Source organism: Plecotus auritus (assembly GCF_963455305.1).
Source record: "Plecotus auritus genome assembly, chromosome: 6".
Lineage (NCBI taxonomy): Eukaryota > Metazoa > Chordata > Mammalia > Chiroptera > Vespertilionidae > Plecotus > Plecotus auritus.
The window spans coordinates 81,869,168-81,991,725 of NC_137773.1; the positions used below are offsets into that span (position 1 = coordinate 81,869,168).

At 51.5% G+C, this 122,558-nt stretch overlaps 6 protein-coding genes and 1 pseudogene across 9 annotated transcripts; all 7 read right to left on the minus strand.

Annotated features, from left to right (window-relative positions):
• Positions 1-4,074: 4,074 nt before the first annotated feature.
• Positions 4,075-12,368, minus strand: PLPP2 (phospholipid phosphatase 2). Of its 2 annotated transcripts, XM_080674375.1 has the most exons (6): positions 12,240-12,368; positions 9,019-9,170; positions 8,518-8,795; positions 5,620-5,677; positions 5,195-5,371; positions 4,075-4,929 (listed from the first exon to the last, which is right to left on the minus strand). In XM_080674375.1, the coding sequence occupies exons 1-6, from the start codon at positions 12,289-12,291 to the stop codon at positions 4,780-4,782; spliced, it is 867 nt and encodes a 288-aa protein (XP_080530501.1). In that variant the 5' UTR covers positions 12,292-12,368; the 3' UTR covers positions 4,075-4,779. The 2 variants fall into 2 exon arrangements, with proteins under 2 accessions (XP_080530501.1, XP_080530502.1); XM_080674376.1 differs by lacking the exon at positions 9,019-9,170 and having other exon boundaries at positions 4,114-4,929; positions 12,240-12,357.
• Positions 12,369-19,069: 6,701 nt separating this feature from the next.
• On the minus strand, positions 19,070-45,846 carry MIER2 (MIER family member 2). Its single transcript, XM_080672629.1, has 14 exons — positions 45,805-45,846; positions 37,909-37,999; positions 36,463-36,605; positions 31,847-31,972; positions 31,099-31,222; positions 30,495-30,586; positions 29,981-30,050; positions 25,335-25,486; positions 24,662-24,743; positions 24,483-24,577; positions 22,551-22,675; positions 22,304-22,431; positions 20,482-20,911; positions 19,070-20,082 (listed from the first exon to the last, which is right to left on the minus strand). The coding sequence occupies exons 1-14, from the start codon at positions 45,811-45,813 to the stop codon at positions 20,061-20,063; spliced, it is 1,689 nt and encodes a 562-aa protein (XP_080528755.1). The 5' UTR covers positions 45,814-45,846; the 3' UTR covers positions 19,070-20,060.
• A 1,403-nt stretch (positions 45,847-47,249) lies between these two features.
• SPMAP2 (sperm microtubule associated protein 2) lies at positions 47,250-61,275 on the minus strand (the record flags this gene model as incomplete). The annotated part of the gene is made up of 8 exons (XM_080675414.1): positions 47,250-47,488; positions 51,280-51,439; positions 52,907-53,018; positions 57,991-58,060; positions 58,973-59,034; positions 59,432-59,503; positions 59,748-59,864; positions 60,968-61,275. The coding sequence occupies 8 exons, from the start codon at positions 61,273-61,275 to the stop codon at positions 47,250-47,252; spliced, it is 1,140 nt and encodes a 379-aa protein (XP_080531540.1).
• Positions 61,276-76,177: 14,902 nt separating this feature from the next.
• Positions 76,178-79,893, minus strand: C2CD4C (C2 calcium dependent domain containing 4C). Of its 2 annotated transcripts, XR_013960891.1 has the most exons (3): positions 79,767-79,893; positions 77,706-79,132; positions 76,178-77,665 (listed from the first exon to the last, which is right to left on the minus strand). XR_013960891.1 is itself a non-coding variant. In XM_080673960.1 (2 exons), exon 2 carries the CDS (start codon positions 79,094-79,096, stop codon positions 77,837-77,839), a length of 1,260 nt encoding a protein of 419 aa, XP_080530086.1. In that variant the 5' UTR covers positions 79,097-79,132; positions 79,767-79,893; the 3' UTR covers positions 76,178-77,836. The 2 variants fall into 2 exon arrangements, 1 of the variants encoding a protein (XP_080530086.1); XM_080673960.1 differs by having other exon boundaries at positions 76,178-79,132.
• Positions 79,894-84,442: 4,549 nt separating this feature from the next.
• SHC2 (SHC adaptor protein 2) lies at positions 84,443-100,709 on the minus strand. The gene is made up of 13 exons (XM_080675086.1): positions 100,163-100,709; positions 96,034-96,104; positions 95,563-95,623; positions 95,187-95,306; positions 94,782-94,835; positions 94,600-94,651; positions 94,381-94,507; positions 92,823-92,985; positions 92,096-92,153; positions 91,444-91,587; positions 89,794-90,101; positions 86,708-86,841; positions 84,443-85,052 (listed from the first exon to the last, which is right to left on the minus strand). The coding sequence occupies exons 1-12, from the start codon at positions 100,634-100,636 to the stop codon at positions 86,713-86,715; spliced, it is 1,761 nt and encodes a 586-aa protein (XP_080531212.1). The 5' UTR covers positions 100,637-100,709; the 3' UTR covers positions 84,443-85,052; positions 86,708-86,712.
• A 2,556-nt stretch (positions 100,710-103,265) lies between these two features.
• Positions 103,266-107,925, minus strand: CIMAP1D (CIMAP1 family member D; the record flags this gene model as incomplete). The annotated part of the gene is made up of 4 exons (XM_080675415.1): positions 103,266-103,816; positions 104,886-104,999; positions 106,933-107,040; positions 107,799-107,925. The coding sequence occupies 4 exons, from the start codon at positions 107,923-107,925 to the stop codon at positions 103,266-103,268; spliced, it is 900 nt and encodes a 299-aa protein (XP_080531541.1).
• A 5,567-nt stretch (positions 107,926-113,492) lies between these two features.
• LOC308251693 (small ribosomal subunit protein eS8-like) lies at positions 113,493-116,176 on the minus strand (annotated as a pseudogene). Its single transcript has 2 exons — positions 115,583-116,176; positions 113,493-113,585 (listed from the first exon to the last, which is right to left on the minus strand). The product of its transcript is annotated as a small ribosomal subunit protein eS8-like (transcript).
• Between the last annotated feature and the right edge of the window lie 6,382 nt (positions 116,177-122,558).

Consider the following 122,558-nt stretch of genomic DNA (forward strand, 5'->3'; position numbering starts at 1 on the left):
AATGATTTCCTGGGACAGCACACTTATTCTGGATAAAACACACTGTAGTGCTTCATGTGAAATGGCAAATGTGGTAAAGCAATGACGGCTGCGGAACCTGAGTGCAGAGGAAAAGTACTTATCTGTACTGCTATTGAAACTTCTCTGGACTTTTTTTTTAATCCTCACCCATGGATATGTGGGGATTTTTTAAACTAGAGAGAGAGAGAGAGAGAGAGAGAGAGAGAGAGAGAGAGAGAGAGAGAGAGAGATCAGTTGGTTGCCTCCTGACCAGAACTGAACCCACAACCTTTTGGTGTACAGGACAACGGTCCAACTAATTGAGCCTCCTGGCCAGGGCCTTTTCTAGACTTTTAAAATTACTGGAAAGTAAATCAATATTCAAAACACCTGTGTCAGTACTGAGCCAGAGAAGAGCCAAGTTTGTTACAGAGGCCAAGTCCTATGCAGACCCAGTTCACCCAACATGGTGAAGCTAATCACCCATGTAGCAGTCCACATGCCAGGAAGAGACATTATGGGAAGATTATATTCGTAGCCACTATGCCTTGGGTATCAGATGCCCTGGGATGCGGTAGGTACAGCAGAATTTTTTAATTCCCATTTCCACATCACTCCACATCCAAAAAGCTGTTTGTTTGCAGAATCCAAAATCCAGTACATTTGCAGAATACAAAACCAACATACCCAAATCAGTTGTGTTTCTATACACTAATAATGGACCACCAGAAAGAGAATAAGAAAACAAACCCACTTACAACTGTATTAAAGACCAAAATAACTAGAAATAAATTTAGCTAAGGAGGCAAAAGACTCATACACTGAAAATTGCAAGACACTGACGAGAGAAATGGAAGACACAAATGAATAAAAAGATATCCCGTGCTCATAGATTAGAAGGATTAATATCGTTAAAATGCCCATATTACCCACAGGGATTCTCAGATTTAAGGCAATCCTGATCAAAATTCCAATGGCATTTTCACAGAAATAGAACCAACATTCCTAACATTTTTTGAAACCAAAAACAGCCAAAGCAATCTTGAAAAAGAACAACACTGGAGGCTTCAGGATCCCTGACTTCAAGCTACATTACAAAGCTACAACCCAAACAGGTTGGTACTGGCATAAAAACAGACACGGGGCAATGGGAGCAGGACAGAGAACTGAACCTTCATAAATGGCGGTGGTAACAACGAACAGCCACACACAAAACAACAACAAAAAATCAACACACTGGTTACACCACACAGAAAAATAAACAACCGAAATAAAAACAAAATAAAAGAGAAAAAAGAAAAAGAAAAAATAAACAACTCTGCTCTCGTAGCAGTCTCCAGAGCGGGTGCTGAGGTAAACCAAGCGTCCTCTGCACAGACACAGTCCACACTGTCCACCCACATTGTCCGGAAGGTCTGGAGGAGTTTCCTGTGCATCCTGAGGAGATGGAGCTCAGCTTGCTGCAGGGAGAAGGCACGTAGCGGTCAGAACACGCATGCACCAGCGGGGTATTCAACGTGGGCTCAGCTGTCCAGCTGGGCAGCACAGGATGCAATTCAGTGGAGGCCACGCCCCCTTGAGGCAATCCAGCTGAATCCATTAAATTTGGGAAATTCAAGCTAAATAGTCATACATCTCATGACTTCCAAAAACACATGAAGTAGAATTAATGGGATGAAATGAATATCGACGCAAACTTTACAACATACACCAAAATGCACTCAAAACTATCCTTTCCTCCCTAGAGATAACATCTAGGCCTCAGTTGTATTTCAGCTCCAGGCCCAGGTAAGCAACAAAACCAGCCAATGCTGCCCTCAGGCCCAGCTGCATTGAATAATGACCTACTGTCCTGGTGCAGGCCAATCAATCAGTGGAGACCACAGTCCAGAATGGCCACACCTGGAAAACACCCTCAAAACCCTTAGCAGAGGACCCCGTGCGCTCTCCCTCCCAGGAGCACAGGCGTGCCTTTCCCTTTCCCCTCCCTGTTACCATTAGCTTCCTCACTCCCAAGCTCCAAGGGCCCTTCCTTTACCTCTGTAACTTATTTCCTAAACCAGTGGTCGGCAAACTGCGGCTCTCGAGCCACATGCGGCTCTCTGGCCCCTTGAGTGTGGCTCTTCCACAAAATACCATGGCCTGGGCGAGTCTATTTTGAAGAAGTGGTATTAGAAGTTTAAGTTTAAAAAATTTGGCTCTCAAAAGAAATTTCAATCGTTGTACTGTTGATATTTGGCTCTGTTGACTAATGAGTTTGGGACCACTGTCCTAAACCCATTTCTTCTGGGAATTACTTCTTACCTCTGTGATTTCCCAAATAAATGTTCTCTTACAGTTTGGGGTCTTGGCTCTGAATTCTTTCCTAGCCAGAACCCAAGTACCGAGGTTGCCGAACCCAGGTTTGGTCTGACCCAGCCGTGGGCAAACTAAGGCCCGCGGCTGTTCTATCCGGCCCGCGGAGCCGAAAGAGCGGAGGGTTCTCTTGCTCTCCCCTCCGCTCCTTTACTTTGAATTTATATTAGTTCACACAAACACTCCATCCATGCTTTTGTTCTGGCCCTCAGGTCCAGTTTAAGAACCCATTGTGGCCCTCAAGCAAAAAAGTTTGCCTACCCCTGACCCCTCAGGCCAGACACCTGGTGCTGCTCCGACCACCTACATTTTCAATAGAGAAGGCCCCGATTTAAATCTGCATTAACAACCATACCCTTGTTTACTGTTCTGCTGGACAACCGGCCTTAAATCGCTTCCCCCCCCCTACCCCAACATCTTTCTTTTGTTTTTAGCTCAAGATGGTATCTAAGGGAGCTACTCAGTTTGCCTTTCACGTATAAGGGAGGTAAACTTGGTTTTCTCCTGTTAACCTGTCTTTATTACAGGGGAGTCTCAGCCAACCTGGTAGAGGAAAATTACTTTCCCTCCACTACACAAGCAACGGAACACAGTTCAAAACAGAAAGGAATGAACCTCAACCTGGGGAAGGAAAGGGGGTTCTACCCAAAGGAACCTCACAGGGAGATCTGATCGCAAATTCCTAACTCAGAAGGTCACGGTGGGTAGCCACGCCCCAGGCATATAACTTTTCTAGTAAAAGGTTTTATCTTTCTTTGCCTTAAGCAAGCCCTAGCCATTGTTTTCGTGCATCCTGGTAAGCACACCTTTGAAGTAAGCTGAAACACGCCTTTGAAATAACTACCCTTCAGAGAGAACTTAATCTTACTAAATATCCTGAATCCACCCCCCTGGCTCATTTAATCTCCCTTCCATTCCCTCCTTAGTTCCAAAGGCGTGAGCCGCTGCAAAAGGATGGTTCTCAAGTGCATTTGAGACCTTGCTTCCTGGTAACTGTAGCCAGTTTTGGCTCAAATAATCTCTTACAAAAATTCTCTACAGGCTTGAATGTTTCCTACGTAAACAAACCCATATAAAGATATGGCTGAATCTTACATGTATATCACCAAGTAAAAGACTCCTGTATGAAGAGGCTACACACTGTATGACCCCGTTTCTATAACATTCTGGAAAAGGCAAAACTACAGAGATGGTAGATCATGGTGTGGAGGGTTGAAATGTTCCACAGAATATTTTAGTGATGGCTATCAGCCATTGTGCATTTATGAAAACCTGTAGTTTTTTACAGCCCAAAGACTAAATCATAATCTATTCAAATTAAGTTATTGAGGATGTGGGAGTGTCACAGAATGGGATACAGTGTGCCAGAGAATGTAACTATATTAGAAATGTAGAAAAGAAAGTCACTGTAGGTGGTGGGGCAAAAGGTGCTGACCTACATAACTCCGAAAAGGAACAGAATCTACTAAAGCAAAATGTACTGTATGTACACAGTGGGCTCTATTTTATAGTTATCTCCCTTGGGGGTAGTTTACAATTCTGAAACCTCTCTGTATAATCTGGAATGGAGTGATGAACTAAGTAAACGGCAGATGGCCCTAGCTGGGTAGCTCAATTGGTTAGAGGGTCTTCCTGATAGACCAAGGTTGCGGGTTGAACCCCGGTCAAGGGGAGGTTACAGTATCCATGTGATAATGGATCAGGCTGGAGACAGCAGTATAAATTCATCTTTAGCTTAATATAGATACAGACAGTTCCGCATAGAAATTGTGTAATTAGGTGTGTATACACAGGAGGGAATGCAGGCATACATTTCCTTGCGTGGTCACCTGAGCACATTTAGCTCCCACACGATGTTAAGTTTTTCATACCATTCTGTACTAACAGGAACCAGGGCCCTCTGAAGAAATGAGTGATTAAAGACTTGGCTGTGACTTTCATTTGGCTTGTTGACTTCACATCGCTGAGCTCAGCAGAGCCGCTGACGAGGGAGGGCTCTTCCCCTCCCCCGCCCCCGGTAGAAACAGCCCTCAGAATGGCCATAGGAACAGAGGTGCTGATAACACTCGTCAAGCAAATGCCCTCATTTACTAAAAATCCACATATACATGACATTTTACAAAAACAGCATTTATCTAGGTCTCTTGGTCCCTTCCCTAAGCCAACAAAAGAAGGGGTACTGAGGGAGCTCTATTCATAATGGAGGGTTCCCATCCAAGCATGAGGGCAGCCCTGGGCACGACCGGGCCCCTTGTCCAGTGCACAGGAGGTGGGTTTAATAGAAACCCCTCTGGGAACCAGCTGGAGCACCTGGAGCCTGGAGCACTTCATTGCCATCCCAGGTGAGGGCCCTGCCAGCACCTCCAACATCCCGACCCACAGCCTGAGTTCCAGCTGGAGGCCCTGCCTGGGCGGCTTCCTGCCTCAGGAGTTGGAGACTGGGTACCCATAGTGGTTGCGGTCAGCCTCCCCCAGGGTCAGCGTCAGTGACAGGCTAGGCTTCCGTTCCAGCTCCCCTTCTTCCAGGCAGTGCTGTGGGGGCCGGGCTTTGAAGAAGTCGGAGATGTAGCGAACCTGGGTGAGGAAAAGAGGCAAAGTGGGCTGGGCCGGGACCCAGGAGAGGGAGGTGGGGAATGGGACCCTGGGAAGGGAGTGGGGGTGAGGGGTGGTAGAACCCAGGAGGGGATGGGGATTGTGCTAGGGGCAATAAGAAAAGCAGAACCTGGGATGGGAAGACCCGGATCTTAGGGGAAAGATGGGAGCAGAGAAACAGGGACTATAAAAGGAAGAAAGAGGGTAAGCGGGTCCCAGGGCACAATGTTGGGGCCCAGGAGCTCACAGTGAGGCCGGCCACCAGTGCTCCCTGCAGGAGGCCCACGAGGACATCACTCCAGTGGTGTTTGTGGTCAGATACACGGGTGTAGCCCACATACAGGGCAAAGGCCACCAGGAAGAACTGCACTGTGGGCCGCAGCAGCCGTGCCCACTTCCAGCAGAGCCGCGCCTGCACATAGAGCTGGGGGTGCAGAGGGCAGCCATGAGCTCAGGAGCCTGCCGGGTCCACCCCATGGCCAATGCACAGATGGTAGCCCAAGGCCAAGAGTAGAAAAGACCCAGGGCCTCCAGTTTTTATGAACAAACCACTTAACCCAACCAATCCCCTCCTCCACCCACCGTTTTATGGATGCAGAAACTGAGGCCCAGCAAAGGGGAGTGCCTTGGCCACAGTTCCACACCAAGCAAGGGACAGGAAAACCAACTCACCGCCAAGAACATCATGCAGTACATCCCAAAGGAGGAGTGTCCAGAGTAGAAAGACAATCTAAGAAAGGAGAGGGCAGCAGGCATCAGGAGGGCTGTGGATAGCACAGAGCCCGAGGGCCCATGCTCAGAGACCAGACAGCTTATTCAGCTTCTCTACCTTCAATCAATCCCCTCCTGGTCTCCTGTCCTCTTCCACTGAACTTCCCACAATCTAAGGGAGAATTTTCCTTGGAAACATGGCCAGTGTTAGACATAATGGGAGTCCCAAAAGAAGAGGAGAGAGAGAAGGGGGCAGATAGAGTATCTGAAGAAATACCGGTTGAAAAATTGCCAAACATGATGAAAAACTTTAATTTACACACTCAGGAAGCTCAATAAACTCCAGGTAGGATAAATTCAAAGACATCTACACAGAGACACATTATAATCAAACTACCAAAAGAAGTCAAGAGACATTCTTAAAAGCAGACAAGAGAAAGGACTCATTGTGCACATGGGACCCTCAATAAGATTAGCAGCTGTCTTATCAGAAACCATGCCAGTCAGAAGGTGCTAGATTACATATTCAAATAATTAAAACAGAAAAAAACCTGTCAACCAAGAATTCTATATCTAGCAAAATTATCCTCTAAAAGTGAAGGAGAAATTAAGACATTCCCAGATAAACAAAGATCCAGAGAATTCAATGCTTATACACCTGCCCTACAAGGAATGCTAAAATGGAGTCTCTCAGGGAGAAATGAAGGATACTACTAAGTATCCTAAGTAACGCAAATCCACACAAAGACATAAAAAACACCAGTAAAGGCAGTTACAAAATAGAAATGTCAGTACTAATGTATTTTTGGTTTATAATTCCTGGTTTTTTTCCTATATGATTAAAAAAGAAACAGCATATCTACTAACAATGTAAATGAGACTACTGTGATCATTTCACAATAAATAAAACTATCATATGATTATGTTGTACACCTGAACAAAGTTATTACACCTCAACTTTAAAAACTACATAAAACAGTATATATAAACCTATGTTGATAGGACACAATGTATAAAGATAAAATTTGTGACAATAACCTCAAAGGGGGTGCGCAATAGTGACTATATATATATATATATATATATATATATATACACACACACACACACACATATATATATATATATATAGCACTATATATGTGCGAACTTTTTGCATAAGAAATACCTATTTAACAGGAAAGAAGACAGTAATGGAGAAATTAAAAACAAAGCAAAATAAAAACATATATAATGTATAGGTAACAAATAATAGAAGTCTTTCCTTATCAGTAATTGCCTTAATGTGAATGTATTAAATTATCTAAAAGGCAGAGATTAGAGAATGGATTTTTATTTATTTTTTTATTTTTTTAAATATATTTTATTGATTTTTTTACAGAGAGGAAGGGAGAGGGATAGAGAGTTAGAAACATCGATGAGAGAGAAATATCGATCCCCCACTGGGGTTGTGCCCGCAACCAAGGTACATGCCCTTGACTGGAATCGAACCTGGGACCCTTCAGTCCGCAGGCCGACGCTCTATCCACTGAGCCAAACCGGTTAGGGCGAGAATGGATTTTTAAAATATCTAACTTTATGATGTACATAAGAGACTCACTTTAGATTCAAAGACACAAATAGGTTGAAAGTACAAGAATGGAAAAAAATATTCCATGCAAAGAGTAACCAAAAGACTGCCAGAGCAGCTATGCTGTATTACTATCAGGCAAAACAGACTTTAAGACAAAAAAAATGTTAGGAGAAAGAAAGGACATTACAGTGATAAAAGGGTCAAGCCATCAAGAAATATAATAATTACAAAGATATACTGTACGCATCTAACAACAGAACCCAAAATACATGAAGCAAAAACTGACAGAAGCTACAATATGGGTGACGACCTTTAGAACATTAAAGAGGCCAGGCAAGCCCTAGCCATTGTGGCTGTGATTAGAGTGTCCGCCCACACACCAAAGAGTTGCAGGCTCGATTCTTGGTCAAGGGCATGTACCTGGGTTGCAAGTTTGATCCCCGGCCCCAGTCAGGCCTCATGCTGGAAAGCAACCAATTGGTGTGTCTCTTTCACATCAATGTTTCTCCTCTCTCCCTCTCCCTCCCTCCCTTCCACTCTCTCTAAAATGCAATGGAAAAATATCCTTGGGTGAGGATTAAAAAAATAATAATAAAAATAAAGAAGCCAGGCAAGAAAGGCCACACAGTAAATATGATTCCATGTATATGAAATGTCCAAAATAGATAAACCCACAGAGACAGAAAATAGGTTAGTCCTTAACAAGGGCTGGGGGAGGGGGAGGGGTAATAGCTAATGGACATGGAGTTTCTTTCTGGTGTGACGAACATATTTTGAAATAAGATAGTGGAGATGGCTGCACAACATTGCGAATGTACTAAAAAACCAATGAATTGTACACATTGAAATGGTTAAATTAGTGAATTTATGCTATGTGAACTTTATTTCAAGTTTTAAAAAGAAAAATAAGGAAATCAGTTACATAAAAAGTTTATCAATAGAGATGATGAGAGGACAGAGCAAAAGCATGAAAATGGACCTGAAATTTAGGGGGGGATGGGTAACCCCTCCTAACACTGGCTGCTCTGCTCCAGGCCTGACACCCCAGCCCCACCTCACCTCCCTGTCTGCAGGACCCAGGCCCACAGGCACCTCCCAGCCCTGCTCCCACCCTGTCCTTTGCCCAGTGAGGTACCTCTTTATCCTTCTCCATTTGGCAATTCATTCTTCAATATCCAGCTTCTCAGGGCCCTTCTCCAGTCCCCATTCTCCCCCAGGGAGGGAGTGTCTATGGCTTGAGCTCCCCCAGCATCACCCAGAGTGAAGGCTGCTAATCCAGCACCCACCTGGACTCAGTGACGTTGGCAGGGCTTCCCCTGCACACCTTCTCCACCTGGACATAGACGGAGCAATTGACCCGGCTCCAATCAGGGTCACACACTGCCAGGAAGTTGGGCCTCAGCCGGCCAATCATGTACTTGGCCAGGTCTGTTAGGGACTGGCTCACTGCAGCCCCAAACAGGAATGTCCCCAGCACCTTGTAGACAGCAGCCAGGTAATTGTTGAAGTTGGAGCGGGAATAGAGCCGGTCCGTGTACACCAGGTAGGCTTCTCCGGCTGAGACCTGCAAAGGGATCAGCCAAGAAGCCTCAGGGAAGGGCCAGAGCAGCAACCGTGGGGTCTCCGCCAACCACTTACTCAGTCCTCCCCACTGAAAGGGGTTTAGGATTTCTGGCTTCCCTGAGGCCACCAGGGAACTGGGAACGCTGAAGGGGGTCCTCTCCCCAACAAATACCACCCAGGGCAGATACATGACGCTCCCACCCGACAAGCCCCTCCTGCCTTACAAGGATGACGGTGGTAGTGATGGTGACCCCGGCCATGAGCCCATGAGTGATGGTGTCTGGACGGTAGGGGTACCGGATAGAGTCATCACCACAGTAGAACCCTCGCTTGTACGGGGCATTCACGAGCGTCAGGATGGCGAAAGGCAGAGAGGCTGGGAGTGGAGGAGAGAAAGCATGTAGCCACATGTTTCTCCCCTAGCACCAGCCCTAGGGCCACACAGACCAGCCTTCTGGAGTTTGCACACCTGCCTCAGCCTCCCTCCTGGTTTCCTCACCTTCATGCCCACCATTAAAACCCCCTCAAGGTTCCCATCATCCTTAGATACTAACAACAATGTCCTCCCCAGAACCATTCCCATCCCACACCTCCTACCCCTCCCCCCACTTCCCTCCATCCTCCTTCCTGCTCCTTGAACAAACCCAGAAAGCACCCACCCCAGGACCTTTGCACACGTCCTTCTCTCTACCCAAAACATCTTTAACTAACTTCCCTCTGGTCACAGTTCCATTCCCCCCTCCTGACTGTCCCATAATCACTCTCCTAAAAGGAAATTTCAGTTCTTCCTGTTTCTTGTCCTTGTATATAATTATATACTCACTGATACTCATTGACACTTGATTAACCCCCTCCCCCCACCCATCTGTGAGCACCTGAGCAGGAGGCTGTCATGCTCAAGGCTGAGTCTCAGGCATTTAATAAGCATCTGTTATAAGAGGGCTTTCTGCTCTTGGATCTGAGATGCCCACATTTCTCGTTTGTCCCTGAGCCGGCCACACAGTGACCAAGACAGACCAGACCTGGGAGCTCAGTCCGAAGACACCTTCAGGAGCCACAGACAAAACCAAATTATGAAAGGGTAAGTCACCCAGGCACTGGGGCCCTGCTGAGCCGGAACCCTTCCCCCGTCCCATAAAGGGCTCCCTGCTCTACGGAGCAGGTGCACAGAGACAAACTCCAGCAGGGTGTCCTTTGCCCCAGCAGGACAAGTGACAAGTGTAAAAGGGTGTGTCTCTTCTGGGGACAGTAGAGCCAACTCCTCCCAACAGGCCAAATCCTAGGGCCCCAGGGGCCCATTAGTGATGGTATTGAGCACCTTTGATGCCGAGTCTGGGGAAAGACGTAGTGAAGAAAACAGAGGTCAGAGGGGTAGAAATAAAGAATAAGTAAAAGATGGCTGGAATCAGAGAGGTGGCTGCAGGTTTCAGCAGGGATTGTAGAGTAGGTCCCAAAGGAGGTGGCTCGGAGGAGATGAGGAAGTTCAGGGGACATCTGGGGAAGTGCCAGGCACAGGGAACAGCCAGCACAAGGGTCTGCAGGTGCGACCATGCCTGGGAGTCGGAGCATTGGGAAGAAGGACTGTGCTGGGGGTTGGAGGATGGAGGACATTATAAGAATGTGAACCTTGCTGTGAGGTGGGAGGTACAGGAGGGTTTGGAGCAGAGGAACGGAGCATGTTTTCATAGGATCCCTCTGGCAGCTGTGAGTGAGAGCAAGGGTGGGGGTAGAGAGACCAAGAAGCAGTCTCTCAAAGTTGTGTGTGTGGCCCGGCTGGCGTGGCTCAGTGGCTGAGCATCGACCTATGAGCCAGGGAGTCATGGTTCGATTCCCAGTCAGGGCACATGCCCGGGTTGCGGGCTTAATCTCTGTGCAGGAAGCGGCCGACCCATGGTTCTCTCTCATCATGGATGTTTCTCTCTCTGTATCCCTCTCCCTTCTTCTCTGAAATCAATACAAAAATATATAGTAAAAAAAAAAAAAAGTTGTGTATGTGTTGGTGTGGGGGGCAGAGCTAGAAGATGCTGAGAAATCAAGTCACACAGGGTGCCTGGGAGGAGAAGTCCACCTCCCAAATACTGTCCCAGCCCCTTCCTCTGGACATTCGGACACCCCCAATCAGAGCCAGAGCTGGGTTTTCCTGGGATTTGGGAAGCAGAGCTCTGTGCACTGAAATCAGGACCTCCCTCCGCTCAGCTTCCCTGACCTCCAGTGTTTTGTCAGGGCCTTTGTAAGCATTTGAAACTGAACTTTTTATGTGTTGAATCTTCTAGAATGGGGAGTACAGTCTGCCTGAGCCAACTTCTAGCACACAGCAGCAACACACGACCTAATCTTAGCTCTGCCTCCCCTGTGACCTCTCCGGAATGAAATTGGGGATTATAAGAGCTCATCCTCCACAGGCTGTTTGGAGAAAAAGGTTTGTTTGCATGTTGTTTAGTGCCTAGCATACAGTAAGTTCCACACAAATATTTAAATAAATAATAACATAGATGCTCAGGATATGGTGACCAGGGGACTTCCTGCTGCCACCTGGCAGATCCCAAAAAGGGTCTCATCTGGGACATGGGAGAAGGGCCTGGCCCCTGCCATTCATTAGGACTGAATCCTCCATCTCTCGGTCTCTCGGTCCTCCCCCCGTGCAGGTTTAAGGAGCAAGAACCAGATTGGGGAGCAGGGGGAGAATTTTGCCGGAGGGGCCCCTCCCCCCGCCGCGGGTAGAATTCCGGGACCATTGCCCTCACAGCCCCAGAGCAAACACTCAGCCTTTGTTTCCGGGACCCTGGGAAAGGGGAGGGAAGGGGAAGAGGGGGGGCCTCGGGCTGCCCCCTCCGCCAGCCTGGCCCGAAAAGCCGCCCAACAGGTTTGGTCGCGCCTCCCCGAAGCCCGCGGTTCATCCGCAGCCCGGGGCCCAGCTTTCTCTCCGTTGTCTCCCCGGCTGCGCTGGTTCAAGTCCCACCAACGCGCTGCGCGTCCTGGGCCAGGCTTCAGCCCTCCCGGCCCAATGGGAAAGCCGGTCCCGAGCCGGGAGTGTAAAGGTCCTCCAGACCCGCACCCGCGGCGCACCCCCCGCCCCGCCCCTACCCCGGCCACCGCCCGGGTGAATCACCGTCCCGGTCGGGCGCGGCGGGAAAGGGGGGCGCGGCGAGAGCGGGGCGCTTGCGGCCCCTGCGGTGATTTCCTGCTGCCCCGGGCGGGGGTGCCAACCCCGGTGCCGTTCATGACCTACTCATGAACCCGGCGCGAGCGGGGTAAACTGAGGCTGGAAGGGCGCATGCCCGAGAAGGTGCGCCGAGGGTCCTCCCCCGAGTCACCCCTCTAGAGATGGCCTCAGAGAAGTGGAGGCGCCGCAGGCCCTCCCGCGCCCAACAAACCTTCGCGGGGGCGGAGGCGAGCACCACCTGGAAGGATTCCCCCCAAACGCCCGGGTTCCCGCGGCTCTTACCGACTAGCACGCACAGCACGTCGAGCAGCACGAAGACCCACCTCCGCTCCATGCCACCCCCGCCCCGGGCAGCGCCCACGACCCGCGACGCCAGCCCCAGCGCGTCCCGTCCCGGGCCGGCCGCAGGGTCACATGGCCGCAGAGCCTGGCCCTGCAGGGGAGGGGAAGGGAGGGGAGCGACAGGCGGGGCGGGGCAGCCCCAGGGGAGGGGGCGGACTCTGCCCCCGCCCCGCCCGCGGCGCACAGGAAGGAGCGGGGTGGAGAGTGCGTGCGCGCCGCGGCTGGGGACCCGGGGTATGGAGGAGGAGGAGGGGTCTCTGAGCTGGTAGGGGTCGTCAGTGCCCAGTTACTCCACAGCCCCCCACCAGGCCGGAAGGCTAAGGCTCAGGGACAGTGAGCCCAGGTCACCCAGGACGTCAGTTCCCCGGTCACACGTATTGGGCCGGTTGAGTCCGGGGGATGGGAGACGGGGTGGGGTGAGGTGACAAGAAAAGAACGAGTGCCCTAGCCAGTTTGGCTCAGCGGATTGAGCATGGACCTGCGGACCTGAGGGTCCGGGTTTGATTCTGGTCAAGGCCACATGCCAGAGTTGTGGACTCCATCCCCAGTAGCGGGCCTGCAGAAGGCTGCCAGTCGATGATTCTCTCTCATCATTGATAGTTCTCTTTCTCCCTCCCTCTCTGAAATCAATAAAAAGGAAGGAAGGAAGGAAGGAAGGAAGGAAGGAAGGAAGGAAGGAAGGAAGGAAGGAAGGAAGGAAGGAAGGAAGGAAGGAAGGAAGGAAGGAAGGAAGGAAGGAAGGAAGGAAGGAAGGAAGGAGGGAAGGAAAGGAAGGAAGGAAGGAAGGGAAGAGAAAGAAAGAAAGAAAGAAAGAAAGAAAGAAAGAAAGAAAGAAAGAAAGAAAGAAAGGAAGGAAGGAAGGAAGGAAGGAAGGAAGGAAGGAAGGAAGGAAAGAAAAGAAAAGAAAAGAAAAGAAAAGAAAAGAAAAGAAAAGAAAAGAAAAGAAAAGAAAAGAAAAGAAAAGAAAAGAAAAGAAAAGAAAAGAGGGGTGAATGGGCAGCCCCAGCAGAACTGCGGGGTTCGGAGGAGCTGAGCTCGGGCTCCACAGGATAAGTCCCCCAACCTCCTCATTGGAGACTGGCACTTATTCCGTGTACATTTCAATATCCTGAATCAGTAAGTGCCTAAAAATTAAATTGATGGGGTCTTGAGGCTTAATTGCAGAGGTTCTGTAGTTCTGCCACCCCTGGCAGTTTAGAAGATCAGATTCCTCAACACCCGCTCTGGAGACTGTGCCAGGCACTTTTGCTGTGTAGCACTTACTATCCCCATTTGACAGAAGAGCAGAGGGGCCAGGAGGTAGGAACTTGCTCACACCTAGAGGTTACCTCTGCCCTGCACCACACAGGTCCCAGGGAGCCTGAGTTGGGAGGCACCTAGGGGGTCAAAATCACCCAAGCCATGGAAACAGACTCAAGGGGCCCATTACGTCCAGTCTGTGTCCACACACCCACACTGGATCCTTTTGGCTGGAATCACCTGAGGCCTAGGGGAGTGTGACCACCTGGAGAGACCTGCCTTGATCTGGCAGAACGCTTGATAGGCAAAAGGTTCTGTCACCCTCAAGGTCACACAGTGAGAAAGGAGCTGAGATTGGAACCCAGGTCGCCTGGCCCCAAGGTTCCATGTCCTTGACCTCTAAACCACATTCACCACACTCTACCTCCAATGATCCTGCAGAGGATGTGCTAGGCCCCTTTCAGAGATAAAGGGAGATTGGTCCAGAGAGAGGCAGCCCCTGGCCCAAAGTCAACCACCTGGGATTTAAATTCAGAGACCCCTCGACCCTGCTTCCTGGAGGGATCAACAGACCTCTGCATCTTGGCCATTGTCCAGATAGCGGGGTTGTGGGTAAGTGTCTCTGAATCAAGTCCCCTGCGCCCCAATCAACTTTCCTTAAGCAGACGGTGGAAGACACTCCCCGACCACCCCACCACCACCACCACACACACACTCACTCAAAACAACTCAGCCCACCCCAGGACATGACAAGGTCCTGTCTGGAAACTTCTGGACCTGAATTTTCCGTCTGCGGTGTGGTGGAGACTGTGGAAAGGACGTCACCAGCAACCAACCCCCCTTTCCAACCGCAAGCCCCGAGGAGTCGAAGTCGCCCACGACTTCCTCCAAGGCGGCTCGGAGAATCAGATTGAATTGCCAGAGGGTTTTCCTAGAGTCTGGGTAAGGGGTGAGGCTATCGCAAAGGCCGTTTCAGGCTCAGCTGAATCCCGCGTCCTCCTTCCCACCCCGCGTAGGCTCGGGTTCTGCTCATTGGCTTCTATTCCTGCCACTCACAGAGTGGGGCGGGCCCCAGGGAAAGGCTGGTCCGGGCTCTAACTCCCGTCATTCATTCGTTCATTCATGCAGCACAAACTGAATTAGGGTTGTTGTGAGAATTACCTGATAAAATACTGAAGAGCCTGACAAAAATGTTACATAAATGTTAGCTTTATTGCACTTTTTTTCACTTGAACCTCGCTTCAGTCGAGTGACTACCACTCTCGTTGTCGATAGCCCGTCAACACTTCCAGCATTGTATTGGAATCAAGGAAATCGAGGGTTCTTTATTGAGCACCTACTGAGTGCTGGGGAGGTGGGGGGGGGGGAGCTGTGAGACACTCGCCAAAGTGGGGTGTGGTGGTGGAGACAACCTGGGTGGGTGCTACAAGGTCAGATCTAGGAGGGTCTCCAGGGAGGCTCCAGCAGGCAGGAAGGGGCTTGGCCTGATCCCTGGTGAGGCAGAAGTGGCTGGAGCAGGGGCATGAGGCTGGAGGAACTGGTGTGGCTATCGGCCCCTCCCCACTGACCTCAATCTCATCTGTTCTTAAAATATCTGGGCAAGGTCAGGATTAAAATCTAGCAGGGCAGTAGAGATTAGGATTAGTGTTAAGATTGGGGTTAGGGTTCTACACCTGCTAGCTGGGGTCCCCCACTTAAAAAAGCTTCCACGCCTAGCCCTTTACAGAGAAGCAGAGCCAGCCAGGCCTGCTCAGGGTGCAGAGCCTGGGCTGGCAGCCAGGCCTGGATGGCTTCTCCCTTACCTGCAGATGGCAAGCTGGAAGGAGACTGATGTACTGGGCAGAACCATGCCCATCTGCCCTATAGATCCCACCAACTCCATGTTGCCTGGTCACTCCCAAGCTGTGATACTCACAGCTCAGAAGGTTATGTTCTCATCACCCTGTTGGCTCAGTTCAACCAGAGGGACTTCAGGTTTGTTTTCAAAAGTATTGTGAAGATTAAGGGAGAAAAGCCTGGCAAGTGGGTAGAAAGGTGCTGGGCACACCATAGGTGCCACCCAAGTGCAGCCACCACTCACCTCCTTCTATACTTCTCTTGGGGCTCAAAGACCATACTGGGAGTTGGCTCCCAGACTGGGGGCTCTAAGCCCTGCTAAAGGTCCTGCAGTCTAGACTGTACCTCTGGGGGGTTGTGATGCTATGTTTGGACAGGGAAGGCAAAGTGGGTGGATGGTCCTCAGTCTCATTAAAAAGCACTATTAAAAAGGTTAACTGAATAGGTACTTGGGGTCACCTGTAAGTCAGAATCCCAGACCTGCTATAAGGACTTTATTGTCCCCAAGCGCCACACAACGTGAATCTAGAAAACCTTCCCAGCTTCAGCATCAAGTCAGCATCCTGGGAACCCTCAGTCCTGCATGAAGTTACTTCATGCAGATAACTTCTCCCTGCCCTATACCCTAGCCTGCCACCTCCTTCCTCTAAGCTCTGGCATCACCTCAGCTTGTGTGTCTGTTTATCAGCTTATCAGAGTCGGGATCCTTCCCAGAGTCAGCTCCAGGAGGGCAGGGACCCCCACAGAGTAGATGATCAATCAAAGCTTCCTGAATGAAAGTGACCTAGTGAATAATGAATGACTTAGTCCTGGGGCGGGAGATCACCAGAGTGACTGCTACTCCAGGGGCTTGGTGTGGGCTGGGCTTTCACAGGATGAGGCCGTCAGAAGCTTATTCCTTCTACAAGAGCTATCTTCATGGAGTCCAGCCCCTGAGCCACACCCCCGCCACCTTCCCTCTCTACTGCTCAGGGTTGGGGGGTAGTACTTTGGGGTATTTTACTCTGAGCCCCCACTACTGGGTCCCAAGATCAGGAGAGGCTGCAAACTCCAGTCTACCTATAGGGGAGTGCGGCAGGAGCCGCCTCTGCTGGACAGTGAGGCAAAGCCACAGCCTGGCCCTGACCTCCAGACACTCAAGGGGCACTAATCTGCCAGGCACCCACTACCTCAGTATGCTCCTTATAGCAGCCCAGGAATAATGTTACCATAGGGTATTATAAGAGGTTAAAGAATGTAGAGGAGCCCTGACCGGTTTGGCTCAGTGGATAGAGCGTCGGCCTGTGGACTCAAGGGTCCCAGGTTCAATTCCGGTCAAGGGCATGTACCTTGGTTGCGGGCACATACCCAGTAGGGAGTTTGCAGGAGGCAGCTGATTGATGTTTCTCTCTCATCGATGTTTCTGACTCTCTATCCTTCTCCCTTCCTCTCTGTAAAAAAATCAATTATATTTATTTTTAAAAAAAAGAATGTAGAGGAAAAGGTGAAAAACGTGGAGAATTTCAGCAGAGAAATAGAAAAACAAACAGTGGAGATTTGGGATAGGCTGCATGGCAGTATGAAAGTGTAGAAAAGAAGACCAGGGACCTCAAAGATCGGTCCATAGCAACTATCCAAATAGAAACACAGAAAGAATAAAACACACAGAAATCTGTGGGACAATACCCAGTGCTCTCCTGTGTAACTAGAGGCCCAAATGGAGAAGAGAGAACACAGCAGCAGACATATCTGAAAAAATAGCAAGATGCCCAACACCAATGCAAGGCAGCCCTTAGGCCCAACAAGTTCTGTGTGAAAATCTACCCCTGGCCCATCACACTCAAATGCTGGAGTCCAGACAAAAAGGAAATCACAAAGCAAAAAGATGGGTCTCACGTAGGAAAACACAAGAATGACCTATTTCTCATTAGAAACCAAGAGTTAAGGGAACATCTTTAAAATGCTGATCCTGCCAAAAAAGAAAAGTAAGTTTCAAAAATGAAGGAGGAATCCTCAAGGATCTTTCTGGCCAGTGAGAGGTAGTGAAGAGCATTTGTGGGAAGAAATGAGAGCCCATCTCTAAAGGCTACAGAAAACAATGAGATACCACCACACTATCGGAACAGCTGAGATCCAAACTGAGGAGAGCACACAGGCCGCCAGGCCTGGAGCTGGCTGCCGGAACTCTCCTTTATCACTGATGCAAATGCAAATGGTGCAGCCCTTTTGGAAGACAGTTCGGTGGATTCTGACTAAACTAAACATTCAGCTCCCCAGTATTTACCCAAATGAGTTGAAAACTTGTGCCCTAACAAATATCTGCACCAGTGTTCACAGTAGCTTCATCCGTAAGTGCCCAAACCTGAAAGCAACCGAGACTTCCTTCAGCAGGTGAGTGGATGATAAACTGTGGTCCCTCTGACAATGAAATGCTCCTCAGCAATAAAAAGAATGGGCCATGGAGCCACAAGAAGACATGGAGAAACCTTAGGTGCACATCACCAAGTGAAAGAAACCAGTTTGAAAAGGCTATCCCTCAGACTGTTCAATACCAGGGAGAAAAACACCTATATTGTACACCTAAAACTACACCAAATAATAGTAAATGTGAACTGTAACTGAAAAATAAATAAAATAGCCGAAACCGGTTTGGCTCAGTGGATAGAGCGTCGGCCTGCGGACTGAAGGGTCCCAGGTTCGATTCCGGTCAGGGGCACGTACCTTGGTTGCGGGCACATCCCCAGTAGGGGGTGTGCAGGAGGCAGCTGATCGATGTTTCTCTCTCATCCATCGATGTTTCTAGCTCTCTATCCCTCTCCTCTCTCTTCCTCTCTGTAAAAAATTAATAAAATATATATTTTAAAAAAAAGAAAAAAAAAAGAAAAATAAATAAAATAGGGAGAAAGATACAAATCATAGCTGTCAAAGTAAATACACACACAAAAGTAAGGAAGGACAAGGGCAATTTTCTCGAAAGCAGAGCAAACCAGAATATAGTAGAGCAATACCTCTAAACTACTTCAAGAAAATGAAAACAGACTAAAAACTCCAGGGAAAATCACTCTCAAAGTCCCTGGCATCCCACCCCGCAAGTACACCTGCTCCCAGAGTTGGCACAACCAGGTCTGAAGGACTAAGCCCCGAATTCCAGGAGACACCATTTTCCCACACACCTGGGCACAACCAGTCCCTGACCCATCTGCCCTTGGTCTTCATACCCTGGGTCCAGGCTGACCCTCCTAGCATGTCCCCTGTCCTTGCCCAGCCTGTTTGCACCACCTCTGAAGAAGCTCTGAAACCACATCTTGACCCAGCCCCTGCTTACCCCTCCAGGGGATTCAGGACAAAACCTGCTAGCTGGCCCACCTAGACCCTCAGCTGCTTTGCCTCCTTCCTGGCCTCCACCTCTTTCCTGGGACTCCGGCCCCTGCCTACCTCTGCGTTGGTGGTGACCTCAGCCTGGCTCACACCAGCCCTCACCAAAACAGGATGATTCTCCTTCAGGTTCCAGATTAAATGTCCCCTCCGTTTAACTGACCATCTCCCTCACATCGGTCACCATGACATGGACCATGGCCCCATGCCCTCTCAGTCATGACACAGCCCCATCCTTGAATGATGCCTGGTACAGAGCCCACCAAGTGACTAAGTGATGAGGATGACCTGTGGTTCCCCGGCACCTCCTCACACCCTGCCCAGTCCACCACGAGGCACCCACGGGGCTTCAAATAAAGTTTAATAAATAAAACAGCAAGAGATTCAAGGCAGTTTTCACTTCACAGTGTGGTCCTTGGTGGGGTGACAGGGAAGGTTGAGTCCAACTCTGCAGATGGGCTCGAGCCAAAACTCTCCTGGTGACACCCAAGGGCTGGGGAGTGCTGCCCTGCCCCCCTGGAGAACCCCACTCCAATTTGTAAACAGAAACATAAATAAAAAGAGGGAGATGGGGGAAGAGACGGACCAGGATCCCAAACCATCTTGCTGGGGAGCTTCAACAGAAATACGACCCACAGGGTCAGAAAAACAGGCTGGAGCCTGGCCCCTCGGCATTGCAGGCGACAGGGGGTGTCAGTCACCTGTCTCTTGGAACCCATGAGGCTGCTGAGAAGCCCTGGGGCGGACAGAGAGGAGGCAGGTGGGCATAAAGTGCGGCTTTTCCTGAAGTGGACAGAGTGGGTGAGGTCAAAGGTGGGGCGGGGCCAACATCGAGGTATATGGCTCTGTGCCCCATGGGGTTTGGCACCGAGTAGCAGCTGTTCACCGACCCCTGGGCTGGGGCAGCCCATGGCCCTGCCAATTGCGGCGAGACAGAGCGAAGCAGGTGCTGGGGGCTCCCTGGGCAGAGGCTGCTGGTGGGGGGGGTGGCGTCCTGCCCTGTCTCCCCATCTCCCTGACGGGCAGGGATGCCTTTCTGTGCCTCTGCTGGCTAGAGGGGGCTGGTCCCTCTGCACCCAGCTGCCCAATGGGTCCCACGGAGGCAGCCTACAGCCAGGCAGTGGTGCCAGGCGCTGAGGGTGCCGGGCTGTGTGTGGGGAGGGGCAGGGCTGACAGCCCTGCCACTGCTCACCCTAGTCCTTGAAGTGTTCTGAAGCAGAGATGGCGTTACCCGAGGCCCACGAGGAAAAGGGTCGGGAAGACTGACAGAGGCAGGCCCCACAGTGGCCCCAAGTCCAGTCTAGGCCACACACACCCGCCTGTGGCCAGGAATCAACAGGTCATCACGTTACAGCTGCAGTGAGGGGAGAGACCGAGAGAGAGACCAAGAAAGGGTCAGTCCAGTCCCACAGACGGCACAGCTTGAGCGCTGTGGGCCAAGCACATGGCTCCCAACCTTGCCTCCCACAGCAGACCGTGTTTTCACATGTGCCTGGGGAGAGCTGGTGGTTGGGGCAGGGGTGGGAGGAGACTAGCACTGGCCCCATTTGTACCTTTTTGGGTTTTGAACCATATGAATGTATTACCTAATCAAAAAAATAAATTAAGCCAAATTAAAAGTAGAGAATAAAACTAAAGAAACAAACAGCCTGCTCCATGGGCCACACCACCCTTGGGCCCTCAGGGCAGACCCCTCCCGCTCTCCTCAGTTTAGCCTGAGGCTAGGGGCCCCTAGGGTGGGGGCTGCACTCACTGTGACAGGGGCTCCGAGTGCAGCCCAGGGCCCGGGCACGCTGGGTGGGCAGCCAGGAAAGGATTCACGTCCCCAATGCCAATGAGTCCAAACTCAGTGACCGACAAGGCCACCTGTGCAGGGGCCACAGCTTCCTCGGGCTCTCCATCCATATCCACATGGCTGGAGACCTGGGGCAACTCCTCAGGAAGGGCCCCTGGCAGGGCCAAGTCCACAGCCAATCTCGAGCTGGTGCAGGGCTCTGGAGCAGCTGCAGCGGAGGGGCAGAAGGCCGGCTCGGCCAGGGCTGGGGGCTGCTGGGGCACGGGCACAGTTGGCGGGGTGTCCAGTTGCTGGAACAGACAGGGCCCTGGCTCCAAGGATGGGAGGCTGTTGGAGCCTTCCTCAGATTCACCAACACTGCCAGTCATGCCGTCCATGTTCAGTGGCTCTAGAGGGGGAGAACACAGCTGAGGCCCCAGCAGCAGCCACGCCCAGCCCTCCCAGGATCCACAACCATCCTGGCTAAGGTGCATTAGCTTAAAAATCATACTTTTTGCCTTCAGGATGCAATCTATGCAGGCTCCAGCCAAATCTCTGTCAGCCTATGTCAAAGCCTATGACCCCTCGTCACTGATGTTTTCACACAAACACATAAAATACACATGAACACTAAAGAAACCAGTTATACTAAACTGTGCACCCAGGCTAAGGCCCTGCCTTGGAAGGTTGTGACTCCTGTTTTTCAAACAGAACAGAACACAACAGATTCAAAACAACAACAAAATGCTTGAGCGCACTTGCCAAGTCAAGGTAAATGTGGAATTCGTGGGGTTCTGTACACAGGGACATGACAGGCAACGCCAGGATGGATAGATGTGGATGCCCTCCCAAACAAATCATGGAACCAACCAGATTCTGGAACCAGGGGCCAATCTAAACCCGAGTCCAGTAGACTTAGAGAGCAAAGGTCCTTGTCCTTCCCTCTGTGTTCACCTTCAGAAACTGAAGTTACTTACTGAGCCTTGTCTTGCTCTGGTGTAGCCCTGGGCCCAGGATGCTGGGGAGGGCTCAGATACCCCAAACCTCCCATATGCGGCTGAGGCTAAGCCACCCTCACCTGAGGGCCAGAAAGAAGTCTCCCAACCTAGGCCTGGGGAGAAGCCCCCTGACCTGGGACTCAGGGAGGAATCTCCAACCTGGAACCCAGAAAGGAGCCCCCTCAACCTGGGGCTCAGAGAGAAGCCCCCCAACCACCCGGCACCCAGAGAGGAGCCATCTCCACAGAGGGCCCAGAGAGAACCACCCCCAACCTGGGACCCGGAAAGGAACCCCCTAACCAGGGGCCCAGAGAAGAGCCCCCCCTAACCACTCAGTGCCCAGAGAAGAGCCCCCCAACATGAGGCCAGGAAGGAGCCCACCCAACCACCAGAGACCCAGAGGGGAGCCCTCTGACCTGGAGTCAGAAAGGAGCCCCCTCAACTATCAGGGACACAGAGAGAAGTCCTTGAACCTGGGGCCCAGAAAGGAAAGCCCCAACCACCTGGACCAGAGAGGAGCCCCTGTAACTACCTGGGGTCCAGAGAGGAGTACCACACCCCAGCCCGAGAGAGGAGCCCAACCACCTGGGGCCCAGAGAGGAGGCCCTACTTTGGGCTGCAGGGCACTCACAGTTCTCCATATGGAAAGCCAACAAGCTCCTATGACAACTCACATGTGTGACTCTTCATGGGGTGAAGTGACAATGGTTCCCAGACACCTGCTTCTTAGTGTTCACTGGCACAGGTCAGGGTGCATTACAAGGATGCTTCCCCAAAGGTAGGGGCCCTCCCCACATTCTTACCTATATGCATCCGTGCCAGAGGGTCCTGCTCAGGGCTTAGGCCATCAGCGGCAGGGGGCAGGGGCGGTGAGGAGCGGGGACGGGCGAGGCCATCGGGGTCACTGCCATCTAGGTCCTGGTCTGTATCCCTGTGGAAAGATGGCACCATGGGGGGCTGCAGAGAGATAGCTGCCTCAGGCGGAGGTGCTCCCTAGGTCTCCCAGTCGTCCCCTGACCCCAGGTCCTGCTGGAAGGCCGCCACACATACGTGGTTCCTGATGGGCCGTACTTCCTCCGGCCCAGCCGCGTCTGCTGGGAGAAGTAGTCATAGCGCTCAGACTTCTTCCACAGGTAGTAGTATTCCACACACTCGCCCACAGACCTTGTACGCACCTGAGGGACAGTGCGGTGTCAACTGGGCCCCACACGCCCAGCTCCCTCCACTTCCCAGGGCAGCAGGACAGGTTACAGCAACCAGTGCTCTCAAAGACCCTGCCTACATCCCAGGGTCCTCTGCACCCACCTCCAGCCCCCATCTAAGGCTCACAGGCCACCCCCATGTCCAGGGCTCATCCTTTTGCCCTGAACATGGCACCTCAATCTCAGAGAGCTCCACTACCTGCTGACATAGGACCTAATTCTTCTTCACTCTCGGTCCATGTGTCCAGTGTCCACTTCCCTTTCCCCAGACCTCACCAAGCTCCCAAGAACTAAAGTGTCCACCTCATCCCCTGCTCATCGCAGACCCAGCAGAGGGGTAATAACGAGCCCTTGTGCAGACACCAGGGACAGAGACCCCACCCAGAGAGGACACATGCAACCTGGCCAAGCCTGCTTTTCCCACAGAACATCACTAACACCCAAGGGAGAGTTGTCTATGAGCACATGAAATGCCATTAAAGGACACACTGGGGCTTCATGAACCCGACTCAGGTCACATACACAGCACCCTAGAAAGATAAGGGACAGTGCAGCATGGAGCTGGATGCCACCTGGCAAAACCTCTTGGGGCATCTTCACTTTGGATGAGCCCCACAGCAAGGCCAGGGCTGTTACAGGTACGAGAAACCTGCTGGTCCCCAGGATGAGGGACAGACAACAGAGCCCAGGGAAGCCTGGGAACCAGGGGGGCAGGCAGGACACACACGAGCTGTCCCCTCTTCCCAATGACACCCTTCTGCATCAGGGGTCTGACTGATAGTGAGAGCGTCACAGCCTCCATGGGGCCAGGGTAGGTGCAAACTTAAAATGTGTGTGGTAACCATGGGCAGGCATGTGGAAGGTAACAGCGCACTGCATCAGGCCACCAGGAGCTGATCTGCCTAGAGGATCTAGTGCTACCTGAAATGGCACTGGGCAGGTCAGCTGAGCATCCTCCTGTCCCTATAGTGGCCCAGCACAGATGTCTCACTTACTCCAACCTCCCAAGAGAGGACAGAGGCCCCAAATGTGAGCTAGGTTTCAGCCAGGCTCTGCTTCTCCACAAGCTGTGTCACCATGAATAGCAGGAAGGGCAAAAAACCACTAGGAGACAGGGTGAGGAGAGAGAGCCATGGCGAGACAAAGGAAAATTCAGACTCTGAGACGAGTCATAGGAGCTTATCCAGCCAGAGATCCAGGGAGAGGGACCTAAGTCTAGGAAGGACATGGAGATTCAGGTCCAGGGGAAGAAAAGTAGACTCAGGTCTAAGAAAAACAGGTGGACTCAGGTCCAGGGGAGGGCAGGGAAGGGCCTTGGTACTCAGCAGCCCCTCTGGTCATGAGCATTTGTCACAGGTGGCAGGAGAGACCTATTCCCTTGGTTTGATCGAACTAAGAGACCATTGTTCCCCGTGGCTAGAGGCTGAGAGTGGGGTCCAGGCTGGGAGTCAGTACCGCAGCATAGGCTCTGGGCACAGGTGGTGGAGCTCTCTGAGACTGAGATGCCATCATGTTCATTTCCCATATTGGAGCCTTCTTTGGGGGAAGGAAGCGGTTTGACAGAGAAGACTAGAATAATATGATAGCAGGCACGTAGGCATGAGAGGCGGAAACCAGAGCTTTAGCCCTCAGCTCAGAGAAGCCTCAAGAGCCTGGTAAGGGGAGTCACAATCTCGTACTGTGGGATGTAGGGTGCCAAGAGCTCAGGCTCCTAGGTTTTTTCCAGCCCCAAGGAGGCTATGGTGCAGCCCAATGGGAGCAGGATGGGCTGTGTCCTCACCTTGTTGGCCTGGATTAGGTGGAAGTTTTTCCCGTGCACTCGGAAGCCATGCTCAAAGTTCCTACACTCCTCCTCACTCCAAGCACAGAGCCCATCTACAACCAGGAGGAGGCAGTGGCGTCAGCAGTGCCCAGACCAGGATAGCTAGTAAGGGTGGGGTGGGCAAGCAGGGCGCTCACCTCGAATCACCTTCACATTAAACCGCAGTCTGCGCAGAGCCTCCTCCACATTGAAACTGCATTTCACCAGCTCATACAGCGCCTGGGGGAGTGAAAGCCTCTTCCCACCTGCTCACCAGCAGCAATAGCAGGAGCGTTTACCCCACCATTTGGGCAGGCATATGGGGGCATTCACACCACCTTCAGGGTGAGGATATTGGGGGTGTTTACCCTACCATCAGAGAGGGGAAATAGGGGCAATCATACCACCATTAGGGAAGGCATATAGGGGTGCACACACCATTTGGACAGGGATATTGGGGGGCATTTAATTCATCATCCAGGAGGTGTTATGGGGGTGTTCACCCCACCATCAGCTGTGGATATGGGGAGTGTTTACAACACCATCAGGGAAGTGATATGGGGGTGTTCAAATGAAAATCAAGATGGATATACTGGGGGCATTTACCCCATCAGGGCAGGAATGTTTGAGGCATATATTATCATCAGGGCAGGGATATCCAGGGTGTTCACACCATTAGGGTAGGGATAACGAGGGCATTTATACCACTATTGGGGTGGGGCTATCAGAGCACATTTACCTCACCATCAAGGTGGAAGCATGCGGGGGGAATTTACACCACCATCGGGACAAGGATATGGGGGTATTCACACCACCCAGCATGCTGCCTACCTGCTCACTATCTTTCACCATTTCTCCCTCTGGGAGCTGAGACCCGGTCGTCTCATGCCATCTCCGCTTGACTGCCCGGTACAGGAACTCCTCCACCTCCCTCTCAGGGAGGATGTTGGGGTCCCACAACAGCTGGTCTTCATTCTCATAAACTGTTTAGAGGGAGTGCCAGGGTCAGCAGTGGGCACAAAGTCCATGCCCACACCTCGAAAAGTGCACACTCCCTCTCCACAAGCATCCACCAGGTTGGCTGTCCAAAGGACAGTTGCTAATTTGTAGGTCCGGTTCTTGTGACCTGGGCCCAACCCTTACACACCCCTCTAGGCCAGAGTTGGTCAGGGTAACAACAAAAGGTGGAAGCTGTGGGAGGCCAACTGGGTGCTTCCCAGCTGGGAAATCCAAGGCAGCCTCCTGGAGGAGGCAGCAAGTAGTCTGGGTTGAGGAAAGGGGGACTTCTGAGCATGGCCTTAGGGGAGGGAGTTGTAAGCAATGGGTTCAGGGAGGGTAAAGCCATTTACACAGTTTGCAAGTCTTGAACAACAGAGTCCCAAGGAAGCTGAGTGAAGAGCCTGGACTCAATGGCAGTGAGAACCTGGGTCCCAGTGGTCTTGATTAGGCAACAACCACTCTAACCACCGCATCCTACAAGCCACATATGAGTGTACTTTGCCCAGGGAAAGGGAGTCCTGCCCCATGCAGGCAGTGGGTGGCAACCTCTAGCTGGGGAGGGACCCAATGGGGAAGAGACAGAAGGGAGATCTCAGGGCTCAGCCTGGAAAGACCCCAGTGCCAGCACCTCTTAACTAGGGAAGAGTCACAGGGACCACAAACCAAACAGCCCAGTACAGTGGCCAGAAAGTGAAAAACACACTAAGAAAAATGGCCCTGTGTTGGAATGTCTCTGGTTGGGAAACTGACTGGGAACCAACAACTCCTGGGTTGGTGCTGAGAACCACAGAAGCAGTGACGTCTCCCAATGCAAGAGCCCCTCCATACTGATGCAAGTCCCAGCCTGGACCAGGGTGGTTGGCCCAAGAGGACCACAGGCCACTCTCTGGAAAAAAAAAAAAAAAAAAAGCATCATCCTTCAACCTTAGCCCTCCACCTGCCTAGCATGTGAATGTGAGAGAAAATCTGTGGAACAGAAGTTAATCCACAAATGGCTGGAAATCAGTTAGCAGACAGGACTTTAAAGAATTACATGGACTTTCCAGGACTAGAAAATACAACCTGTGAGTTTATGAACCCACTGAACAGCTCTAATAGCAGCTTGGATATAGCAGAAGACATGATCAATTAAATCGAAAGGAATTTAATAAAAATTAAAGAGAAGGAATTAAACTGAATTTAAAGAGAACATAGTTAGGGGATGAAGAAGACAGTCATATGTATAATTGAGTCACGGAAGAAATGGACAAAAAATGGAACAGAAGAAAATCTGAAGAGACAATGGCCAAGAATTCTCCAAAACTGATGCATGACACCAAATGCCAGATCACAAAAAGTCGGGACAAAGCCAAAGAAAACCACATCTGGGCGCATCTGGTAAAAAATGCTAGAAGACAAAAGAAAAATGTAATCAACCTGCAGGGAAATAATGAACAAGATTTCCAACACAAACAGTAAGACAGACATCTGACTTTTACACAGAAACAACAGATACCAAAGACAATGGAACAAAATGGTTCACATGTGAGAAGAAAAAGCTGGCAAATCTAGAAAACTAGACCCATGACAATACTCTTCAAAAGTGAAATGAGCCCTAACCGGTGTGGCTTAGTGGGTGGAGCGTCGGCTTGCGGACTGAAGGGTCCCAGGATCGATTCCGCTCAAGGGCATGTACCTTGGTTGCGGGCACATCCCCAGTGGGGGGTGTGCAGGAAGCACCTGATCGATGTCTCTCTCATCGATGTTTCTAACTCTCTATCCCTCTCCCTTCCTCTCTGTAAAAAAATCAATAAAAAATATTTTTTAAAAAAAAAGTGAAATGAGCCCACCAGTGTGGCTCAGTGGTTGAGCATTGACCCATGAACCAAGAGGTCACTGGTTCGATTCCCAGTCAGAGTACATGCCCAACTTGCAGGTTCTATCCCCAGTAGGGGGCGTGCAGGAAGCAGCCAATTGATGTTTCTTTCTCATCAATGTTTCTATCACTATATCCCTCTCCCTTCCTTTCTCTTTAAAATCAATAAAAACGTATTTTTTAAAAAGTGAAATCAAGATTAAGACTTTCCAGAAAAACAAAAGCTGAAAGAATTCATCAACATCACAATAAATATTAAAGAGCAAGTTCTTTAGGTAGAAGGAAATTATCACAAATGGAAGCTGGAAGAAGTGAACAGTACTATCCAGGCAGTTGTAAAAAAGCGTAAGGAACATCTGTCATGAAAACCACAATGTTGTCACTGTGGCACATGCAGTTCCTGCAGAAGCAGCAGCAGCACAATGGGCAGGACAGATGAGGTGATTAGAATGCACTTATCTAAAGCAGCAATTTTCAACCTTTTTCATCTCATGGCACATATAAACTAATTGCTAAAATTCTGCGGCACACCAAAGAATATATGTTTTGCCAATCTGACTAAAATAAAGTATACTGTATAATTTTGATTTATTCACACCAGACAGCTATTATTTATGTTGGCTGTTGCCATTTTTTATTTGACAATCTAAGGGAATGAGGTCAGTGCCCCCAACTAGTCAAGTATTGATGTTTTAAAAATTCTTGTGGCATATGGTAGGATAATCACTGAAAAGGTAATATAAAAATTAAAACTTATCATCTCAAAGAGGAAGAAAAAATAGAATAAAACTACTTGACTAATCAAAAAGAAGACAAGAAAAAATAAAGGGGGGAAAAAACAGATGGAATAAGGAAAAAACACATAGAAGATGGTAACTAAAAACACATAGAAGATGGTAACTTATCCCAACTATTTTCACAATTGCATGAAAAATAGTCCAAAATGTAACTGAACTACATATTCTGTATTAAAAGGCAAAAGAGAATAAGACTGGATTAAAAAAAAAATAGATCCAAAAATATGCCATACACAGAAAATACACTTCAAATATAAAAACACAGAAAGCAGCATTTACAAAATAGACTAAATACTGGCCATAAAACAAGGCTCAACTCATTTCAAAGGAAATCACAGAGTATGTTCACTGGACTTCAACTAGAAATCAGTAACAGTAGGATAACTAAGAATTCCCCAATATTTGGAAATTAAACAGAATGCTTCTAAAACACCCCTGAGTGGGAGAAGTTATCACAATGTGAACTATAGAATAACAAACTAAAATGAAATTAACTATGAGGAAAGAAATACAGATAAAAATAAAAATGAATTAAGTAGCCATCAGATAACAGAGAAAATCCCGATAAAGGGCAATAAAAGTAACAAACTCCTAATAAGACTGATCAAAAGGGACTGAAAAGGAGAAAATACAAAATACCAATATCAGGACTCAAAAAGGGGACATCACTATAGATCCTACAGACATTAAGAAGATAGAATATTGTGATATTTTTTACAATAAAGTTAACAACTTACTAGTGGGATAAATGCCTCAAAAATGCAACATATCAAAACAAACAGAAACTCTAGATAGAGCTATGTTATTAAATATACTGAATTTGTAACTAAAAATCTTCTTCCACAAACATGAAACTAAAGTAAAACCCAGGCCCAGACAGCTTCACTGAGGAATTCTTCCAGACATATAAAGAAGAAATAGTAACAATCTCACACAAATTCTCCCTGATGTTAGTAAAAGGCACTTCTCAGCATACCTGACCCCAAAGCCTACCAAGGACAAACACACAAAAAAATGACAGGCAGTGTCACGGTAACAGACAAGCTAATTTACAAACTTACACGAACATGCAACAATACAGGGAACATGACACACAAGATGCACATGCCACACACATGGATCTAATCCTTTGCCCAAACTGCCTACAACAAAACAAGCACATCCCATCACACCCATGTCCCAGCCTCTGCCCTGGGAGGCCATACCCTTTACTAAGGGTCTCTGTCTCCCTTGTCTGTCCCACCTTATCCGCTACCCCCAACCCCACCCCCAATCCTGGCTGCTGAATCATCTGGGAAAAGCCTCCTGAGAAAAGAGTGCCAGCCCTGAGCTTGGGGCAAGAAAAACAAGACTCAATAGGTAAATGACTTCACATCCTGTTTTCTTCACCTGTAAATGGAGGCAACAATTCCTACCTTAAAGAACAAAAGCCTCTACAGACAGACATACAAATACCAAGTCCAGGTTAGGGAGTACCCTGAAAGACAAAGCAGGACAGAGGGACACTGGTTTCTGGAGGATACTGAGACAGGACACAGACAAGGTAAAGGAGAGGCCTGTGGGATAGGTGGGGAAGAGGATAGGTGCCCAGAGGAAAAGTGCAAAGCCCTGGGCAGGAGGCAAGTCTCCCTTACTTCTTCCTGCTCACTGAGCACTCTGCAAACCTGCTGCCCATAGCTGGCACAGGGCAGGCACCTGAGCCAGCCTGAGCCCCTGAGAAGATTTGGGAACTAGGTCTGACTGGATGTGTAGCAAGTTCCTTCTTGACTGGAGTGGGGTTTTCATCTTCTTTTCCCTGTCCCCACCAAGATCCAGGCCCCACTTACTCTTCTCACCATGTCGGTTCAAGTGCAGGTTGCTGAGGTCGGCTTGGAACTGAGGCCCAACCATGATCTCCTGCAAAGGCAAAGGCCCAGGAAAGTCAGGGCAGGTGGGAGGCCCAGCCACTTTTCAGAGCCCAGGGCTGTGTTGGTCTGTGCAATCTTTCCACAGATGCCAAGTCCTATGGTCTGAGAATGGGAGGCAGAGACCTGGGTGTGTGTGGGGGGGTGAGTGACCGTGTGTCTCCATCTACTTATCCATCTGTTCAGTATAGCCAGTCATGTGTCAAGGAGATGAGACCCAAGGACCCAGGTGTCCTGATGCCCAGCTCAGAGCACTCAGGACAGGACCTGGGGCCACATCCCCAGGCCAGCCAATGCCACAGCAGCACCAGTTCAAGGTCCCAACACCACGATCAAGTCCAAGAGCAGCCCACTTCTCAAAGGCTGTGCATTTGTCTCCGCCCCAGGACCAAGCAGAGACCCACACTGAAGGTACTGCAGGATCAGGGCCACATACCTTCTTACATTTGTTGGCAGGAAGAGGGTCCTCCTCAGTGTCAGATGAGGTGGAAGAGCCTAGCTCTTTTTCTGTGCCAGTCAGGAAGCGGGCTTTGGGAAAGGGGATGCAGGTAAGACACATCTGTGGCACTGGGTAGCTCCCCAGCTAGTGGATCCCCAGGTCTTCACTGCTGCAGCCTCCACCCCACTCTCCATCCACTTGTCCCCCACACCATGCCACTCCTGAGAAGAGGCATGTCCCAAGACCTGGCCAGATGACAGGTGGGCAATGGGCAAAGGTGTGGGGATTTGCTAACTGCCAGCTGTGAGCCCCCAACACCTCATGCTGCTGGGACACTGCCCCCACATCTGACAGGCCTTTTGATTCCAAAAGCTATAGAAATCAACACATTGCCTCCTCCTGTAAACTAAAGCAAATCAGTCTCAGCTCACTGGCCAGGGAGACGAAAACCCCAGAGAGACTCAGATAGAGAACAGGGCACCCCAGAGGCACCATCCATCTGAGTCTGAGTTATTTGCCCCGAGTAGCCCAGGGCCCCCCATCTGCATCACTAGAGCCTTGCTCGACCCAGCCCAAGCGGAGGAGCAGGCAGGACACCTACGTCCACTCTGGCCAGGGAAAAGGTCAGAAGCCTCGTGGGAGGTAACAGATGGGGTGAGATCATCGGCCGAGGACTGTGTCTCTTCCTCTTCTTCCCCTGAAAGCAAATCCTTCGCTATTTGTTCCTTTTAACAAAAAGTAAAGAACATTTTTGCAGTTTGTTTTAACAATCTTCAGATAACACTAATAACAACAGTGACACTAACTTGATGGCCCTCCCCCTGGGAACAGCAAGGGCTCACGTGGGGCTGCTCTTCCCACTTTGCAGATGAGACTAGGGGCCAGGGCAGGGCAGCCAGGGTGCCAGCATGGATGCTTGTGGTCCCTGAGCCCACACCCTGCAGTCTAGAAAGGGATATCACCTATGCCTGGCTTGGGACGGTTAGAGCCCCCAGCCACTGCTCTCTCCTTGTGCATTTGGTTTTCAACTTTGGTAATAAAACCCTCCTCCGGGCACCACCCCTGACCTGTCAGGACTGGAGTCAGGACCTCACTCATTCTCTTCCTTCCCAGCTGCGTTTCTCCAGCCCAGTCTCCACTCTGCCCCTCTTTTGGCCAGTGGTCAGAGTCTTTTCATCTCAGCTCCCTCTCTGTGGCCACTCTAACCCTGAATGCATCAGCTATGACTCTGAGAAGCAAGACAGTCCCCTCTAAGAAGTAACCTAGGCCTCGTACTTCTGCTTTTCTGAGGCCTTCATGCCTGCCCTCCCTAAATCTTCCCACCAGTTCCAGGGAGAGACCTCACTCACCTTGTCCAGGGTCATGTCTGGGAGGGTGGCTGTGGCATCGCTGCCTTCACTCTCCCGCTCCGAGATGGGGTCTGATGTCTCATAGCCATAGAGGGCAAGCAGCTCATCAAGGGGCATGTCACTGTTCTGAGGGGGAAGAAGGTTCTGTCAGGAGGGGCTGTTCTAGGCGTTCTGCTTCCCCTCCTCCTGTCTGAGCCCCGCCAGCCACCACAACCAGGGCCAATTTGTCACATTCTGGAAACTCACCCCAGCCAGACCCCAGGTCCAGTCCTTTACCCAAGGACTCCCTTACAACCCCCAGGATAGCACAGATAAGACACCAGAGCTGGATCAGGTATGTGCTCCAGGTCACCAGCCTTAAAGGGTGGAGCCAGGACTGGCCTCAGTCCACACTGCACTGCCCAGAAACGCTTCCCTGCTCAAAACTGTTCAGACTTGATTCCAGGAAGGCAAGGATGGCATGGTATCTGGAAATCTATCAGAACTCATGACATCAATAAATCAGGAGGGCAAAGACATATAAATGTCTGGACAAATGTGGAAAATGCATTTGGTATTTGTTTTAACAATCCACCTGATTTTATAAAGCACTCAGTACCCTAAGTAAAGAGATAGATGCCCAATCAGTGTGACAGAGATGCTGTCAGCCCTCACTGGACAACAATGCACAGCCAGAACAACCCCAGCACAGTCAGAACAGGAAGGCAGGATTGGGAACACCAGAACTACTCACACTGTTTTCTTTTTTTTTAATCCTCAGCTAAGAATATATTTTTCAATGCTTTTTCAGAGACAGTGGAAGAGAGGGAAGAGAGGGAGGTGGGGAGAGACATTGATGTGAGAGAGACACATCGACTGATTGCCTCCACACATGCCCCAACTGGGGCCGGGATCAAACCTACAACCCAGGTACATGACCAGGAATTGAACCTGCGACCCTTTGGTCCATGGGCTGGCATTCTAACCACTGAGCTCACCAGCCAAGGCATACTCACACTGTTTTGATATTTCGAACCTATCCGATAGAATAAGAAAGGGAAATAAGATATTTATTTATTTACTAGAGGCCCAGTCCATGAAAATTCATGCACTGGAGGGGGTGGTCCCTCAGCCCAGCCTGCCCCCTCTCACAGTCCAGGAGCCCTCAGGGGCAGGAGACGACCTGGTGACCAGGGGAAGGCGACACCCCCATCACACCTCTGCTGCTGCTACTGCCAGCAGCGCAAGCCTCAGCCAGCCCTGGTTACCTGAGCCTTGGGCCGGCTGGGCAGCCACCATCCGAGGCTTGCCTGCACTTCAGGCCGGCCCTGGGCGGCTGGGGGGAGAGGGGACTGGGGGACTCCGGAGGCAGGTGCACAGAGCGGCCAGGCCTGCCTGGGGGCAGGCCCAGCCTTGCCGCACGCCTGCTGCCCCAGCGAGGGGGACTGGGCACCACCATCTTGTGGCTGTGGGCGCCTCCATCTTTGAGGGCGGGACAATTAGCATATTCCTTCCTTATTGGCTGTGGGTGCTGCCATCTTTGAGGGGGGGCAGTCAATTAGCATATTCCCTCTTTATTAGATAGGAATTTTGTTTTTTTAATCCTCACCCAAGGATATTTTTCCATTGATTTTAGAGAGAGTGGAAGAGAGAGGGAAAGACAGAAAGAAGCATCAATATGAGAGAAACACATCAATTGGTTGCCTCCTGAACAAGCCCTGACCAGGGCCTGGGCAGGGGAGGAGCCTGCAGCTGAAGTATGTGCCCTTGACCGGAATCAAGCCCAGGAGCCTTAGGTCCACAGGCCAATGCTCTATCCAGAGCCAAACCAGCTAGGGCCGGAAATAAGACATTTAATTATTAGAGAGAAAGAAAGAAAAACTATTACCACCTTCCTCTCCAGTATTGCTTTCAAATCAGTTTCTCACCCTCCTCTACTCCTTCTGACCACACTCTGTCCTGACCCCAGGGGTCACTGTCAGCCTCCAACCTCCTGAGCATTCCTTCTCATTCTTTCTGGAGTCAACATCTGCCACCCCTACCAACCTCTGTCCTGCCCTTGTGCTGGGACTTCCATTGCTGTGGAAGACCACCCAGCTTCCTCCCAGCCCTTCCTCTAAACCAGTGGTCAGCAAACTCATTAGTCAACAGAGCCAAATATCAACAGTACAATGATTGAAATTTCTTCTGAGAGCCAAATTTTTTAAACTTAAACTTCTTCTAACGCCACTTCTTCAAAGTAGACTCGCCCAGGCCATGGTATTTTGTGGAAGAGCCACACTCAAGGGGCCAAAGAGCCGCATGTGGCTCACGAGCCGCAGTTTGCCAACTACTGCTCTAAACCAAGTGCTTATATGACGAAGGATCATTTTGCCCATCACAGTTTCTAATTATGCATTGGTTGAAGGGGTTCACACAGTGGCCCAAAGATGCCCAGGTTCCCTGGGACTTCACAACACTATGATGCCATTACTTCCGTCACTTGCGCTGATGGAGCAGTCAATGGTCCGTGGACAGCGTCCTGCAGTGAAGGCAGGAGCACAAAGTGTGTGAGTTGCCAATGCATGTTCCTTACCACCACCCACTCAGTTTTAAAAAGATGCTAGTTTCAATTACGAATATCCTGTGGTTCAGTGGTTAGAGCGTTGGTCAGAGCACCAAAGGGTCACAGGTTTGATTCCTGGTCAAGGGCATGAACCTGGGTTGCAGGTTCAATCCCCGGTCCCGGTTGGGCCACATGCAGGAGGCAATCAATTGATGTCTCTCTCACATCGATGTTTTTCTCTCTCTCTCGTTCCCTTCCTCCCTCCCTCCCCTGCACTTTCTCTAAAAAAAAAATCAATGGAAAAAATATCCTCGGGTTAGGATTAACAAAAAAAAAATAATGGCGGGCAGACAACAACAGTCTGTCAGATGGTACCAGGCAGACATCATCTCAGACACAAACTAAGTGGTAAGCTACTTCCAAAGAAATGACTGCTGTGATTGCTGTGAGAGTAAAATGAGCTTTTAAGCAAAAAATTCTAATTTTGGAAAACATAGATCTGACAATGTGAACTTGATAATTCCCACAGCCTCTGGTAATAGGTAATATGAATTGCTTTTACCTTAGTTTTTAAGAAAATCTAGACCTAGGTAGTTAGCTAATAAATAGCTGATTTAGGTGTGAAAGTTCTGAGCAATTTTAAATTCATGTAGAACTTTAAAAAATTTTTTTTCTTTTTTGAAGAGAAGACATTTGTTTTGGTTATAAGAGCAAACTGGCACCAAGTGATCCATGACACCAAGCTAAACAAATGCCTGATGGTTAGTCCTTAAAAAAAAACCCAATACTTAAAGACGTCTCATAAAATCAGTGTTGGTACTGTTATGGACTAAATGGTTGTGTTTCCCCACCCCAAATTCATATGTTGGGTGCCTAATCCCCAACCTGACTGATTATATTTAGAGATGCGCCTTTATGGGAATACTTAAAGTTAAATGGGATAATGAATGTGGGGCCCTGACTTCTGATCTGATAGGAAAACTCTCTCCCCTCCATGTGAGGACCTGGTAAGAACGCAGTGTCTGCACACCAGGAAGGGGCCTCCCCACAAACAGTCCTGTAAGACCTTGATCTGGGACTTCTGTCCTCCAGAACTGTGAGAAAATAAATGTCTGGTGTTTAAGCCCCCAGGTCTCTGGTATTAACAAATGTGTGTTTTTAGATTTTATATTGTAAACTGTCGACATGTGGAAGATCTACTGTTAGAAAACCAAGGTTTTGCAAACATGTTACCAGTGCAGAGATGACAAGGTCACACCAAGTTCAAGATCATTGGATTGTGACATAACCAAGTACAGGAAGCTCACTAGATATGGCTACAGGGGAGAAACCAAGATGGCGGCATAGGTAAACACCTAAACTGCTGCCTCGCACAACAATTTCAAAACTACAACTAAAAGACAAAACGGACATCATCTAGATATGGCTACAGAATCTACTTTGCAATCGCCCTTTACAAAATGACTAGTTGCTGAATTTTGGTCCAGCATAAAAAAATAACCGTAACTATCTAAAAGGCTGTTAAAATCTCTACCCTTTTTTCATGATCATCTGCATGAGGTCAGATTCACACTTCAACCAGAAGAAAACATCACAACAGACATATCTGCCAGGACAGCAGCTGGATTCTCTTACACTGTTCCTACATTCAGAGATTTACACAAATGTAAAACTATTCCACTCTTCCTAAATTTTATTTTTGTTTTGGAAAAGTTATTTTTTCATTTTCATAAAAATCTGTTATTTCTATTAACAATGAGCTTACTGCATCATCAAAGCTGCTTGAGATCCTCAATAACTTTTAAGAGGATGTGGAGTTCTGAGGTCAAAAAGTTTGAGAATGATATGTTTAATGTCCAGCTACCCCAATACTCTATAACCCTAGAGACCCTTGAAGGCAAGACAAGCTGGCCTGTCTCTTGTGACCTCAGCTTCTAGCACAGGGCCTGGAGCTTTGCAAACAGATGTGCAAGTAGAACTTGTCATTGCAGAATCTGAGCAGCTTGCAGACCAATTCAGCCAAAAGAAACTGTGGAGTTTGCCCAGCAGGGCTCCACCCACATGGGGTACAGGGCTCAGCTGAGCCAAGTACCTGGGAAATGAAGTCCTTGTCCAGCTCCTCCTCAGGCTGTGCTGGGCGTCTTGTGGTCCCTTCACACTCCTCCCGGATGCCGTAGTTCTGCGACAGGATCTCTGCGAGGTTGAACTGCTGGTCTGCAGAGCCCATTGACACACCTACAGAGGGGACACCACCTGCATCAGCTCCTCACCCCACCCATCTCCATGCATATATGAAAGGCGTGTATGTGCATACATGTGCATCGATGGAGCTGTGTTAGGCTGTACATGTGCATTTATACACATGCACACGTGTGCAGGCACATGTGCCTGCATGAGTGCTTGTGGTGGGGCCATGTGCACACGAGGCGGTATGCACGCATGTATGCATGTGTGCATGCAGCTGTGTATACCTACATGCATGACATGTGTTCATCTGAATGTAGTGTGTGGATGTATGTGCACAAGTACGTTTATTTTTGTGTCCATTATGAGGCTGTGTGCATATGTGAGGCTGTATGTGTACATGCATGTAGTCAGCAATGTCAGTCTACAATGTGGGAACTCCCAACAGAAGGACTTCTGACAAGAGCACATCTGGCTAATTGCACACAAATTCTAGGCATTTTAGGGATGTGTTTTCCTGACCACAGACGCTTGCGAGGGTCTGGGGAGAGAACAAGTGAACAAGGAAGAGACGAGCCCCAGACGAGTCAGCATGAATAGAGCACAGGGACCCAACAAAGCTGGCTCCACACCTGGTTCCTGGTGCCTGCATGGCTTGGGCAAGGCCTTCAGCTCAGGAAACACAAGGGTGATGCTGTACACCCACTTCTGGGAGTCATTGCAGACACAGTACAGGGAGAATGCCAATGAACAGCATGCAATAGGCCCAACAAATGCCAGTCCCTTCTTCTCCCTCTTCACCACAGCAGTGTCCCAGGCACGGCCCAATGGGTGGTAGATGTTACCAGATTTTGAGTTTTCCCAAAAGAGCCAAGATGTGTCCACTGCTATCTCTCCATGATTGGTCTTCAGTAAGTTGAATTTTACAAACAAAATAATGAAGTCTCAATCAACTCAAGTCATGGAGCCATGAAGGCCAAGGCTGGTCCTCCAAGTGAGTCCAAAGCACACAGCAGCAGTAGGAGGAGTACAGGGCCAGGCGGGTGGGGGCAAATGGCCAGCTCAGGGAAGGTGCAGGACACCCAAGGATGGTGCCCACTCAGCACCCATTCTACCTCCCTCAGCCCTTCCGTTTTCCTTCAGCCATGACACAGGCACTCTGATCCTCCCCTGGGTAGCCTGGCCCCCAATATATAATGGGAAACAGAGTCCTGGCCACTCTGTCTGTACCCCTGTTCCTGGACTCCGTCTGCACACCGCCTCTGTCTTGCCAGGCTGAGCAAGGTTCTGTCTCTTACAATGACAGTGGCCCTGACAGACCCGGGCAGGAGGAAGGTAGGGGCAAAAGAGGCACCTGCTGTTGTCGGTAATCCGGGCTCCCTGGGGCACAAACTGTGAGTAAGGCAGGAGACCACTTGAGGGCTCTGCCTCTCCAGCGAGGAGGCCTGCAAAGGAAGAGAAACAGGGTTAGTTCAACCAGCCTAGAACCCACTGAAAGCAAGCCTGGCTCTCTGAGTGGCCTCATCTAGACTCCGTGGGATAACGCAAGCGAGCTGCTTCCAAGAGCTGAGGATGGAACACTGATAGTGGAACTGGGCATGCAGCTGCTAGAAGTTACTCCCCTGCTCCTAAGTCAAGCACACGTAGGATGCACTGAAGTAGGCTTATACAGCAGCTCTAAACATCAGAACTTCAATGTCCTCATCTCCAAGTGGGGAAATAGCACCCACAGGGGACTGTGAGGAGCCTGACAGCCAGTGCCTAATAGTAGTTATCACCCACCCAGGACACAAGTACCAGGTAACCTAGGCTCACACACAGTCCTATTGCACACACCCAACAGGCATTCACTGACAGTCATGCCTGACACGTGGCCCATTACACAAGAGTCCCAGCCTTCAAAAGGCAAAATAGCCACTCTTGGGACACCTAGAAATTCCTCTAAAAGTAAGCATAGAGTTATCAAATCACCCAGCATTTAATTCTACTCCCACGTACATACCCAAGAGGACTGAAAACATACATCCATACTAAACACGCATGTTCACACATTAGCATGATTCACAAAGGCCCAAAGAAAAAGCAACCCAAAAGTCCTACAGCAGATGAGTGGATAAATAAGATGCTGTCTATACACACACTGGAATATGACTCAGCCATGAAAAGAAGTGAAACACTGATAGATGGATAAACCTTGAAAACACAAAAGGCCACACAGTATGTGATTCCATTTATGTGAAATGTCCAGAACAGGCAAACCCAGAGACAGAAAGTGGACTCATGGTTGCCCGGGACTGGAGAGGGGGTAGGATGACTACTGATAGGGTTAGGCATTCTTTTGGGGTGATGAAAATGTCCTAGAACTAGATAGAGGTGACAGTTTTAAAACTTTATGAGAATATTATAAACCACCGAACTCCACATTTTAAATGGGTATATTTTGTGGTATAATAAAAACCTCAAATTTTTTTAAAAGGTCAACAAACTAGGAAAAGAATGGAAACTACTCATAAAGAACCCCCTGAGGAAGTCCAATAACACCCCTTAGTGGTGAAAGGCACAAGACAGGAATGCCTGCCTTCACCATGTCTGTTCAAAGTAGCACTGGAGGTTCTAGTCAGGGCAAGAAAATGGAATAAAAGGAATCCAAAATGGAAAGGGAAAAGTAAAGCTATTTCTTTTTGCAGACAAAATAATCTTGCATAGAAGGTACTACAGAATCCACTAAAAACTTATCTAAACTAATAAATAAGTTCAGCAAGGTAGCAAATTACAAGACCAACATATAAAAATAAATTTTATTCTCATATATTAACAATTAACAAGCCAAAAAGAAAATTAAGGAAACAATTCCATTTACAACAGCCTCAACAAGAATAAAATACTTAGGAATAAATTTAGCAAAAGAAGTTAGAAACTTATATTCTAAAAAGTGCAAAACAGCCCTAGCTGGTTTGGCTCAGTGGATAGAGTGTCGGCCTGCAGACTGAAGGGTCCCAGGTTCGATTCCAGTCAAGGGCGCATGCCTAGGTTGCAGGCTCGATCCCCAGTGTGGGGAGTGCAGGAGGCAGCCAATCAATGATTCTCTCTCATCATTGATGTTTCTTTCTATCTCTCTCTCCCCCTCTCCCTTCTTCTCTGAAATTAATAAAAATATAATTTAAAAAAATTAAAAAGTGCAAAACATGTTGAAAGAAATTAAAGAGCTAAGTTAAGTGGAAAGACAACCTATATTCATGGCTCAGAAGACTTAATATGGTTAAGATGTCAATATTCCCCAGCTGATCTACAGATTCAATGAGGTGCCTATGAGAATCTCAGCTGGCTTTTACATGGCTACTGCCAAACAGATTCCAAAAACAGTATGCAAACTCAAGGGGCCCAGAGTAGCCAAAACAATCTTGAAAGAGAACACTCCTGATTTCAAAATTACTACAAAGTTACAGCAATCAGAACAATGCGGTACTGGCATAAGGCTGGGCATTTAAATCAAAGGAATAAAAATGAGAATCCAAAAATAAACCCACATATTTACAATCAATTGAATTTTTACAAAGGTGACAAAACAATTCAATGGGGAATGAATAGCCTTTTCAACAATGATGCTAGGACAACTAGGATATTCACATGCAAAAGAACAGAATTGAACACCTATCTTACACCATATACAAAAATTAACTCAAAATAAGTCAAAGACCTTAAATATGAGAGCTAAAGCTATCAAACTCTTAGAAGGAAACATAGGGATAAATCTTTGTTACATTGGACTAGGCAATGGTTTCTGAGATAAGACACCAAAAGCACAAGCAACAAAAGAAAAAATTGATAAACTGGACTTCATAAAAATAAAAGACTTTTGTACTTCAAAGGACATTATCAAGAAAGTGAAAAGACAACTCACAGAATGGGAAAAGATACTTGCAAATCATATAGCTGAAAAAGGACTTGCATCTAGAATATATAAAGAATTCTTACAATGCATTAATAACAAGATAACCTATTTTAAAATGGGTTAAGGGTCTGAAAAGACATTTCTCCAGAGATGTACAAATGGCCAGCCAATAAGCATGTGAAAAAATATTCAACATCAGGGGAAATCAAATAAAAAACACAGTAAGATACCACTTCATAACCACAGAATGACTATGACTAAAAAGACAGAACAAGTTGTGTCAGGAAGAATGCAGACCATCCAGGAGGGAATGTAAAATGGAGCAGCCACTTTGGGAAACAGTCAACAGTTCCTCCAAAAGTTACCACAGTGTTAACCAGCAATTTCACTCCTAGGGGTTCAGAGTATGCCACCCCAAAATACACCACTCTGGCATAAGGATTATTTCAAGCAGAAGACAACTGAGAAAACCAGACACAGGATGAGCTGAAAGCAGAACATAAACTCCTGTGAGGGTGCCCCCCAAAAGCGGGAAGAGAGCTCCCTTACCACTGGGGACAAGATGGCACCAAGAGAGAATCTGCAAACACAGACCTTACTAACTCGCCTGAATTTCCACTAGTTCCCCCTGTTTACCTCCCCACAACTTGATGCCCTTAGGAACTCAGTCCTTTTCCTTTGTCGTCACTCCTCTAAGATTTACTGTTCTTTTGTTCAGATGCTACTGAAGCCCAAATTCTCACCACCCCAGTTACTCATCACCTAGTTCTCCCGTGTGATGGACACTACTTGTTTCACTCTTGTCAGTTAGGCTACCTTTCGTCAGTTTAAATCACAGGAACCCCAAGATCAACCAAAGGACTTGTATGCATGCATATAAGCCTAACCAATGGACACAGACAACAGGGGGGAGAGGGCATGAGTGGGGGGGATTGGGGGGGGGGCAATTGGCGATAAGGACACATATGTAATACCTTAATCAATAAAGAAAAAAATTTTTAAAAATGATTTTAAAAAAATCACAGGAACCCCAAGTAGAACCTAGGAGAGTAAAGGGACAAAGTTAGGCTCCTCCTTCCCTGTGATATCCAAGAGAAGAGAAAACTGTACATCAACACTGAAACTTGCATATACACATTCATAGCAGGATTTCTCACAATAGCTAAAGGTGGAAAGAACCCTAATGTCCATCTGCTGATGAACAAAAATAGCAAACAAAACAATAAAATATTACTCAGCCATGAAAAGAAACGAGGCACTGACACTTGCTACCACATATGGACCTTGAACACATGATGGTCAGTGAGAGAAGCCAGATACAAAAGGCCACAAAGTATGTTATTCCATTTATGTGAAATGTCCAGAAGAGGCAATCCACAGAGACAGAGAGTGGGTTCATTGGTGCCAGGGATGGGAGAGGAGGATGGGGAGTGACAACCAAGGAATACAAGTTTCTTTTGGGGTAATGAAAATGTTTTAAAATCAATTAATGATAGTTGCACAACTCTATGAATATACTAAAAACCACTGGATTGTACACATTAAAACAAGTGAATCATACACCAATAAAGCAGTTTGCAAAAAAAAAGAAAAAAGGAAAAAGATTAGAATATTTACTAAAATAAAGTTTTAAAATTTAGAAAAAAAACTTTAGAAAGCATTTCCAAACTTTCTTCCCTCTCCCTACCCTGACTTCCAGTGCAAGCCCACCCTCAATGATGGGATTCCCACGGGCTGAACTTCCCCTGTTCACAACCATCACAATTCCAGCAGTCACTGCTCCTTTTGCCAAGATGGAAAAAGAGAGAGGATGGGTAATTGGTTAAGAGCATTCTGGGTAAAAACAGTGGGGGGAAGGTGGGAGAGAAGGAAGAAAGACAGCATTCCAGAGACTTAGTCCCAAACAAGAGGGGGCCGCATAACCTGGTGTCCAGGCCAGGTCTTTTGCGCACGAAGGAGGTACAAAGGAGGTACAAGCTGATCAGCAGGAAGACTGCCTGTCTGGAGGGGGGCAGCCTTGACTCCTCAGGCTCAGAACAGCCCTTCTTCCAGGTCTGCATCTAATTGCTACTTAGCCCCTCCAGGTTTAACCCCCAGTGACATTGTGGCAGATCCAATTCTCCAAGCTGGTGTGCACCCCACACGCTCTTCCCATGTGATGCTAATATGCTTGCCTCCCTTCAAGAGGTGGGGTTCTGCACCCCCTCGCTGTCCGCAGGGGTGGGCCTGTGACTTTGATGGGAGGGGTGCTATGTGACTTTCTAGGTTAGGTGGTAAAATGCAACTCAGATTCCACCTGGTACCTTCTGAGACAGTCACTGTTGGAACCCAGCTGCCATGCTGTGAGGAAGCCCAAGCCACACAGGCCATAAGTAAGTGGCCTGCACCAGCAGCCACACCTGAGCAAGAAAGCTTTTTTTCCAGCCCCAGCCATCACCTGACTCAAACCACATGACTCCGAATGAAAACTGCCTAGCTGAGCTCAGTCAACCCTCAGAACTATGAAACATAATAATAAAATGATTGTTAGAAAAACTGAGTTTCCAGGTGACTCATTTCACAGCAATAGTTAAATGAAACATCCTTCATTCACACCAGCAAAGGTGGTCGGTTCCATTGGGCAGCACTGCATTGCTCCATTAGACCAGCGTTTACTGAGTGCTTCCTCTGGGCTAGGACAGGCAGTAGGCACTGGGTGCATGGAGGTCAATCAGAAACAGGTTCTGCCCATCTCCACCCACATGAGTTACTAGTCTAGTTGGTGACACAGATACAAACAAGTGGATATGCACAGTATTAAAGGAGAAAACAGGGTGGGGGCCTGCACAACTGGGGTCAGGGAAAGCCTCTGAGGGCATCTCTAGGCAGGGCCTGTGGAACACTGGAACAGCATCGTGGTAGCTGAGTCCCTCCAGGGTGCAGAGTACACAAGAAAAAGGAAGGAGCCAGGGGGTCGGTGTGGGTGACAGAGATCTATGGGGACCACACCACCAGGCGGGGACCACAGGAAGGGGATGCACTGCATCCAAAGGATAACGAAAGCCATGGGGGGAGGGGGGGCGTTAAGCACAAGAAAATGACCATGTACTTAGGTATGAGGAAAGCAGTATGAAGCACCCTGTCTACTCTCAAGCACCGCCTCTCCTCTCACAGTAATGATAGGATACTGATGGCTACTTTGGAAATGACAAAAAGCAGTTAATCCTGATCAAGTGCTTACTGCTAGGTAACAAATCACCATTTTCATCGGTTAGACAGCTGGTTATCAGCGATTTTATGAGGTTCAGCTTCTCTGTGCAAGCCCCTGTGGCCAGACATCATGCAACCTCTTGCTCTTGGCTCTTCCCATTTCAGAGATTAGGAAATTGTGGCTGAGACGTTCAGTAACCTGCCTCAAGTCACAAAGAATAAGAGGCTCCAGAGCCACAAGTCTCCTAGGCAGAGGCTGGCCATGGCTCATCATGTCTGACATTTGCACACTTGTTCCTTTATTGACCAGCAGCCTCCAAGGCCCTTTAGGACCATCACTGTTGGGTTTCTACTCATAGCCAAGCCCTCAGGGCCTCCCACAGAGCCAGGCATATAGGGGACCCCACATGTAGGCTTTCTCCAAGGAAACCAACTCAAATTCACTCAAAAGGGCACCACCCCAAACTGTCAACAGGGGTAACAGGAGCGCCCAGGGCAACTGGCTGCTGTGAGGGTTCCAGGGCTTCAGCATTGAGCAAGGCAAAGTCAACAGCCAAATCCAACAGCAATCAAGGCAGGCTGGCTGGGGAATCTGGTCCTTCCATCCATGACACATAGCTATCTTCCAGGCCAAGACTGCTGCCCAAATGTCACCTGGTGCCCAGGAAGACCACCACCCATGCCCCCGAGCCAAGAGCACACACACACACTCACTCAACCACACCGCCTCCCTCCAACCCTCCTCCCTCCAACCTGTAAGGCCAGCTGCCCCCATGAGGCCTGTTTCCCTAAATGCCCCTTAAGAAAGGAGGATTAACTCTCTAAGACCCCTTTGGATTCAGGCACCCAGCACAAGGCCAGAACTGGCTGGAGAGGTCTAGCCTTGCACCCAATTGCCCACACCCTCTTTGGCACAAATGCAGAGCCTGTTGCTGCCCCTGAGAAAGTCCCTGGTGGGAAAGAATGGCCAGCCCTGCCCTCCATAACACCTGCCCATGTTCTGCTAAGACAACGTGATGCCATGACCAGGCCGAATATCCCACAAAACTGCTGCACCTCATTGGGTGAGTACCTTCCTCCCTGTTGGCCTCAGTGGCACCACCCACCCATTTGGTGAGGACCACTTGCAGAGTCTGTGGACCTGTTTGGCAGGGGCCTTAACTTCTGCGTCCCCAGAAGGAATCATCATGCACTAAAAGTCACATTTACTGAGCCCCTAGCAGGTGCATTACCTCATTTCATCCTCACTAGTGTCCTAGAAGGTGAGAGCAGGTCCACACTGTCTTACTCAATATTCCAAAGTCAAGAAACCCCAAAAGTGTAAGTTGTTCGTCCCTGCTTTGACCTGACAAGAAGCTCTTAGGTGTTGTTCTTTATCCCAGACGGCCTAGGTGAGTTTGGTCAAGCATCACAGTTCCAAACTCCACAGATAGATCCATAAATCGGAAAAACTCGGAATTCCAAAATATATCAGACCTCAAGGATTTGGGGTAAGGGTCTTGGGCCTGCTTTCCCGGACCGAGAGAAGAGGCTCCTAGAAGTAACTTCGAGTCCCCAGTAAAGGCTAGTCTAACTCTACCCGCCCTGAAGAAACCTATGCATCCCACCTCACTCCCGGTGCCGAGTTCGAATCCCGCCCAGCATCTGGCGGGTGGGCGAATCAGCGGTACCCCGCACCTGGGGGCTCGAGAGCGGGATGCGGCGCTGGGTCCCAAGCAGGGTCTGGGTGGGGAGAGCGTGGCGCGCGACCGCGCGACCAGAGAGTGCTCTGCGAAGTTGGTCAAGGCAGGGGAGGGACGGCACGCGCACCGCCGGGCCAGAAGAGGGAGGAGAAACCCCGGCGCACCTCCAACACCCCCGTCTGGCGGCCCCTCCTTGCCCCCTCCCCACTCCGCAGCCCCCGCCAGCACCACTGCTCCTGAACATGCGCACTGCAGCCCGCGATGTGGCAGCCGGGGAAGGGGGGGGCAAGGGCCGGGGGCGGCTATCGACGGAGCCCCGCGCCCCTCGGGTCCCAACGGACGCAGCGTCCTGGGTAACGCCTCGCATCCTCGGAGCCGGGGGAGGGGCGAGTCTCCGCGCCCAGGGCCCCGACGTGGCTGAGGTCCGGCGGCGGGGAGCGCGGGTGCGCGGAGGTGGGGGGCCGGCTCCCCCGGCCCGCTCACTCACCTCCGCCATGGCCGTGTGTGCGCGGGAGGCGGTGGCCGCACCGGGATCCCCGGATACGGAGCCGCGGGCTCATTGGCTGCGGCGCCTTGGAAGGAGGGGCCTAGTGAGGGCGTGGCCTGTGAGGGCGGGGCGCGGGCGGGGCGTAGTAGGTGCGCGGACGGGGTTGCGCGGTATGTGTGCGGGGGCGGGGCGGGCTCGCGAAGCAAGGGTTTGGCGTCTCTGCCTCGGCCTTGGCTTGGGACGTGGAGGATGCTATTAATAAAAACATTGATTCTTGATAACAACACCTATGTAGGGAGCTTTGGTCGTATTTCCTCCTTCCAATAGTTTCGCTAAATACTGTAAGTACCCTGATGTTACAGGTGAGGAAACTGAGGCCTAGAATGATGGGGCACCCAATGCATAAGTGGTAGTGCCAGGACTGAAGTCGGTAGCGTGGTTCTGGAACTTTCTTCAGTTTTTCATCAATGATGATCCATCCAGTGTTCCAAAGAACCGGTTGGGGAGCTTGCGAGATGCACCGTAGGGCGAGTTTTAACGGGCACTGCGACCCTATACCAAGGAGCGGGAGTGCTGACTGAGGATAGAGAGGTAGATTCAAACCCTTGGCCAGCCGTTTGGCTCTGAATTCATTATGGACCGTTTGCACGTTCTGAGCCTGTGGTAGGCGCTGGGGGAAAGTTTGAACAGGACAGTCCTGGGTTCGCAACATTTTAAATTTCAGACTTACAAGTGCTGTGAGCATCCGGCAGAAGGTTTATGGAGAGCAAGAGAGGAAGTTGGGAGGACGGAGGCAGTGAGTAGGCAGAGACGTCCAGCAGGACTCAAGTGGTGGCGGGGAGCAGAGAAGTGGAGAGAGCTGGGAAGGTACACCCACAAATCCCTGATGGAATGCGGGTGGAAAGGGCATGAAGTTGCACAAATGAGTGGTTGGTAGTTCCTACTGAGACTGGGAAGAATGGAATTGGGACGATGGGGGACTCAAGAGCCCCATTCCTTTCCCAGCTTTTTGCCAGCAGAATACTGCTGGGGTCATGGTGAAAAGATGCTCCTCTTCGACCAGCCGAGGGAGAGGAGGAGGGGGCGTGGGCTGGTTCTATTATGGAGTTCACACTGAGTCTGAGGTGCTTGTGGACACCCCAGGACATAGTTGGATAAGCAAGTCTGAACATAGATTCAGGGGGAAATTGTGAAGTTGTGGGAAGCTGATGTGTGACTTCTGAGAATCAAGACAGTGGGGAAAAGTGATTTTGGAAATAAAGGACTGTACAAATCACAGGTGATGTGAACATAAATATTATTATTTTCTTCTTCTCATCCTTTTGGCCTTCCAGCTTGCCCTCCCCGCTCCAGGCCAAAATTCTCAGAGCCAGCCACACATACAAGGTTAGGATGCACTTGGGTGTTTACTGGGAATGAGGCCTCAGAGGCCTGGCCTGGGTCAGTCACACTTTTTTGGTGATGCTTTTGGGGGTGGCGAGCTCAAATAGGCGAGGGGATGCCCGAGCCACCAGGGAAGCCCGGGAAATGTAGTAGGGGTCGTAGCCCTCATTGAGCTCCTTTCGCACTTTAGGCTTGGCCAGCAAGAGGGTCCGGGGACTGGCCACTGCCTTCTTGGTGACGTCCAGCACTTCCCAGCGTGGATCTCGGTCAGGAACACACTTCTCTGACTGGGCCTTGGGCACTAGAGGAGCAGTAGAGAGTGACAGCATCAGGCACTCCCCCCAGGAAGAGCAACCTGCAAGGTCACAGTTCCCAAGTTCAATGGCCTCTCCAGTGATGAAGGAATGGAAAAACACAACATGTCCCATCCACACACTGGAATATCACTCAGCCATGAAAAGCAGTGAAGCACCGACACTCACTACAACCTGGATGGACCTTGAACACATGATGCTCAGCGAGAAAAGCCAGACACAAAAGGCCACGCAGTGTGTGATTCCATCAATGTGAAATGCCCAAAACAGGCACATCCATAAAGACAGGAAGTGGGTTAGTGGATGCCAGGGGCTGGGGATGGGTGGAAAGTGACTGCTAATAGGGGTTTTCTCTTTGGAGTGATGAAAATGTTCTAAAAATGTATTGTGGTGATGAGTACACAACTCTGAGTGTACTAAAAAGCATTGAAAGGTACACTTTCTTTTTTATGGAGGTATAATGAATTACACTTTAAAAGGATAAATTGGCCCTAGCTGGTTTAGCTCAGTGGATAAAGCATCGGCCTGTGGACTGAAGGAACCCGGGTTTGATTCCCGGTCAGGGCACATGCCGGGGTTACAGTCTCAATCCCCAGAAGGGGGCATGCAGGAGGCAGCTGATCAGTGATTCTCTCTCGTCACTGATGTTTCTATCTCTCTCCCCCTCTCCCTTCCTCTCTGAAATCAATAAAACGGTATTTAAAAAATAAAAAGGATAAATTGTAAGGAAAAATTATTTCAAATGGTCACATCCTGGACAGGGGACTCAAGGGGCCAGCCAAAAGTGTCCTGTGGGCTGAGTGGGCCTTTCACACTCTCTCCTCCCTCCTCTGATGGAATGGTGGGGAGAAGTGGCAAGCAATGGCTACAGGAGGCATCTCTCCTTGACTGGCCCTGCAGGCCTGCTGCGTGGATCCAGGGCAGCTCCTGGGTGCACAGGCCCTTTCAGGATTCAGTCTCCCACCTCCTTCTGGGTTCCTGTCCTCACTGTGCAACACGACTGCCGCCTCAGCCAGGCCCTCTCAGGAGTGCTGGCAACGTGGCTCCTACCAACCACATGTGGCAGTACCTCATATGGGCTGGAGTTTTCTTCTATTTAGTTTTAATGAAAGCAATTAATTCATTTAGATCAACTGAATGATTGATTTTAATTGCATTGAAGTAGCCACACGTGGCCAGTGGCTGCTGTCATGACAGACAGCTCTCAGGTGCAGAGACCTGTGTCTCTGCCAGGGTCCCTCCTCACCACCTCTCTGCCACCCCCTCCTTTAGGGACTAGAAGGGAGGTGATCACCACTGGTCACTTAGCCTTTAGTGTCTGAAAGCCTCAGGATCCCTTGTCTTTGAGGGGTACTACAGCTTCCTTTCTAACCCCTTTGTTTAGAGCCAATGTGCAAATGGAAAAGGCCATCTCCCTCCCTTGTCAGCAAACAGGCCCTGGCTCAGTGGAGGGGCCCTTGGTGCAAGAGAGTGGGGTTCCTTCCCCCAGGCAGTCACAAGCTCACACAGGCCCACTTCTGGCTGTACCAGGGCTTTGCCGGGCAGATGACCATTCCTTCCAAAGGGAAGAGACCCAAGCAGTTGGGCCTCAGTGGCCCCTTGGGGGGCTGGGAAGACCATGGCCAGAACCCAGACTTCTCTGAATTCCTGTGTGAGAATTCTGGAGTATTTCCACTGTTGTAATCTCTGGACTATTAAACTCTGTTGATGAAATCCACCACCACACAGCACACATGTGGACACACAGAGAATAATGAACTCATACCCACATAGTTCATGCTCTTCGTTTGTCATCATTTCAATTTTTTAAATGCTGGTCACACCCATTAGTGGGTGGAAGTTTGCTGTTTGAAAAGCACATCCCGACATATTCTTATACACACACACAAACACACACTCACTCGGATGTGTATTTACAGGTACATCTGAAATATGGATCAATATATAGATGAATGTGTATGTACGAATGTGTATATATTTATATTCCAGGTGTATGTGAGAGAGAAACAAAATGGTCTATGAATCAGTGCATATGTACTCATATGTTTTTGTTCATTTAGCCAATCATTTAATAAGTATTAAGGGAAATGATAAATGAATGAATGAATGAATTAAACAAACAAACAAAATATCCTGTAAGCAGAGTTAAAAGAGATGGACTGGGAAGAAGGTATGTTGCAATGGGCTCAACAAAGGATTAGTGATCACCTTATATAAAAAGCTGCTCTAAATCAGTAACCAAAAACACAAGAAATAGAAAACTGGGGAGATGAAAGAGCAGAGTAAACCAGAATGGCCAGTCACACTCCCTGGTGATTATCTGTCAGGAGTAAGGGACACACAGCATCTCCAAAGCCTCTGACATTGCAGGCCTGGCATATAACAGACCACAGAGAATAAACAGACACAAACATATATTGTAAATATGTATGTTAGAATGCAACAGATGCTACAGAAAAAGAGCTCAGAGCAGTCAAGGTGCACACAGGTGTCCAGAGGTGGGCATAGCTCCTGGGTTAAGCAGGGCACTCAGAGGAGTCTCACCCAGAGGACATATTGGAGCTCCGCCCCATGGGAGGCAGAGGAGTGAGCCATGCAGGTATCTGTGGTCAGTGTTCTAGGCAGCGGGAGAGGAACCACATAGAGGGGGTGGGCAAGGGCAAAACAGATCACAAGAGCCTGTGGGCCACACAGAGTGAGACAGGAGCCCTGGGAGGGCCATGAGCAGAGGAGGGTGGAATCCAGCTTAAATTTAGCAAGACCTCTGTGGCAGCCACATGGGAAGTGGGCAAGGGTGGCACCAGGGATAAGGGTGGAGGCGACTGCTCTGGTCCAGGCACCCTTAGGGGGCCATGCGGAGGGCAGGGGGAGCTGTGGGTGAGTTCTTGATGTGCTCAGAAGACCAAGCCCACAGGAGTTGTCAGTGCATTGGATGTAGTGTGTGACGGGAGGGGACTGGCAGGGGAGCACTTGTAGCAGGCACATTCACGGGCACACACTCAACTTCATGCATTTGTGGCTCTGCAAGTAACCCAGTGTTACACCCAGAAGGAAGCACCCGAAACGGCATTATGTTTGGGTGGGTTCCTTTCTTCGTTAGGTATCCTGCATTTCCTAATTCTCTACAGCTAGTACCCATAACTGTTGTCATGGTGGGACTAGGTATCGTTTGTTTTAAAGAACAGAAGAGAATCAGGCCAACACCACTTCAAAGCTGCCCTTCATGCCTGGCCAGAGTGGCTCAGTTGGTTGAGTGCTGTCCCATGCACCAAAGGTTGCTGGTTTGATTCCTGGTCAGGGCGCACACTTAAGTTGCAGGTTCAATCCCCAGTCGGGGCTCGTACTGGAGGCAACCACATTATGTTTCTCTCTCTCTCTCTCTCTCTCTCTCTCTCTCTCTCTCTCTCTCTCTCTCTCTCTCTTCAGCATGTCCTCGGGTAAGACTTAAAACACAATGCTGCCCATCTCCTCAGCTTGGCTCCCTCATTCTTGGCCCTGTCTCCCCAACTTTCTCTTTTGCACCCATTTGTCCTGCTAGGAGACCCACTCAGACAGCACTCAACTTCAGGACCCTGGCCCCCTCTAACGGTTGCCTCTCTTCCCCTGGGAGCCTGCACAGTACGACTTATCCACAGGAATCCAACAACTGGTCTGCAGCTAAGGGAGGAGATGAAGAGGGAAGCACAAATCTGGCAGAAGCAGTCCTAAAGTCCAAATCTTCTGACTGTTCCCCTCCCCTGCCTATGTCCACTGGGGACGGACACAAGGACCTACTTACTGGCCAAGTGAAGGAGCCGGTTATAGTTTAATGCATGTGGCTTAGGTTTTGGCACAGGGTCCCATTCTTCCAAAAGGGTGGCCGGAGGCCTGGGCTTTGCCAACTGCACGATCCTTGAACTGGGGATGGCCATCTGGGCTGCCCTGGACACCTTGGACACCTGGAAACAGAATGAGAGGGGAAAGAGTGAAACAGTCCATAATGCCTCAGAGGCCCCCTGGATAATAAACAAACACAAACAAACAAACAAACAAACAAACCATAAGCAATGCAAAGAGACAGATGACTGGCTGGAAATAAGTTAGTTTGCAATGTGTTCAACAAAAGGCTTAGTAGCTATATGTAAAGAGCTCCTCCAAGTCAATAACCCAAAAGAATCCATAGGGGACTAGGCTAATCATATAGGACAGTAAACCTAAATAGTCAATAATACGCTCTGTTGACCAGGGAAATGTAAATTAAAACAACAAAGTATCACTGAATGCAAACAAATGAGGCAAAAATGAAAATGTCTGACATTGTCAAGCCCTGGCAAAATGTGGGAGGAACCCAGCTGGCATGGCTTGGTGTTTGAGTGTCAACCTATGAATCAGGAGTTCATGGTTTGATTCCCGGTCAGCGCATGGCAGGTTGCAGGCTCGATCCCCAGTGTGGGGAATGCAGGAGGCAGCCCATCAATGATTCTCTCTCATTGATGTTTCTATCTCTCTCTCCCTCTCCCTTTCTCTCTGAAATCAATTTTTAAAAAAAGAATGTGGGAGGAGAGATATCCTCATGCATTGCTGGTGGGAGAGTAAATTAGTATAAGCACTTTGAATAACCATTTGTCCATCTCAGGCAAAGCTGAGCATGTGTACACTTGATAACCACCATATAGAGAAACATCTAGTGGGGGTACAAGGATTTGAGTGCAGTGGTATTCACTGCAGCTGGAAACAACCTAGTTGTCCATTGATAGGGGACTGAATAAACTAGCTATGGTATATTCATAGGATAGGACATGACCAAGCAGTTAAAATGTTGCTTCTATATAAATCAGCATGATGTGCTCTAGAAAACATATATTGAGGGGAAAAGCAAGAAGTAAGATGCCATCCTATATAATAAAAGGCTAATATGCAAATCGACTAAATGGTGGAAAGATCGGTCACTATGATGCACAGTGACCACCAGGGGCAGACGCTTAATGCAGGAGCTGCCCCCTGGTGGTCAGTGCACTCCACAGCAGGGAGCGCCACTCAGCCAGAAGCTGGGCTCATGGCTGGTGAGCACAGTGGTGGTGGCGGGAGCCTCTCCCGCCTCTGCGGCAGCACTAAGGATGTCGGACTGACGGCTCCCAGACGGTGAGAGGGCACAGGCCAGACTGAGGGACCCGTCCCCCCCCAGTGCACGAATTTTGTGCACCAGGCCTCTAGTATATGTATATTAAAAACACAATGATTATGGTTTATGGGTCTGTGTATGTAATAAAGTAGATTGATGAAAATAAGACAGCTAGCCAAAGTCACTCGTCTATTGCTCTGGAGTCTGTTCCCACTTGTCTGTCTAGGTCCCTGATCCCAGCCCACTGAGGGCAGGTAGTGCCCCTACCATTGAGGTGGGGTTCTCGGGAGAACCAGTCACCTACCTCAGACATGTCTATGCTCCAAATGTTATTCCGGATCTTTGGGGTAGCCAGTTCCCTCAGGCGATTAGATGGTTGGTAGTCCAACATACATGGAGAAATGGGCACAGTAGTCCTAGGGGACATAAACATTTGAGACACTAGCTCAGTCAAAGGGGGAGATATCTGTGTGTGTGTGTGTGTGTGTGTGTGTGTGTGTGTGTGTACTCTTTCTCAGCTCTTCTCTGTTCCCTGGGATAAGGGCAGGAAAGTGGAGGGTTTGGAAAACACCTCCAAGAAGGGATTCCTAAAAGAATCCCTAACAGGAGCCCCTATGTATTCTCAAGGCTAGAGATATGCTGTCCTGAGGTCATTCCCCCTCCCCAGGGCCTTCTGCCCACTCTTACATCATCGCTGGGGTCCAGACTTGAACACAAGAGATAATAGTGTGTCCAGCAGTTGTCACAGAAAGCTGGGAAAGTGAATTTCCACTGGGTTTGCTGAGCCCACGCCTCCTAAAATCAGGTGTCAGCTATGCCTCTGCTCTAGAAATAAAACCATGTTTCATTGATCTAAGGCAGACTTTTTATATTTTCACATCTCTGAGGTCGGGATGCAGCTTGTAAATGCTGCCAGCCGGACGTCAGGAACTCCTTAGTTATCCTCGCTGGTGTGTGGATGTAGCTGTTCTCACTGAAATAACCTAAGTCGAGCTATATGTGTTCTTGGTTCTACAGATGTTGTCTAATTGCAGTTTAAATTATCTTCAGATTATATTATCATTGAGCATGAAAATAAAAAAGTTATTTTCACAAAAACAGGCTTAAAAACAGTGTGTGGAACATGTCAACATCTCTGAATCAAAAAATGATTCAGACTTCCTGTCAAGATGGCAGCATAGGTAAATGCAATTCTGGCCTCCTCCCACAACCACATCAAAATTACAACTAAACTGCTGAACAACTATCATTCAGAACCACCTGAAATCTAGTTGAATGGAAGTCCTACAACTGGGGAATTCAAGAAGGAGCCACATCGAGACTGGTAGGAGGGGTACAGACACAAAACAGGCTGGTCACACACCCACATGTGGCAGATAAAAACTGGGAGGGAGCCCCAGCTGGTTTGTCTCAGTGTATAGAGAGTGTTGGCCCCTGGCATGGAGGGTCCCAGGTTCGATTCCAGTCAAGGGCACATACCTCAGTTGCAGACTCGATCCCTGGCCCTGGTAAGGCACGTGCAGGAGGCAACCAATTGATGTCTCTCTCTCACATGGATGTTTCTCTCTCTGTGTCTCTCTCCCTCCCTTCTACCCTCTCTAAAAATCAATGGAAAAATATCCTCAGAAGAGAATTAACAACAACAAAAAAAATTGGGAGGGATATCTTGTCTGCAAAGGTCTCCCCTGAAGAGCAAGAGGTCCCAGCCCCACACCAGGCCCCTCAGCCCAGGGTTCCAGTGCCAAGAAGAGAACTCCCTATAACTACTGGATGTAAAAATCAATGGGGATTGAGACTAAGGGAGACAGAAGGCTGCTTGAGTCCCAGGCAGTTCCTCTTAAAGGGCCCACACATGGCCCTGGTGGTGTGACTCAGTTGGTTGGAGCATTGTCCCTTACACAAAAAAGTTGTGGTTCAATTCCCATTTGGGGCACATACCAGGTTGCAGGTTCGATCCCTGGTTAGGGTGCATACAGTAGGCAACCAATTGATGTTTCTCTCTCACATTGATGTTTCTCTCTCCCTTCCTCTCTCTCCAAAATCAGTGGAAACATATCCTCAGGTGAGGATTTTAAAAATAAGGGCCCACATACAGACTTACTCGGGCTCACTCCCTCAGAGTTCCAGCACTGGGACAGCAGCTTGAAAGGCACCAGAGACATAAAGGAAGAAACTGAATTGTCCAGCATCAGCACAAGAGCTGCAGTGGCTGCTTTTTCCCAGACAGACATGCTGGCAGAGACCATGTTCCTTTGATGAGCTCTCCCTCACAGAGCCAGCATGCGGGTACCATACCTAAGACCATCAACCTCCCTCCTCTGTGTTGCCCTGCTCTCGTGGTGCCCTGAGGCCTCACCCACCCAACTTTTGAGCCCATCCTAGCTGTTTCCAGTGGCTTTTCTATATGTATGTCCTATCTTGGCTCATGCTTCACATTTTCCTAAAATATCTCAGAAAAGCTGCATTTGGCCTCAGCAAACCCATACCTTTTGTTAAGTGGCTCAAGACCCAGCACGAGCAGCAGCCGGCCTTGGTTCAAAGCTTTGCCTCACCTGGCCACCTCCAAGCCCAGCACAAGTAGCAGCCATCTTCAGATCACTTTGTAGCTCATGCAGGGTGGCCCCAGGCAGAACACAGGTGGTGGCTGACCTTGGCCTGCACTCTCCGGGAGGTCCCAGATCCAACACACCAAGTGAATAGTTTCAGACCACATCAAAGCATCATCACCCAACCACTTCCACAAGTGACACACTCAAGGGGTAGACTCGGTGGGCATCAGTGCTCTGCTGAATTAAGTCCTGCTCTGTGGGGTGGGCCCCTGCACAGCTCATCCTCCATGGATGGTCAAAGGTCTTTGGTCACAGTCAGTCCTTGCAGCTGATCAGCCTGAGGTTAAATCCCTCCCATTGACATGCCAATAGCAGTCAAGGCTCAGCTACAACAGGAGGGTGAAAACAGCCCACATGGGGGGGAGACACACCTAAAGTGTCCAGCCTGGATGATCATGGAGACTGTGTCACTGGACCATACAGAATACCTACTACATTAGGGCACTGTACCAAGCCCAGGAGACATAGCAGCTCTACCTAACACATAGAAACAAATACAGGGAAGCAGCCAGAATGAGGAGACAAAGAAACATGTTCCAAATGAGAGAATAGAATAAAATTCTAGAAAAAGAACAAAACAAAATGGAGGCAAGCAATCTACTAGATGCTGAGTTCAAAACACTGGTTATAAGGATGCTCAATGAACTTAGTGAGAGCTTCAACAGCATGAAAAAAGGACCAGTCAGAAATGAAGCACACACTAACTGAAATGAAGAACAATTTACAGGGAATCAATAATAGAGTAGATGAAGCTGAGAATCAAATCAGTAATTTGAAATATAAGGAAGCAAAACACCCAATCAGAACAGCAAAAAGAAAAAATTTTTCAAAAAAATGAGGAGAGTGTCAGGAGCCTCTGGGATAATTTCAAATGTACCAACATTTGCATCAGGAGAAGAGAGGGAGCAAGAAATGAAAACCTATTTGAAAAAATGACAGAAAACTTCCCTAATCTGCTGAAGAAAATAGACATGCAAGTCAGGAAGCACAGAGAGTCCAAACAAGGTGAGCCCAAAGAGGCCCACACCAAGACCCATCATAATTAAAGTGCAAAAGTTTAAAAACAAAGAGAGAATCTTAAAAGCAGCAGTTGGTTACCTAAAGGGAGCTCCCATAAGACTCAACAATTTCTTAACAGAAACTTTGCAGGTCAGAAGGGATTGGCAAGAAATATTCAAAGTGATGAAAAACAAGGACCTACAACCAAGATTATTCTACCCAGCAAAGTTGTCATTTAGAATTGAAGGACAGATAAAGAGCTTCCCAGACAAGAAAAAGCTAAAGGAGTTTATCACCACCAAACCAGTATTATATGAAATGTTAAAAGGTCTTCTTTAAGAAAAAGAAGAAAAGAAATGATAAAAAAAAATGAACAATGGAATGGCAATAAATATATATCTACCAACAAATGAATCTAAAAAAACAAAATAAACAAACAAGCAGAACAGAAACAGACTCACAGATACAGAGAACATTTTGATGGTTGCCAGATGGGAGGGGGTTGGGGAATGGGTGAAAAGGGTGAAGGGATTAAGAAGTACAAATTGGCTGTTACAGATTAGTCATGGAGATGTAAAATACAGCATAGAGAATATAGTCAATAATCTACCTAATAAAAGAGTAACATGTTAATTGACGGTACCTTCTTGATGCCCACCAACCAATCAGGAGTGAGTATGCAAATTAACCCAACAAATGTGGAAGGTTAATTTGCATATATGGGTGCCGAGTGGCCAGGGGCAGGCCTCTGAACAGCGTAGGAAGGCAGAAAGGTGGCTCCAGCCAGAGCAAAGGTGGTGCCGGCAGCCAGGGAAAGGAAGGCCCATTCTGGCACGAATCTTCATGCATTGGGCTTCTAGTATTCTAATAATTATGTATGGTGTCAAATAGGTACAAGATTTATCAGTATGAACACCTAGTTATGTAATGTCCAATCACTGGGGTGTACACCTAAAACTAATATAATAATGTATGCCAAGTGTAATTGAAAAATAAAAAATGATTTTTAAAAAAGTGATTCAGCCGAAACCGGTTTGGCTCAGTGGATAGAGCGTCGGCCTGCAGACTGGAGGGTCCCGGGTTCGATTCCGGTGAAGGGCATGTACCTTGGTTGCGGGCACATCCCCAGTAGGGGGTGTGCAGGAGGCAGCTGATCGATGTTTCTCTCATCGATGTTTCTAACTCTCTATCCCTCTCTCTTCCTCTCTGTAAAAAAAATCAATAAAATATATTTTTTTAAAAAAAAGTGATTCAAACATTTGAACACACTTCAGTTAATTTAGTTCCATTGTATTTTCCTTTTTGTGAATACATTAATATAGGTAATTAAAATTTGTCTCTAAATAACTCTAAAGATAACTTTTGACAAGCATAGAAGTTCTAAGTGATAACAAAGAATTGTGTCATTAGTTGTATATAAAATGAAAATGTCTTACAATTGGTAGCTTTTCAGAGCCAACAAAATCCATGATAGTGGTAAGTAACATTACTGAGCACTTACAGTGACAGGCACTGTGCTAAGTAGCTTTTGTGTGTGATCTCTACTGCCACCTGCTCTGCAGGTGGAGAACTGAGATCCCAAGGGTCATGTGCCTGCCTGCAGGCATCCAGTTTAGACTTGGGTTATCTAGCCTAGAACCTGAATCCCTCCCTCCTCCAAGCCCCCCCTCCCCCCCCGCCCCCCGCCGCACCCTGCCCGTGCTACAGCCTGTCAAGGGAAGAGAAAGATTTTCTGCCAAACTCTGCCCTCAGAGTGCCTACCCAAACCTCCTGTCCTTACCTACTGCTGTTGTAATACTCCGTGTAGAACTTTTTGGGTCGAGCAAGTTCCTCCACTCGGCGGGACACTGCTACACAAATGGGAAACAGCCCCAACTTGAAACCTGCCCACCCCCTGGGGTTTTCTTCCTACTGAATTCAGCTTTCCACGGGGCTAGAGCAAGAGGCAAACTGTGAGGAACTATGGGCCCAAACAGTTCAGCTAGTATTAGACACCTTACAGAGAGGTGACTTTTGCTGTCCCCATTCTAGGGACAACAGGCTCAGAAGCCTGAAGTCTCTTACTCAAGCGCACAGATGGGAGTGTCAGGGCTGGATCAGTTCCTCAACAGGGCTCTTGTGGCTCCAACAATGCCCTGGTTTGGAAAGTGGATTTTGGTCTGAAGTTTGCACAGGCCTAGGGTTTCCAGGGGCTTAGTGTTCACTGTGAGGGAGATTCTAAACCCCAAGAGAGAACCTGCCCTTTACTTCTCTCCAATAATGAGCTTTCTTGACATGTTTTATTTGAAGGGATCCATTGCTCTCAAAGAGGATAGAAATCATTGTGAGAGGGAAGAAAAAAGCCTTTTTGTAAAGTGAATACTAACCCCCATTTTGGCTATGGTGCAAACTGGGATTTACCCCACACCCCTCACCCCCAGGACCAGCTTCCATCTGGCTCTGGCTTCTTGAGGTATAGTGTCCAGAGATAAGCCTCTGGAACACTGTGGAGGACAGATACGCCTGGGAGATATACGGAGAAGAGGGGAGGAGCCAAAGGGAGTCCCAGGGGCCTTAGGGCTAGGCTGGTCCCCAAGGTCTCCCCAGTCTGAACAGGGCACAGGTTGGGGTGAGATGGGGGCAACCCAGCCCCAGGAGGCCAGGAGCAGCATGTCAGACAGGGTGGCCGAGAGCCATGGCTGAGACAAGGGCCACCTCTGGCCACCCCCTGAGCCAGGTGGCCACTAATGGAGAAGTGGAGGTGGTGGGTGGGCTCAACCTACCAGGCATCGTGATGGTGAGGGTGGTGTCTTCCAGAAATCTCTCTGTCCAATACACGGATGGCCTGGAATGCACCCAGTCGTGGCTCAGGGTGAGGGAAGCCGGGGCAGAGGCTTCCTAAGCCCTGCTCTGAAACAAAACTCAAGGCTCCCCATAAACACAGACACACGTGCAGACGGGGAGACTGCGAGGCAGAGGCAGGGTGGCTGGAGGAAGACCTGGTGGCATGACCAGTGGGAAGGAAGGAGAGAATGTGGAGGCACCAGAAAGGCACAGATCAGAGGGAACAGGGGGAGAAAAATCTTAGCAGCATGGGGCAATGTAGACTACTGTGAGCAAGGCTGGTGTTCAGAGAAGTGGGGAGCTGGGGGAAAAGGCGTAACTCAGGAAAGGGGCCTGGGGCCTGGCTGTTCCCCCCAACACGGGCAGGAGATGGAGAGAGGAGACACCCTGGGACTTACCAGTAGACACAGAACTGCAAGTTCTTCATGCATGGGGAGATCCAGACAAAGCCCTTACAGCGGCACCCCATCCTGCGATGAGACAGCCCAGCCCCTGCCTTGCTCCGCAGCTCCCACGTGCTCAAACGCCTCACTCTCCTGGGCCAGCACCCAGAGGCCACTGCCGGCCACCACCCCCCCCCCAAGCCCCCATGGTTGGTACCCTGACTTTTCACCCCAAATTTGCCATGCAGGTGACTGATGGGACCCCTAGGGGCTGCTCTCCTCCTGGCAGATCCCCATCCCTGCCTCCAGCAAGACCACCTGCTCTGCTCACTTGTCTTTCAAGGCTTGCCAGTTGGTCTTGGGTTTTGCCAGCTCAAGAAGCCTTCTCTTCTTCTTCTTCCCTCTTCCCACGGAGGTGCTGGGGAACCTCTGGGTGATGGACAGCCGGCTTGGGGAGAGTTGGATGGTGAGGCCGGAGTTTCTGGCTTTCCAGCCCCCCTGCCTCTCTGGGGCAAATTCTGGCATCCAAAGATGTGGACTGACACCTTCACTCCAGCGGCAGCCAGATGTGTGACCCTGGCCAGGTGGCCTCGTTCCCTTCTCTGTGAAATGGAATAGAGACCCACCCCCACCTCACAGGATGGCTCAGTTATTACATAAAACGTTTTCTCATCTCATGTGTACCCAGGCCCCCAGGGTGACTGAGCCACAGAGAGGCCCCGGACAGCCCCCAGACTATGGAAGGAACGGGGCCTTCTCCTCACTTCCTGTGGCCTTGGGCTCATATGTCCTCCCTGGGCCCTGTCACTGGCTGCACCTTTTCCCCACACAGCACCGCCTAACGTATCACAGCTTGTGGCAGCAAATGTCCACCTGTGGGAGATGACGCCCACAAAAAGGGCAGCCGATGGGGGAGGGCACTGGCCAGTTCCTGCTGACCCACTGGCCTCCTTCCTGCCTAGACAGCCACAGTCCGGAAGAGCCCATAACATGGCCCAATGGAGGGAGGGAGGGATGCACACACTAAGTCCACAGGTGAAAGGACACCTGGCTCTTTCCAGGATACCATCAATTGCCAAAAATCAGTTCCACAAATGCTTGCTTCACCAATTCTCAGTTCCACCAGCACGTGTGCTCCCAGCCATCTTCAACTTCGCTGGCAATTTGTAGTGATTGGAATGGTTGCAGCTTCTGAGCCAGGATTGTCCCCGTTTCTTTCTTAAGTGAGGGCCAGCTCTCTTGACCTCTCAACTCTGGCATCTAAACACTGTCTGACTCCAAAATTGGAGCTTTTGTAGGGTTTTCCACTGTAACTCACCTGCTACCTTGACAGAGATTGTGTTTGCTGACTTCACCTCAGAGACCAGTGAGGGTATTGTCCGCCCTGTCTGATACCCTCACCCTAGAATGACTGCATGGGCCCAGTGGGGTCCCACACTAACAGCAATGACACAGAGGCCACAGGGACACAGGGTGAACGTGGGGATTCTGCTCTCTCCCCAGAGCCTGAGTCCCACCCTAGCCTCTGTAGGCGCCACTCCCCATACCCACCTCATCTCAGTCACACCCTCTTCTTCATCTTTCTCCCGGACCCTCTCCACCTCTGGGAGGGCCTTTCCTGGCTCCTGGGCATCTGTAAGTTCTTCCTCAGTCACCTCCTCAGGGGGAATTTCCTCTTCTTGGTCTTCGAACCCCAGTCCCCCATCATCTAGGTCTTGGTATTTGAGGTCCTTGGACCGTAGGCTCTCATACACAGGGTTCTGGAGGCCCAGAGGATCATAGTTCTGTCCCCTTTCCGAGCTGTCCTCAGCCTCCGAGGTACGGTAATGGTTGAGCAAACTTTGCCGATGGTCCCCCATGAACGGGGCCCTCCGCCAGCCCTTCAACCTTACTCCCAACACACCCAATGTGTCTATGGTCACCTGGCAACAGGAGAATGGCCTGCCCACATTCTCAGCATCCACATTCCACTCTACAGGTGCTCATCACTGGGTATTGCTGAAGCTCCTCCCATTGCCCCTCCACAGGGTCCTGTGTGGGGCCCACTCGCTCCTCCAACCTCAGCCCCTCATTTGTCCTCTCCTGTCACTCTGCCTTCCTTCTCATCAACATGCCAGGTGTGTACCCCTCTTCAGGGCCTTTGCACTTGCTGGTCCCTCTGCCTGCAATCTTCTGCCCACACGAGTCCCAGGCCAGCTCCTACTCAGGAAGGCAGTCCCAATCCTGGGTCCCTCTGCATCCCAACATTTTGTTTTATTTCGCCAAGGCATTTGTCATCACCTAAAATGACATTGTTGACTTATTTATTTTCTACTCTGCTTTGTAAAAGTCACCTCTTCAGATCAGGGCTTGAGAGTGTCCCATTCTGCACATCCTGGTGCCTAGAATGGCACTGCCCACAGAAGGCTCTCAGAAAGGGCTGTTGAATGAATGGTTAGATTGGGAGCTTGGCTCAGTACTGGAGCAGACCCGACTCCATCCTACATTTCTTCTTCTTTTGAAAAAAAAAAAAAAAAGTTTGTATTGATTCTAGAGAGAGAGAAAGGAAGAGGGAGGGGGAGAGAGAAAGAGAGAGTGAGGGAGAGACATTGACTGGGCCTCTCCTGCAAGCCCCCTCCTGGGGATTGAGCCCACAACCCGGGCAGGTGCCCTGCCCAGGAATCAACTCTGTGGATTCTTTGGTGCATGGATGATGCTCAACCAACTGAGCCACACTGGCCACGACCTACATTTCTTCTTAGTAAAAGACTCCATTTGTGCTCAGAATGGAGGAAGCCAATGCTGGCGGTCACAGCTCATCAGAGGTTCTTCCCAGGATTGACTTAGGAATGAGGCCTGAGGGGAACCTGCAAGGGGCTTCTAGAGATGGCTTCCTCTGGAGTGAAAGGAAACAAATCCCTTGTCCCTTCTCCTTGGTTACTCTTGAGACTGCTTGTGATGTCTAGAGCTCAGGCAGCTCTCTGTGACCATGACACCTGCTACTTTGGGGATTGTGAGCTGAGGATAGGTCTTTGGTGGCATTGCTGAGCCTATGAACTTGGCAACACTGGAGACTTCTATGTGTGTGGGGGGAAGGGGGGCCAAACAGTGAGAGAAGAGGCCACCTTCAGTTTCCCACTCTCAACAGACACTACATGGAATGAGTGTTCCATGGATGCAGGATTGTGGGAAACAGAGCATCTTCATGATTTTAAGCCACTAACTTGGGGCTGTCTGTTATGCCGCAATCCCATCCTGAGTGATTTGTCAAGGCAGCCCAGTAGCCCTGCAGGGTCCCTGACGGGTTCCTGCCTCGGGAGGGAGAGCGCCTGCCATCTGCTACACTGGCCCCCTCTCCTGTTGGCCTGTTCAAACCCCACATGCCCAGCAGTCTCGTCTCTCATCACCTTGCAGTGAGCTCATCCCTCGATTTTCATGTGGCTGAGTCCTCCAAAATTCACCTACAACATCACCTCCTCCAAAAACCCTTCCCTAAAATAGGGTGTTTTCTCACCTAAATCTATGGGGACTTTTTGGTGGTGTCTCACAGCATTGATCATGATTTTACTCTATATTGCCTTTGTAACTGTCTTTTTACCCCTTTAGAGTATGTGGGCTCGAATTGGGCGGGAACCGTGCCTGTCTTGCTTCTGCCTGGACACCCCACACCCAGAACAGGCGCCACCCCTGCGGAGTTTCAATAACTGCCTTGAATTCATCTTCCGCCGGCGCCAGGGAGGAACAGCAGTACTTCAGGGCGACCAACAGAGGTCGCTCCGCTCAAGGGTTTGTGGGTCCCTCTGCCGGTCCGACACCGGCTCCTTGAAGCCTGCCGCCGTGGGCCATCCTCCGAGATGGATTTCAGTATCGTCATTCCTATGTTGTCCAGAAAGGCCAAGTCATTGCCCAAGATTGCACAGCATGGGGTATTAGGCTGCCTCTGGCGGGGCTCCCAGCGTTTGCGAATCTCAATATTTGCAAAATTCAGTAATGATGGGAAAGGCCCTAGACCACAGGGTGTGTGTGGCAAAAGCTGAGGGATCCAGTGCCCTTCCTGCCTCTGGGGCAGGGATGTTCCAGCGGAGGCAGAAACAAGGACTCAGTACCAAACCCTCCGCGGCTGAATTTCAAGCGCAGTCCAGTTCCTATGGAGATGCAAGGAGTGGGAGCCACAGTAGAGCTTCCCTCCCTGCTCTCCGCCTGAGACTGAAATCGTTCTCCCAAAATGCAAGGGATAAATGAGTTGGGAGTGAGTCCACATGGGGGTTCTGGGAAAGGGGCCAGGGACGGTCACCTACCCCCCACTCAGGTGGTGAAGACACAAGACACAGAAGGGCCCAGCAAGGCCTGTGGGTCTGAGAGGGGCGTGCTTGGTGCCTTGCTTCTTGGAAGAGCCCTGGCGGCGGGGTGGAGGTGGCCGGTGGCGGGGGGGGGGGGGGGGCGGGGGGGGCCCCTCTGCTACAGGTCCTTTAGTGTATAGCAGGGTTCCTCCATACAGGCACTGTGGACGGTTGGGTAGTGCTCTGTGGGAGGCCACCCTGGGCACTATGGAAGGTGGAGCAGCGCCCCTGGCCCCACCCACCAGATGCCAAGAGCATCCCAAGGCATGACAATCACAGATGTCCCCGCCATCGCCTAGTGTCCCTGAGTGAGAACAACGCACGAGGGTTAAGGCCTGGTGTGGTCCGTCCGATGAGTAACGGTGGGATGAAATGCACACCATCTGCTCTTGTCTAAAATAGCAAAACATCTCTTACTCATATTTAAGAAATTTCGACTCCAAAAAAGGGCACTAGACTTGGGTTCGATTCCTCGGACCCTGATGAGGAGAGTCTATTTTTCTCCCACAGAGGCAGGTGGTTTGGTGGCTGCAGCAAAGACCCAGAAGAATTTCTTCCTCCCCAAAGTCTGGGTACCTGCATTCCATGCCTGCCCAGCTCGAGACAGAAGGGGAGACGAGGCTGGGCCCCATCCTCTAGGAACATTTTTCCTTTTGGGTGTCCAATACCACGGATCCTAAGTGTAGGCCTTTTCACAACAGACCACAGCCATGTAACAGCCCCAAAGCCCCCTGACCCTCTATCTCCCCGCCTTGCTCCCCGAAAGGATAACCACTGTTCTGACTTCTCATAGCAATGATTCATTTTGTCTGATTTTGACTTGATAGCAATCAAATTTTTGGCTTCTTAAGCACAAAACTATGTGAGATTCATCCATGTTCATGGTCACTGCTAGGGGGCATTCCACCGAGCTGAGTGGCTACACCATGACTTTTTTGTCCATTTCGCTGTTCATAGGAACTTGGATTGTCTCCAGGTCTTGTGAGCTCCTTACTTTGGAAGGCACAGCCACTCTTGCTCACATCCCATTGGCTGGAACTTAGTCACAGGGCCATGCTTGGTTGCAAAAGGAGGCTAGGAAATGTAGTCTTTTTTTTTTTTAAATATATTTCTTCATTGATTTCAGAGAGGAAGGGAGAGGGATAGAGCGATAGAAACATCAATGATGAGAGAGAATCATTGATCGGCTGCCTCCTGCACGCCCCCCATTGGGAATCGAGCCCACAACCCGGGCATGTGCCCTTGGCCAGAATCGAACCTGAGACCCTTTAGTCCGCAGGCTGACGCTCTATCCACTGAGCCAAACCGGCTAGGGCAGAAATGTAGTCTTTTTTACACACACACATGCACACACAGACTGGAATTCTATTTCCAGGGCAGCTGGCATTCTGCTCTGTAGATACCTTTGACAGTAGGCAACCACAATTCCTGCCTCTGATGGGCTTAAGTAGAGAAGTAACGTGTTATCTCCTCCTAAAAGAGGCTCCTGGACTCCACTCGGTTGCTCTGTGATTGTTGTAGCTCTGCCTCCTTTTACACTGGATTCGTCCTCAGATGGGCACCAATATGGCTGCAGCTGCTCCAGACATCTCATCATGAAGCTGCAATGGCCACGGGCAGAAAGGGACCACCTTCTTGGGCCTTCCTCTCAGGAACAAGGACACCTTCCGTGGTCTGCAGAATAACAAAGGTGTCCTCATCTAAGTCCCCAGAACCTGGCAATATGTTCTGTTGCATGTCAAGGGGGAATCAAGATTCCAGACGAAATTAAGGTTGCTAATCCACTGACCTTGAGATGGGAGATGATCCTGGATTATCTAGATGGTCTCGGTGTGACGTGAGGGCCTTCATAAGTGGAAGCAGGATGCAGGAGAAAGAGAACAAGAGATAATAGTATGAGGAATGAGTCCACCTTGTTGAAAGGGTCACCAGCCTCGAGATGCAGTGATCTCTAGACGTTGCTCCCCTGACCCCACTCACATCTCATTGGCCAGAAGGGAGTCACATGGCCACACATAAATGAATCTCCAGCAAAGGGGTAGGACACCACTGAGGATTTTCAGCAGCACCCAGGTAGCATGGGTTTCCCTGAGTCACACAAGGTGGGGAGTGGACACCCAAACAGTATCCAAGCTCTGTCCACAAGGAAAGTGGAGGCTGGTGGGCAGACAATGACCCTAGAAGCACAAGGGATGGAGCAAAGGGAGGCGTCATCACGTGCGTGGACAGCCATGGGGGGCCTGCAGGATGCAGGGCAGCTTGAAGATGCCTGATATGGACTGATTACTAGTATGACTGCAGACCAGGTGCCCACGGCCTAGCCCAACAGTGCCCTGGCAATATCCAAACCCCATGGCCCCAGGAATTTAGACTGCTTGGGTTGGCTTGAATTGTTTCTCCCCAAAAGCACATGTTTTAAGTCCTAACACCTCTCTCCCGCATTGATTTAAGAGGACCAGGAGGAACTTCACTCTTTGTGGTCTCCAAAGCTCTGTTAACCCTGACCTTACCACAGCTTGGTGGGGGGTGCTCTCCCCATTCCCGCTGGCCTCCCTCCTCTGAGCTGTTGCCTGCTGGCCTGGCTGCCAGCATCTGTTGTCGTGGCAACCTGCTCTGTACCAAGGTCCCCCTAGTCATTGGGTCAGATATGAATACTGTTTCTATGTGAAATTTCCTAATCTTAATAACTGCACCAGGTTATAAAAGAAAATCTTTTCTTTTCCCCCAGAAAATATGTCGTCCTGTGTTTATGGATGAAGGGATGTAGCACCTCCAACATCATCTTAAATGGCTCAGGAAATGCCTATCAATATATGTACATGCACATAGCTAACGGATGGATGGAAATCCAGGTATAGGTACAGAAAATTGGGGAATCTGGACAGAATTGATAGGAGTTTCTGGTACTTACCTTGAACTTTTTTGTGAGTTTGAAATTATATCAAAATTTAAAGTTGTGAAAACAACATCCAAAGGGCCGTGTTCTGGACCCCCAGAGACTCGAGTCTGCAGGTCTAAACAGGTCTAGGGTCTATTTTAACCACTGGCTGAGGACAGCAGTGTATTGTGGGCTGAATTGTGTTCCCCAAACAGATATGTTCAAGTCCCAATTCTGTGACTGTGATCTTATTTGAAAACAGGAAATTCCCAAGCGTAATCAAATCAAGGTGAGATCATGCTGGAGCCAGGTGGCGCCTAAATTCAATGACTGGTGTCCTCATAAGAAAGGGAAATGTGGACACAGACATGGAGGAGAAGGTCATGGAAGACCGAGGTGGAGCCTGGAGCCAAGGGATGCCAGAAGCTGAAGGGGACCTGGAATGGATTGTCCCCATGTTCCCACAAGGAACAGCCCTGCCAACACTTGGGTCTCAGACTTCTGGCCTCCAGAGCTGTAAGCATTTCTGCTGTTTAAGCCATCCAGGGTGCAGGTATGGTTTGGCCACCCGGGAGCCGAGTACAGAGGGCATCTCGGGCAGGGAGGCGGTGGTGGGGCTCCCTCACCCCCTAGGGTCCCCACTCAGCCCACTGCGGAGCACTGGCCAGATCCAGACACTTCCAGAAAGAGCTTGCCGTGGCCCTGGACAGCCACTCATTCATTCCCATCCACCTTAAGCATACACTGGGTACCTACCCTGTGCACACTGGCAGAGGGTAGACCCAGCAGTGAACACAGCTTATCAAAATCTCTGCCCTAGAGCTGATTTCTTAACAGGAAGATGACCATACACACCAGGGGAGTGTGTCAGGAGGAGAGAAGGCCAGCAGGGATGAAAAGTGGCATGGGTGCCAGTAAAGAAGGCAGTCATGGGGGCCTTCTCATGAAAGGGAGGGAGGAAGCTTTGGAGTCTGGCGGACAGAGCCCTGGCAGGGGGCACAGACAGAGTATAGGCCCAAAGGTGAGTGGTGTTGAAGCCTGGAGGGACTTCATAAGAACAGTGAGGCCAGAGTGGCTTGAGGGGGGGTGGGGAGGAGGGCATAAGAGACCCCATTATATTGCAGCTGTGATTTTACAGGACCTGCCTGCCACCCCGTGTGTGGGTGGATGCCTGTACCAGGCGAACACCTGTATGGGAGAGCTTCCCTGGCCTGCAGGGGGGGAGGGGTTTGCAAGTGTTATGGAATTCAAGGGGTTTGCCGCTTTATTTATTTGCAGCAAGTAAAGAAGACAGGGACATATATCCAAAGCTCTGTCTCCCAGAAGGGAGGCTTAACCATTGCTTATAGGTACTATTTGGTCAATTACAAGTTGCTTTCTTCTTTGTAGTTTACTTTCATCCCAGTGAGCCCCCATCAGCTCATTCTGTTTACAGCTGGTCTGCAAAATACTGTACTACATTCTAACATTTAGCAAGAATAACATTTAGTAATAACATTTAGAACTGCCCTGACCTTGGGACCCTAGTACTAGCTAACACAAAGGGGAACATGTGAAGGACCATGTGGGCTGAGCAAGCACCCACAGATCTGCTGCTTAGCTGTGTGATTTTATGTTGGCTCACCCATCAGCTCATCCTTTATTATTGTGCAGTTAAAACACTCAGGTGGACCATCAAGCAGTAAAATACAGCCCTTCCCAGTCATCCAGAGAGAGAGCCCGAGAGTGTGAGTGTAAGTGGAGGGTCTGCAGCTGCCCGTGTAGGTGGGAAGGCCACGCCCCTCCCTACCCTTATCGACTTCTCAGGAAAATGCAGCATCTTAGCTTCTTTTTTGTTATTTTTGTTAACTCTCCTCAACCGAGGATATTTTTTCCATAGATTTTTTTTTGAGAGAGAGTGGAAGGGAGAGAGACACAGAGAGAGAAACATGGATGTGAGACACATCGATCAGTTGCCTCCCACATGCATCCTGACCGGGGCTGGGGATGGACCTGCAACCCAGGTATCTGCCCTTGACAGGGAATGGAACCTGAGACTCTTCCACTCTACCACTGAGCCACATTGGCCAGGGCACACCTTAGTTTCTTTTTTTTAATATATTTTATTGATTTTCTACAGAGAGGAAGGGAGAGGGATAGAGAGTTAGAAACATCGGATGAGAGAGAAACATCGATCAGCTGCCTCCTGCACACCTCCTACTGAGAATGTGCCCGCAACCAAGGTGCATGCCCTTGACTGGAATTGAACCTGGGACCCTTCAGTCCACAGGCCGACACTCTATCCACTGAGCCAAACTGGTTAGGGCATGCCTTAGCTTCTTGATCATTATTCACTGGTTCATTCATTCAGCAAATATTTGTCAAGCACCTACTATGTGCCAAGCACTGTTCTAGTCCTGGGACAAGAATGTCTCTCCTAGAGTGCTAGGAAGAAAATAAAGAAGGGCAGGAAGGAAAGGGGTGTGAGGGGCATTTTGGATGGGTACCCAGGGAAGGTTGAGGGTACCATGACAGTCTGGGGAAAGGGAGCACCCAGAGGAGAATACAGCCCGTGGAAAGGCCATGAAGGTGGACCGTGCCTGGTGTGTTGAAGGAACTGCAGGAAAACCTGTGTGGCTGGAGTGGAATGAGTGGGGGAGAGAGAGAGGAGGTGAGGGCAAGGAGGTGACAGGGCAAGTTGTCCAGGGTCCTGTGGGCTCGAGAGGACCTGGGCTTTTACCCCAAGGAACATGGGAGCCATGGAGGGCAGTGGGCAGAGCAGGACCGGGCTGATTCAGTGCTCACTGTCGCCCTCTCCATCTACTGACAGTAGGATAGGCTGTGGGGTCCAAAGCCAAACCTGACTAAGGTGGTCTCAGCGCCCTCTGGTGGCTACCAGGAGAACAGACTATAGACAGCACCAGGACACCAGGGTGGCAGGTATTGCGCTGGTCCAGGAGGGATGGTGGGGGCAGATAGTTGGGCCCAATCCCAGCAGGGACCGAAAAGAGGGGAGAAGCAGGCAGGTTCTGGGAAATTTTTATATCCCTTTTTTAAAATATATAATTTATTGTAAACTGTACAAATCATAACTGTATCAAGCACAGTGAACTTTTTTTAAAAATTGAAGAAGCCCTAACTGGTTTGGCTCAGTGGATAGAGCGTCGGCCTGTGGACTCAAGGATCCCAGATTTGATTTCAGTCAAGGGCATGTACCTTGATTACAGGCACATTCCCAGTAGGGAGTGTGCAGGAGGCAGCTGATTGATGTTTCTCTCTCATCGATGTTTCTAACTCTCTATCCCTCTCCCTTCCTCTCTGTAAAAAATCAATAAAGTATATTTTTTTAAAAATTGAAGAAGTCATAAAAGTAAACATTTTAAAGTGAGTAATTCAGTGCCATTTACCACATTCACAATGTGCAACCATTATCTACTTCCAGGACATTCTCATCATCCCAAAAAGAAGCCCCATCCTCATCAGTAGTCACTCCCCATCTCCCTTCCCACTCCTGACAACCACTAACCCACTTCCCATCTCTGTGGATTTGCCTGTTCACAGAAATGGAATCACACACTGTGTGGCCTTTTGTGTCTGGCTTCTCCCACTGAGCATATGTTTCAAGGTTGATTCATGTTGTAACGAGTGTCATTGCTTCACTCTTTTTAAAAATATATATATACATTTATAACAATGTATTTTGTTGATTTCAGAGAGGAAGGGAGAGGGAGAGAGAGATAGAAACATCAATGATGGGAGAGAATCAATGATCATTAATCGGCTGCCTTTGGCACACCCCACACTGGGGATTGAGCCCACAACCCGGGGAATGTGCCCTTGACCACAATCGAACTCGGGACCCTTTAGTCCACAGTCCTACACTCTATCGGCGGAGCCAAACTGGCCAGGGCTTACAATATATTTTTATTGTTTTCAGAGAGAAAGGGAGAGGGAGAGAGACAGAAACATCAATGATGAGAAAATTATTGATCAGCTGCTTCCTGCATGCCCCACACTGGGGATCGAGCCTGCAACCTGGGCATGTGCCCTAACCAGGAATCGAACCGTGACCTCTGAGGTCATAGGTCAATATTCAACCACCAAGTCACGTCGGCCAGGCAGTGCTTCACTCTTTTTCATGGCCGAGTGATCTTCCATTAAATGAATGACCATTTATCCATTCATTCACTGATGGACATTTGGGCTCTCTCCATCTTTTGGTTATTGTGAATAACACTGTTATGAACATTAAGGTACAAGTTTTTGTTTGAGGAACAGTTTTTGATTCTTTTGGGTATCCCTAGGAATGGAATTGCTGGGTGATTCCATGTGGAAGTGCCTGTCTGTTTTCCACAGCAGCTGCACTGTTTTACATTCCCACTAGCAGGCTGTGAGCTTCTAATTCTTTCACATCCTCACCAACACTTGTTATATTTCATTTTCTTGATCACAGCCATCCTGTGGGTGTGAAGTGGTATCTTCTTATGATTTGCACTTCGTTGATGACTAATGACACTGAACATCTTTTCATGGGCTTGTTGGACATTTCTCTTTGAAGAAGTGTCTATTCGGGTCCTTTGCCCATTTTTTAATTGGGCCATTTATTTTTCTGTTGCTGAGTTGTAAGAACTTTAAAAAATATATTCTGGGTACTTGACCCTTATGAGCTCAGTGAATATTTATAAATAAACTCACCACAGGAACCATCACCCAGATGAAAATATCGACAGTGACAGCTCCCCAGAGGCCATCCTCATCTCCCTTCTGGCCACTACTCCCCAGGTGGCCATCCAACTTCCATCATCGTAGATTCAGGTTGCCTGTTCTTGAACTTGTTATGAATGGAATTGCACAATGTGTTGTGTCCGGTTTCCCCACTCAACATCAGTGCTGAGGTTCCTCCAGGCTGTTGTGTGTAGTAGCTTGTTCTTTGTAAGGACAGTTCAGCGTGTGTTTGGAAGGCAGAGCCTTCTGGGTCTGCTGGCGGGTGGGACTGAGTAGGGCTGAGAGAGAGGAGTCAATGGGATCACCCACCCCTCATCTCCCACATCCAATCCCTGAGATGTTATATCCTCAGTCTCTGGGCAAGGCTAGATCCCCTACCAGTCAGGGAGTATAAGGTAGAACCTCACCCCACAGCCTTCTATTGGGTCTGTCACTCTCCTAGCCCTATGCCACATCAGCCCTTACCCCACCCGCACCAGTACAGAGTAGGATACAAGGTACTGGACAGGAAACTGAGTCACAGAGAAGAGAGTGACCAGTCAGAATTCAAACCCAGGCTGTGTTGCCCAGGTAGGATGTAGAGGGCCAGGCCTCTAAGGGGAGGAGGAGCCTACAGAGACATAGGAAGGCAGTGTGGGTGAGCTTGAGGGCTTGGGGTCTGCAGCAGCCCTGGTTCAAATCCTCATCCTGCCACCTGCCAGCTTGGTGACTTTAGTCATGTTGCTTTGCCTCTCTGTGCCTCAGTTTCTCCGTGTGTGAATGGGGTCTGCAGTCCTGACGCAGATCAGTGGGTCATCCTCTCACCAGTAGGGGTCCTGTAGTGTGTATACATACCTTATATAACCCTGGAGGGAAGTGCCTGTAATGTCTCCATTGACCAGGGGGAGGGTAAACTGAGACCCAGAGAGCCAGGCAGCCTGCTGTGAGTAGTGGAGCCAGGACTGGCGCTTTTGCAACTGATGTCAACCCATGGTCATTGGTGCCAATTCAACACCACCAGGAATCTCCTAGTTGGCGTGTGTTGAAGGAAGCTTTATTCAATTCAAACAGCTCTGTAGTGTAACAGCTCAATAGCTGGACAGCACCAGAGTAAGGTGGCCATCCAGGAAGGTCGCTGTCCAGTAAGACAGCTCTGCTCCATCAAGACCCTTTGGTGGTCCAGCCTCAACCAAGGAAACATAGTCCCCAGGCTAGCCATAGGGAAGCTGACTTATATAGACAGAAGCCTCAACCCTGGTTCCAGATTGGTCCATCCTTATGCAAATAAGGACTTCAAATCTCACAGTTTGATTGGTCCTAAAAGCACTGTCCTGATTGGTTGGAATGGAGCCACTCTGGTCAGAAGATGCTACTGACATACTGTAGAGCTGTGCAGCTATAATTGGACAGTGAAAGCCTCCTACTGGTTGAAATACAATTCCAGCAACTCCTGTATAAGAGTGGGCTCAGCCAGCAAGCAGGCAGGTCAGTGCAGGCTTCTCCCTGAAGGGCAGTCTGTCTGAGAGGCCTGGGTTTAGCAATGGTTGCTAGGCTCTGTTTTTACATTTGAGCCCAGTTAGCCACCAGGAGCCCTTCTTGGTAGGTATCTTCTTTCTCCAGATCAACACTGGACACCCACCCCATGCTCCTGACCTCCGTGGGGGGCATGGGTTTACTCCTGGTGGGAGGGAAGGCATGCACATGCAGGTCTCCCTCTGCAGTGGTTCCTTTTTATTGAAGTCATTTTTTCTCCTTCTGTCAGCAGGCCCAGCTGCAGACAGCCCCTCCCTCCCACTCTCAGAAGAGCTGAGAAGAAAACAAAAGCTTAATTGAATCCCACACTGGAGGAAGGGGGTGCAAGCAGCTGGACAGAGGGGCAGGTGCAGTGGGGAAAGGCCCCCAGCGCAGGAGGACCAAGGAAGCCACTGACCTCAGGGGGTCTGCTGGCAGCCTATAATTATCATCCTAATGTGATTATATTATCATTGCTATATTGTGCCTGCTTCCACAGAACATGAGCTCTTTCCACACATGAGCTTGAGCCTCATCACCAGGGCTGAAGCATTGCTCGTGGGGAGCCTGAGACCCACACAAGTCACATGACTCGCCCACAGCCACACTGTGCTGCAGAGTGGAAAGTCCCGGGCTGGAATTCCACCATGGAATGCTTACCGGGCACGTCAGAGTTCAGGTGTGCTGGGGAGATGGGCACTATAGAAGCAAAGGCTCCAGGAAGGGTCTGTGGGCTTCCATGTGGGGCATGCATAGCGTGTGGGGTCATGCTGAGCCATGGAAGGTTTCCAAGCTGGACAGCAGGAGAAGGCAATGGACAGATCGGGGCAGGCGCTGCAGCCGAGGCTGAGGTGGAGTGGGATGGAGGCCCCAGTTGGCTGGACTCCTGAGCCCCTTCCTTTTACCTCTGGAATGTGCCTGCTACCCCAATACTTCTTCCCTATTTCAGGTTCTGTTCCTTCTGCAAACTCCTTCTTGATTAATGCTCACTCCCTCACCCCAGGCCCACATTCCCCAGCTCTCTAGGATGTACAAATCCCAGGTTCTAGGATACTGCCCTCCTTCCTGTCAGACTGGGGCACACCTAGCTCAGTGCATTTCCTCCTTCCTCGTACTTGAGACTCTCTGTATCAGTGTTCTTTGGCTGCAAATAAATAAATAAGAAGTCAAGCGAGGAAAGGACTTTAGCCCTAGCCGGTCTGGCTCAGTGGATAGAGGGTCAGCCTGCGGACTAAAGGATCCCAGGTACGATTTCAGCCAAGGGCACATGCCCAGGTTTTAGGTTTGATCTCCCCGCCCCCCAATAGGGGACATGCAGGAGGCAGCCAATCAACGATTCTCTCATCATTGATGTTTCTATCTCTTTCCCTTCCTCTCTGAAATCAATGAAAAAAATATATATATTTTAAAAAGGACTTTATTGCTTCTCTGAACTGAAATGGTGAGCATTATGGACTTCAGGTACAGCTGGATCCAGGTGCCCACAGGTCTTGAGGCATCTAACTCCTCATATTTTGGCTCTCCTGTCCACTGTGCTGGCTCCACTTTGAGAAAGGGGCACCATTTTGTGATTGCACCAAATGAGGTGCCTACTGTTAGTGGTGGCCCTGGATGCCCATGGCCCTTCTGACAGTAGGAAGCCTCGGATGATAGCAGGGCTGGAAGGAGAATGCAAATGTCACCTTTGTTTACACCATGAGCTGAGCACTGGGATACTGCAGTTGCAAATAACAGATCATTCTGATCAGATCGATAGTGCAAGGCAGTGTGTTACACTAACAAGGAATCTAAAAAAGGGTCTGACTTTGTCAGGGTAGAGACTGCCCTGAGGAAGAGGCAGTGGGTCGAGACCTGAAGTCTGAGTGAGAGGACATAGGTGAGGGTGTTCCCAGTGAGGAACCAGCATGGAGAGAGGAGGGAGGGGGCCTTCTGGAGCCACTGGTCCTATTACGTCCTTTTGGACATTGTGAGGCAGAGGGCAGCCACAGCACACACACAGAAGCACACACATGGTGACACACATGTGCACAATTACATAGTAATACGTATGCACACACTCATAAGGTTACATACATGTACACAGGTACACACAGAAAAAAACATGTGCACAGCCCATATAGAAATGCAAGCGCACACACACACACTTGCTGACACACGTGGCTACACTTATGTGCATACATGCACACACATAATTATGCCCACACTGATACCTGTGCACAAGCACTACTGCACTCTCACATGTATGTCACTACACTAACATGCACATGCATGCATGTGCATAAGGCATACATGTAGTTACACATGTGCCAAAGCCCACTGTTGTGTGCATGCACACATAGATGGTCCACACAGACACACACAGAGGCACTCAATCCCACATGCACACACACAGGCTGCCCAGTGATGAGTGGCTGGTGGGAAAAAGGAGAGAAGGCGCCCGGTTGCCCTGGCAACACATCCTGGGTCCCGACCAGGCCTCGTTAGCGTGGCTCATCTGGCAGTTGTCAGCCAGTGGAGGGCTGTTCAGGACCCCAACCCCACACAAAGGCTCCTGGTGGCTTTGTGACAGCCCTGACAATCTGGACCCTGGAGAGAGGAAGGAGCAGGCCTGGGGTCAGAGCAGGAAACAGGGACCTGAACTGGGGGCTCTGTGGGGAGAGATAGCCTGACCTGGGGTATGTGAGAGGGACAGAGGGTGGGGGCTGGCCTCCTGGCTGACAGACATACTTGCTTTCTGATTCCTGTCTGATTGCAGGGACTTGGGCAGACCAGATGAGGATGAGGGTAGGTCAGTGGGGGTGCTCCTGTGTTGGCAGCTGATAGGATCCAAGGGGGTCCCCATTAATGATGGCATCACATGTCCAGTCTCTGTCCCCAGGAAACAGAACCTGGAAGGGGCAAATCCTGCCAATTCTCTCCATGGTGGCCACAGTGAGGGCGCGAGTTTGCTCCCATTAACTAGGCTGCCTTGACAGGTTACGGAACCTGCGAGATGAGGATGTGGACAGCCTTCTCAGGGGCTGCTGTGAAGGCCATTCATGTTGTAGATGGAGAGTAAGAGCAGCGCTCACAGACACCTGCTGAGCAAATGTCAGCTGTTGTTATAACAGGGCCTGGGGGTGGGGAGGGAGGCCAAGGCATCGCCCTGGGTAATCTTATTTCCTTGCCTCCTCCCCAAGCAGAGGGTCTGAAAGGGTTGAGGACTTCACTGATCTTGAAGGCTCCCGCCATCCTCCTTGGAATTCAAGACAAAATTCCTCTCTTGTTATTAAACAGCAAAGAAGGCAAATCTCCACCCCCGCATTCCCGAAACACCTTTATTGCACTAAAAACAGCATTTATAAACAAACACACTTAGGAAGGGTGTCATAAAGGTTTACCCACTGTCAACTTCGAACACAAAGATATGAAACAGTGCATGGGGCATATGAAAATGGGAGGCCCCAGAGGGAAAGCAGGGGAAGGGAGAGGTCAGGGTCAGAAAGAACAGGAGGGGCATGAGCTCCAAGCATCTAGCTCCTTGCAGGGCCCTCTGTTGCCTCCTCAGCCCACAAGCCTGGCCCTGGTGGTCTCCAAGTTCCAGAGTGAAGGGGGAGCCCCTATGAAGGCAGGAGCAGGAAGGAACAGGCACAGGACAGAGACCAAAGGGGGCACTAAAAGGGACCCCAGCTCCAAGGGCCCCTCCATCTCAGTGCAGGGTGCACTGGTGCTTTCCCCAGCCCTGGGGAAAATCTGCTTCTTTACCTCTCCCCTCCTGGGACTTGAAAACCTAGAGTCAAGAGGGACAATGTTTGAACAGGGAGGGGCGCCCTAGGACTCAATGGGCTGCCCTGGTCCATCCATGCCCAGCAGGCAGCCCAGGAGAAATGAAGGGACAGAGCTGGCCTGGCCGAGCTGGCCCCTGCTTCAAACTGTACCATTTGTTTCTTTGAGCTGGAAAACCTCCACAAAAATTATCCTGACACAAGCAAACCTATGCAGCCACCTAGCAGCATGAAAAGTCACACCAGGGTACCCCCCCCAGCCCGCCCCTTTGTCCCTTTATCCCACCCACCCTAACCAAAACCTATTTACACACGTGGAGTAAAAGCCCCAGCCATCAGTCACTGAGCATCACTCCCTGGTGTCCAGCTGCCAAGGTGGACAGGAGGGGGTGGGGTGGCAGCGTGGGAGGGATGGGGGGATGGGAGTCATGGGCAAGGGGGCTGCCCTCTGGGTGCTTTCAGAGCATCCCTCTCCAGGGGAGGGAGGCTCCAGGTGCCCCAGCAGCGCCAGGGCTCCCAAGCAGATGCAGTGGAGCAGCCAGGCAGGCCTCTGCCCGAAAAGCAAGCAAAGAAGGAAGTGGAGGAAACAGCCCCGGGAGGGCTGTCTGGCTCCAGGGACAGAAGCGGAGCCATTGTTCCCATCATTGTTCCCATTTTCATCTTCTGGGATTTCCTGCACCATGAGCTCCTCAGCTCTGCTGCCTCCCACAGCCCCCTGGGGCATTAGTGGCAGAACCGAGGCCCTGGCACTGCTTTGGGGGTCTGCGTCTGGCAGACCTGGGGGATGAGGACACTCGTGCCACACAGGAAAAGATTCAGCCCACTCTCAGGACTGGAGACCTCTAAGTCTTCAAAACACCTCGGCCACCTTTTGGCACAGGTTCCCAGCCACCTGAGAACCCCTTTCCAGAACTCTGTAAGTGCTGAGACCACATCAAGGGACATAGAACTTGGGGCACAGGGGTAGCGCTCAGCCCTGCAAATGGCCTTCTCTTCCCTGGCAGCCCCCTTTTTTCCTCCTCCAAATAACTTAATCCATGAAAAATAGCATCCTGGTCACCATGCAGCATCCCAGGAAAGCCCCCCGCTACAGCTGAGCATCCGGGCCCAGCCCAGCCGGAGTTTAAACCCACCTCCTCCTCCCAGCCCCTGGCGCAGCCAATTAGTCTCCTGCCGCCCCATCAGAATTTGAGTGAGGAGGGGAGGGAGGTGGGTCTCCCCTTGGCACCTTCGGGAGGCACAGAGAGTGGGCAGCAAGGGGCCTTTACAAGAAGGGGAGCAGGGAGGTCAGGGGCAGCTCCTTCTCCCCCAGCAGCGTGTCCCGCTTGAGGCTGCTGCCCTTGTTGACCACCTTGATCCTGAGGGCCAGTTTCCGGGCGCTAGCCGGCCCGAGGCCGTCGAAAAAGAAGTCCTCGTTGAAGACGGGGTGGCGGCTGTTCTTGATGATGGTGCTGCGCTGCTTCTGGAGCTTCCCGGGGACCAGGCACAGGCCCACGCAGCAGTTGATGCTTCGGGCATCGCAGAGGTGGTCGTACAGACCCTCGGCGGCCAGCAGGCGCACCCGCAGCCGCGCCTGGGCCGCCTCGTACTCGGCCAGCAGCCGCACGCTGCCCCGCGGGCCCATGCGCACCGCGTGCTCCGCGCGGGGCACCGGACCCGGCTCCGCGCCCGGCTCCGGGGCGGCCCTGCGAGTCAGGCGGCGCCGGGCGCCCGGGCTGGTGTCCGGCGTGCTGTCGTCCGCCGACAGGGAGCCGTGGCGGCCCACCGAGTGTTTGAGCTGGCTCACCTTGGCCTGGCTGTCCTGGGCGAAGCCTTTGAGCAGCGACACGGAGCGCGAGAGCAGCGGGGACCCGAACGGGGAGGACTCGGCCGAGGACCCCGTGTCACTCTCCCCGCCACTGAAGTAGCGGCTGGGGCTCATGAGCGCGCCGCCCGCCTCCCTGGGCGCTCTGTCGCCCCCGTTCGCCTTGCCGCCCCCCGTGCGGCGCCGCGCCCCCGGGGAGCCCACCTGGGCCAGGGCCCCGTGCTCGCTGTGGAACAGGGACTCCTTGCGCCGCGTGTGGGGGCTCTCCGCCAGCGTGGCGAAGCCGTAGGACGTCTGCGCCTTGGGCACGGAGGGCAGGGACATGGCCCCCTGCGCCTGGGGGTCGGAGTTGGTGGCGGCCTCCTCGGCCGGCCAGTCCTCTGCGCTCTCGATCTGGATCACATGCCGGGTGGCCGCCTTCAACAGGCTCTTGCTCTCGGCCGCCAGCTTGGCGGGCAGCCGGGGGCTCCGCGGGGCTCGGCGGGGCGAAGCCGAGGCCGGGGTCTGCTCGGCGGCCGGGCCCTGCTCAGCCGGCCCTTCAGGCTCCGCGGGGCTGGCCGGCAGCTTGGGGGGGATGAAGAAGTCGGGGATCTTGTCGGGCGTGAGTACGTTGCTGTACAGGGGCCCCTTGGAGGCCTTGTCTCCAGCCTCGCCCCCCGCAGCGCCGTTCTCCCCGGACCCCCGAAGCCGCTCCAGAAACCACATGTTGGTCTTCTTCATGGGGGCAGCACAGAAGGCCGGGAGGGCGCGCAGAGTCTGGGGAGAGAAGCGGGGCCAGGAGCTGCAGGCCTACATGCACTGGGGTGCTGAAAGGGGGTTCCTGGCACCTGTCTGGGGGCCACCTGGACAGGGCCTGGGCCAGCAGGACCCAGGGGGGTGGGGGCGGGGGTGGGATGGGCTTGACACACACACACACACACACACACACACACACACACACACACACCCCTCTCTCCAAAGGTCGCGCTTAACTTCGAAGCACAGCCGGAGGAGGTGGGGGTACTCGGACTCTAGGGAAGCTCCCAGGGGAGAGCGGCCCCTCTCTCGCCCCCACCCCCGTTTTGAGGATCTCAAAGCGCTTTTTAAAGGGTTTCACACTCTGTCTACAGGGACCACACCTCGAGGTGTGGTGGACCCCCGCCTGTCCCAGCTCCGCCCCCCCCCCCCCCAATCCGGCTCCCACTCACCTGTGGCTTCTCCCAGGACTGAGGGTCCAGGCAAGTGGGGTGGGGGAAGGGAGAGGAAAGGAGTCTGGGGACCCACAGCGCAGCCGGCTGATCCCTCCCCCGCGACACTCCCCCCCCCCAACCCACCCCTCGGTTAACTCAGCTGGGGGTGGGGGTGGGGACCTAGCAGCCCCTGCGGATCGTGGCGGGGTCCCTGAACTCACCTGCCAGGGGTGGTGTCCCGAGGCTGAGGCTGTCCCGCGGGCTCGCCGGGGTCTCGGCGCGGAGGTTCCGGGTCTGGGGCGGGGGCCGAGGCTGCTGCTTCCACCAGGGCGGCGGCGGCAGCGCAGTCGGACTCATTCACCGGCCGCGGCGGGAAACCGCCCAGCCCGGCCGCCGCGCCGCCGTATTCTCCCTAGTACCGCCGCCCTCCGCCCCCGCCCCCCGCCTCGCGGCACACCCCGCGCCACCCCAGGGCCGGGCGCACCAGGACCCTCGCGGGAACCCAGGGGGCTGACGAGGGGTAAGTGGGAGGGAAAGCAGGTGGTCGCAGTTTGCTGATGGACACCCCTAGCGCTGGTCCCTGCGGATGGGGGAGCAGGAGGAGCAGAAACCCCACGCTTCAGTTCATTTGGGGAGGCGCAGACCCATACTTGCTGTCGGCCTTTTCTCTGGTGAGCAGCTTTCCCGACTTACAATGAAGAATAAAATAACAGCAATAATAACTGCATCTGAATTTACTACTGAGCGCTTTCTCAGTGCCAGGCTCTAACGTCCTTCCCTCAACTCTCCCCTCCGTAGACGAGAAAGGTGAAAGTTTCCTTCTAGAAATAAGGACCCAGCAGCTAAGCCCCACTCCTCCTGGTGAAGGGCATCGCTCAGCGAAGCCACCCCAGAAGCCAGAGAAGGGACTGCTCCTCCATTTCATGGGCAGATGTTTATTGAGCACTTACTGGATGTTGGACAATGACACAGACGCTAGGGACACAGCTGTGACGGAGGGATGCAGGGCCCACTTTGTGATGCATCCCACAGAGGCGGTGCCAACTGAGGGACATAGGTGAATAAGAATTGTAACAGGAAAATGTGATTGGAGGAGAGCAGGGAGAGCGCAGGCGTGCTACCCACAGAGAGAGAAACCAAGGCAATCCCAGGCCTGGCAGCTTCTAAGATCTCAGGGTCCCTCTGGGGTCCCACCCCTCTGCCTTGTGACCTGCCAGCCCTAACCCCTCTGCTTCCTCACTCTCTGCCCTCCCTCTCAGCCTCACTTTCCCCTTCTGGCACCCAAGACCGACCAGTTTGTGAGGAGCCAACAAGATAATGTGGCCAGATGGAGGCCCCGCCCCTCCAACACATCCACTGGACCTTGGAGTGAGGTGGGGTTTAGAGTGCCATGGTCCACATGGGGAAAGCGAGGCTCAGAGGCGGCCATGACTCCAGGAGGCAGGTCTCAGATTTGCTCACCCAGCAAACACTGAGCCCTGCTTTGTGCTGGGGCAACACCAGCATGCCAGGGGAGGCAGATATCAGTGAATGCATCACCTCACCACTGCCTGGGCCAGCCCCATGTTACAGCCTGGGCCAGCCCCGTGTTAGAACCCACTGAACCCCAACTTCAGCTGTCATGAAGAGTGCCCCAGAGCAATTACTTGCTGCAATTACTTGTGTGATTCTGCTGCCCCACTGGGCTTGGAGCTGTGGTTGGAAGGGTTGTTTCAGTCTTAGCCCTACCGTGTCTCCAAGACACTGGGGTCTTTAAGGAAAACTTGCCAGACAAATGCGCAGATTACAGGAAGGATGACTCCTGGAACAGTGCTCCTTTCTGCAGTCGGGGCCTCAGCCACCTTCCTCCATTGACAGGACAGGGACAGTGGGGCCCAAGAAGGGGAAGTGACCAGCGAGGGTCTGCAATGAAGGGCAGTGCCAGGCTGACCTGGGAATTGGGGGCTTCAATCCCCACTCGCCCTTGCCCAGCTGGGGGCAGGGTCTCTCTCCCCAGTTGAGTGAAAGAGGATGCAGTGAATTTATTCTGTGCTGATTCCTGTGCTAAGCAACGCAGACATTAATCTGGAGCCACTTAATCAGGGCTTGAATCCTAGTACCAATATTTCCTGCTTTGTGACTTCTGGCAAGTGTCCAAACCTCTCTGCCTCCTTCTCCTCAGTGGTCCACAGGCATCACAGCATCAGAGTTACTATTTGCAAAGTACTGAAACAGACCTAAACACGTGTGATATAAGTGCTGGTCATCAGTTCACGAAAGCGGCTATTGGTGAGGAAAGAGACTCAGCCAGGGGGAGGTCTTGCCAGGCCTCAAAGTGAACCCCAGAACCTTGACCACAGCCTTGCTCAGCCAGAAGCCCCACCCCATCACATTTGGGGGCTGGGAAAACTGAGGCCCAGAGGGGGAAACTACCTGGGGATAGATTCCAAACACCTGTCCTGTGGGCCGCCCTGGAAGGGACCAGGGCAGGGAGGCCACCGGCTCTGACTCCAAACAGAAACCTCTCCAAGTCAACAAAACCTTCTGCTGCCTCTGCAGAGCCCTGTGACTGACAGGTGCGGCAGCCCCCCACCCCTCGGCCAGGACTCCCCCAAACCCTGAGCTGTAGCCTCCCTGGAATCAGAGATGAGGAGGCTGCCAGTTTCAGGTCCAAACTAGGGCGGGGGCCCAGAAGGTATCCACCATCCCCACCCACCCTAAGCTGTGCCCCTCATGCTGCCGCCTTGGTCTTCACCCCCTCCCGCCTCAGTCCTCACCCTCTCCTCCATTCCCAGGAACATACTATATGGAAAGGGGAAAGTGGCAGGTCTCAGAGGAGAAGCAGGAAGGTGGTACTTCCCAGGATTCAGGCCTGAGTCATAGGCTGCCCCCTGTGGCATCCAGCAGACAGGCTTGGAGGACACACAGGGAGGTGGCTCAAAGACAAAGAGCCTGCCATCCCAGCTCTAGGCCTGAGGAGCCACCCTGTGCCCATGCAGCTCCGGGCTCTAAGCTGCCTTTTCCTTTGAAAAGGGAGAGAAAAGGCCTGTCTGCAAGCTCCCAAGAGGGACCAAGCCCAAAAGGCACTGGGGGAGGGAGCAGTTTTCCAGATAAGGAAACTGAGGCATGGCAGAATGGCTTGATTCTGCGGAGTCCCAGTTCAGGGAAGGGAATTAACTGGTCCAAGGCTGCACAGCAGAATCTGAACCAACATTTCTACTACCTCCCACCTCAGAGCTCCCTGAGGGTGAGGCTAGGGCAGGGAGCATTTGCTAACTGAGTAACTGCAGATAGAATGGACTGGAGACAGGGTGGGAACCCAGCTAGAGCCAGGCTTGTAGCTCCTGTCACCATGGGGGGTCCCCAGATATGGCTTTCCTGGGTCCAGGAGCAAGATGGGGGAGGTAATGAGGTTCAAACACCGGCTCTGCCACCTCCCAGTGTGTGGCCTTGGAAGCCTCCTCACCCCTCTGAGCACCCTGAGTTTGTGCAGCTCTCAGCACATGCCTACAGGAGTGCTAGGTGAAACTTTTAAAGGGGTGGTGCCGGGCCTTGGAAGACCCAGGGCTATGAATGAATGAATGAAGCGCATTTAGACCTCTCTCTGGCCTACAACTCTCTGGAATCTGACACTTCTTCACACTATTTGGTCCAACCCCCAGAACATTCTCTCAGCCACCCCCATTCCTATCCTGCCCCCAACAGTGTGTTTCCCACTTGGGAATCGTATCACCACTGTGCTTAAAAGGTCCCTAGCAGCTCTCCCTGGCATCCAGCTTTGCCTTTGCTGTGTCCACTCCACAGCTGTCACTAGACAGACACTCTGTGGTGATTTGCTGATTAATGTCATTTGACTATTAATCCCACGAGGACAGGTCTGTCTTGGTCACTGTTGCATCCCCCTAAGCCACCGAAGCTTCTGGCAGGTAAGAGAAGCTCAGTGCAGACAATTAAAGGATCTTAGGATGCAGGAGGAAGGGATGTGGATGGATGGACTGATGAATGAATGAATAGTAGATGGATGGGTAGGTGGGTGGATGGACAAATGGATGGATGGGTGGATGGATGGATGGACAAATGGACCAATGGACGGACTGGTGGCTTTCAGTCTCCATGTCACTGAAGTAAGAGACATGACATCAGAGTCCCCTTCTGTACCTTTTGATGGTTTCACCCCTACTTAGGGGCAGAGCAGAGTGGCTTTTACTCCCCACACCCTTACTAGGCCCCCAGGCCTGCAGACTGCAGGGAAAGCACAACCCTCTCCAGAGACCCGAACCCTGGGCAGGAATGTGGCCCTGGTGGGGTGTGGAGAGGCCTGGGACATCTTTGGGAGAGATGCCTCCATGTTTGGGGGAGAAGTTAGAGGAGGGTCCTGGGAGAGTGTGGTCTCTGGGAGGGAGTGTCTCAGAATCCATGTGCAGGAAGTTCTGGAAGGTAGAAGTCGGTGCTAGAGGAGGAAGTGGGCATCAGGGAGAAGTAGGGGCTTTGAGGGTGTGGCTGCCTCTCAAGAAAACGGGGAAGAAAGAAGTTGGGATCCCTGAGGGATCAGGCCATGTTTAGGGGAAAGATAGGAGCAACTTGAGGAAAACAAGGAGCTTTTTGTCAGATATATTGGGATATCTCAAGAGAGAGGTTTGTAGCATTGGGGAGATAAAATAGGTGTTTCCAAAGAGAAATTAGGGTGCATTTAATAGAGAAGTTGGGGTATTCTTATCTCTAAAAATAGAGGTATTTGAGAAATGTTGGGGATTCTAGGAGAGCAGACTGCCCTCTTACTCCCCCTAACAGGCCCTCAGCCCCCCAGCTCCTTCAGCCTCCAGGAGGCCAAATCTGGTGCCACCTGGCTTTCCACTGGGGAGACTGACTGCAGCCCCCAACCAAGAGGGCCCCTTAATGTGCAGTGGGCTCACGATCCTCGTGGTCATACCCAAGTTTAATTACAAACAGATTCGAAATGTCCAGTGCAGGTCAATACCCCCAAGACTGCCCCCCACTTCAACATCAGCGTGTGTTCTGGCCTGAGGACCCAAAGCACCTCAATTCTCCCTCAAAAACTGCGCACCAATTTTTCAGGTGAAACACTGAGTTGGGCCACAACAGGACTCCAGCTCCATGCCAGGGACCTGGGAACCTTCCCCTCCCAGGGACATGAGCTGAAGTCCAGCCAGGAAAAGAGACTGTGTCTCCCTATCCCACCAGGACCTCACCAGGACACCGAGGGATTTTTTGTATATATTTTCGTTAAAGGCGAGAAACGGTTCTGTCTTTGGTATGTACACCCTCACTCCAGGCAGAAGAGAAGAGGCAGGGGGCTCGGTGAGAGAGAGGGGGGTCTTGGGCCCCCATCTCTTGGCATGGTTGACCTGGCCCAGCGAAGAGTGGGCTGGAGAAGAGAGATTCAAGGCCCACGTGGAGGAAGGAGAGACTGCAGCGGTTCAGCCTGACCAGGGTCCAGAGAAAGGCTGTAAGGCCACAACAGGGACATCTGGGGAGCAGGGACAGGAGCCCGGGGTGGGAACCATCACCTGGAGGAGAAAGCGGAGAAGTCGAGGGTCAGCGGAGACAGCAACCAGAGACCTGGGTTCACTGTCGAAGCGGCGACCCTTTGGTGCACGGGATGATGCTCAAACCAACTGAGCCACACTGGCCAGGCTGGAATGTTAGGTGCTCCAAACCTTGGTTACACTGCAGTAAAGTAACCCAGCAAGGAGTCTCAGGCCCAGGCGCCCGGGTTCAAGTCCCAGCTCCTCCATTTTCTTGCAGTGTGCCCTAGGGGAGTGTCTTAATCTCGGTGCTGTTTCTTCTGCAAAATAAGAACACTGATAACAGTGCCTGTCTCAGAACCTCGTGGGAGATGTGGGGACGTGAGCACAGTCCTTAGACACAGCAATGGCTGCATTAGCAACTATTATAATTGCCACTGGCGTAATTTCTCAGGCCACAAACAACTTTGGGGACAGAAGGCAATCAGGTCGTACCCTGGCACATGCCCCAGAGCACTGCAGATCACTTGAGGTGTTCCACAGGCCCACCCCAACTCCTGAAGCTCTTCCCCAGACTGGGAACCCCATCTCTGCCAGCAGCCAGGCCGGTCCGGGGGCAGGGAGACCGGCAATGAGTGGGATGGAGGCAGGAAGGAGACCTTTGTCATGGGGATAGGAGAGCAGCCCAACCTGGCCCAGAAGCTCCTCTTGCTCAGTCCTTGGGGAAATTCAGCAGTTTCCTTCCCCTTCGGTCCCTCCCTCCCTCCCTGAGCCCAGCTCCAGCTCCCAGATCCTGGAATCCCCAGGCCCTGTCTCTCCCTCCTCCACAAACGCAGCTCATGTCACTCTACCCCTCACACCCCAGCTCAGCCATGTCCTCTCCTGCCTGGCCCACCCCTGAGTTCACCCAAAGCCCTCCTCTCTCACCAGAGAGGTCCTATAACTGCCTGGCCCTACCCCACTCAAAACCTTCCTGTGGCTCCCCAGCACCAAAATCGAACGGCCAAGGGTGCACCTTCTCATCTCACCACCCCCTGACACTACAGCCCGCAGGTCCCAGGCCACACTGGTTCCCTCTTCCAGGGTAGCCAAATGCTGCCTCCTCCTGGAGATTTTTATCACCAGTTAAACAGTCACCATAACAACTCAGCCATCCCACTCCTAGGTATAGACCCACCCAAGGGCAATGAAGACACAGCCACACAAAAACCCATACACACATGTTCACTGTGGCCGATGATGAATGGACAAATACAACGTGGCCCATCCACACACTGAAATATTAATCATGGGAAGGAGGTAAGTACTGACACTCCCTACAAGGTGGATGAACCTTGAAGGCATGACGCTCAGTGAGAGAAGCCAGACAAACAAAGCCACACAGTGTGAGTCCATTTATGTGAAATGTCCAGAGCAGGCACATCCACAGAGACAGGAAGTGGGTTAGTATTTGTCAGGGGCTAGGGGAGGAGGTGGGGAGTGACTACTAAGGGGGACAGGGCTTCTTTTGGGGGTGATGGAATGTTCTGGAATTAGACAGGGGGATGTTGCACAACTCTGTGAAGATACTAAAAACTACTGAGGTATCCACTGTAATGGTTAAACTGTGTGGCATGTGAATTCTTTCTCAGTTTTTAAAATGAGAAGAAGTGTGATGAATGGGTGATGGCCAGAAGCCAGCAGGGCCAAATACACACCTGGCTCAGGGCTCCCGCTTGACCACACCTCGCAGGTGCAGCTCGCTCTCAGCAGCCACAATGGGCTGCCCATTCTGCAGGTGATAGTCGATCAGGTGGCTGATGCTCTCAAACAGCACATCCTTTGTCCGAACCTGTGGGGACAGAGGTCTCAGCATCAGCATCAGGCAATCCCGACCTGCTGAACTGGAACCTGCATTTTCCAAGCATCCCCGTGGCACTGATGCACACTCAAGTGTGAGAATCACTAGATCCAAGACTTACGGAGTTTGCCTCAGAATTCCAGAACTAGGTATGGTTCTGGAGCCACACTTCCTAGTGGGTTGAATAGTGGCCCCAGAATGATACATATGTCCATGCCCTAACCCCTGGAACCTATGAATGAGAATGTATTTGGGAAAAGCATCTTTGATTAAGTGAAGGGTCTTGAGATGAGCTCATCTTGGGTTACTTAGGAGTCCCCAAATCCAGTGACTTGTGTCCTTAAAAGAAGATCATAGCCTGGTTGACATGCTTAGTGGTTAGAGCATCGGCCTGTGCACTGAAGGGTCTCAGGTTCGATTCCCAGTCAAGGGCACATACCTGGGTTGCATGTTCAATCCCCAGCCCGTGTTGGGGTGCGTGCGGGTGGCAACTAATTAATGTGTCTCTCTCACAACAGTGTTTCTCTCTCGCCCTCGCTCTCTCTTCCCTCCCTCCTTCTCTCTAAAAATCAGTGGGAAAAGTATCCTCGGGTGAGGATTAACAAAAAAAAACAAAAAAAAGAAGAAGAAGAAGAGAACAACTTGGACACAGAAACACAAGAAAAACGTGTGAGAAGATGGGGGCAGCGATCGCAGTGATGTGTCAACAGGCCAGGGACTAGCAAGGACTGTTGGCGACCATGAGAAGCTGGGAGAGGGGCATGGAACAGATCCTCCCTCAGAGCCTCAACAAGAACCAGCCCTGCCCACACCTTGATTTCAGACTTCTGGTCTCCAGAGCTGAGAGAGAATAAATTCCTGCCGTTTTAAAACACCCAGTTTGTGGTCATTTGCAGGGCAGCCCTCAGAAATGAATACATCCCTGGAATCTCAGAGACACAGATCTGAAAATGAGAATCACCAAATCCAAAAACCATCTGTGTCTTAGAATGAGAAAATCTTAGCATCGCTGTATGCTAGACCTGGATACAGCACAGAGACCCTGCCTGCCAGACCTTGCATGGGTAATGCTGGGCTCACTGAGCACATGTCACCTGGACCAGTGGTCACCAACGGTGGTCTGCGGACCGCTGGTGGTCCGTGAGGTCCGAAAGGTTTGCGACCGCTGACCTAGATAGCAGGCTTAAATGCACATTTCTGGCCACACAACCACCTTCCACCTGAGTATGCCCTTTACAAATAGACAAGGAGTGTATGCAGACCGAGGGCAATCTTGAGGATTCTTCTGGACGGGTAAGAGCAGTTGGTAAACTATAAGGCTTTTAACACCTCCAAGCACCTTCCAACCTGAAAAATAACCTGTAAAGCCCAAGGCCCTTGGATGCTGGAAAATATTTCACAAAACCCTAGAACTGCTTGTAAATTGGAGCATGGGGTTTTTTTATATGTTTTTATTGATTTTAGAGAGAGAGGAAGGGAGAGGGAGAGAGAGAGAAACATCAATCCATTGCCTCCTGCACACACCCCAACCTGGGATTGCACCTGAAACCCAGGTTGCCCTGACCAGGAATCAAACCGGCGACCCTTTGGTACATGGGATGATGCTCAAACCAACTGAGCCACACTGGCCAGGCTGGAACATGTTTTGTAACAACCAAAATGCTTTAGGAACTGTAAAAGACCAAATCTCATTGACTCAAAGCAGCTGTTTAGATGTATCACCATTTCATGAGCCATGGTAGGAGAAGGGGAACATGAATAATCAAATAATAATGCTGTTCAAAGATGCAACTGATGGGTAAAAAAATAATTCAGGCCCTGGCCAGTGTGGCTCAGTTGACTGAAAGGTCCCAGATTCAATTCCCAGTCAGGGCACACGCCCAGGTAGGGGCCTCCATCCTGGTCAGGGGTGCATGCAGAAGCAGCGATTGATATTTTTCTCTCTCTCTCCCTTTCTCTCTCTTAAAAAAAAAAAAAAATCAATAAAAATATTTTTTAAAACACAAATTTATTATCAAAAAAGGGGACATTTTAAAAAATAATTTAGAGCCCTAACCGGTTTGGCTCAGTGGATAGAGCGTTGGACTGCGGACTCAAGGGTCCCAGGTTTGATTCCGGTCAAGGGCATGTACCTTGGTTGCGGGCACACACCCAGTGGGGAGTGGCAGGAGGCAGCTGATCGATGTTTCTCTCTCATCGATGTTTCTAACTCTCTATCCCTCTCCCTTCCTCTCTGTAAAAAATCAATAAAATATATTAAAAAATAAAAATAAAAAATAATTTAGACCTCAAAAAAAAAATAATTCAGACCTCAGAGACGTCAAAATGAGAGGAAAGAAAAGTGTGCATCAGAGGGTTGAAGCATTCAGTAACTTCAGACCTTAAGACCCTTGTAAACTGAAATCTGCTTTGGAACCCTAAAATACACTAGAAACCAAATATATTGTATTTATCAAAGATATCACTATTTGTAAGATGCATTAGTGATAGTAGAATATGAAAAAAGTGAATCTTACAATTGTTGGAATATGATATTTTGTAAACCCTGAAAGGCCTTGAAATTGGAAAAGATTTTGTAACCCCATAATGCCTTATAGACCAAGAAATACTCTGAAAATCCAAAAATTCTTAAACTGGAAAATAGTTTGTAATTCTAAAGTACCTGGTAAACAGAACAGAATCTGTAAACATAAAGGGCTTTGTAATCCGAAAAAATACTTGATTAAACCTAAAGGGTGCTAAGAAGATGGTTACCCCTGTACTAGCCAGCCCTCCCGAGGCTGGCCCTGCATCCCAGCCAGAAGCCTGGCCCGGCTCCCAGGCTCCCAGACGCCACCCGCCCCCGGAGCGGAGCGTCCCAAACCCGGCTCAGCCGCCAGCCCTGGCCTCGCCCCACCCCTCGTCCCACACCCAGCCCCTGTTCCCGCCCCGCGTCCACCTTACCACACCCTCGGGGTCCACAAGAAGCAGGTGCTTGGGCTGCCCCGCGTGCATGCCTGTGAGGACGTACTGCCCGGGGTTGGTGACACTGTCGCGCACGAGGAAGTCCCCGTCGGCTCGCAGCAGTTTCTCCGCAGCCCGACGGCTCATCTGGCCGTGGTACCAAGGCTCCTGCCGCAGCTGCTCCTCTGTGGGGGCGATGGGGGCCCTGCGGGTGGGAGGGCTGGGCCACTGGTCCTCCAAGGGAAGGGAGGCTGCCGCGCCCGCGGCCATGGAGCACTCGTGCAGCTTCAGCGCATCCTCAAAGGGTCCTGCGGGCAAGGACGGGTGCGGGAGGCAGGGGGTGGGCAGCTGCCTCCTGCTGGGAAGGAAGGGGGCTGGACAGGAGGAAGGATCCACTCTTGGGACCTGGGTAACATTGATGGAGCACCTACTGTGCATCAGACCTGCACTAAGCCCACCACAGTGGGTCACTGGCTCTGCACTGTGTGCTGGCCAAGCGTGTGCTGGTCTGTGTGCTGTCCACTCAGTGTGCGGTGTGTGTGTTGTGTGCTCTGTGTGTGTGTGCAGTGTGTGTGCTGAGTGTGTGCTGTGCTGAGGGTGTGCTGTATGCTGTGTGCTGAGTGTGCTGTGTGCACTGTGTGTGCTAATGGGAGCCTGGCAAGAAGCATCTCTTTCTCCACAGGGGTCGCTGGGCTCTGTGGTGTCCAGAGGAGACAGCCTGCCTCACAAGGAGCTCACATCCAGCTCCTCCTTCCCCATCGGAGAATCGTGAGGAGCCAGTGGGGCCACACTCTCAGTCCGGTGCCTGGCACACCGTAGTGCTCAGGAGATCCACCGCATGCCATTATTGCAATAAGATAGCCAGGTGTCAGGGAACGGGCTTTGCAAACATTGTGAAGAAAGAAATTTCCAGCTGGCTTGGGAGGTGCTCAAGGAACGCCAACTAGGGAGGTGTCCTGAAAGAGGGGACCACTCTGCCTGGCCAACATGGGGACCACACCTCCCACAGTGCTGTGGAAGAGGATGGAATTGTGTGAGAGATAAGAAGGGAATTTTGAACACCAGCCTCCTCCATCAGACTGAGCCCTCCCTCAGGCCTAGGCAGAAGGAAGGAACAAGTTCTATCATCATCTATCAGGACCTGGATTAGGACTCCCTCATTGGACTAGGGGTCCCCCAGAGAGCAGACAGTGCCTCCCCCATCAGGCTGGGATTCCCATCAGAATGGTTTTGGGCCTCCTCCCTCCCTCAGACCATGGAGTCACATGAGGATGGAGCTCAAATACCTCCTCAGACCCAATGGCAGGGAGCTAGGCCTCCCCCAACAGACTGAAGAGTCCTCCCCCCAAAAAGGGGGCTTGATCCTCCCCCATCATACTCGCCACTCTTTCTAGGTATATGAAGTAGGCCTCTCCCATCAGACTGGGGACCCCCATAAAGAGGAAGCTGTGTTATCCCCAAGAGACTGGGCCTCACAGAGGGGGAGGCTCAGACTCCCTATCAGACTAGGCCCTAGGGAGTCCCATAGGAAACAGACTTCCCACCCCACCAACATCAACTTGGAAAGTCCCAGGGGGATAAGTCCCCAGGGGAGGAGGCCGTGCCTGTCCCCTAAGACCTTCCCCCTCAGAATGGCTTGTCCCCACATACGCATGTCAAACAGGTCCTTCTTAGGGCTGTCCTCGGGCTGCAGAGGCTCTGAGGCGTCCAGACCCTGCGTGTTGACGTACAGGTGGTCCTCGTAGTCTCGGGGCCCCTGGGCATCTGCCTGCACATAGCCATCCCCTGGCGGGGCTGGGGAGGGTAGAAGGGGTGGTGAGGTCAGCTTGTGGAGCTAGGGGAACACTGAGGCCCTAGGGTACAGAGGGGGGCAAGGCGGGACCCAACCTGGGAGCCCCACCCACACCCATCTCACTCCAAGAAGGAAGCCTCATGCCCATTTGAGCAGCACCATCAAGTGCAAAAACCCCAAAGATACCCAATCAGGGGTGGTAGGGCACCAGAGGTCCATACTCCTGTGGAACAGCCGGAGGGAACAGCCACCCACCCAGCCTGCCCCCATCTGCCAGGCAGGAAAGTGGCCCAGGGGGCCAGAGCTTTCCAGTTTCAAAAGAAGCCAGAAATCTCGATGAAAAAAGAAAAAGAAACTGATGCTGTCAAATCTCACAAGAGCTTGTGGAGTGAATACAGTCTCGCAAGTGAAAGTGAAATGATGCAGAGAGCAGAATCTGTGAAGGGGACCCAGGCACCCAGTGGGGGAGGGGCTGGGCCACTCCTATGGCCCAAGGGCATCCTTCCCTACCTGAGGGGCCCAGCTCCCAATGCAGGCCATGGGTATCTCTTCGAGGAGGAGATGCTCCCTGAAAAAGAAAATGAGGGTTCCTCCTGCAATATGCAAGCCCCTCTTCCAGTATTCCCACCTAATCTGCCTAAATCACTGGGGACATAAGTCAGATGGGAAGCTCAGCTCACACCCTCTAACCTTCCCCCAAGCCCTGGCTCTCCAACTGCCGGGTGTCCACCAGGCCCAGCTTTGCATCCACTGCCCACCTCTGCTACAGCTTCATAAGGCCATCTCCACTCCGGAAGGTGGTCTGCATGCACCCTCCTGCCACCCAGCACATGCTATTCTCTCCTTCCCTGCACTGCTCTCCGGGGCAACTCCTATTCACCCGTCAGAGCCCAGCCCAAACACTGCTTCCTCAGGAAAGTGTACCTGACCACAGACACGTCAATCTCCCTTTTGTACATTCTTGTTACCTTCCTTGCAAGCCCTTTGCACAGCCCTGATTGAATCACTGATATAATTATTTGCTCAGTGTCTGAGTGTATACATCTGAAGGGTCTAGAACAGGGCGGAGCAGATTTGTGCAGTTTGGGTAAGGAGGGAAGGGTAAGGGGCCTGAGAGACCCTCCTCTAGGATCAAGAACAGGAACAGAAGGAAAAGCTAGGGACAAGGCCCAAGGAGTCAGCACGTGGGGACAGCTGCCACCATCCCTCCCCCATGAGTCCACGGGCGGGCGCTGACCTGGCTGACAGCTCCTAGGGCCCCGAGGGCACAGGGCTGTGTCAAGGTGAGCCTGGAGTCCACCAGTCCACCCAGGGGCGGCTCCTTCCCTGGGATGCTGTTGTAGTAATTGTGTTCCATGTCCTCCTCATCCCCCCAGGCCGACTCCTCCAGCCCGGTCAGCCTGACGACAGACAGCAAACAGGCGCATAGGCAGGGGCCCCGGTACACAGGGCACAAGGAACAGGGACGCCAAGGCCTTGGGGCTTGAGCTCTGAAGGGTGGGTGGAAAAAGCCAGGCCCAAGGGGACTCTGATCACACCTCCCATCCGCTGAGCTTTCACCCAGGAAACGCTTGCTGGGTGCTATCTCTTCCCTCTTTCATACAATGGGACATGGCACAGCTACAGCAGGTCCTCAGAAAAGGTGGTCTCCATGTCTTCCTGTCGGCTTCCTGTCGACTTGCACCCAGGACCGGGATGCCTGCTGTGTGTTATGGTAAGACACCCTCGGCATTTAAAACGCCCTCACCGTCTGGCCCTGTGGTGGCACCTGTAGAAATTTATCCCACTAGTGCTCGTTCAAGTAAGCATGGTTCCTAAGAGCAAAATGGGGGCGACCACTGCCTGCCCCTCCATCAGGCACGAACGACAGGTTCCAGTTCGGGCAGCAGAGCAGGACTGTGCGGCCCGTGGAGGCAGAAGCAGCGCCAGGTGCCCAGCAATAGCAGGTGAAACCCACCAGGCACGTGTGACAGATGTGCAAACCCATAAGAAAGGCAAAGAGGCCCTAACCGGTTTGGCTCAGTGGTTAGAGCGTCGGCCTGCAGACTGAAGGGTCCCAGGTTCGATTCCGGTCAAGGGCATGTACCTTGGTTGCAGGCACATCCCCAGTAGGAGGTGTGCAGGAGGCAGCTGATCGATGTTTCTCTCTCATCAATGTTTCTAACTCTCTATCCCTCTCCCTTCTTCTCTGTAAAAAATCAATAAAATACATTTAAAAAAAAAAAAAAAGAAAGAAAGAAAGGCAAAGAGGCCATCGCTTCCCAGGGAAGGCCTCCCGCTGCACTGTGAATTCCTCTTCCTTAGTGTATGCTTATTTGAATTTCTGACAATTAATAAGTATTTAAGTAGCTGAGAGCAGGGGTCAGCCCAGGAGCCATAAAACATTTAAATGGTTAAGAACACATCCACAAAGAACAATATTTGGCGGCATGGTGAAAGTTCATGAAATTCAGATTTTGGTGTTTATAAATACAGTTTTGCTGGCACACAGCCCATCCATTGCTTTATTACCCTCCACAGCTGCCTTCACAGACAACAGCCAAGACGCTGACAATATTGACTGTCTGGGCCTTTGCAGAAGCGTTGACTGCCCCTATCTGCACTAATGACAATAATAACGGCAGCGCTGACTGGCTCCTGAGCCCTCACCTCAGCCCAGGGAGTAGGGGCTGCCTTTATCTGGGTTTTACAGCCAAGGGAATAGGGATCCTGTGATGAGCTTGCAGGAAGCACAGTGGGGGATGTGGTGGGACAGAGTAGACCCAAGCCCAGGAGGAGCAGGTGGGGGCTGGTACCTTTCAGGGGGGACGACCACCTTGGGGGGGCTGTGCAGGTACTGTTTGAAGCGCAGCTCGAAGGCTTGGCCCACAGTGCTGATGACGCTCTGGGCGAGGCCCTCGCAGCACTCCAGGATGTGGCAGGCTGGGGGGGTCGTTTGTGACAGCATCAGTGTGGCCTGGCAGCTGACTCGGTCTACACCGGGCCCCCCCACCACCACACCCACTGGCCCTCACCTCTCTGGTTGATGGGGTCCTTGGCGACATAGGCCACATAATCTGTCATGTCCTGGGGAGAGAGGGGATGGGTGAGGGGGGCCAGCTGGACCTGCCTATGCCCACTGATCAGGATTTCTGGCTGCCCACCTCCAGCAATACAGGGGACAGAGGAGGCCAAGTCCACCCACCCAGCCCCTTACCGTGTCGCCACCCGACGCGAAGGAAATGGACTGCATGTGGTGGTTGGCGATGATCTGCCAGAGAGACACACGTGGTCACAGACTGTCCTGAGGTCAGGGACCTGAGGCTCGGGCGGGCACTAGACCAGGGCCACAGGGAGGGGACTGGGAGGGCAGGGATACACAGGCACATACAGACACACACAGGTACACACTCGATGCCAGGAGCACCCCCAGTGGTGACAACTGTGGGGCTCTGTGAGGGCAGCGGCTGCATCCCTCCTGAGCTCCAGGGTGGGGCCTCAGCTCACCTCCAGGTGAACATGTCACATGAAGCCCTGCACCAACCATCCCTCCAGGCTTCACCTCATGTCAGTCCACAGAGTCTGCCCTTCTGGGGCTGAGGACAGGCCACGTGGCCCTCACCTGGCGTGTGGCAGGCACGGAGAGGTTGAGGCCATCAGTAGAGATGCTGATGGCAATGCTCATGCCAGCGAAGCGCAGGTTGCTCTTGCCCAGGATGGAGGCCAGCGCCTTGTTGGGGGCCTGAGGGGGCAAAGGGCCACAGGGTGGGGGACCTGAGGGAGTAGAGGGCCGTAGGGTGGGGGGGGTTTGGAGGGGCAACACAGGGTCACAGAGTGGGGAGGCCTGGCCGGGAGCAGCGGGCAGGACAGGGCTGCAGTGGGGGCAGGGGGCCCAGGCTCTCAGTGGGGGCTGCAGAGGGGCTCTAGCTGGGCAGAGTCCGAGCGTGGCCTTGATGTCCCCTCCAGCCCCACTTGAAGACCACAAGCTCCTCACCAACCTTCTTCTTCCAGGAGCCCCGGACTCCAGGCACAGCCTCATGGAGTCGGTTGATGGCCTCCCTGTAGGGGACGGGAAGGGAGCTTAGAAATCTTTGGGGAGAGGGATATGGTGAGGGGCAGGAGCTCAGAGAAGGGTGGGGTTCAGAGGGCATGGGCTGAAAAAAGGAGTGCAGTGGACCCTGAAATGAGGAGGGGCTCAGAGGAGGGAGGGGATGAGAGAGGCAGGGGTGCTAGGGTACCTGGGGAGAAGAGGAAGGGCCAGAGGCATGGGGTGGGTTCCCAGGCGTCTGACAGATACCCCCCTCAGCTGCTTCTCTCTGCAGGTATCAGATTCAACACAACCCCTGAACTTACACCCCAACTTCTGTGTGGCCACAGGCATTGAGGGGATGACCTCTGATAAGGGCAGAGCCAATGAAACCAGCTTCCTGGACCCCTAACCCCATCCCCACTTCGTCTGGAAGGCTCACCTGGTGACCTGGGTGCGAGTGTTGAAGTCCAGGGATCGCATGGAGCGTAGCACCTCGATGCAGCCCATGTACTAAGGGAAGAAAGAACGGGGTAAACTGGTGGAGACCATAGAACCAGCGGAGGAGCCCAGCTGGGGCTGATAGATGAGCTCTCCACCTCATCCCCTACACCTGCTGGATTCTAGTCCTTCCTTCTGTCCTTGACAATGTCCAGCCTCAGGGTCTTTGCACCTGCTGTTCCCTCCCATCTATTTTCATACTGATTCCTCCCAATCTCCAGACTCAGCGTCACCTCCTCAGAGCTGGCCTCCCTGGCTCTACATAATTTGTTCCACAGAATCTGGTTGATTCCTCCAAGCTCATTAAACTATCTGTTCAGCCCTAGCTGGTTTGGCTCAGTGGATAGAGTGTTGGCCTGCGGACTGAAAGGTCCCAGGCTCGATTCCAATCAAGGACACATGCTTGGGTTGCGGGCTCGATCCCCAGTAGGGGGCGTACAAGAGGTGGCCAATCGGGGATTCTCTCATTGATGTTTCTCTTTCTCCCTCTCCTTTCCTCTCTGAAATCAATAAAAAGATCTATAATAATAAAAGAGCAATATGCTAATTAGACTGGATGTCATTCCAGACGTCCATCCGGAGGAAGCCAGGACTGGAGAGAAGCCTGGGTCCCAGGTGCCTGCTGACAGCCAGAGGGAAGCCCTCCCGGGTGCCAGTTGGAAGCTGGTGCCAGCAGTGGGGGAAGGAAGGCCTACTCTTGCATGAATTTCGTGCATCAGACCTCTAGTATTTAAAATAAGTAAATAAATAAACTATCTGTTCAATCTCTTTTTCTGTTCCACTAGAACACAAGCCCAGGAGGACCAGGATGGTGGTCATCTTGCCCACTTTGCGTCCCAGAGCCCAGCACAGGGCCTGCAAGCAGACAGGATGGAGACTGTCTGGCCTATGAAGCCCAAAGCACTGACTATCTGTGATCCATTACAGAAAAGCGTGATCCTGCCTAGGTCCCCATTTCCATGGAAAGGTAATTCAGGATCTCCAAGAGAAAATGCTGAGGGACAGAGGAGGTGGAAACGACCAGCTGAGTTCCCAGGCAGCTTCTACTGCTGCCAAGGGTGGGGACATGAGCAACACAAGATGGCCATAACCATCCCTCCAAATTCTAGGCTGCTGTAGGGTAAACTGGTACAATTGGAGAGCATACAAGTGGCAGCATCACAAGATCCCATTGGCATGAAATGTCCAGAAAAGGCAAATCCACAGAGACGGAGAGTGGTTCTGTGGTTGCCAGGAGCTGGAAGGGATGAATGATGGGGGTGACTGTTCATGGGGACAGGGCTTCCTATTGGGGTGATGGAATGTTCTGGAACTAGATAGTGGTGATGGTTGCATAACCCTGTGAATATACCAAATGCCACAGAATTGTACACTTGAGGATGATTAATGATTAAATTTGTTATGTGAATTTTACCTCAATTTTTAAGGTAAACTATGGTGATAGAAGCTGGGTTAATGGGAGTGCTGTGAGTGGTGCCAGCAAGGAGGGCACCAGGCAGCTTCCCGGCTCAGTGTGGGCCCCATGCACCTGAGACTTGCTTACACACTGTGCTATATGTATGTTGTCCCTCAATTTTAAAGTCTACCAAGGAAAAAAGTACATCCCCACAGATACTTATTAATTACTAGTGGCCTGGTGCATGGATTCCTGCACATTGAAAGGAAACTAATTAAAAGAAAGATTCGTGCAGGAATTACATTACTGCAAAAAATTACATGTCAAGCCCTAGCTGATTTGGCTCAGTGGATAGAGTGTCAGCCTGCGGACTGAATGGTCCCAAATTCGATTCCAGTCAAGGGCACATGCCTGGGTTGGGGGCTCGATCCCTAGCAGGGGGTGTGCAGGAGGCAGCTGATCAATGGTTCTCTCTCATCATTGATGTTTCTATCTCTCTCTTCCTCTCCCTTTCTCTTTGAAATGAATAAAAATATTTTTTTAAAAAAAGAATTTGTTTTAAAAAATTATATGTCAAAATAGTATATATAACATAGTATTGTAAAATTAAAATACAAACTATATGAAAATAATATATAAATTGATTAATAAATAAACAATATTCTGTCGACAACGATGATGCTTTCTTTCAGCTTCAGAGGTATGTTGTGCCAATAGTGGGTCTTCAGATACATTCTGGCGTCGCCTGCGATTGGCGCCAGTGAGAGCTTTATATGTATCGTGCATGCCAAGTCAACATTTATTTTTAAATTGCCAGTGCGGGTCATATATACCAGTCGGTCTGACGGACAGACGGTAGGTCACTTAGCCTTTTATATATACAGATAGATAAAGGAAACAAATGGTAACTTTACCAGGGAGAAAGGTCACCTTAACCAATGTGTTAGTTTCCTGGGACCACATAACAAAGCACCACAAACTGGACAGCTTAAAACAGGGATGTAGTCTCTCTAATTCTGGAAGCCAGTCGTCCAAAGTCGAGGTGTTGAGCAGGCTGAGCTCCAATTGAAGAAACCAGGGAGGGCCATTCCTCGTCTACTCCAGCTTCCCATGGTGGTGGCCAGCAATCCTTGATTTGCAGACACATCAGTTCAGTGATTGCCTCCGTCTTCACATGGACTTCTCCCTGCATATCTATGTCCAAGTTTCTCTCTTTTTATAAGGACACCAGTCATATGAGATGTAGGGTTCCTAATATAGTATGACCCCATCTCAACCTGTTATCATATGCAAATACTCTATTTCCAAATAAATTCACATTCTGAGGTTCTAGTAGACATGAATTTTGGGGGACACCATTCTCCCCAGTACACGAAGTGATCACAGTTTCCAGTATGAGTATTGGGCCACAATGGCACCCCAGCCTCCCGATTCGAAACACCGAGGAGATACAGCATGCCCCTGTGCTTCCTGCCCCAGATGCACAGCCTGAGCAAATACCAGTCTGAAGCCAAATGGTGTGCACTCGTCAAATGCTGGGACACCCCTGGCGTTTCTCGCCTTGATGTCAGGCCATATTCTTTTTGTGTTGTTGTCCAAATTTTCCTCTTCTTATAAAGACACCTGTCATTGCATTAGAGCCACCCCACTCCAGGATGACCTCATTTTGACTTGATTACATCTACAAAGACCCTATTTCTAAATAAGGCCATGTCCGCAGGTTCAATGGAATGAATTTGGGAAGGACACTATTCAACCTGTTCCGGAGGAGGGGTACTTTGGTAAAGGCAGCAAAGGTACAACTAAATGCAAACATCACTTTTCAGGGTGCTGGTACCAAAAAGCTAGCAGAGATGTGAATTCTGCCCAATGGTCACGGACACTCTGGGATACCTGATAACTTTTGTACATGTAAAGATGAACTGTTGGTGTGCAGGAGACCAGGTGGAAGCATTTAACAGCGAGTGTCATGCACTGGCAGCTCACTTCCTAGTGGCTCACCAGGGATAGATAAACTGCGCCTAGAGAACGTACCATTTTAACAGTCATAGGTGCGGGCGCACAGGCGATCCATTCGTCCAACGTTTCCGTATGTTTGAAAGGTTCTTAATAAAAAAACTGGGATAAAGACCCATTCCTCTACCACACCACATTCTAGGTCCCCAGTCTCACAGGTCGAATCCTGGGGTCTGGCTGGGCGCCGCCCCTTTGTAGATACCCCTTCCCTGCGCCCCCTACCTCAGGCCAAGGTCGCAGCGGGTTCCGATTCTGTTGTCTACGAAGGAGCTTTTAATGGGGGTCTGGGTAGCAGAATGCCCCCACCTAGTCCCCTCGGTCCAGACTCTCCCGCCTGACCGAATGGGGCGGAGGTGGGGGGGGGGGAATGCTTGATCTGCGCATGCGTGTCCCCCACCCACCTGCGGTCCTCTGCCCGCCTCTCCACACGTGATGCCGTGGGAACCCCGACCCCAGCGCCTCCCGGCTGGGGGCGCCCAGCGGAGATCGGGCTGGAGATGGGGGCCTGGAGTGGTGGGGAGAGAAGGAAGGATGGAGAGGAGATACCTGGCCCTCAGGTCCAGGGTGTCCGAGAGAAAGAAGTGGGGGAGGGGAGCCCCAGCCCCCAGGTTGAAGTGTCCGAAGATGGCATCCCAGCAGACCCGGCCGGCGCACTCACCCGAACGATGTAGGAGACCCCGGGCCCCAGGACCCTGGCGTCTGGGTGTAGCCAGCCGTGCGCTGGCTTGTGGATGAAGCTTCCTTTGCGGATCCACTCGTCGGCGGCGGGGTCTGGGGCCCCAGCCGTCCCCCGCGCGCCCCGCGACCCCCGCGTCCCCGCAGTCCGGCAGCGGCTGAGAGTCGGCAGGGGGCAGGGCGCGGCGCAGCGCGGCTCGCAGGCGCCCAGGACCGCGGCCGCCAGCGCGGGGACGCTAGCCGGGCCGGCGGGTTCCGCCTGGGGATCGGAGCCCCCGGCAGCTCCTGCGCCCCCCGCCGCCCGCGCCGCTGCTGGGCCGCGGCCCAGGAAACCGGCCGGAGCGGCGAACTTCCACTGTGGCATGCGCGGCAGCAGCGCGCAGAAGGTGGTGGGCGCCTCGGGCTCCGGGGGCGCTGGAGGCGCGGGGGGCGCGCGCCCGCCGGGACCCTGCGTCATGGCCGCGGCCGCCGGACCGAGCCCGACCGGGCGCTGAGCCTGACGCGGAGGAGGCCCTCTCTCTCCCTCCCGCTCCCTCCCCGCCCCCGGCCCGGTGATGTCATCCGCCCGGCCCAGCGCGCAGCCGCGGGGGGCTGCGCCCCTGGGACCCCGGCCCTCGGCCTCTCGGCGCCTGGCGGGGCGGCTGGGTGGGGAAACTGAGGCCCGCCGAGTGCAAGGCGCTAACTTCGATCTGGCAGTCTGGGAGGGAGATGTTTCCAACCCAGGACCCGGGCATGGATCCCCTACTTTGCCCCCAACCCGTAGACCAAGTTCCTAGAACAGAAGTGGGGGAGACTTAGAAATCACTTCCCTTTTTGACTGATGGGGAAACTGGGGCCTGGAGAGGAGCGGAGGCGCGGTGAGTGAAGAGACCCCCAACCCCAAGGTCAGCCCCCTCCATTTTCACTGTTCCAGCCGGAAGGTACTCTAATAGGGAAACCGAGACCCAGAGAGGGAAGGGGTCTGCCTGAAGGCCATGCGGAGACGGACTCGGGAGTGCCATCCCAGGTTGGCTTGGCTGGGTCTGGAGAGGGGGAGGCTCAGAGCGAAGCTTAGCGTCTACTCTGCAGCCTTTCCCTGAGCCTGTTTCCCAGGCTGTAAGCCAGGAGTACGCGCTAGAGGGTCATAGGCTCCCGCATTTCTGGGGAGCCCTATCGGGCAACAACCCAACTGAGCCCTTGGGCCTCTCCGGCCCCAGCCAATTCGACCCCACCCAGGCCTCAAGGGTTGTCACGGTCACCCCAGGACCCAGCTTCTCAGACTGTCTCTGCGGATCCTCCTCCCCCCCTCCGGCCCCACCCCAGCAGGGCTGACTGCTGGGAAACAAAAGGAGGGGGCCGGGCGTGCGGGCAGGTGAGGAAGGAGGGGCAAGGCCCTTGGAGCAGGATCGATAAATCAGAGAGATGAGATCACAGCCCAGCAGCCACGATGGGGGATGGGAGGGGGGGCAGCATGGCTGTGATTGGCCCATAACCGGTGGGAGTGGGGGGCGGGGAGGCGGTGATGCTGCCCGAGTGTCACACTGTAGTCGCCATTGTGAGTCCACGTCCACGGGGTCTGGGGTGAATGAGTGCAGAGGGCGTGGCCTTTGGGTCTGTGTAGACTCAGGGTAAGGCTTATAGGGGTTGGGAGCCCCTATCTGGACTTGTGTGTGCTGTGTGTCTCTGTTGTGGTTTACATACATGTGGACTGTGAGGATCAGGTTGTGTGTATATTGTGTGCAGATGTGAACATGCAGACGGGTTCTGGGTCCTCCCCAGGTATATGTTAGGGGGTCATGTGCATTTCAGTGTGGGTGTGCAGGGTCCTGGTGTGTGTCCATGTGTATGTAGGGGTTTTGGTGTGTGTCCAAGGGATGTGTGTGTTCAACTTTGGCACCCCCAGGCTGGGGAAGGGGACAGAGTTAGGAGAGAGCGAACACCCACCCTAGGTCCCCTCTGGGGTCTCCCTGTGGTGCTGTCGCTGGGACCATCGCCTTCAGGAAAATGCAATGGCAGTTTATTCCTCCCAAGTTCCTGAGTTAGGGTCTTTCTGGGTCGGAGTTTTTAAGGCCTAGGCTCAGGTGTCATCACACAGAGGGCTTGGTCACATGACATCATCCACGTGTGTGTTTCCTTTCCGTCCCTAGGAAAGAATGGCAGGAACAGAGCCCAATGGCCAGAATTCAAATCCTGGCATCAGACAAACACTAAGGCTTATAGTGTGCCCTTAGACAAGTATCCAATCTCTGAAGCACCATTTCCTTTCGGTAAACATCACCTAACTCCTGAGTTACTGTGAAGCTTAAATGATCTTTATCAACATCTGGCACATTGTAGAATATATCAAACTCCTATGCATCCTTCAAAACCTAGCTTCAATGTCCCCTCTTCCAAGAAGCCTAACTGGCTCCCCCCACTCCAAGCTCTGCCTCTACCTCTGGGCTTCGCCCAGCTCTGGATTCCTTCTCTGGTCCCATCCAGACTCCAAGGTGTTGCAGAGTTGGGGGTCTGGATGTTGACAGCAGTGTTTCAGATCTTCTGTGATGTAACTAGACCCTGGGTTAAATGAACGTGCGTGCGTGCGTGTGCGCTGCTGACAGCTCTTGATGCCACAGAGATTTATTGGCAAACAGCTAGAGGGTGGGATGGGGAGGGGAGAGCATCAGGACTACTTCCAGCCTGATTTTGGGCTGGGATCAGGGCAGGAAGCTGTCTTCCATGAGTAACAGTTTAGATCCCAAGTTTGGCAGAAACCTGAGCTGTGTTGGGGACCCAGGTCCTAGCAGTGTGGACACCAAGTTCTAGGACACAGGAAGCTCCGTCTCCAGCCAGCCACTGGGGAGAGCCAGGGGTGTCTCTTTCTCTGCCTGGCCTTGCTTGGCCTGGCATGACCAGGAGAGAAGAAACTGGGGCGCTGGAAGGAGGCTCACCCTGCACAGGGCCATGGGGTCACAGGCCCCAGGGACTGGAGGACGCAGGTGGCCTAGAAGGATCTCAGACAGTTCAGAAAAGTGGAAGGAGGGAGGTTCCTCCCCCTCCCCCAGCTTCTCTAAGCCATCCCACCCCAGCCAAAGTCAGGCCCAGGCGGGGCCTGCCCACACCCCACTTCAGGGTGTAGGAAATCTGAGGCTTAGCCCAGGTGTTGGCCTGCATTCTGTCCCCCAAAGGCGGAAGGGTGCTGGTGTGTCCGGGGTCATGGTGGTGGCCCGTTTGGAGTGCCGGATGCCCATGGTGAATGCCGGGGCTCTGGCTTTGGTCACAGTAACCCGCTCAGGGCTGTGGGTGCCAGGGCCAGGAGTCTCATCCAGGGGACTTGGGGCCCGGGGCCGCCCCAGCATGGTGAAGGCAGGCGGGCGCTGGCGGTAGGCATTGGGGTCTGAGCTCTCATACTGGCCTGGGCCTGGTATCTCAGTGGGGTCCTGTGGTGGGCGGGCAGGGGGTGTGCGGCCCACCACTGTGTAGCTGGGGCTACTGGGCTTGATGAAGATCTGGGCACCCCAGAGAGATGGCAGAGTGTAGGCATTGGGGGCGGGGGCTGAGGTGTCCAGGGGCGGTGGACGCAGGCGGGAGCCCAGGGTGAAAGCCGGGGGGGTCCGCTGGCGCATGGGGGCCACCTTCTCCGGGCTGTAGGCCCCAGGGCCGGGTGTCACCTCCAGACCTGTGAGAATGGGGCAGGAGGTTTGGCGATGGACAGAGTGCTCCCCTGATCAAAGACCTTGCATGGCTCCCCATTGCCCACATGCACCCCGGAGCTCACAGCACTTCTGAAGAAGCCCCGAGTTACTGCTCCTTCTTCCCTACCTTGCCACACAGTGTGTTCTCTTTCAAGCCTCCAGGTCTTTGCCCAAGATCAACCCTCTGCCAGGCAAGCCTTCTTTTTCCCATTCCCACCTCCCAGGAGCTGCTTCTCATCCCTCCAGAGCCCCAAAGTCCCTCCTCCCGGCTGCCTTTGCCACAGCCCTTCTAGGGGTCCCATGGCCTGATTCTTCCCCTCTCCCCAGACATGGCCACACTGAAGGGATGGTCCCCACCTAAGTCTAATTCCACCAGTCTGAGATCTCATAAGAAAGCAAGGACCTGTCAAATTTCAACTCCCAGCAATTGGCCTAATATATGTTTGGGAGGATGAATGAATAAAGGATGGGTGGTGAAAGGTTGGGTGAGTAGATGAATGGATCCATGGGTATATAGATAGATGGATTGATAGATCCTGGATGGATGGATCAGTAGATGGGTAAATGGATCAATAGGTGGGTAGGTTGATGGATATGAACAGGTGAATGGGTGGGTAGGTTGATGAGTAGATAGCTGGGCAGACGGATGAATGAATCTGAGTGAATGAGTAGATGGGTGATAGGTGCAAAGATGAAAGGGTGAGTGGACAGGAGACTGGAGTCGGGTAATTAAAACTTTAGGTGACAGTAAGCTGTTTGCAGCCTGTGAAGGGGATTTCCACATTTGCCACAGTACCCGCTGCACCCTGTTGTCTCCTGATGCTGAGGGTGAGCCCCAGATGCCCAGGTCACCATCACCTTGGCCCACTTCACTCATTCAGGTTCTCTTAGGGCCCCCAGCCCCTCTTCTGAAGTCTTCAATTTCATCATTGCAAAGACACTGAAGTTCTAAGAGCTTGGGGATAGGAGGGGAAGAAGAAGACAGAGGCAGGACAGTCACTGAGACCCTGAAGGGACAGGGTCCTCTTGGGGTAGCATAGGCCAGATACTCACCCCGAGATTTGCCCCTGCCCTGCATGGAGTAGGCAGGAGCGCAGATTCGGCCAAACCGGGTGACTTTTGGGTCCAGGAAGTAGACTGGCCCAGGGCTGGAGTCCTGTGGAGATGCTGGAGGGAGGAGTCCAGGGTCCTGAATACATCCCTGATGGCCCCACTATCCCCATTCAGTGCCCCTGGTTACCCTGAGGCCCTTCCACCCTCCAGTCACCCACAGCCCCATCTTGGAGAGCAGAGACCTAAGCCTCCTGAGGTCTGATTGCCCTGACCGGGGACCTGGATCTCAGCTTTACTTTGTCTTGAGCACTCCTGTGCCTTCCCGATCAACGCTGTCCACCCCTCCACCTCTCCTCTGCCATGAGCTAGGGGAGCAGTTCTAGAGAAACCAGCTCATGGGTTGGTTAGAACTGTACATAAAGTGAGAGTAACTAGGCTCTCACTAAGGTTCTGAGGGGCTCCTTTTAATGCCTGGGCTTGTTGGCATGTGAGAAGCTTAAGGGAAGGGCTCTAGGTCACATTTAAATCCTAGCAAGGCCTCTCTGAGCTGTCACTGGGCCTGTCAAAAGCCTCTTTTTCCTCAGGAGTAGGATGAGAAGCTTGACAAGTGAAAGCATCCATGGGAGGAGTGGTCCAGAGCCTGGCACTTAGTAATTGGGACCAATAACTGTGGTTGTCATTACCATTTATAAGCACAACCAGATATAAGTGTATGGTAGGTTTGACAAGTATTAATTGATTTACATATGTATGTGCACACAAATGGCACCATGCACACACTGAAGTACGTTCTTGATAAATGAGCACATCCCGACGCCTCTCATTTCCCACCTCCAGGCTTTTGCCTCTGCTACAAACTCTGCCTGGAGTCCCCTTCTCCTCCTGGGGCCTCCAGCGAACTCCTACTCATCCTATAAAGCCCAGATCCCATGCCTCCACCTCCAAGAAGTCCCTGAACATTCAGCAACATCTACACTAACCACCCCCACCCTGATTTCCCAGGTGTGTCCTAGAAATAGAGTCGGGGACACAGGTTCCTCGGGGTCATAGGCTAAGTTTTTAACCTTCCTGGTGACAGATGTGACACTGACTCCCTCACTTGCCTTCTGGGCCCCCTTGCACTTCTTTAGTTCTCTCTCTTTTGGTTTGAGATATTTGCTGATTCTGAAAGTGTGTCTGCCAGCTGCTCCCTCCCACCAAGCCTCTGTCCATGTGAATCAAAGTCCCCACATGGGACCCTTCTGGGCCCTGACCCTGGCCTACTTGGGACCTCAGAGCAGCTCTAGAAAATGGGCTGATGGAGTTTGTGGTCACTGATATGAAGGGTACAGGCTTGCTGGATAACTGATAGGATGGACAGCTGGGAGCCACCAGCATCCCTGCACTTGGTGTTCCCTCACACATTCTGGCTGGGAGGGAAGTGGACATCACAGAGGTCAGGTCACCCACTGACTAGGTGAGCCCCACTTCCTTCGGTCTCGCCACCCCTGGCTTGACAAGGAATTTTCACTCTACTCTCACCACACGCTGTGAGGTAAGCAAGGCCTGGAGAGCCCCTGGCTTGTTGATGGAGCAACTGAAGCAGGTGCTCACTCTCCGGGGCCTCTCTCCTAAGCACTGACCAGATACCCAGCATTGTAGCTACTTTTAAGGCATTTAACCCTCACTTAATAAACATCTCCAGACACCTAATGTTTATTTAATCCTGACAACTGTGTGTGCAAGAAGCGTATTGTCATTGTTTACAGAGGAGGAACCTGACGCTCAGAGCAGTCAAGTGGCAAGAAATGTGCTAAGTGAGGAAGGCAAATGCAGGTCCTACCCACCACACTATTCTTGCACTCCCTTCCTCCATAAGGAAGCAGAGGACCAGAGAGGTTCAGCAGCTTCCTGAAGTCCCATAGCAACCCACCTGGATCCCTGCCTCCCTCATTAGGGCCTAGATCTATCCAGTGAGACAGTGCTCCCTGGAGGGAGGTTAGAGGTTCAGGAGGCCTCTCAGAACCCCTTCTCCCACCCCCACCTCCCTGCCCACCACTGGCCTTACCCTCGCTGGGCCTCCGGAGGAGGGAGTAGGCAGGACTGGCCACCCTGGTGCAGTCGTGGTTGATGTAGCCAACAGTGGATGGCAGGGCGTACAAGCCTGGCCCGGACCCTGTGACCAAAGCCCTCAGATCACGGTCTGGGCCTAGGTCCCCTGAAACATGGTGGGGAGCTCAGGGCCCAGCCCTGTGCCCCCACCCAGGCTCCCAGCCACCCTCCATGGCAGGGGTGGGGAGAGCAGGGGCTGCCTGCTGCAAACAAGCATTATGAGTCAAACATGAATCACAGGGGGAGGGGCTGCGAAGCCAACAGCCTCCTCCCACCTAAGGGCACAGGGGATGGGATGGCTGAGACCTAGACACAGAAATGTGCTGTCACAGGTGGGGAAACTGAGGCCCAGACACAGAGATATCCCGTTGCAATGTTTGACGGCCTCTGCAAGAATGTCAGTGCTGCAAGAGCCAGGAAACCCAGCCATGGAGCCTGACTCCAGATGTTTTGTTACAGACAGGGAAACTGAGGCACGATCCAGAACCCAAACTGAGATCCCACAGTGAACGTCACAGTTGGAACATTCAGCTCGCTGATTAATATACCACAAACTCCTCCCAGTGCTTTGCCTGGCGTCTGTCCCCCCAGGGCCCTTGGCTGTTTGGTTCATGGCTGTACCCTCAGCACCTAGAAGGGTATGTGGCCCATAAAATGCTCAGTTCTTGGTGGGTGGAGGCATATGCAGGGTCATGGAAGCACTATGTTCACACCCATCCTACTGGGCAGAAAACTGAGGTTTGGGGAAGGGCAGGGACTCCTCAGAGGCTCCCAGAAGGGGTCCCACCGCCATGGCCCCCCTCCTCCACGGCCTGCATGTACCGTTCTCCAAGGTGGCCATCCTGCAGGTCTTCCTCAGGCCGGTCTCTGGAATCTGGCACTCTGTACACCGCCGACCCAGGGATGCTGGCGTCTGCCGTGGAGTGGGGTCGCAGCTGAGGGTCCCCATGGTGAGCAGGGGTGGGCTGCAGGGAGCCCAGGGCTAGGCAGCGCTGACACTTGATGCTGTCTCCTCAACCGCAGTGGCTCTGGGTCGCAGGGTCCAGCACCGTCCCCAGTCCTCAAGGCTTCTGCCTGTGTTGGCAGAGCCCTGGCCTCACCACACCCTCCCAGGGACCGCACAGACAGCCCCTTGTCCTTCAGCAGGGAGTCTTGGGGCCCTGGCCCAAGTGGGCTGGTAGGCAGACGCTGGCCTGGAAGTGGGGCTGGGATCGAGTGTCGGCCAGATGGCTGGACAGTCCAGGAAAGAGTCCGGTGTCAGCAGAGCGGGTCCCCTGGGAGACGGTGGAGCTGGGCAGCTGGGGCCAGAGCAGGCCCCGGGGGAGCTGGAGCCACAAACACAACACCCACAGCCTTGTAGTGGGAGGGACTGGTGAGGTCATGGACTGCATGGCCCCATTTCTACACCTGGGGAAACTGAGGCACCACTCAAGGTCATACAGCAAGTTTGCCACTCTGGGTCAAGAAGCTTACCTACTTCCTTTTTCCCTTCCTTTCCTTTTTCCTTCCTTCCTTTATCCAACAATCACTTAATGAGCACCAACTGTGTACTAGATTTTGTTTGGGTTGGTGAAGACACAACAGGACAGACAGACAGGGAGCTGATGTTCTTGGAAGGAGAAAGAGAAAATAAACAATAGCCCAGCCAGCGTGGCTCAGAGGTTGACCAGGAGGTCACAGTTTGATTCCTGGTCAGGGAACATGCCCAGGTTTTGGGCTCAATCCCCAGTGTGGGGCGTGCAGGAAGCAGCCGATCAATGATTCTCTCTCATCATTGATGTTTCTATCTCTCCCTCTCCCTTCCTCTCTGAAATCAATAAAAATATTTTTTAAAATGATAAATTAATAGATGAGTGTAGTATATTACAAGGTGTTAAATGTGTTGTAAAACACAGAGCGGGGTCAGGAGTCCAAGATGGCAATGAGGGAGGCGCCGAGTTCTTTTAGGGGAGGATGAGAGGTCACTGCACTGAGAAGGTAAGAGAAGAGGATACAGAATGGCTGTGCAAAGGCTCTGGGGCAGGAGCAAGGATGGCGAGGAGGTAGTGTGGTCCTCCAGAACAGCCACTACCTCCCAGGAGCCCACAAGGATTTATTCCAGCCCAATCTAGAGTAACATCCCTGCTCACCGAAGGCTACTGCTATGTCAGGCTGCAAGACAGGGCTCAGGAAAACTTGGCTGAACAGAATACAATCCTGTCTCTTCCATGGTATCCTTGTTTGTGGCTATATTGTCGGGCCCTTTGAACTGTAATGTTTTAACAACTTTATAGAGTTACTAGAGGCCTGGTGCATGAAATCCGTGCATGGGTAGGGTCCCTAGGCCTGGCCAGTGATCAGGGCTGATCTGTAGGGCAACCGGCAGGGCAATTGGGGGGCCCTGCTGGCACCCACCTTGGCGGGCCTAGGGCCTACTGGCTGGGGGCAGTTCTTGCAGTGTCTGCCCCCTGGTGGTCAGTGTGCATCATAGCGACCGTTGTTACACCAGTTGTTCCACTGTTCGGTTGATTTGCATATTAGGCTTTTATTATCTACACTAACAAAAGAGTAACATGCAAATTGACCATAACTTCATGATGCCCACCAGCCAATCAGGAGTGCATATGCAAATTAACCCAACAAATATGGTGGGTTAATTTGCATATGCAGGCACTGCCCAGGGCAACGATGCAGGCGTTCTGCACCGCCCCAGCTGCTCCGGGCCTCTGGGCAGCGTGGGAAGGCGGAAAGGTGGCTCTGGCCAGAGCAAAGGCGGTACCAGCAGCCAGGGGAAGGAAGGCCCATTCTTGCAAGAATCTTCGTGCATCGGGCCTCTAGTATAGGATAATCACATACCATACAATTCACTCCACAATGTAATTTTAATACATTCTGTCATTTTTAAACTTTTTAATAAAAATGTTACTGTCTATGTAAAAGGTTATAAAACAAGTCTTAAATGCTTGTATTAGAAAAGAAAAAGAAATCTTAAAATCAATGACCAAAGGTTTCACCTTAAAATTTTTGAGAAAGGCCCTGGCTGATGTGGCTCAGTTCATTGGAGTGTCATCATCCCATACACCAAAGAGTGGCGGGTTTGGTTCCTGGTCAGGGTACATGCCAGGGTTGCAGGCTCAATCCCTGGTAGGGGCATGCAGGAGGCAGCCAATTAATGTTTCTCTCTCACATCAAGGTCTCTCTCTCTCTCTCTCTCTCTCCCCCTTCCTCTCTCTAAAAAAAATCAAATTTTTAGAAGTTAGAAAAAGAAGAGTAAGTGGCAGGAAGGGGATAAAAAACGTAACAGCAGAGCCCTAGCCAATTTTGCTCAGCATCAGCTCAAGGACTGAAGGGTCGCAGGTTCGATTCCAGTCAAGGGCACATACCTTGGTTGCAGGTTCAACCCCCAGTGTCCGCTTGAGGCTTGTGTGGGAGGCAAACAATCAATGTGTGTCTCATACATCAATGTTTCTTCTCTGTCTCTCCCCCTCCCTTCCACTCTCCCAAAAAAAAAAAAAAAAAATCAATGGGAAAAATATCCTCAGGTGAGGATTAACAAAAAACACACAAAACAGCCCTAACTGGTTTGGCTCAGTGGATTGATGTTTCAGAGCGTCGGCCTGCGGACTGAAAGGTCCCAGGTTCGATTCCAGTCAAGGGCATGTGCCTTCGTTGCGGGCACATCCCCAGTGGGAGGTGTGCAGGAGGCAGCTGATCGATGTTTCTCTCTCATTGATGTTTCTAACTCTCTATCGCTCTCCCTTCCTCTCTGTAAAAAAGCAATAAAATATGTTTTAAAAAAAAACACACAAAACAAACAAAAATGCAATAGCAGAAATGCATGAAATATGAAACTGTAGAAAGAATTAACTACCCTCCCCCCCCCCCAAAAAAAAGCTGGTTCTTTAAAGGAATCAACAAATTTGATAAACCTCTAGCCAGACTGATCAAGGGACGAAGAGGAAGAGATACAACATCAGGAATACAAGAGGCACATCCCTGCAGACCCACACATCAGAGTGTGCACATGGCCCACATGCACATTCTGTATGTGCATCATCTTTAATTATCACAGCATCTCCCTGAGGAAGGCGCTGTGACTGAACCTCACCTTTGGTCACAGACGGACAAACAGGCTCAGAGAGTGCATATAACATGTGTAGGTCCCTCAGTAACTCATCAGCAGAACTGGGACTTGAACCCAGGACTTTGTAATCAAAGCTGAGAGTCAAGGGCTTCTTCTAGGTTCTAATCCCAGCTCGGCTTTCTGGTTGTGCCCAAGGTCACGGTGGATTCCTGTGGCCCTAAGAATAAAAGTCAAGTCCTCATTGTCACACAAGGCTCTCTAGTCCCCTCTGCCCTCACCTCCACCCCTCAATCCTCGCTCCTCCACTCCCACGTCAGCTGGCTTATTATTCCATGAACCACTAAGACAGTTTCCACCTCAGGGCCTGCACCTGTCCTCCCTCCACCTGGATGCCTCTACGTGTCCTCCCTCCACCTGGATGCCTTGACCAGCAAATGAGCCCACAGTTGGCTCCAGCCTCAGTCCCCTGTGGGCCCCCCACATTGGACAAGCCATTTGATTTTTTCCAGAAACAGCAGAAACTTCAGAGCTGTGGACAGAACTAGACACTGAGGAGGGAGATGACAGAAAAATACCCCAAACTCTCTCTCTCCTCCTGCCAGTCAGAGCCTCCCATTGACCAAAACTGGCCAGAAGTGCAGGAGCCCAGGGACCCCACCACTGAGGTCAGCCAGGCACAGAAAAGACAGATGTCCCTCTGCAGGTTGCTTCCCAAAACCAGCCCAGGCTGCATCAGCCAGCATGCAGTGCAGATCACTGGAGACACTGATTCCAGCCGGAACTCAGACCCAACTGCCTCCGTTTCCCACTGAAGGGAAACTATGACCACCTTCCAGGATTCAGCTGGGGCTTGGCCCTGATTGCCTCGGTTTCCCCATTGTAACTCGGGAAGGAACCGAAAGCAAGGGCAGAGTGGAATGGCCAGCTGAGCCTGTGAAGGGCAACTTTGAGGACATGAGGGCCCGGCCACCTCACCAGACAGAGATCAGCCCCACTTCAGTCCTCGGGTCCCCCAATGATGGCGCCCGATGGCACCCCTTCTGTCTGTGACTCACATTTAGCTCAGAGCTCTTCCCCAGCTGCCAAATAAATGGCATGCAAATGAGCTGCTATTTCATTTAAAGCATGTGCAAACAAGCTATGGTGGGGTTTTTTTGTGGTTGTTTTTTTTAAATATATTTTTTATTGATTTTTTTTACAGAGAGGAAGGGAGAGGGACAGAGAGGTAGAAACATCGATGAGAGAGAAACATCAATCAGCTGCCTCCTGCACACTCCCCACATGGTGGGGTTTTTTATTATTGATTTCAGAGAGAGGAAGGGGGAGAGAGAGAGAAACATCAATGATGAGAGAGCATCATCTATTGACTGCCTACTGGAACGGCCCCGAAACCTGAGCATGTGCCCTGACTGGGAATCAAACTGTGACCTCCTGCCTCATGGGTCAACGCTCAACCACTGAGCCACACCTGCTGGGCAAACAAGCCATGCTTTTATTTCAGTCTGACTCATTGACAGAAGAGAGCTAATCAGAGGAAAAGACAAAAGGAACCTGGATTGGGAGTGAGAGTGTGAAGATCCAGGGAAGGAACGGCACCTCCCTGGGCCTCAGGATTCTGAAGGACTGATACAGTTGGTGCTCCCTAAATTATAGCCTTATCCTGGTTACTGATTCAGCCAGTATTTATTTGTCTTCCCACTATGTGCCCCGCACTGGTAGGTATGAACAAAACACGGAAACTCCCTTCCTCACCGTTTGGTCACGAGTGGCCAATCACTGAATTTTACATTACTTTGGAAGGTAAGGAGTGCCGTGAAAAAAGATCAAGAACCAGGAGGGTTGGAGGTGTGGGGAGTTTGCAGTTTGAAATGGGTGGTCAGGCCCTAGCTGGTTTGGCTCAGTGGATAGAGCGTTGGCCTGCTAATTGAATGGTCCCAGGTTTGGTTCTGGTCAAGGGCACATGCCCGGGTTGTGGGCTTGGTCCCCAGTCGGGAGCTTGCAGGGGGCAGCCAATCAATGATTCTCTCTCATCATTGATGTTTCTGTCTCTCTCTCCCTCTTCCTTCCTCTCTGAAATCAATAAAGATATACTTTTTAAAAAAGAAAGAAATGGGTGGTCAGGGGGAGCCTCGCTAAGAAGTTGACATTGGATAAGAGACCTGAAAGAGGTGAGGGGGCGGGGGGCGTCTGGAGAAAGGGCTTGCTGAGCAGAGGTCACACAGCCCGTCAAAGGCCTGAGGCTGGCCGGTGCCTGGCATGTCGGAGGAACAGCAGGAAGGCCCAGGTGGCTGGAACGGAATGAGTGAAGGGGTGAGAGGGAGGAAGTGAGGGCAAGGAGGTGACAGGGCAGGTCGTGCAGGGTCCTTTTGGCGCGGGAGGACTTGGGCTATTACCCAGAGGGACGTGGGAGCCATGAGGGCTGTGGACAGAGCAGGAGCCTGCCCACTCGGTGCTCATCGCATCCTCTGGTGGCTACTGCCGGGAGGACAGGCTGTGGAGTCCGAGGGCCAAATCTGACTCAGCTGCTCACAGGCGCCTTCTGGTGGCTGCGAGGGAGAACAGGCCGTGGGCGGCGCCGGGAGACCACGGTAGAGGGGACTGCCTGGTCCCGGAGGGAAAGTGCGGGAGGTTGGGGGAGAGGGAAAAGGGGACAGGAGGTGGGAGGTTGGTGGTGAGGGGGGAGAAGGATGGTGGGTTCCACCTAGATGGAGGTGGAGGATGGGGGTGATAAACGAGTGGGTTCTGGGTGTGTTCTTAAACTGGAACCGACAGGTGTGCGTTCGGGGTGGAGATTGAGGAAATCAGGTGTATTCAGGCCGCCTCGAGGATTTGGGCCTCAGAACCGGGAGCATGGAGCCGCTGTAAGGAGGAGGGGGAAGAGGCAGGAGCGGGGAGGTGCAGGTTTTAGGAGAAGACCCAGAATTCAATTTTGGAATTGTACGTTCGGGGCTCTGCTAGGCGGTGCCTGTGGACACCGGTAGGCTGGTTGTCTATGCGTCATAACAAATCTCCCCAAAAGCAGCGGCTTAAAACAACACGTATATTATTTATCTCACAGTTTCCAGGCTGCAGAGCTGGATTCTCTGCTAGGGCCGCATTGATGGTGTTGGCCAGCACTGGGCCTTACTAGGCTGGACTGGGGAAGGGTCCACGCTCAGCTCCTGCAGGGTGTCGCAGGATTTATTTACATGTTGCCATAGGACTGGGCCCCCCCTCCTCGCTGGCAGTTAGCTGGAAGCCACTCTCAGCTTCTGGCCATGTGGCCTTTTATCCCAAGTGAGGTGGGAGCCAGGGAGGATTCGGGGCAGAGGAGGGGCGTGGTCTGGTGTAAGAGGAAGGGAAGAGTCAAAATGGCTGTTGATTTCTTTAGTTGTTCATTATCCATTTCTTCCACGTAACACGCACACATGCACACGCACAGGAAGAGGCAGGAGCCGAACCCCTTGTGTCCTGAGGGTCCAGAACATCACTGGCCGACAGCACGTGCACAACAAATACCTGTTGAAGAGAGGGGTGAAGGGGATCTCGCATCAACATTGTTGCTGCTGCTGGTCTGAGTTTTCAGCATCCTTTTCTAAAATCATTTGGGGCTGCAAGTAAGGACACACACACACACACACACACCCGCCCGCCAGGAGGCTGGGTTTATCGGATGACCCGTTGTTTTCTGCCCTTGGTGCACAGGAAGTGGCAGGCCAGGTGTTCACAAGAGCTGCCACCCCATCCAGTGTCAGCTCATGCCTGATCTGTCACTTCCCACCTCCCCAGTGCCTCAAAATTGTCCTTTGTCCAGTGGCCAGTCTCCTGACTCAGACTCACGTGCCTCTGTGGCCGCCTGCCCCTTTTTCCGTGAGGCCTCTAACAAGGAAGCCTTGTTCTTCCCAGAGGACTAGGACACAGAGAACCTGCCAGCCACCCCCCCACCCACCCCTCTATCCTAGAAAAAGCTGGCTCTGCATATGGGACCGAAACAACTTTGTTCTATTGGGTGCCCTGCTGCATGGCTGCCAAGCCCCCATTTTACAGATGAGGACACTGAGGTTCAGAGGAAAAGGTGGCTCACGTTCAGAGGACTGGGGGACTGAAGAGGGGTCCCAGCAGGCTTTCCTGGAGCCCACAAAGTCTTACCTGACCATGTCCTTTCTCCTCTCTGGCTTTATCCATCCCTCTGGTACAGCCCCTCTGGCCCCTTACCCCCTGGCCCGCCCCCCCCCCTTGTTTATTTTGAGAACAAACACGTTTATTACATGAACTAAGATAGGAGGGAGGAGAATTTATTTGCCTTTCTGGGCTTTGGTTTTCCTCAGCTAGAACTCCAACGCATAGCCATCTGCATGGCCACACTGGTCTGCTTTTTTTATCCTTACCCAAGGAAGGGGAGGGGGAGGAGGAGGAGAGAGAGAGAGAAACATCAAGATAAGAGAGACACATTGATTGGCTGCCACACACACACACACACACACACACACACACACACACTTCACTGGGGTCCGGAAATCACCCACCCAGGTATGTGCCCTTGACCAGGATTCGAACCCGATACCCTCCAGTGCCCAGGCTGGCACTCTAACCACTGAACCACTTGGGTGAGGCACTGGCCTGGTCTTGAAGCAAAGCATGCAAGAAGCTTGCCCTGCTGGAACTGCTCCTCTAGGAAATTGCTGATTTGGGCATTCTTTTCCCTTTCATCGTATTTTTTTCTGAATTTTCTTTGATTTTTTTGTTTGTCTAAAATATTTTCCTCCTCAGTGGTTAGCTTGGTCTCCTTCTTGTGGCCCAGGCGCAGTGCATAGTGGGACTTGTATCACTGTCAGTAGGGTGTGCTGTCAATGAACACCAAGCAGTTCTTTACCAGGATTTTGGTGCAAACTAGGTCATTGTTGGATGCATTGTAGACAACATCAATAATCCCTGTTTTTCACATACAACACTCGGAGCCCTAGAAGAAGTTGCCCATGTCCAGCCTCAAGGCAAGGTACTTGTTGCCTCCCTGCCTGCAGTCTGTGTGTATTCAGTAAGGGCCAATCTTAGTGGTAACAGCAGGGTGCCCCGGCTCATATATTCAATTTTTGTGGTAGGGCTTTCTCTTGCCCCTGGTCTTATGGTGCTTGTGCCAGTTGTCCTGAGAGATGCCCATGGCTCAGCATCCCCTAGAAAGAGGCAGCCCACTTGATTTTTAAAAACATACCAGGTAACCCAGCCAGGCGTGACTCAGTGGTTTAGAGTCTACCTGTGAAACAGGAGGTCACGGTTCGATTCCTGGTCAGGGCACATGCCCAGGTTACAGGTTTAATCCCCAGTGTGGGGTGTGCAGGAGGTAGCTGGTCAATGATTCTCTCATCATTGGTGTTTTTATTTCTCTCTCCCTCTCCCTTCCTCTCTGAAGTCAATAAAAATTCAAAATAAAACAAAACAAATAAACAAACAAAAAACACCAGGTAGCCCTGGCGGGTGTGGCTCAGTTGGTTGGAACCTTGTCCTGTGCACTGAAGTGCTGAGGGTTTGATTCTAAGACAGGGCACATACCCAGATTGCAGGTTTGATCCTGGTTGGAGTGCATGGGGGAGGCAACTTATCGATGTTCCTCTCTCTCTCTCTCTCTCTCTCTCTCTCTCTCTCTCTCTCTTTCTCTCTCTCTCTCTCCTGCCCCCCCCCCTTCCTTCCTTCTCTCTCTAGAATCAATAGAAACCTATCCTCAGGTGAGGATTTTTTTAAAAAGCTCCAGGTAGCTCCGGCCTCAGGGCCTTCGCACTCACTGTACCTTCTACTTGGTACATCCTTTCCCACACAGATGCTTGCTAATTCTCTTCCCTTCCTTCAAGTTGTTGCTCACACCTGTTGATCTGAACAAATCTTCCTCTGACCATCCAACTTGATTCTACAACTTGCCCCAGCTGCATATTGCCAACCCCCCTTCTATTTTACTTTTTGTCTCCTAGCTCAGTGGTCGGCAAACTGCGGCTCGCAAGCCACATGCGGCTTTTTGGCCCCTTGAGTGTGGCTCTTCCACAAAATACCACGTGTGGGGGTGCACGTACAGTGCGACTGAAACTTCGTGGCCCATGCGCAGAAATCGGTTTTCGGCTCTCAAAAGAAATTTCAATCGTTGTACTGTTGATATTTGGCTCTGTTGACTAATGAGTTTGCCGACCACTGACCTAGCTTATCGCCAGCTGGGGCACCCAGCTAAGTGTATTTGTAGTGTAGTTACTTGTTGCACAATGGGGGGCTGGAATTTGTCAGAGGTGTAAAATGTGCAGTTTTGCAAGCTGGCTGATGTAGCTGTGATGCAAGAATCAGGACCCACCACAATCAGGGCTTTTTGCCCTGGAATGCCAGTCCTTCAACATTTACAGTTGTCTGTTTATTATGCTTAATGTTTGTGGTTACCCTGGGCCCCATTAGAATATAAGTTCCTGGGGCAGGGGTCTGCCCACCTTGCTCTCTGCTGTCACCCTGGCACCTAGGACAATGCTTGGCAACTAGTTGGCACTCAAAAATATGCCAAGGTTGAGGGTTTGATCCCCAGTCAGGGCACACACAATAATCAACCAATGAATGCATAAATAAATGGAACAACAAACTGATGTTTCTCTCTCTCCCTTCCTCTCTCTAAAAATCAATAAATAAAACATTTAAAATAAATATTTGTTGAATTAATGAGTGACCCTCGTCCGTCCGTAGCAACTGATACTCACAAAGTAGGACCCTCCTGACAAAATCACTCCTCAGCACACCCTGGTCCCTAACAGCATTATATCAGTTCCCAGAAACATCTTTTCAACCTTAGATAAAACAGTGGCTGCTCCCTAGCACCTTGATCCTTGGCCAGGCAATAAGACTCTGGATGCCTTAGCAACATGACTCCATCCAAACAACACGACCGTTATCATCATCCCAGCCCCATAGCGAGATGCCGGAGCAGCTCCTGGTGTCCTGATCCCAGCCTGGGGCGGAGGGGGGAGGGGGGCTGACATAGAAGAAACACTATGGCCTCGGACTCAGGTCCCAGGGATCATCCTTTGTGCGTTCATTCAGCACCTTGAGCACCTGTCGTCTGGGTTGAGAGATGCAGTACCTTCTTACCTTCCCCGTAACCTCCCGCAAGGCAACACGACCTGCCCCTGTCCCTGGTTCTAGGGCCAATGCATTGCAGCCAGGGCACTGGGGGACAGAAGTTGGTTTAAAGAAGCACGGGGTTTTGTAAAAACGGGGAGGAGGAAGGGAGGAAAGAAGGGAGGGAGGGCGGAAAGTGCGGTGGCACTGGTATGCCCAGTCCCCGAGCCGAGCCGTGCAGGTGGCGCAGGGATGCGGGTGATAGGCGAGTGGGAAGGGGGGAAGCTAGAGAGGCCCTGCGGTGCGCGTGGCCTTGTGGGAAACGAAGCCCCTGGCCGCAGACCCACGGCGCCCGTAGCATGCTGGGAGGTTTAGTCCCGCAGAGGCCAGGAGTGCACCGGAGCAGCAGGGAGAGACAGGGAGCGCGAGTGCGCGGCGATAGCAGCAGAAGCGGCGACTGAGTCCAGCCGGTAGTTGCTGACGCGGTAGAAGCCAGACCCGAGTTCCCCCCGGCCCCGCGCGACTCCGGGATGCAGATACGGGAGCCCCACAGGGCCGAGCCGGGGACCGCGGCCGGTGCACCATGCCCGCAAGAGGAAGCGGATGAACCGCAACGTCCTGCTGGTCAAGAAGATCATCCAAAGATGGCGGTGCCGTGAGTACCGGAGGGCCGGCCCGACACGGGACCCCGCCCCCGCCGCTGCCCCTGACAGTGGGCACCCACAGCCCATCTAGACCAGCTGAGAATCAGCGTCGGCCTTGGAAGATGAACCCTGGCCTCATTCCCTACTCAAGACCCGCAAACCCAGACTGGTCCACCCAGGCACAGTCCTGCAACCCCGACTCCCCACCCTCCCTGCAGATCCACCCCCAACTCCACCTTGACCCTTCTCTGAATTTGGCCCCACCTCATCGCCCAGCCCTGGCTGTCAGCCTCCCATCCCGCCCAATCCCCTGGCCCCACTCATGTTGCAGGTGCAGACACTGCAACTGAACGAAGCTCCTTTGGCAGAGAACTTCCCTGAGGGCTCTGGTCTGGGCGCTGACCGAGACACCCCCCCCCCAGCCCCTCCCCCTCTACAGTCAGGCCTCTCCCACCCAGGGTTTCCCAGCCTCTGACATTCCCAGCACTGCTGGCATTGGGACCTGACTATTCTCAGGGCATTATGGGGTGTCGAACAGCACCTTTGGCCCCCACCCCCCTCATGTCAGGAGCACCTCCAATCTTGATAACCATTGATGTCCCCAAACATCACCCAATGTCCACCAGGGTGGGGAGTGGACAAAATTACCCCCAGGTGAAAACCACTGCCCCAACCCCTTCAAACAGCAGGGGTTCCCAGGTCTCAGCCTGAGGTGAGGTAGAGAGGGGAGCTCATCACGTGACCAAGAATATTTCCATTCTGTGTCCCAGGGGGGCCACAGACCTAGTCTGGGGCCAGAACCCCCTGCCCACCAGAAATGAAATTTGAGCTATACAAGATCATTTAAATTCTCCAGCAGCCATGTTGAAAAACAAAAAAAGAAATGGGTGGCATAAATAAAATTAGTTTTAGAAAATATAAAATAAAATGTACTTTACTTAACCCATGTTGACCTGGAGAAGAATATACCTGGCCAAGAAGGAATCCTTAGTGGACCCAATTTCTTAGCCAGAGTCTAGCAGCCATTGTTTACAGGGGCCTTTCAGCCAAGCTACATATTAGAGAAAAGCCACAGACTGGGCTGTCAGGCTCCTGCACTGTGTTTCTGCAACAGAGTCGCTCTTATGAGAGAACTCCGAGGATCAAAATTTGACCACTAGGACTGAGATGTTCCCCACCCAATTGGAGCTGTGCAGCTGTAGCATTTGCATCTTACGGACCAATCGGAGCATTTCATTCCAACTACTCCATGCAATGCCTTTTTTTATATATCTATAATAATAAAAGCATAATATGCTAATTAGACCAGACGTCCTTCCAGATGACCTTCCGACCTTCCAGATGAAGCCGGGGCTGCAAGGGAAGCCCGGGTCCCAGGTGCCAGAGGAAAGCCGGTGCCAGCAGCCGAGGGAAGGAAGGCCTACTCTTGCAGGAATTTCGTGCATCGAGCCTCTAGTATATATATTTTTTTATTGATTTCAAAGAGGAAGGGAGAGGAAGAGATAGAAACATCAATGATGAGAGCATTGCGCCCAGTTTGGCTCAGTGAATAGAGCGTGGGCCTGCAGACTGGAGGGTCCCAGATTCGATTCAGGTCAAGGGCACATGCTCAGGTTGAGGGCTTGATACCCAGTAGGGGGCGTGCAGGAGGCAGCTGATCAATGATTCTCATCATTGATGTTTCTTTCTCTCTCCCTTCCTCTCTAAAATCAATAAAAATGTATTTTAAAAAATAATAATAAAAATAAAATATAAATTTTAAATGACATTTCAGGTGGTCAGTAGCTGAGAGTGGCGCATGGCTGTGCCCTGTCCTGTTTGTTTTGTGACCTACCTGGTTGTTCTCTGCTGGGTCAATCATCCAGGGTGCAGCCAGCTGGTCTGGGACAGGAAATTGCACACATGGGACCCAAAGCTAGCTCAGTTACCCATGCCAAATCCTTCTATTTTAATTCATCACCACCACCCACTCTCTCCAAAGTAGACCACATTCAGGCCACTCTTCCTCTTCTGTATCTGCTCCCAGAGCCCCTTTCATCTATCAGCACAATCACTTGGCCCTGTGGCCCAACACCCACAAGAAGCCCAGTGATGGGTTCCTGAGGCTCCTCTCCCCCCACCCACCCCACCCCACCCCCTGCAATTTCCCAGTAAGGAGCTGCTTCCAAAGAACAGCATGGCCTCAGGTAGCCACAGGGCCTGAGGTCAGAGATCAAGCTTCCGATCCTCAGGGTGATAGAGCCAGCACTCCCAAATCCGCTCTCACCAAGATGTGCCTCCCTGCCCTGTGGGGCAAGTGAGGGGCCTTGGCACCCTCAAAACTCCTCCCTACACCTATCTCCCTTGGAGTTGCTTGCCTGAACCCTGTTCCCCAATGGGGGACCAGCTGCAGTCTCTGGGGAGCTTCTAGCCACTTCCAACCCAGGTGTCACCACTCAAAGCCTTCGCTCCCCTTGACACTGCTGGTGACTTAAATCTCAGGCCCCCAGATGGCCAGAGGGGATGGGCAGCATGCAGACCCATAGGATGGCCACCTGCCACCGCCTGTTTTGCCAAACTTGGGTTCAGCTCACAAACAGATTCATCAAACAATGTTGTCTTCACAGGCATTGTTAGTTATTTATTCGGGGTCCTGACCTCCCAGCTTGGTGCCCTGGATGTCACTCCTCCTGCCACACCCCCTCAGCTTAGCTCAGGGGCCAGCACGGGATGGAAGACCTGATGAACTGAAACAGCCCTTCCTACTCTAGAGCCTTCTGTGTGGTTATTTATTAAACAGACCCATCCAGGCTTCCACCATCCTCAAGACTCATCAAAACAGGGAGTTACCCCAAGGGGCAGGACTTGGGCTGACATTTCAGGTATGGGGTCCTCCAGCACCAGAGCTGGGTGGGGGGACCTGACAGGGGTCCCAAAGGACCCACCTGCTCTCATAGCTGCAGCCCACTCCCAAAGAAAGAAAGCCTCGAGGCCCCCAACTGACCAGCGGTGCCAGTGAGGGGAGCTTGCCCAGGCTGGTGAGAAGGGTGTTCCTGTTCAGGCATCTCCAGGGCTCCCTCTCCTGGACACCCTCTTTGGCCCAAGTCCCTGCAGAGCACCAGTGTTGTCATGGGGCAGGAAAGGCCAGGATGTTGGGTCTTGGAGAGGGGGCTGGGACCCTCTGTGGGAAGGTGGCTTCCTGCCGTGGCCCGCTGAGGACTTCCTCCCTGGTGGGGACAATGCCGGGAAGGGGATCTGAGGGCAGTCTGCAGGAAGCCCAGGCCAAGGGTTGCGGGGAGGAGGGATTGAGCAAGGACCTCAGCTCAAAACCAGGCGGTTCCCATGGACTGAGTCTTCCAGGGACAACACCACATGTCCCAGATGCAGGCGTGAAATTGGTTCAGTCCACAGCTATTGTTGCCCTCAGGCTTCCAGGGGTCTCCCCCTCCCCCATCCCTGTGGTCCACCCAGACTCCTGCCCCATCCCTTTCTTCTCTCCTCGCACCCACCTTCTGTCTCTTTCTCCACCCCTTCTTTTCCCTTTCCCTAGGCTTCACCTCTGCCCAGAACCTTCTTCATCTATTCAACCCACCTATCCTCAGGGTGGTGGCACTGACCACCCACCCACCCCAGGCCATGGGGTTCTCCTCAGTGCTCTCTTACAGCGATGTGAACCTGAATATGAAGATGCACCCATCACTTACACAGATAGAGCTCAGATCTGGGAGCTTGGGGTGGGCAACAGTGGGGGAGGCAGGGCCCAGAGAGCTGGTCACGCCCTGCAAGGGCCTCAACTGCCAGGGCAGCAGGAAGTAGGATCAGAGCCTGGGAAGAGGCCCA

Excerpts from the sequence above, each read along its gene's own strand:
- SHC2 (XM_080675086.1), bottom strand. The coding sequence starts at position 100,636 with ATGACGCAGGGTCCCGGCGGGCGCGCGCCCCCCGCGCCTCCAGCGCCC. Across the intron at positions 91,588-92,095 it reads TTGGGAGCTGGGCCCCTCAG|CCCCGCCAGGGGATGGCTAT; the intron begins GTAGGGAAGGAT and ends TACCCTCCCCAG. Across the intron at positions 86,842-89,793 it reads TTGTGGACCCCGAGGGTGTG|GTTCGGACAAAGGATGTGCT; the intron begins GTAAGGTGGACG and ends CTGTCCCCACAG.
- PLPP2 (XM_080674375.1), bottom strand. The coding sequence starts at position 12,291 with ATGGAGCGGAGGTGGGTCTTCGTGCTGCTCGACGTGCTGTGCGTGCTA. Across the intron at positions 9,171-12,239 it reads CGTGCTGTGCGTGCTAGTCG|CCTCTCTGCCTTTCGCCATC; the intron begins GTAAGAGCCGCG and ends CTCCACTCCCAG. Across the intron at positions 5,678-8,517 it reads GCCAACGTCACTGAGTCCAG|ATTGTCTTTCTACTCTGGAC; the intron begins GTGGGTGCTGGA and ends CTCCTTTCTTAG.
- MIER2 (XM_080672629.1), bottom strand. Across the intron at positions 36,606-37,908 it reads CGGATTACCGACAACAGCAG|GTGTGTCAATGGGCTCTGCA; the intron begins GTGCCTCTTTTG and ends TCCCCTCTGTAG. Across the intron at positions 22,676-24,482 it reads ACCTAATCCAGGCCAACAAG|GTGCGTACAAGGTCTGTGGG; the intron begins GTGAGGACACAG and ends ACTGTCCCTCAG.
- C2CD4C (XM_080673960.1), bottom strand. The coding sequence starts at position 79,096 with ATGAAGAAGACCAACATGTGGTTTCTGGAGCGGCTTCGGGGGTCCGGG.